Source organism: Oncorhynchus kisutch, linkage group LG20, assembly GCF_002021735.2.
Source record: "Oncorhynchus kisutch isolate 150728-3 linkage group LG20, Okis_V2, whole genome shotgun sequence".
In the NCBI taxonomy this organism is placed as follows: domain Eukaryota; kingdom Metazoa; phylum Chordata; class Actinopteri; order Salmoniformes; family Salmonidae; genus Oncorhynchus; species Oncorhynchus kisutch.
Genome location: NC_034193.2, coordinates 25,012,566 through 25,139,122, shown reverse-complemented (window position 1 = coordinate 25,139,122; position 126,557 = coordinate 25,012,566). Strand labels below are relative to the sequence as shown.

The 126,557-nt window shown below is 42.1% G+C and overlaps 3 protein-coding genes and 1 long non-coding RNA gene across 8 annotated transcripts; 1 reads left to right on the top strand and 3 right to left on the bottom strand.

The window, feature by feature from the left end:
- Window positions 1-6,702: 6,702 nt before the first annotated feature.
- LOC109865530 (signal transducer and activator of transcription 5B) lies at window positions 6,703-43,140 on the bottom strand. Of its 5 annotated transcripts, XR_002251577.2 has the most exons (20): window positions 42,760-43,135; window positions 40,758-40,898; window positions 39,660-39,816; window positions 37,134-37,223; window positions 36,745-36,925; window positions 36,141-36,271; window positions 34,824-34,975; window positions 34,415-34,570; window positions 28,786-28,965; window positions 22,851-22,938; window positions 21,254-21,376; window positions 20,729-20,821; window positions 20,324-20,530; window positions 19,712-19,806; window positions 18,926-19,068; window positions 18,435-18,590; window positions 18,301-18,352; window positions 17,887-17,994; window positions 12,081-12,164; window positions 11,800-11,916 (listed from the first exon to the last, which is right to left on the bottom strand). XR_002251577.2 is itself a non-coding variant. In XM_020453787.2 (19 exons), exons 2-19 carry the CDS (start codon window positions 40,883-40,885, stop codon window positions 11,793-11,795), a joined length of 2,367 nt encoding a protein of 788 aa, XP_020309376.1. In that variant the 5' UTR covers window positions 40,886-40,898; window positions 42,760-43,137; the 3' UTR covers window positions 6,703-11,792. The 5 variants fall into 5 exon arrangements, 3 of the variants coding, with proteins under 3 accessions (XP_020309376.1, XP_020309377.1, XP_020309378.1); XM_020453787.2 differs by lacking the exon at window positions 12,081-12,164 and having other exon boundaries at window positions 6,703-11,919; window positions 42,760-43,137; XM_020453788.2 differs by lacking the exon at window positions 12,081-12,164 and having other exon boundaries at window positions 6,703-11,919; window positions 40,758-40,889; window positions 42,760-43,137.
- Window positions 43,141-55,108: 11,968 nt separating this feature from the next.
- On the bottom strand, window positions 55,109-62,944 carry LOC116355438 (uncharacterized). Its single transcript, XR_004204431.1, has 4 exons — window positions 60,255-62,944; window positions 59,463-60,027; window positions 59,211-59,336; window positions 55,109-56,089 (listed from the first exon to the last, which is right to left on the bottom strand). It is a non-coding gene; the product is annotated as an uncharacterized LOC116355438 (long non-coding RNA).
- A 3,392-nt stretch (window positions 62,945-66,336) lies between these two features.
- Window positions 66,337-110,234, bottom strand: gpam (glycerol-3-phosphate acyltransferase, mitochondrial). The gene is made up of 21 exons (XM_020453786.2): window positions 110,053-110,234; window positions 98,179-98,307; window positions 97,762-97,881; window positions 97,191-97,264; window positions 96,371-96,484; window positions 95,766-95,915; window positions 95,283-95,382; window positions 88,389-88,525; window positions 87,914-88,013; window positions 84,145-84,357; window positions 83,837-83,950; window positions 80,966-81,051; window positions 80,581-80,696; window positions 79,025-79,095; window positions 78,296-78,560; window positions 77,867-78,018; window positions 74,235-74,312; window positions 73,920-74,057; window positions 70,973-71,162; window positions 70,577-70,635; window positions 66,337-70,347 (listed from the first exon to the last, which is right to left on the bottom strand). Exons 2-21 carry the CDS (start codon window positions 98,272-98,274, stop codon window positions 70,231-70,233), a joined length of 2,490 nt encoding a protein of 829 aa, XP_020309375.1. The 5' UTR covers window positions 98,275-98,307; window positions 110,053-110,234; the 3' UTR covers window positions 66,337-70,230.
- Window positions 110,235-120,763: 10,529 nt separating this feature from the next.
- Window positions 120,764-125,272, top strand: LOC109865764 (60S ribosomal protein L19). Its single transcript, XM_020454197.1, has 6 exons — window positions 120,764-120,831; window positions 121,992-122,098; window positions 123,430-123,552; window positions 123,997-124,117; window positions 124,528-124,638; window positions 124,895-125,272. The coding sequence occupies exons 1-6, from the start codon at window positions 120,827-120,829 to the stop codon at window positions 125,019-125,021; spliced, it is 594 nt and encodes a 197-aa protein (XP_020309786.1). The 5' UTR covers window positions 120,764-120,826; the 3' UTR covers window positions 125,022-125,272.
- The last annotated feature ends 1,285 nt before the right edge of the window (window positions 125,273-126,557 follow it).

The window sequence follows — 126,557 nt, the reverse complement described above, 5'->3', positions numbered from 1 at the left end:
AGACAAAGGCACCTGGAGAGACATCGGCCCCAGCCCAGCAGTCACAGCAGGAACTTCTGGGTTCCTGACATTCACCTCCTCCGTGGTGTCAGCAGGAAACCTGGCCTCAGGGCAATGCCTAGCATTTGAGATGTAAACTTGACCCCCCCCCCCCCCCCCCCCATTTAGTATGATATGTTACGTTATATTACATTACAAATGGATTAGTGGTCGTACGATTTCATAGGAATTGGAGGTAGAGGTCTTTTCGTATCCCAAAATTGAGATCCGAATGTAACGGATGTGAAATAGCTAGCTAGTTAGCGGCGGTGCGCGCTAAATAGCGTTTTGATCGGTGACGTCACTTGCTCTGAGACCTTGAAGTAGTGGTTCCCCTTGCTCTGCAAGGGCCACGGCTTTTGTGGAGCGATGGGTAACGATGCTTTGTGGGTGACTTTTGTTGATGTGTGCAGAGGGTCCCTGGTTCGCGCCCGGGTATGGGTGAGGGGGAGGTCTAAAGTTATACTGTTACACGAACCTTATTGGATCTGTAAAATTCCCATCCGAGACTGACAGCAACCAGTAATTTTCACCCCAAAATCAATACCGATCCGATTTAGATCTGAGGTATACCAGATCCCAGTGGCAATTTTAGCATGTAAATCTTGGTGGGGCAATCAACATATATATATTTTTTACATGCATGCCTGCATTAATTGCACTATAACAGTGCCCACAAACTGTTAGGGCCTACATAAAGCTGTGCCAACAGCAGAGCTTTCCTTTCAGCACCATGGAGTGAATCCTTACCACTTCTACACCTGGCTATCAGCGGAGCTTAGTCTGGCAGCAAAACAGTTCATTCAGCCACATTTCCTGCTTTTTTAAAAACCATAGCTGACATGGCTGACTTGCTTCAACAAATGTGGTTACTCCTGACTCCTTGTGGATAAGAACTTCTTTCTCCTTCAATAATAACGAACGCCAAAATGAGTTTGGACTTTTGAACCATACACAAACATTATTACATTTATGTTCAGTAAATTCATAATGTTTATTCTTATATCATTAACACTTAGCGCTAAGTAAAAGCAAGTATAAGCAAATGAGCTGTGACGAGGTAGGCCTATTCGTTCAGCACTTTCAAAATGGACAACGACAGAAATTCAGATAGATGTAGTTTGGATAAATTCAGCAAGATGTTGAGGCCTTAACTTTACTCTTCTTTAAGTCACCACAGAGAGAGCGAGAGAGAGAGTAAGAGAGAGAGAGACTCGGTTAGCCTACCATTTGAAGTATTTTATTAGGCCTATGTGGTCTAAAAAGGAAGGAAAATACAATCATGAGGATCCACTTTCATGTACAATATACCAAGGCACAGATAGCGCATTGCGCAAACACAACAACCCTTGCAATAACAACTGAAATTACATGGGTTTATTACTGAACTTTTTGTTGCAAAAAAATATTTGAACGGGAATAGACTGTCACTGGCAAACATGGTTACCGACTCAACAACATTATATAGCATTATATAGTAGCACATGAGCTAATTATAGTACACAAAGTAAGCAAAACAATAAATAAATTCCAACATTGCCTAAAATGATGAATAAGATACTAATAAGATAGACCTATATAAGCAATTGAGCAATATAATAATATAACAATTTAGATGTACAAGCTACGTCATAAGGGAACGATGAGCAGATAAGAGGCAATCCGTAATTGCGATGAAGACATTAACGAGCGAGCTAAGATGGACATGGTCAATATAACTATTTGTTCAGCACTTTTAAAATGTAATGACATAATTCAGAACATGGGCCGTTCTTACAGTATTCTCCCTGTAAACCAAGTCAGAACCGTAGGATAAAAAAGGGGGCATGTGAGCAGACACAGAAAGCTCTTACAATATTCGATGATGACATTTCTCTAAAACAGGCTATAGGCTAAATGTGCACCACCAAGTCAGAACAGTAGGCTAAGTTCTGGGGATCAAATTATTAGGGTGAGGCACATGGGTTACTAACAGCTTACTACATAACATATATAACAACTTCCTTAGCTACAGTATACATATCTCCCTGGCATATTACATCATTTATGCAGCAGCATACAATACATTTTTGGACTCACCGTTGTTGTGCTGTCCTCCCTTGAACAGGAAGTTGGCGTGGTGGTCCTTCTTGTGGGCAAATGTTGTCATCAAACATTGCCATCAAAATATGGCATTCTCTGGATTTATAGAGCTTTCAAGACAACTGGGAACTCGGAAAAAAACAAGGTTGAATCATGACGTCAGTGATCTTCAGGTCGGAGCTCTAGAAAGAGGCACGAGTTCCTGACTTTTCAAAACCTATTTTCCCAGTCGGAGCTCGTATTTTTCCAGTCGGAGTTCCCAATTGTCTTGAACTGACTGAATTCCTAGATTTCCCAGTTCCCGAAGTTTCCTGTTTTTTGAATGCAGCAGAAGTCATGCTGGATTAACAGCTTGGGCAATGTATTTAACCTTTTCTGTCCTATGGTGTTGGTGCTGAATGTTTATCCTTTTAAGCTTGGAAAAGATACTTTTTCAGACAGATGTTTTAAATCCTTAAACCCAGACTTGGACCACACACCCTCTCCACCTAATAGCAGGCACAGGGAAGCAAAATAGGGATTGCTTTGCAACACTTGCAGTTAGGCTCTGATTCCTTCCAAACCACTTATTGTTGAATTTGCGATTTCTCGACTTGTTGTGTAATGTTTATGTCCAATTGCCGATGAGCAGCAGTACGTTTTTTCTATAATTTATCTTCATATGACAAGGATTAAAAAGGATTTGCCAGTAGATTGTAGATGTGATTCATGATGATAACTGCTTGTCTAGCTTGCCTGAAAACAGGCTTAACAGGTGGGGCTCAAAACGGGTGCCTTGAAGGTGAACGGCAAGGCGAAGGTGAACGGCAAGGCACTGGTGAAACGAACCACCCTTGCTGTCCTTGCCTGGACGGCTACCCTCTCCACTGGGATTCTCTGCCTTTGACCCTATTACGGGTGCTGGCTTACTAGTGCTCTTCCATGCCGTCCCTAGGAGGGGTGCACAGTGCCACAGTGTCCCACGACCCACCCGTCTCAGGCTGCAGTATCTATGCTGCAATAGTCTATGTGCCGGGGGTCTAGGGTCAGTCTGTTATATCTGGTGTAATTCTCCTGTCTTATCTGGTGTCCTTTGTGAATTTAAGTATTCTCCCTCTAATTCTCTCTCTCCCCCTCCCCTCCCGGAGGACCTGAGCCCTAGGATCATGCTTCAGAACGACCTGGCCTGACGACTCCTGGCTGTCCCCAGTCCACCTGGTCATGCTGCTGCTCCAGTTTCAACTGTTCTGCCTGTGGCTAGGGAATCCTGAACTGTTCACCAGACGTGCTTGCTACCTTGTTCCGGACCTGCTGTTTTCGACTCTCTCTTTCTACCACACCTGCTGTCTCAACCGCTGAATGCTTGGCTATGAAAAGCCAACTGACATTTTACTCCTGAGTTACTGACCTGTTGCACCCTCTACAACCACTGATTATTATTTGAACCTGCTGGTCATCTATGAACATTTGAACATCTTGAAGAACAATCTGGCCTTAAATGACCACGTACTCTTATAATCTCCACCCGGCACAGCTCGAAGAGGACTGGTTCCCCATCAGAGCCTGGTTCCTCTAGGTTTCTGCCTTTCTAGGGAGTTTTTCCTAGCCACTGTGCTTCTACATCTATATTGCTTGCTGTTTGGTGTTTTAGGCTGGGTTTCTGTATAGCACTTTGTGACATCTGCTGATGTAAAAAGAGCTTTATTAAAACATTTGATTGATTTTTACTTAATATGGTACTGTAACTGATTGACCCTGTATAGTATGCTTGATTACATTCTCCTGTTCTTATTTCTCCAGCTAATTAATGCGCATTCATTATTTAATTGTGTTAATTGTTTAAGCCTACCCTTTTTGTTCAGGTTTATTTTTTTATATATTTTGCCTGAGTAAACATAGAAGTTGCCTACCTGACTTGTGCACAAATGTAAGCCTATAGGCCTAGAAGTTCACATTTGGTGATGTCTTATACACTGATCAAAAATATAAAAGCAACAAAGCAACATGTAGAGGGTTCCATGTTTCATGAGCTGAAATAAAAAATCCCAGAAATGATCCACACACACAAAAAGCTTATTTCTCTCAAATGTTGTACACACATTTGTTTAAATCCCTGTTAATGAGCATTTCTCCTTTGTCAAGATAATTCATCCACCTGACAGGTGTGGCATATCAAGAAGCTGGTAAAAAAAGAAAAAAAAGGGCCTGATTATTACACAGGTGCACCTTGTGCTGGGGACCACTTTAAAATGTGTGATTTTGTCACACAACACGATGACAAGTTTTGAAGGAGTGTGCAATTGGGATGCTGACTGCAGGAATGTCAACCAGAGCTGTTGCCATAGAAATGGTTAATTTCTCTACCATAAGCCTCCGTCATTTTAGAGAATTTGGCAGTACGTCCAACTGGCCTCACAACCGCAGAACACGTGTAACCATGCTAGCCCAGGACCTCCACATCCGGCTTTTCACCTGTGGGATCATCTGAGACCAGCCACCCAGACTGCTGATGAAACGGAGGAGTATTCCTATCTGTAATAAAATCCTTTTGTGGGGAAAAAGATAATTCTAATTGGCTGGGCCCGGCTTCCCAGTGGGTGTGCTTGGCTCCCAAGAGGGTGGGCCTGTGAGTTCATATGCATGATACATTTGGGGTATGGTGGCCATTGCCTCAACTTACTCGAATGGCAAACGTTGGGCTATATTTGCCCACACAACTACAAGGATACACTTTTATGCTAGGTGTAGGATCTAGTCATGTCGTAGCTTATAGACAGCAACTGATGTATAAAACAATCTTCTTTGGTTTAGATACAAGCGTCATGAAACCTACAGTGGGGCAGAAAAGTATTTAGTCAGCCACCAATTGTGCAAGTTCTCCCACTTAAAAAGATGAGGCCTGTAATTGAACTATGACAGACAAAATGAGAAGAAAAAAAAAAAATCAAGAAAATCACATTGTAGGATTTTTAATGAATTTATTTGCAAATTATGGTGGAAAATAAGTATTTGGTCACCTACAAACAAGCAAGATTTCTGGCTCTCACAGACCTGTAACTTCTTTAAGAGGCTCCTCTGTCCTCCACTTGTTACCTGTATTAATGGCACCTGTTAGAACTTGTTATCAGTATAAAAGACACCTGTCCACAACCTCAAACAGTCACACTCCAAACTCCACTATGGCCAAGACCAAAGAGCTGTCAAAGGACACCAGAGCCAAAATTGTAGACCTGCACCAGGCTGGGAAGACTGAATCTACTTATACTAAATCTTTATTTACTTATTAATAAGGGAGCAGGTCAATACAACGTACACATATAAAGTTAATCGATTGAGTGCTCTACGATAATGATGGCTGGTCGACAAATCACCCTAAGATGTTTCTTTGAGAGCCCCAAGACTAAAGTACAAAGGTTATATAGGTTTTATAGCCAAGATACACTCCTTTCAGTCAACATGATGAACAAATGTATGGAATGGGTCACAAGGTTAAGATTTGTATGAAAGATACTTATAACTCAGAGAAGACAGAATCTGCTGTAAAAACAGTTCTCTTAGAGACCAAGGTCTAGCCCTGGGGTAATCTCTCCCTGGTACCCTATAGAAAACAAATTATCGCATTCCAGAGTATGAGTTATCACCCAAAGACATCGTAAATCTCACAGAGGCCCATCCTCAGTAGAACACACACAGATGAGCGCTCTAACAACCCCTTATTCTGTTGCATAAAACAACCATTTGATGTAATAAAAGTACTCAATCTTGCAATTTTGCTCTCACAACAAATACATGACATAAATACATACACAATGTAGTTTACAGAACAGTGCACCGGAGGACTGCTCAGTTCAGAATCATAGTTGCACTTGCACTTATGAAAAGGGTTATACAAGTTGATCTGGTTGCTTTGCAGCGTGACTTATAGCTGATTCAACTCCATGATTTACAATTAAGTTGAGCGGCGACTAGAGCTCCGTTTTTTTTATTTTTTTATTTAAAGACTGACTTCAGCACCCAAAGAAAAGCCTGCAATTACAAGTTTATAGCCTGCAATTAAGTTTTTGATAACTTAATGTGACCGAGATCCAGTCCTCGTTGAGTTTAGTTAGCTGCATCCCTTATTTTTAAAATTATTACATTCACACACAAAATTGTCACTCAAACTTGATTTAAAATTATTTATAAAACTTTTATTTCTGCCCCCCCCCCCCTGCCCAACTTCAATGTAGGGCCCAGAATTTTTCCTGGTCTTGTTACATCGGGAGAACTCAACTATACTATATTTTTAAGCAAAACACAGGAAGATAAAAACACAGGACAGTTTAAAATCTATTTCACAAAGCAGGATCAATGTTCATCAACTGAACTTGAAGGTTTATCTTGTTTGTGAAGTATTCAAAATTAATGTGCTGGAGTTTTTCATTTTATACTGTATACAGTTTATTCCATGCACCTGGAAACAGATTAAGCATCAACTTAAAAATAATGCTTCTCCATTGAAAGCATTTAATCTCTGGTTGCACAAATATTTTTTTCTCTTCAAAAAGGTATGGTATAAAGGCAATGATTTTCAAGAACCCATAGTGAAATTTACCTGAACAAGAAAAGTTATTTCTCTGTTAATCAAAGTTAGCTTTCTGATTTCTTGGTTCTGCTTTGTGTAATTACAACCCAGATATTCAAGACTAAAACCCACACAGTTAAGAAATACAGGTGAATTACAAATAAAAAGGACAATTTGTACAGTACTTTCCCATATACGTCTGGACTTGAACAAGAAAAAAAACAAAAATGCTGAGAAAATAGACTTAAGCAAAGCAACAAAACAAATGGTGTTGTGAGTGAAAAAGCTCATATCCACGCTACCCATTTGACATTTGTTAGTAAACTTTAATTTATAGCATTATGGTGGTAAAATAGCACAAGAAAATAGCTAGCTCTGAATACATGCAGTAAATTTAGACAGGTAGGCACTATTTCATCTCTTCCTAAGGTGTGGTCACCTCAAATTCTCTGGGATGAACACTACAAAGTATCTTTTCCTGAGACTAGCAACATAATTCACTACTATGATCAATGGGGAGGGTAATAAGGGGTTAAACCTGGGCTACGTTCAGTAGGCAAACCTGGTACGTCACTGACAGAAACGTCAGAGTTCATGTGATTCATTATTATAACCTGGGTGGTTCGAGCCCTGAATGCTGATAGACAGCCGTGGTATATTAGACCGTATACCACGGGTATGGAAATAACATTTTTAGTTCTCTATTCACATTGGCAATCAGTTTATAAAAGCAATAAGGCACCTCAGGGGGTTGTGGTATATGGCTAATATGCCAAGGCTAAGGGCTGTATCCAGGCACTGTGCATTGCGGCGTACACAAGAATAGCACTTAGCTGTGGTATATGGGCAATACACACCCCCCCCCCCCCCCCCCCCAGGCCTTATTACGTAATTCTACCATGTCAGAGGCTTGGGTGTTCTTCATAACATAGTGGTTTGCAAAAGTATTCACCCCCCTGGGCATTTTTCATATTTTTTGCCTTAGACCCGGGAATTAAAAAATATTTTTGGGCAGTTTGTATCATTTGAGTTCCACAACATGCCTACCACCTTGAAGATGCAAAATATGTTTTATTGTGAAACAAGCAAGAAATAAGAAAAAAAAGACAACTATTCACCCCCCAGTCAATACTTTGTAGAGCCACCTTTTGTAGCAACTACAGCTGGAAGTCTCTTCTGGTATGTCTCAATAAGCTTGGCACATCTAGCCACTGGGATTTTTGCCCAATTTTCTAGGCAAAACTGCTCCAGCTCCTTCAAGTTTGATGGGTTCCGCTGGTGTACAGCAATCTTTAAGTCATACCACAGATTCCCAATTGGATTGAGGTCTGGGCTTTGACTAGGCCATTCAAAGACATTTAAAATGTTTCCCCTTAAAACAACTTGAGTGTTGCTTTAGCGTATGCTCAGGGTCCTGCTGGAAGGTGGAGATCTGTCCCAGTCTCAAATCTCTGGAAGACAAACAGGTTTCTCTCAAGAATTTCCCTGTATTTAGCGTCATCCATTATTCCTTCAATTATGACCAGTTTCCCAGTCCCTGCCGGTGAAAAACATCCCCACAGCATGATGCTGCAACCACCATGCTTCACTGTGGGGATGGTGTTCTCAGGGTGATGACGGGTGTTGGGTTTGCGCCAAAAAGCTCAATTTTAGTCTCATCTGACCAGAGTACCTTCTTCCATATGTTTGGGGAGTCTCCCACATGCCTTTTGGCGAACATCAAACATGTTTGCTTATTTTTCTGGCCACTCTCCCGTAAAGAACAGCTCTGTGGAGTGTACGGCTTAAAGTGGTCCTATGGACAGATACTCCAATCTCCGTTGTGTAGCTTTGCAGCTCCTTCAGGGTTATCTTTGTGCTCTTTGTTGCCTCTCTGATTAATGCCCTCCTTGCCTGGTGGTAAATGGTGCTCCGTGGGATGTTCAAAGTTTTATATATTTCTTTTTTTCACAACTGAACCCTGATCTGTACTTCACAACTTTGTTCTTGACCTGTTTCGATTGAGGTTTTCATGGTGCCGCTTGCTTGCTGGTGCCCCTTGCTTAATGGTGTTGCAGACTCTGGGGCCTTTCAGAACAGGTGTGTGTGTGTGTGTGTGTATATATATATATATACACATACACCGAGATCACGTGACACTTAGATTGCACAGAGGTGGACTTTAATTGTGACTTCTGAAGGTAATTGGTTGCATCAGATTTTATTTAGGGGCTTCATAGCAAATCTATCATATATATATCTATATCTATCTATCTGACACATTTTTTTTTAAATTTCACTTCACCAATTTAGACTATTTTGTGTACGTCCATTACATGAAATTCAAATAAATATCAATTTAAAATACAGGTTGTAATGCAACAAAATAGGCAAAACGCCAAGGGGGATGTCTACTTTTGCAAGGCACTGTGTGTGTGTGTGTGTGTGTATATATATATATATATATATATATATATATATATATTTTTTTTTTTTAAATCTACACTCCACAACAATGCCCATGCCCTGCAGAATGCAGTGCTGTAAAGGCAAGGGAGAGCATACTAAAGGTAGGTGGTTATACAATCTCTTGCCTGGACATTGATGTTGCCACTTCACAATCGTGGTCAGTGTCTTAAGGCACAGAAAGAGAAGGAGAGAAGCTACGATACTGCGCAAGTACTTCTGAATAGGCAAATAAGGTAGTAGCTGTATGTGGTACTTGAGATAAAGAGTGGGTAGCTAAGTGTCAGGAACAGGGGTGGCGTGCCTGCAAATATATTTAACAAAAAACATGATTGCATACAGTCAAAAGAAATATCAATACATGATCACACAGCCCATTCAAAATTTATATTTTCAGTGAATGGGTAACACTTAACATTAACATCTTAAACAACAAGGTATGATCTGGGCAAAAGGTCAATTTTATGTTTTGTTTTTAATTCATACTAAATTAAATCAAGCAAAAAGAGAGTGGGTCATTGGTTATCGCTGAGTTTATAATGTAGTCTGATGAATTTGAGTAGCAATTCAATAGTTAAGTTACTAGTTAACAGTTAATTTGTTTCGAAAAATAAACTGATACACTAAGTGAAACTAGTTCAGTGTAATAAGAAGCAAGAGGAGTTTGAATTAAGGCTATTAAACTTGACATTCAAAGGCAGAAGATACTGTACATGTATTATTACGCATGTAATGTGAGGCAGAATGTACACAGCACATGGCGTTTCAAACCAAGGGCCCCATTTTGAGGAGGCAAAGGGTCAAAATACTGTACTATCGTATTTCAAATACTCAACGGTGGAATCTACTTCAAACATAATTCATTCTGAATGGCAATTTTGTTATGTTGATTTTGAATTTAAACGGTGTAGAGACGCAAGATTCAAATAATTTAATAGTTACATTCCAAACCTTTGGAAACAAATAGAGCACTGAGCATTTAAAGAAATTGCGGTGTACTTTGACTATAGCGCCTCTCTTTGACGATACCAACCTGAAGAGTAAAAGTACCGTTTCCCTGAAAAAGAGCCTCCCTATCACCCAATACAGTTGTATAAGCAGGATCTGTAGTACAATCAAGTGCACTGTCTGTATGAACGCTTCAAACAGGGAAAGGGGATACCTAGTCAGTTGAACAACTGAATGCCTTCAACTGAAATGCGTCTCCCGCATTTAAAAATCAAACTTAAATCAACATCCAGGTCTTCGGAACTCGGGGAACAGTGGGTTAACTGCCTTTCTCAGTGGTAGAACAACATATTTTTACCTTGTCGGCGGGGAGATTCAATCTAGCAACCTTTTGGTAACTGGCTCAACGCTCTAACCACTAGGCTTCCTGCCGTTACCGTTACCAGAAGATTGGCTGTATGACGCACGGGACCGTTAGAAAAACATGACCTAGCTTCACTCCCAAACCATCCCTTCCCACCGATGCCACGTAGCACCCTCCTAGATAACGTGCCGGACAGTAATTACAGATGTGGCCGATGTACCCAGTGTGACTAAGAACAAATGCACAACTTTCAATCAACCCATCACAGGCAAGGCCATTAAGATTAAGTGTATCACGTGTTATACAAACCAAAAAATGGTATACCTGATCAAGTGCATTTGTGGTCTATGCCATGAAGGAAAAATGAAACGAGCTGTGAAAACATAGAACACAAGAGAAATATCAGGACTCTTGATCAGAGAAACTGTGGCTGCACGTTTCACAGAGGCTCGTCACAACAGCTCTCTGAGATAAACGGGTATTGAACATGTTAAGGCTACTTGGGGGGTGGGGTACTGTTAATCTATTACTGAGAAGAGAATCGCATTGGATTCCCCGTTTGTCCACCATGTCTCCTAAAGCTATGAACAAAGAATTTGATAGACTATTTTTTACATAAATATGTTACGTTGATTTGTCTTGACGGCCAGGTCTCCACTTGGTCATTTTGTACATATTATATATTCGAAGACTACTACACGTGCCCATCTCATTGATATCTAAATTATTAGAGGTACACAAGTTGGTTTTTGAAAAGGAACACTAATTATATCTATGGCCTTAAAAAAAAAAAAAAGTTGCCTAGGTTAACTCAGCCCTATTTGTATGACTATAATCCTTTAGGACCACATGTACCTCGGATTAACTGTGAGAAAGTTAATTGAATTGTTTCCACACCCACCATGTGTCATGGTCATGTGAGGTGAAACGTGTACATTTTCGGATGTGAGCACTCCATTTGTTTGACCTGACCTTGTTTGACTGGTTCGGATCGAAACGTTGTCAATAAAGCTGTGAATTGGGAGCATAAAAACAGTGTGCAGGCCTTCCTGCTCTTTAAACATTTTCGGAGGATGGCCATAAGCAGCATAGCTAAACATTTTTGTAAAAATATTGCTGTATATTGTAGTAACACACATTTCTACATTTTTCTCAGTACTTACTTCCAAACAAACCTTTTCAACTGTGCTTTTTCTTCAGGTACAATTAGTTATTTCTTTCAAATAATCAATTGCCACATCAAGAAGATCAGAAAATAATCCAAGAACTGTCAAATATTACATTTTACCTTTGAGAATTGACAAAAAAAAAAAATAGGCAATGGGACCAAAACCATTGGATGTTTTCTGGGTGCTTGCTCTTGACCCTTGTTCAGGACTGTTGGCCGTCCCACTGGTTGGCCATGGGCCGCCGCAGAAGTTCCTCCACGTGTCGGGCCACATCCATGGTGTCTTCCAGGTCAAACTCTCCATCTGCGTCCATCATGGGGTCACTTCTGCTGGGGTGGGAAGGGAGACATACAGACCGCAATCAGTAAGGCATAACGTTGTGTGATATCTGATAGAATATCTGTACCAAAAGCCGGACATGTAGAGAAAAGGAATCATTAGTGATGGGGGAAAGAATCTATATAGTAGGGCAGGGGTATTGAACTCTTACCCTACGAGGTCCGAAGCCTGATGGTTTTCTGTTCTCCCTGATAATTAATTGCACCCACCTGGTGTCCCACATCTAAATCAGTCCCTGATTAGAGAGGAACAATGAAAAAATGCAATTTGAAGTCCAGAGTTGAATTTGAGGGTAGTATTGTGTCGCAATATAATTGGTTTTCCGGTTTTATACAGATACTATGACTCCAAGTATTGATTTGCTAGGCAGTATTTCTCATCATTTTATCTCATTCTCTTCTTTTTTTTTTTTTTAAAGGTGAGCCAACAAGTTTAACCCATTACCTTATCTCCACGACTGATCAAAACTTGGTTTTGTCATGGCTCTCTAATTGTCCCCCTGCAGCAGATGTATAGTGAGCAATGTTTGGAACATTGACTCACAAAAATTGCAGTATCGAATCAAAATACATATAGAATCTCTAAAACATATGGTATCGGCACTGAAGTACAGTGATAATATTGTATTGTCCCTGGCAATTCCCAGCCCTAGACATCACGTCAGCTCTTTTCAGGGCATTTCAATCCGCAATGCTTTGTCTGTTGCAACCTTCCGAAAACGACCATATTAGGAAACCTGTGACTAAGCAAGCCTTGACTGGGCTTCTGGTACAGTTTGTAGTGTGCTAGCCTTGAAAGTCAAGGGTAGGGATTTTGATTCCAATCGGACTTTTTCCGATATCAAGAGAGAATATAACGGTTTATATTGGCGTTTCTGTGTGATGCTTCAAAGTAGCCACCTTTTGCCTTGACAGCTTTGCACACTCTTGGAATTCTCTTAACCAGCTTCAGATGACCTGGCCTCCACAATCACCTGACCTCAACCCAATTGAGATGGTTTGGGATGAGTTGGACCACAAAGTGAAGGAAAAGCAGCCAATACGTGCTCAGCATGTGGGAACTCCTTCAAGACTGTTGGAAAAGCATTCCAGGTGAAGCTGGTTGAGAGAAAGCAAAGTGTGCAAAGCTGTCAAAGGCAAAGGGTGGCTACTTTGAAGAATCTAGAATATATTTTGGTTTGTTAAAAACATTTTGGGTTACTACATTATTCCATATGTGTTATTTCATAGTTGAGGTCTTCACTATTATTCTACAGTGTAGAAAATGTTACAAATAAAGAAACACACTTGAGTGGGTAGGTGTCCAAACCTTTAGATAGATAGGTGTGTGTGTGTGTGTTATCAAAATTGTATTATTAGAAAAAATAAATCGATACTTGGAGCCAAATATAGATATAAAATCATCCAAAACGTTAAATACATGAACAATAAATCAGCTCAAAGTCAATTTCAGGTCTTGTGAGCAGAAACTTAAACATTGTGAGAAACTTCCAGCGTGTGTTCACCATACAGAGGTTAGTTTTATACAGTGGCCAAATAGGCTACTGTGGCTATTTGAGCATAATGTAGGCCTATCAGAGTGGTCTACCAGTAAAACCAAATGGAGCAAATGCATTCCATAACATTTGCACATGGAAATAGCTATTTACGGAAAGTATCAAAAACATCGACTTTTTCCACATTACAGCCTGATTCTAAAATGGATTCAATTGTTTTTAACCTTCAATCTACACACAATACCCCATAATGACAAAGCAAAAACTGAAATATGACATTTACATAAGTATTCAAGCCCATTACTCAGTGCTTTGTTGAAGCACCTTTGGCAGCGATTACAGCCTAGAGTCTTCTTGGGTATGACTCTACAAGCTTGGCACACCTGTATTTGGGGAGTTTCTCTCATTGTTCTCTGCAGTTCCTCTCGAGCTCTGTCAGGTTGAATGGGGAGCGTCGTTGCACAGCTATTTTCAGGTCTCTCCAGAGATGTTCTACCGGGTTCTAGTCCGGGCGCTGGCTGGGCCACTGAAGGACATTGAGACTTGTCCCGAAGCCACTCCTGCGTTGTCTTGGCTGTGAGCTTAGGGTCGTTGTCCTGTTGTCCTAGTCTACAAGTCCCTGGAGCTGAAAAACAACCTCACAGCATGATGCTGCCGCCACCATGCTTCACCGTAGGGATGGTGCCTGGTTTCCTCCAGATGTGACACTTGGCATTCAGGTCAAAGACTTCAATCTTGGTTTCATCAAACCAGATAATCTGGTTTCTTATGGTCTGAGAGTCCTTTAGGTGCCTTTTGGCAAACTCCAAGCGGGCTGTCATTTGCCTTTTACTGAGGGGTGGCTTCTGTCTGGCCACTACCATAAAGGCCTGATAGGTGGAGTGCTGCGGAGATGGGAGAAAGTTCCAGGAGGACAACCATCTCCACAGAGGAACACTGGAGCTCTATCAGAGTGAGCATCGGGTTCTTGGTCACCTTCCTGACCAATGCACTTTCTCCCCCGATTGCGCAGTTTGGCTCGGTGGCCAGCTCTACGAAGTCTCTTGGTTTTTCCAAACTTCTTCCATTTAAGAATGATGGAAGCCAGTGTGTTCTTGGGGACATTCAATTCCGCAGCAATTTTTTGGTACCCTTCCCCAGTTCTGTACCTTGACACAATCTTGTCTCTGAGCTCTACGGACAAGTCCTTTGACCACATGGCTTGGTTTTTGTTCTGCCATGCACTGTCAACTGTGGGACCTTATATAGACAGGTGTGTGCCTTTCCAAATCCTGTCCAATCAATTGAATTTACCAAAGGTAGACTCCAAACATCAAGGATGATCAATGGAAACAGGAGCTACATTTTGAGTCTCATAGCAAAGGGTCTGAATACCTATGTAAATTATGTTTATTTAATTATGTACTTTTTATCCCCTTTTTGTGATATTCAAATTGGTAGTTACAGTCTTGTCCCATCGCTGCAACTGCCATGCACTCGGGAAAGGTGAAGGTCGAGAGAAATGTGTCCTCTGAAACAAGACCCCGCCAAGCCGCACTGCTTCAAGACACACTTCTCGCTTAACCCGGAAGCCAGCCGTACCAATGTGTGGAAGGAAACACCATACAGCTGGCAACTGAAGCCAGCATGCATGAGCCCGGCCGCCAAAAGGAGTAGCTAGAGCACGATGGGACAAGGACATCCCAGCTGGCCAAACCCTCCCTTAACCCGGACGACGCAGTTCCGACACAGCCCAGGATCAAACCAGGATCTGTAGTGATGCATCTAGCACTGATCAGTGCCTTAGAATGCTGCGCCACTTGGAAAGTCACCGTAAAAAAAATATATAAATACATTTGCAAACATTTCTAAAAACCTGTTTTCGCTTTGTCATTATGGGGGTATTGTGTGTAGATTGATGAGGATTTTGTATTTTTATTTAATACATTTTAGAATAAGGCTGTAACGTACTAAAATGTACTGTATAAAACATTGCGCTTGCCAACTTGGTTAGCTATGTTACCAGTTTCAATACAGCAACTGTTTTAGACGTGTTTTTTTAACCAAGCCAGAGAAATAAATCTTTAAAAAAAATCAGTACAGAGTGAACGAACAAAACACTGTGCAATGAAAGCTTACCGTCACCATCAGACAACAATTCCAAATGTCAGCTTAGAACCCCCCCCCCCCCCCCCCCAATAGCATTGAATTCAATAGTAAGGAAAGCCAGTGAGCATTTGGACTCCTTTGGTAAGAAAATAATAGTAAATCAGGGTTGAGCTAAACTGAGTGAGCTCAACTTTGAATGGTCCTGGAGTAGAAAAAAAAAAAAAAAAAGGGTCAAGGGAAGCCAGCTTGGATTTGGCTTCACACCAATCACAATAAAAGTAAAATGTAATTGACAGAAAGTGTCATTGTCCTCCAGTGGCTAAAATCGTCCATTTCCTAAATTAGCCATGGATGAAGATCAGGATTTGGACTTGTAGTTTTACTTAAATCTCCGTACCAGCTAATGATTATAATGGCGATTCTGATCTAGCCATAAACTCATACATTGTACGCCTGGCCTTAGATGATTGAAGTTCAATATGTAGTAGGCTAATGTTAACATGCTGGCTCATAGTTGCCCATGAAATAAGTTAGGCTAGCGAGCAAGCAACTTAGTAGTTAGCCTAGGACAACAAAATCTAAAAAGTGTGTACTATATGATGGAGTCATAGACCGTTTCAGCAACATGAAATTGGCGTTCCTCTACAAGTAGTGAGTCAACACACAAATCAGTGCCATTTACAGCCACAACATATTTAGCTTACAGTTGATTGGACAAAAACTTTTGGTATTTTTAAGTTGTCACTGTATTAGACTAAGCATAGGTGATTTGATGTTGAAATGGTGCTGGAATAGTGGAGGCAGCTCCTGTTTTCTTTGCAACTTGCGGTAACTCTGGTTTTAAATCAACAGCTGTTAGGTAGTCCGAAAATGTTGGAAGCAAACCTCAACCCCCCCCCCCATTTTCACCTAAAATGACATACCCAAATCTAACTAGCTGAAGCAAGGATATGCATATTCTTGCTACCATTTGAAAGGAAACACTTTGAAGTTTGTGGAAATTTGAAATTAATGTAGGAAAATATAGAAAAACATTTTACAGATTTTTTACAGATCTGGTAAAAGATAACACAAATTTAAATAAGTTTTTGTTCCATCTTTGAAATACAAGAGAAAGGCCAAAATGTATTATTCCAGCCCAGGTGCAATTTAGATTTTTTGTGCAAAGTATTAGACGGATTCAATTGCATTGCATTTCTGAAATGCATTGCTATATAAGACTGCTCAAATGTGCCTAATTGGTTTATTAATACATTTTCAGGTTCATGACTGTGCACTCCTCAAACAATAGCAAGGTATTCTATCACTATAATAGCTACTGTAAATTGGACAGTGCAGTTAGATCAACAAGAATTTAAGATTCCTGCCCATATCAGATATGTCTATGTCCTGGGAAATGTCCTTGTTACTTACAACCTCATGCTAATCACATTAGCTCAACCGTAACGCGTGAGGGACACCGATCCTGTAGAGGTTGTTAAATTAACTTGCTTGACCATGTTGTAAGTCAAGTATCTGATTGTTACATGCAATGTTTTGTGGACTTCACCGGACAAAATGTTGCTTTCTTGTTTTTATGATTCAAACGTGTAGCAAAATTCACATGCGTACTTCACCCATGAGCTACCCAGGTTTTGTAGCACACAGCTTTGACCTACTATAGCCTAATGATAAACATTATTTTAATAGCAGGTCACTGTAAAGTCCATTATGCCGCTGAAGAGTATGAATTAGGCTGTTTGAGAATGTTTGAATCCTAAGCAACCTGCCTACACATTGTTGGAAGTAAAATAGCGCATGAGTGAAATACGCATATTGGGTGCTCATGTGAATTAATTTTATTCTTCGGCTTCAAACCAATTCCTACATAAAACACAATTTGTAGTTTTTAATTATACATACACACATAAATATCTACAGATATACATCTATATGGGCTAATAACTTGTAAATATCAACAAATGTGCACACGCGAATCTGCACTTTGATCTGATAAGCGCACCCACTCGCGATGGTGGGATAAAGAAAAATACCGCTCGTAGGTTACCTGTCAGAATTCTCCTCTAGTGCGCTCTACCTACAACAAAATCCCTGACTCAATCTTGCAACGCTAGTTTTGTTGCTTTCAAAGGGTTGGTGATATGTTGATTCAATCACAAGTCCCATATATTAGAGGGAAACACTGATATAAATAAATAGTGTAAACTAACGGAGTATACTTGTGCATCTCTGCGTGAGCTGGTATTTCTTCTGCGCGGCAGTCGTGGGGGGAGGTGGGTAGCCGGGCAAGCACGCAGCTTAGAGGGAACTGCATGTCATCTAATGACTAGTCACTGCTGTACATTGATAATTTCCCCATCTGTAGTGTACTTACATGGGAGGGAAAATTGCAAAGTTGATGGGGTGAGCCACTGACGGGGAGGGTGCCTGGTCCATGTAGGTGGGGTTCCCACTGGACGGCTCAGGGTTGGGAGTAGTGAATCTACAGGGAGGACAGGAAGCACAATCACATTAAAGCTACAGTCTGGGATTTGGGAAACTGTTTACATTTGGGGTATTTACCCATTGATTATTGAAGAATATAACTTAGAAATGCTTCATGAGTCTTTATCATAAACCAAAAGAAAAACAAAGAAAAGTAATTTACACACAATTGGCCAATTACAAATCGCCATATGATAGAGTAGAGGCTAGCGCCAGATTTGGAATTGGGTATTAAAATCGGTCCAGTGTGTGGGTTTAGAAATATTTAAAAAAATTGTTGTTATATGCATGACAGTATACGTACTCTGGCACAACCTGCTTGATCTGTGGTTTGACGTAGCCATCCACTGCTTTTGCTAAGAGGAAATGAGAAGACAAATTTGAGATCACCTTAACTTATTTAACAAAAATAAAGTCAAGGATGAGGAGGGTACGTACAGAGGGGAGGGGTGTAGTACTTGGAGAACACCTCGTCCTTGGGCCGGTCGGGATAGAGGAACATAAGGTGGTTGAGGTCACTGATGCGGTCGGCTAGTGAGTGGATGGAAAAGTCTTTGGTGGTGTACGGCATGAGGTTCCACACCAGCCTCTCCCCTGCAGAACAATATCATAGAAAAATATCCTTTCAACCTCAATTTAGCCAGATTAGGGTCATTGACATCACATTTTTTTGAGGAAGAGACCTGGACTAAGGTGACAGAGAACATCTAAAAGGTCCATTAAGTAGCTTTGTGTACAAGTCACATATTAAGATCATATGCATCTACGTTATGTTAGCCATTTGTCAACCAACTGAATAAATCAGCAACAACGTTTTTCCTGCCTCAATTACCTACACTCCATCACACGATGTGGAGAACCATGCATAGGCTCATGTATTGGCCCGAAAACACTCTGCTTACTCCTAGGTGGGTAGTAGAGTACAGTACCCGCTTTGTTAGGGTTCTCTGCCACCCAGGCGATGGTGATGCCCCCGATCTCAGAGTCACTGAAGCGGAGCAGGAAGGTCCCGTTGGGCTTGGACATCAGCATGTCCTGGGCCTGCTGTTTATTCACAAAGCCCAATATCGCCCTGCGTAACACGAATACGCAGTACGTAAACATACACATGCATACGCAGTACACACGCACACACACACAGTATGAAAGTTAACATCTCGCAAGCACTCACACAAATTCACACACAATGTAAAAAAAAAAGAAGAAAAAAAAAGAGCCCACACACGTTGCCCTATTTCATTGCACAATTCTAAAGACATATTTTCACAATAAGAGCATGGTCAAAAGGCTGCTTATTCAACTCATTCCTTTCATCAAAAATGGTCTAATAACAGGGTTAATGGAAAGGCTGAGGCTACAGGAGCGAATTGAACCGCCCCGTCCCACAGATGTTACAATGTGTGCGAGCAGTAAATTCGATTGTCGTTTATTACAGACAGCTTACAACAGAGAAAGGCACTTTACAGTTGCAGTTTGTCAAAGTTTGAACACCAGACAAAGACGGCCGATCATGTGTGGGGTGAGTAAGAACAGGAAGGAGGCGGAAGCGGTAGCAGAGCGAGCAGCAGGTACGTACTTTTTGCTGTTGTGTAAAGTAGATAATCCCGCACGAGCGCAAAAGGTACGGTTGTTAAGCTATAGGGAAGAAGCATCCAGAGAATTTGGCCACACATCCACTAATGGAAAAGCTCTGAATTGAAGCACTCCTCTCTTACCCGTCATTCCAGTGGGGCTTCAGGTGTTTCTTCATGAGCTCCATGACTCCGTCAAACCACTGCCAGAAAGTGAAGTTCCTCCCTGGCAAGCTCTCCTGTGGATAGCATAGATAGTCAAACCTGGTTCACAATACCATTGGTTTTCTTTCTATTGCAAATACTTTGACACTGGCATTGCTGTTAAAGTCTTAAAGATGGAATCCGCTGTAGGGTCAAACAGCGCCACTGGCCTCCCCACCACCATTGTTATTGTTGCCGAGCTGAGGAGCGTTGTTGAGAATGGTCAACTAAATTACAATACATAGTGCTCTTTCATTGTGTGTGCAATGAATTCCAAGGGGCAGAAAAAAAAAAGAAGTGTTGTTTGCAGTAAAATTACTTTTGTTGTAATACCGCAAACGGACGTGGCCGTTTCGTCATCGTGGATTCCAGCTTTAAATCTGTGAGGTAACAATCTCTATTCCAGTGGTTTAATGGTCATGTCGCAGTAGTAGTCAGTGGTGAAACGGTTAGAACTTGTTTGTACTGGGGGCAAGACATGGTCATCTGGCGGTAATAATAGTCACTGCTGTGGTAAAACAATCTAAAAGTCTTAATCAAAAACGGTCGTACCCGGTTGAACTGGGCCCAGGACATGGTCATGTTGCGGTAGTCTTCTTGGTTTATGCTGGCGCTGCTGAATGCCTTCTGGGCCAGGAAGACCAGGTTGTCGTCGCAGAGGCCGCGGGCACTGTGCATCTCTGCCTTGTATTTCATGTCTAGGGCTTCACACAGCTGGGGCCACAGCACCTTGTCAGGAACGACGAATGGCACCCTGCCCTGGGGGAGGGGGGATGGAGGAGGAAAGCAGAGTGTGTGTATGAGGGAGAGGGAAAGAGGGAAAGAGAAATCAGGGAAAGAGATAATGATATATACAGGAGTTGTTCCGAACCTTTCCAACGCTTAGATAAACTACAGTGGCAGATAAGAGACAGGGGTGTATGCAAAGTGTCTTCCAGTAAAGGCCAATAAACTCACCGGCTCTGCAAAAGCGTTGTCCCACAGGACCGTTGCCGTGGCGTTGTTGTCTTGACTACCGTGAACTATCACCACGACGGGGAGAGATAATGTCTGGGGGGGGGGGGGGGGGGGGGAATACAAAATAAAAGTTGCACTGACTGCATTAAGTGATTAAATAGACTAATTTAAGTCATCCTACTCAAAGTTCACTAAAGAATGGATGTCAATGAAATGAAAGACATCCAATCTGATCAAAATGATCCTGTATTGTCTCAATCTTGTTGCCCCGTTCAATTCCCCTTTCATTTAAGGATGCGGACAATATTTAAACCAAATATCATGGTATCATAGAACATGATCTTTGTAATAGCATTATGAGGTATGTTAGAGATTTGCTTCTCTTTGCCTTAACTGCAGAATTTTTTTTTTAAAAAGAGGGCCCACAGACTACACAGAATTGAACAACACAGGATTATTTCGATCTGGATTAAATGTTTAGACAAACTGGGCTCTGGTGTTTCTAGAAGTGGATTTTCATGTAACCTTGACGTGGAAGACCAGCTCGTTGCCCCCCACGCTGAACTGAGACTCAAACATGACAGTGAACTTCTCCTCTGTGACCGACTCTGCCCCGCGACGGTCCGACCGCTTGATCCGCTTCAGGGACTAGACAGCACAGGAGAGACCAAAACACAATCTCTGTTTATCGACCACAACTACAAAAATACTGATACATATATGTATCACAATTTGGCAAAACCACAAAAGGTTTGAGTAAAACGCCAATTACAATAAATCAGTCATGTAATTGTATTTATAACTCATTCTAACCTAGCGGTTAGAGTGTTGGGCCAGTAACGAATCCCTGAGCTGACAAGGTGAAAAATCTGCCGACCTGCCCTTGAACAAAACACTTAAACCTAATAGCTCCAGGGTCGCTGTTGATAATGGCAGACCCAGGCCGTGACCCCACTCTCAGAGGGTGTCTCAGGGGGAGTTGGGATATGCAAAAACACATTTCCAATTCACACATGCGTATCAACCCTTGACACTCGTACCTGTACATAGGTTGAAAATGGCAGATTTGAGCACTGATAAGCCCCTAAATTGGAACGAGCTGACTGCACAGTTAAACTTATGCTCTGCGCTTCAAAGCACTTTATGGGTTTTGACTGACAGCCGTACTGAACTTGAGCACCGCTCGCAACAAGAACTTACCCCACATCCCTCCCGCTAAATTGGACAACCTTTGCACATTTGTTGTCCGAGATGGAAACAATGTAAATTAAGAGGACTATGTATGTTGAAAGATGAGACATTGAGGATTACAATAAACACCAAATGTGTACTTCACCTTTCCATAACATAATACATAGTTTCAACGTTTATGATCACCACATCTAATGTACAGTTACAAGATGACATGGCATCACAACCCTGTGTTGTTCTGAACAGAATGAACCGGTTTGTCCATTGTCAAGAAAATGAGCTGCGGATCACACACCTGAACGCACGCATGACTCATTTCTACCCGAATTGCCCTGTGAAAGCCCAAACACTAGGATCATATTTTAGAAACTTAGCTGATCATGTTGGCAATAAAACAAGCCTTTCAAATGATGTCCACCTTAGATCGCGATTTATAAAATGGCCCGTTTTTGGATACACCGTAAACAGTAATTGTATGATGCAGGGCTGTGTTACAAACAAAACTACAAGTGTGCTTGCTCTAGTTCCTCAACAGCACATAGGGGAGCTCTTGTCGTCATTTTTCTTTTGTCTTATGTTGCACCTACCCCACATTTTGCACAAATATTCTTATGTTACTGAATGTATTTTCAGATTTCGTTATCAACAAATGCAGCAAAAAGTAGAGTAAATGTAAAATGCACAGAAGATCAACTCTGTAATGTTTGGATTCAGTCTTGTGTCAGGTGATCCGTTGTATCCTCAACTTTGGTCTAATAATGCTCCCGTAATCTCAAAATTGTTCCCTTTCAATTGCTACCAAGCTTATGCATGTGCTTTTCATATTTCTTCTGGCCAATTTCCAACGGTGTAAAGGGTTAATACACCTGTACATGTTTGACATAAAAATAAAAAAAAACTGTGCGTTGGTTGCTTATTTATCCTCACTCACCATGTTCCTGAAGTGAGCACTCAGGGTTCCTGTGGTCCGGTGGTATTCCATCACACAGTTGTTGTTGAGAATTTCTCCACTGCTGTCACTGCAACACAGACAAGAGACATAAATCTGTCAAACTGTTGTGTGCGTGTGCATACATGTACAAATGTGTATATTTGTCAACTTTTGGTTGCGTGTGACAGTAGTGGCCCTAGAATTGGACCTGGTAGAAGTTTCACATTGTGTGTGTGTGTGTGTGTGTGTGTGTTTAGGGCCGTAGCCAACAAAGACAAGTGGTCCGGACCTCAGTTTTTAAAAAACAAACTTTTTATAGGAACTCAATCAGGGCTTTAACTTACTGCTGAAAGTTTGAATATACAAGGTGCAATTTCGAAACTTAGTTGCGCATTAGCAGCTTTCCTCATTATATATCAAATATTCTACGTCACATTCGTAAACAACAGGTGTAGACTAACAGTGAAATGCTTAGATACTTTTGTACCTGTTTCCTCCAGGCCATTCCTGACCATGCAGAAAGAAAGAAGAGAAATAATGTAATAACACAATAACAAAAGTAATAATTAATACACAAAGTAGAACGTGGCTATATACACACGGGTACCAGTACCGAGTTGATGTGCAGAGGTACAAGGTAACTGAGGCAGATACAGTTGAAGTCGGAAGTTTACATACACTTAGGTTGGAGTCATTAAAACTATTTTTTAACCACTCCACACATTTCTTGTTAACAAACTATAGTTTTGACAAGTCAGTTAGGATGTATTTCAAGGCCTACCTTCAAACTCAGTGCCTCTTTGCTTGACATCATGGGAAAATCAAAAGATATCAGGCAAGACCTCAGGAATTTTTTTTTTTTTTTTAATTGTAGACCTCCACAGGTCTGGTTCATCCTTGGGAGCAATTTCCAAATGCCTGAAGGTACCACGTTCATCTGTACAAACAATAGTATGCAAGTATAAACACCAAGGGACCACGCAGCCATCATACCACTCAGGAAGGACACACGTTGTGTCTCCTAGAGATGAATGCACTTTGGTGCGAAAAGTGCAAATCAATCCCAGAACAACAGCAAAGGACCTTGATAAAGATTTGGGAGGAAACGGGTACAAAAGTATCTATTTCCACAGTAAAACGAGTCCTATACCGACATAACCTGAAAGGCCGCTCAGCAAGGAAGAAGCCACTGCTCCAAAACCGCCATAAAAAAAGCCAGGCTACGGTTTGCAACTGCACATGGGGACAAAGATCGTACTTTCTGGAGAAATGTCCTCTGGTCTGATGAAACAAAAATAGAACTGTTTGGCCATAATTACCATCGTTATGTTTGGAGGAAAAAGGGGGAGGCTTGCAAGCCGAAGAACACCATCCCAACCGTGAAGCACAGGGTGGCAGCATCATGTTGTGGGGGTGCTTTTCTGCAGGAGGGACTGGTGCACTTCACAAAATAGATGGCATCATGAGGTAGGAAAATTCTATGGATATATTGAAGCAACATCTCAAGACATCAGTCGGGAAGTTAAAGCTTGGCCGCAAATGGGTCTTCCAAATGAACAATGACCCCAAGTATAATTCCAAAGTCGTGGCAAAATGGCTTCAATAAAACAAAGTCAAGGTATTGGAGTGGCCATCACAAAGCCCTGACCTCAATCCTATAGAAAATTTGTGGGAAGAACAGAAAAAGCATGCACAAGCAAGGAGGCCTACAAACTTGACTCAGTTACACCAGCTCTGTCAGGAGGAATGGGTCAAAATTCACCCACCTTATTGTGGAAAGCTTGTGGAAGGCTACCCGAAAAGTTTGACCCAAGTTAAACAATTTAGAGGCAATGCTACCAAATACTAATTGAGTGTATGTAAACTTCTGACCCACTGGGAATGTGATGAAAGTAATAAAAGCTGGAATAAATCCCTCTCTACTATTATTCTGACATTTCACATTCTTAAAATAAAGTGGTGAACCTAACTGACCTAAGACAGGGAATTTTTATTAAATCTCAGGAATTGTGAAAAACTGAGTTAAAATGTATTTGGCTAAGGTGTATGTAAACTTCCGACTTAAACGGCATGTACATATTATACAGTGTACAGTGGTTAAGGTCTCGTAAGTAAGCATTTCACGGGAAGGTCTACACCTGTAGTATTCAGCACGTGACAAAAAATTGGATTTGATAGATAAAACCGTAGCAGCATATGCGATAAGTCAAAAAAGTTACCTCCAAAACGGTCAATGCAGATAACTATTAACTAAGCAAATAGCTACCCGGATTAACTATTTAGTAGTCTTATGGCTTTGGGATAGAAACTGACCAGGGTCCTGTTGGTTCCAGACTTGGTGCATTGGTACCGCTTGCCGTGCGGTAGCAGAGAGAACAGCCCGACTTGGGTGGCTGGAGTCTGACCATTTCTAGGGCCTTTCTCTGACACCGCTTGTAGTACCCTCTGTAGCGCCTTGTGGTCGGATGGCAAGCAGTTGCCATACCAAGCGGTGATGAAGCCAGTCAAGGTGCTTTCAAAGGCGCAGCTGTATGTGTTGTTGTTGCCTACCCTCACCACCTGGGGGCAGCCCGCCAGGTGTTCAGTCCCAGGGTCCTTTGCTTAGTGATGAGTTGAGGGCACTAAGATGTTAAACATTGAGCTGTAGTCAATGAGTATTTTCACATAGGTGTACCTCTTGTCAGGATGGGAGTGGGCAGTGTGGCGTGCAATAGAGATTGTGTCATCTGTGGAGGAAGTATGCAAATTGGAGTGGGTCCAGGGTGTCTGGGAAGATGGCCTTGATGTGAGCCATGACCAGCCTTCAAAGCATTGCATGGCTACAGATGTGAGTGCTACGGGGCGATAGTCATGTAGACAGGTTACCTTGGCGTTGTTGGGCATAGGGACAATGGTGGTCTGCTTGAAACATGTAGGTAATACAGACTGGGTCAGAGAAAGGTTATAAATGTCAGAAGACACTTTCCAGAGCATGCTCAGAGTATGCATCCTGATTACCGGATTGGCCCTGCGACCTTGTAAATGTTAACCTGTTTAAAAGTCATACATCAGCTACGGAGAGCGTGATCAGTCATTTGGAACAGCTGGCACTCATGCATGGTTCAGTGTCGCTTGCCTCGAAGCGAGCTTTGAAAGCATTTAGCTCGTCTGGTAGGCTCGCATCACAGGGCAGCTCATGGATTCCCTTCGTAATCCATGATAGTTTGCAAGCCCTGCTACATCCGATGAGCATCAGAGCCGGCGTAGTAGAGTTTGATCTTAGTCCTGTTGTGATGCTTTGCCTGTTTGATGGCTTGGAGGTCGTAGCGGGATTTCTTATAAGTGTCCAGATTAGTATCACGCTCCTTGAAAGCAGCAGCTCTAGCCTTTAGCTCAGTGTGGCTGTTGCCTGTAATCCCTGGCTTCTGGTTGGGATATGTGTGTAAGGTCACTCTGGGGACAACGACGTCGATGCACTTCCTTAATGATGCCAATTCCATCGGATGAATCCCAGAACATGTAAAAGTCTGTGCTAGCAAAACAGTCCTGTAGCTTAGCATCTGCTTAAATCGGACAACTTCCGTACTTCCTGTTTGAGTTTTTGCTTGTAAGCAGGAATCAGGATAGAGAGTTATGGTCAGATTTGCCAAATGGAGGGCGAGGGAGAACTTTGTATCTGATTCGGTGTGTGGAGTAATAATACATTTATTTTATATAGTGCTTTTCATTACAAAGAGAATCTCAAAGACGCTGTAAAAACAAACAAATATAGAGATCTGGCAGGTCTTGAGCGATGGTCTTCCACAACTTCCGATGATAAGTTGTTGTTCAGCAAGGCAATTCAAAAAGGCTTGGCAGTAGCTTAAGCGGAAGGAGCTTTGATGGCACAGAAAGGGAGCAGCATCAATCAGTTACTTAGACAGGGTTGTAAACTCTTCATCAGGCACCTTGTTTGTTGACTCCTCCTCCTCTGTAGGTAGGCTGGACAGTCCACTACTGAAGTGTAGCACCCATCGAGGTGATGCTTTGGTAGCTATAAGCGCCAGAAAGACCACAACACCTCGGCAGTAGTCAGAAATAGTCCCCTATGGAGACGGGCATATCTCAACCCCTCACACCGCAGTCCACATTGTTCATACAACCAGGGCAGGTGGGGGGGGGTGGGGGAGTGCTGAATTGATGTATCATTCAAATGATCGCATAGCCGGCTAGCTAACTAGCCAAACAAAATGCTAACTAACAAGCCAAACAAAATGACTTGCCATTCGTCCAGCAGCTCCACACTGACTAATGAATAAAGGCGATGGACTTTTGTATCCTCTAGTTGCACAGGTGACATGCTAGAAAGAGCATTTTCCTGTTCGCTTCTGGCCCTATACAGCTCGTTGAGGTTGGTCTTAGTGCCAGCATCGGTTAGTGGTGGTAAATAGACCAGCTATTTTTGTTGGACAAGTAATTTTTTATTTATTTTTAAAGTCAATACACTGCATTTCAAACATCCAGGAATGATTCATGAATTCAGGGCTTGTAAAATTAAACCTAGAGTAAATATGATCCTTCAACCATAAGACCCACAAAAAAGTTAATCATTTAATCAAAATAGTTATATTCACGGATCTGGCATTCATGTCTATAAATATGCCCTATTTGTTTAAAAAAAAATAAACAGAACCATCCATGTACAATGCACATCCAACAATAATGATCAACTCTGGTAGCGGGCATTATAGAAAGTTAACACAGGTCTCAATCTCTCAAGCACAAGCCCAGTGCTAGTGAGTAGGCAGCTAACCTTTATATTTAAAGTGCAGCCACCTTGGATCTATTTGCTTTGCTAACAAGGTAGAACAGTTGAACTGTTATGAATACACCCTCCTGTCTGTCTCCAACCGTTTGAACGATAGGTCGTTCACTTTGTTTAGATGTTGAAATCAAATGGCCTACCTGGATAAGATGCTAATTTCTCAGAATGAGAACGATTTGCCAATTCCTTATGCATCTATTTTATGCTCATTGCACATTTATAAAAACACAGACTAGACAGCTAGCCCATAAGTCTGTTGCTAAAATGTTGCTAGCGGTACCGCAATACGGTGCACAACAAACTGAGCATACATTTTCCACAATCAGGTTCATTGAGTGTGAAAAACCCAGCAGCGGTTGAGTTCTTAACACACTAAAACTGGTGCACATGGCACCTACTACCATACAACGTTCAAAGGCACTTAAATATTTTGTCTTGCCCATTCACCCTCTGAATGGCACATAAACAATGTCTCAAGGCTTGAAAATCCTTCTTTAACCGGTCTACACTGACTGAAGTGGTTTTTAACAGGCGACATCCACAAAGGTATGACAGCTTTCACCTGGATTCACCTAGTCAGTGTGTACAGGAACAAGCAGGTGTTCCTAATATATTGTACACTCAGTGTAATCTGTTTCTCTCTGTGTCCATATGACCAATTATGATCCAACCTCCTGTGATGCAAATCGAGGTTAGTGATCAATGTTCTGATGTCCAGAAGGTATTTTCGGTCATAGGAAACAATGGTGGAAACATTATGTACAAACAAGTTAAGATCTGTGCAACAAAAAAAAAGAATTGGTCAGGAGACCGTAAAACGGCAGCTATCCATTGCAGCGCGATTCTAAACAAAATCACTGACAGTCACAATTAGCCAGTCTGTAAAAGACAAACAAAATGTAATTGGTAAATTAGTCTAGGTCATCTAGCTAGCCATCTACACCTGTAATAATTATGGCTGAATTATAGACCGGGCATGCAGGGCACTATTTTTTCCGTCACTCTGATATATTAACATGGCATAAGTCATGGAAAAGTGTAAAATTGCAGGAAGTAAGCTTTAAAACAGCAAACATTTCTCCCCACCCCCATCCGGACCTGTGTGTGTCTAAGTGTGTATGCCTGTCAGAGGGTGTGTGTGTGGCTTCTCACTTGCGGGTGCTCTCATTCTTGAGAAGGGCCTTGGCCTGCTGCTCGCTGACGATGACTGCCTTGACCTGCGGGGGGTTCATGTGCACGTTGAGCTTCCCGCCCACCAGTAGGCGCACAGTCGCCGCAAACTTAGTCTGGGTCTTCAGCACCTGGGGGGGCTGCTTCTCGATGATAAACGTACTGATAGGTGAGGGATTGAGGGAGGTGGAAGGGGGGGGGGGGATGGATGTAGCAAGGGAGGAAAGATGGTTCGGTAGAAAGAGAGAGAAAGTGGGTAAATACTGCATTTAAAAGATTAGAGGCTGCGTACAAGATAAAATGACATGACCTACAGATTGTAGGGGTGTAATGGTACACGGATTCACACCAAACCGCTTTGGGATCTCAGTTTGGGATGCACTTTGAAGCTGAATGAATACATAGATGTAACACACTAGGCCTACAGGCTGCCTACACTGTTGTACGCCTCGGAAAATCGGAGCAGAATCTCTCGTCATCTGGCTATTCCGTTAAAGCAACTAGAGCCCATCACCCCAGTATTCCGTGCACCAGAGCAAAAAAAATAACTACGCCTCCCCTCTGCATTCAAGCAGCCCTTCGCAGCAGATTCTGATCGGGCCTAAGAATATCAAGAGAGAAATAGGTATGTTTATAGCCACAGATATGCACCCATTCTCGGTGGTTGAGAAGAATTAGGGGGTTTCAGCACCTTGTGAAAGTGCTCGTGCCACGTTACGAACTTGGGTCTCTCGCACTGACTTCAGCAAACAAGCAGTACCCGCTCTAAGCAAGCTAAAGCAGAAGTCGTCAATGAATTGGCCAACGCACCTGGTGTTGTGCTCATTACAGGTGGCTGGACCTCCAGGGCTTCTTAACAGTGACAGCCCATCACATTACCCCGGAGGGTGAAATGAGAAGTACGTGCTACAGACACGCCACCTTTATGAGTCACACAAGTACATATTTCTCTTTGTAAGAGAACCTTATAGCATAGGCCTACGCAATGTCAGCCATGTTTACGTATCGATTTCAAACCCATATTGCACTTTATTTAAGAAACTACAAAAAGTGTTGGTTTTCCTGATTGTGCTCTTAGCAGGCATTATATGACTTATGATCATATACTGAACAAAAATATAAAACATGTAAAGTGTTGGTCCAATGTTTTATGACCTGAAATAAGACCCCAGAAATGTGTTTACATCCATGTTAGTGAGCATCTCTCCTTCCACCTGATAGGTGTGGCTTATCAAGAAGCTAATTAAACAGCATGATCACCACACATGATCATTACACAGGCCACTTTAAAAATGAGCAGTTTGTCACACAACACAATGTCCACAGATGTCTCAAGATTGAAGTCATGCAATTTGCATGCTGACTGCAGGAATGTCCACCAGAGCGGTTGCCAGAGAACTGAATGTTCATTTCTGTACCAGAGAATTTGGCTGTATGTCCAACCAGCCTCACAACAGCAGAACACGTGTAACCATACCAGCCCAGGAACTCCACATCCGGCTTCTTCCCCTGCGGGATCGTCTGACACCAGCCATTGACACAGCTAAGGAAACTGGGTTTGCACAACCAAAGAATGCCTGCACAAACAGTCAGAAACCGTCTCGGGGAAGCGCATCTCCGTGCTCGTCGTCCTTCCCATGGTCTTGACCTGACTGCAGTTCGGCATCATAGCCAACTTCAATGGGCAAATGCTCAACTTCGATGGCAACTAACACACTGGAGAAGTGTGCTCTTCATGGATGAATCCCGGTTTCAACTGTACCGGGCAGATGAAACATGTTGAAAGGACCTGTACACAATTCCGGATAGATGAAAATGTCCCAGTGGCCTGCATACTCAACAGACATGTCACCCATTGAGCATGTTTGGGATGCTCAGTAAGACAGCATGTTCCAGTTTGCACCAATATCCCGCAACTTCGCACAGCCATTGAAGAGGAGTGGGACAACATTCCACAATCGGATCAACTCATTACAAAGGAGAAGTGCGAGGCGAATGGTGGTTACACCTGATACTGACTGGTTTTCTGATGCACATTTTGGGGATAATTGTGAGGTGGAAACTTTCCGTGGGAATATAAGCAAATTAATATTGAGTTTATTTTTACAGGGACAGTGCACATTAATCAACGTTTCAGCTTTAGCCAGCCGGCTACTTTTCAACCGCAGTCCCTGGGCAGGTTATTAAAAACAATTACAATAGACAATCATTGAGCAGTGAGCACACGCAGCGCAACATAGGACAAGCAAGACATAGCATACAGACAGAACAAAAAGCAGCCAGATAAAATTTATAAAAGCAACAAAGTGTTTCCGCACCTCACAAGCTACAGACATGGAAAGCGGCAATACACCGCTAGGGATTAGGATCACAAATCTGATTGACCTTTAGCCATGTATTCATACATTTTGTGAAAGTGTGATAGTGCACATGGCAGTGTATTCCAGACATGGGAAGCTCTCAGAGAAAGCGCATTTACTAAAAGGTGCTTTTCCTTAAGGGAACTATACAGTCACCTCTCATCGCAGACCTTATGGCAGCAGATCCATATGTTTGGGTTTCTGTTCAACAAAAATACTGAGTGGAGCGGGAGCCAGGCCATTTAAGATCGTGAATACAAGACATGTGGCGGTGTATTGCACAAGATTATCCAAACTCAGGAGCTCATGCTTTCTGAGGATGTAACAGTGATGGCTATTGGGCTTCCTGTCAAGACAGACTGAATAGCCATCCTCAACAAGGTTAATACCAATTAAAATGTAGATGTTTTTTGCATTGGATATATATATACCATACAGAAACAAATATTTTACCTTATCATAAGTAGACATAATTGGAAATGATTAAATCCTTACGAATTGAACTTCAAATGAGTCACATGGGATGATTTCATTGGACAAAAGGGAATATTGATTGATCCATGGCATCTCCCAATAACGTTTTCAGCATACATCTGTAAAATGATAGTCTAGAAACTAAAGCTTTGGTTGTCTTCCTCTCAGGCTTCCATGTCTTCTCCCTGGACCTCCTCAATGTCCAATTTTTGAACATCAGACTCTGAGGCCTCATCTTCACAGTTACTTTCCTACCTGGTTGAGGATAGCTCGTTGTCGGGCGCAAAAAGACTCAAATTTGCCTGGATGGCCACCCATTTTTCTACCCTTGTATTGGTCAGCCTGTTGCGTGCTTTGGTATGTGTGTTCTCAAACAAGGACCAGTTGCCCTCTGAGGTGGCTGATGTTGGTGGGATTTGGAAGACGGTGCAGGCAATAGGGGAAAGAGCCTCAGATCCACAAAGTCCCTTCCACCAGATGAGATATGTTGGCACAACTGCCATATTGCATCTCCATCCCAAAGCCCTTGCTTGGAAGCGTACTTTACCAGACCTCCAAGAACCTTGCCCTCATCCAGGCCACGGTAGTGATGACACTATAGGCCTTGTTGATCTCTGCACCAGACAGGATACTCTTGCCAGCATAGTTGGGGTCTAACATGTACGCTGCGGCGTGTATGGGCTGCAGGCAGAAGTTTTCACGCTTTTTGATGCAATTCAGAACTGCAGTTTCCTCTGCTTGGAGTGCGCAGGGCAGTGAAGTGGGCAGGGCAGTACGGATTTCTCCTCTTACATCTGCAAGCACAGTCTGAACATCAGACAGAATGGCATTGTCTCCCTCAATCTGTGCAATGGCTACTGCAATAAATTTCAGGATTTTCAGGCTGCTTACCACTCTCTCCCAAAATACATCATCCAGGAGGATCCTCTTGATGCGGCTGTCCATATCGGCAGACTGTGATATGGTCAATTCTTGGAGACTCCTTCACCCTCCAGGAGACTGTCAAACATGATGACAACACCACCCCAATGAGTGTTGCTGGCCAGCTTCCATGTGGTGCTCTTATTCTTCCGCTTGGTGAGGTAAATTGCGGCTATAACTTGAAGACCCTTTACATACCTAACCATTTCCTTGGCTCTCTTGTAGAGTGTATCCATTTTTTTCAGTGCCATGATATCCTTGAGGAGCAGATTCAATGAATGAGCAGCACAGCCAATGAGCGTGATGTGAGGGTAGGACTCCTCCAATTTAGACCAAGCAGCCTTCATGTTAGCAGCATTGTCTGTCATCAGTGCAAATACCTTCTGTGGTTCAAGGTAATTGATGACTGCCTTCAGCTCATCTGCAATGTACAGACCAGTGTGTATGTTGTGTCTGTGCTCTTGTATAATACTGGTTGAGGGGTGGAGATGATGTAGTTAATTATTTCTTGCCCAAACATTCGACCACCCATCAGAGATGATTGATTTCTATGATTTGCTTGACCTTCACTAACTCTGTTGAACTCCGCATCCAGCAAATGAGTAGATCAAGCATTTCTGGTTGGAGGGGTGTATGCTGAGCGAAGAACATTCAGAAATCTCTTCCAATACACATTGCCTGTGAGCAGCGGTGAACCAGTTCTACATTAGCTACGGTGAAATGACTCCACCCATCAGATAGTGCCCGTGGCATTATCCTGTAAAGATTAGAAAAACAATAGTAAAAAGAAAATAAAGGAAATACAATTCCATGTACAGATAAATAGTTAAGCAGTTAGATTAAACAACTCCTTTGTAAGATAAATGTTGTAAAATGAAAATGTATGGAAACAGGTGAATTAACACTCCTCAGCAGGCTCAAGCAAGATAAAACCCACACGATCGCAAAAAAACTAACTAGCAGAAATTGTTAACAAGTTAGAAATGACTTTAAACACTTTGCTGTAGGCTACTATTTACTAGTTAACAAAAAATGTGGTCATAAAATATATTCACCCCACCCAGTATTGTAATCAAAACTTACCAGAAAGCATGTAGTCCTTGGCTCAGACAGTGTTGTAGTGTGGGCTCAATAGCATATCATTAGTGTGGAAGAACTTGAGAATCAGCTGTACATGTGATGGAAGAATGCACTGTGCATGCAGAGGGTTGCAATTCCATTGAATTGGGGATAGTTTCACCAAAATATGCCACAAAACCTAGAATTGCCTAATTTGTATCCCACAAAAAAAGTTTCACTGTTATAAGCTAGTATTTTTAAGCAAAATCCCCCAAATTCAAGGGCTTAACTTCCCATGGAAAGTTCCCGAAACCTTTGCAACCCTATCCACATCCACACCTTTTTTTAAGGTATATGTGACCAACAAATTCATATCTATATTCCCCGTCATAGATTTGAAATTAATGTATTTATCCCGATCGACTGATTTCCTTATATGGACTGTAACTCAGTAAAATCTTTGAGAATTTTTGCATGTTGCGTTTATATTTTTGTTCATATATATTTTTGTTCATATATATATATATATATATATATAATCTGGACCAACACTTTGTATTTTCTTAAATAATCAAAAATTAGTTCCATTAGACTGGAATTGGAGGCAAATGATTACAAATACAAACACACAGAACTATCGGGCTATACTGCCCTGAGCATGCAGTTCTGCAAACTAGTACAGAAGCACATAAACACTCACATCATGATCAACACATTAACAAACCTGTACTCTTTGCATTATTGTGGATAACCTGGAAAACAAACGCCACATGCCTCCCCCACACACCCACCCCTACCTGGTGACGAGAGCGGAGATGATGTCGGTGATGTCAGAGTTGAGCTTGGTGAGCAGCTCCTCCATTGGGCCAGGCAGAGGTAGCTGCTGGGTCAGGTGTTCGGCCCGCCGGATCTGCTGCCGGTTCTGCCAGATCAGGTCCGCTAGCTTTTCACACCTGGAGAGGGAAACAAGAACAAGCCCCCAAGAAAGCACACATACATAAGCAGAGATGCGCACACACAAAAACAGAATCAGAGTGAGGGATGGGAAAGCGGTTTGTGTTCAATTTGTAAAGGAGAGTGGCTAGAGAGAGACTAAGTGGCACACCAGCGCCAGGAGCGCTAAAGCACCCCTACCCCGCAACCCAAGAGGAGCGTCGCCAGCATCGACTGCAATGGACAGCTAGGAGTGTGTGTGGTGGGACTCACCAGGACTGCAAGACATCCAGTCCCCCCTCAGTGGGTCCCCCGTTGCCGGCCAGCTGCTGACGTCTCTTCCACTGGATCAGCTCCTCATCCAGGATCAGCGTCTGCTGCTTCCTCAGCTGGCCCAGAGTCTTCTGGTGCTTCTCCGCCAGGTCCTACACACACACAAAATAAATAAAAATAATAATTGAAAATCAAATGACTTTTTTTTCTTTTTTAAAAATCACAAACACACACAAACGGAGACACGCACGCAAGCTAGGTTTCCATCCAATTGGCGACAGATTTTCATGCAAATATTCTAGAATCTGCTTAAAGAAAATATGTGCATGTTCCCACCAGTGGCATGTTTTTTTTGTGGATTAAAAAAAAGTCAGCTCAAGTACACACAAAATGTACTTTATTGCTTAAGTTTTCATGTACCGAATAAAAATCTGAAGTTCAACATGTTTCCGGCGCATTTTCAAATCTACCGATAGTTTTGTCACAAAAACTGTTGCGTTAAATAGCAAATGTGCCTACTCTGGTCTTGGCATGTGCACTCTAGCCAACAGCTGACAGATACAGTGTGGGTAGGCTAGTCTACATGATGACATTATTATGGATAAGAGCAAGAAGAGTTTACTTGTCTAACGGCAGCCAAGCATCGATCATCATGTCACCAGAATAAGACCCTCCATATTTATTGGAAAGGAGCATCAAGCTCATAACCATGCACTTCCACCACCCTGTGTAGTTCGTTAGAAATAATTTTTTGTATTTTACCACCCTTTTCTCCCCAATTTCGATCAATACCCGCCAAACCCCGCTTAACCTGGGAGCCAGTCGCACCAATCTGTCGGAGGAAAAACCGTTCAACTGACGACCGAGGTCAGTCTGCAGGCGTCCAGCCCGCCACAAGGAATAGCTAGAGCGCGATGAGCCAAGTAAAGCCCCCCCCCCCGGCCAAACCCTACACTAACCCGGACAATGCTGGGGCAAATTGTCTGCCGCCCTATGGTACTCCCGATCATGGCCGGTTGTGATACAGCCCAGGATCGAACCCGGGTCTGTCTTTAGCACTGTGCAACTCGGGAGGCCCCATCAGAACTTATTTCATCTGTAGCCTAATACATTTCATGGTTTACTAACATCTGTACCAGGTCAGCTTATTTGTAGTAACGAAATAAATAGAACAACATTTACAAATCAGTTAATTCCCCAATTCCCTTAATTGGAAGAAATGTTTATGCTTCTGGCCCCAATCTAGTAGTGTTGCTTGTGTATGCACTGTATATCTGCCAGTCTGTTTCTGCAGTGTGTGTGCGTTTAGTAGCGTACCAGTCTGTATTTCTGCAGTGTGTTGGCCTCCCTGGTGAGCCAAGCCTCCACAGTGGCTCTCTTGGCCTGCAGGCTGGTCTCCCTCTGGGTTCGCTCTTCTGCCGGCACAGCTGACAGACTGCTCAACTGGGCTACAGAGTGGAGGGAGAGGGGGGAAGGAGGAGGAGAAGGAAGGGGAGGGTTGAAGTAGGGGGGGGTGATGAATGGAGGAAGAAGATGAAGAGGGAGGTTGAAGGAGAGGGAGAAGTGGAGGTGGTGGCGGCAGCATGGGTAAATACATCTAATTTCCGTTACATACACCCACCTGGAGAGCTACTAAAGGGAGTATGCAGGCTTTTACTCTAACCACTAACAGGGTTGATCCACTCTAACATGATTCAGCTCATCAAGGCCCTGAGGCGCAGCCGATTAGTTGGCTGGGTCGTATTCATTAGGCACAACATGGAAGAAAACAGAGTGAAATGGGGAGGAACTACCTGAACTTGTCCAACAAGAAATGCTTGTTTTGGTTGCGAAACGTTTTGCTACAGTGTGCCCAAGTGGGTTAATCCCTCCAGGAATGCATTGAGAAGCGCTGCTGTAATATAGGCAGTCAGCGTCTCACCCTGGATGCGCAGGTTCTCCTGGTACTGGATGATGAAATACTCCTGGTTGTGCTGCAGCTTGCGCAGCTCGTTCTCAGTCTCCTGCGTGGACACACGCAGCTCCTCAAACGTCTGGTTGATCTGCTGGTGCCTCTGGGACAGGCTGTCCATGGTCCCACCCCCACCGCCACTCCCGACGGCCTGCCAATGGGGAGAGAGGCCGTGAGAGAGCAGTCCAATTGGATAACAGAGCTCCAGCAGGATGAAGTATAGTCAAGGCCGCCAGGGGCCTGTTCAACAGAGAGCGACATCATAGAACAAAGCATTTTGTACAATTTATATGATTTGCTGTCTTGTAGAATAGGGAGTCATTCCAGCTCTATAAACTCTGTGTGTGCGTAAGTCTCACGTTGTTGGCCTCCTGCACCAGCCTCTGCTCCGAGTGAAGGATGTGCTTGATGCAGCGCACCAGCTCAAGAGGACAGCGGTCATACGTGCTCTGAGGAAGGAAAGGATGCATTTGTCATACAAACACACACACACACACACACACACACACACGTGTACACACAGAAACAGCTGCAGACACAAAAAAGGCACACAGCCGCAAGATTTCAATACTCTTCCACAGAGGATACGCAGAGGATGCACTTCAGTATCCTTCGCTAAAGGAGGTAATTGAGAAAGGGAGCAAACTCCTCCGTTCGTCTTCTACCGAATAGACACCCCTCTACCACTTATCGGTTTCCAGAGGAGAGGACGGAGGAGTCAAAAAGGGCAGACTTTTGTCTAATTGAGAATCTCCCACACATACACATGAAGAAACAGCTGCACTATGACGAAGTGGACACGGCCACTGCCGTCACAACGCCACCCCAGTAGCATTGGCTGCTGTTCCAATACGGAGCCCTGCACCACCAGGGGAGTGAGAACATACTGCATACATACTCTAACAAGGCTAACTCAATCAGATCAATCAACTGAAATGGGTTTTGTGGGCTAACATCAGTGTTGACAGCAGGCGTTTGTAACACTGCCACTTGACCCTCGAAGCAGTGACAATTTCATACCACATTGTGAAGTTAGAGAGTGCTACAGAGAAACGCCTTTGGAATTTTCTAAATCTTCTGCTTCATTTCAAGGTGCCAAAAATTCAGTGTGAGCCAACGCCGGATTAGCCACCTCCTGCTGTAACAGTGTAACAGTGCTGGGCCATAATTAGGCACCAAACGGAAGAAAACCCAGACCTGCCCATTTAGAGAAGCTTGTTTTCATCTTTCAGTGCAGAAACGCTGCATCCCTTAACGTCTTGGTGACTGCCGTATTGAGTAGCTTGGATGAATACGGTGCCCAGAGTAAACTGCCTGCAACTCAGCCATAAAAGCTAGAATATGCATATTTGGATAGAAAACACTGAAGTTTCAAAAACTGTTTGAATGATGTCTGAGTATAACAGAACTCATATGGCAGGCGAAAAACTGCGAAAAAATCCAACCGGGAAGTGGGAAATCTGATGTTGGTTGCATTTCCATCTCATTCCCTATTGAAGATACAGTGGGATATTGGTCATGTTGCACTTCCTAAGGCTTCCACTAGATGTCAAGTCTTTAGAACTTTGTTTGAGGCTTCTACTGTGAAGTGGGTCTGAATGAGAGGGGAATGAGTCAGAGGTCTGGCAGAATGCTTTGAGTCATTTGGGTCATGTGAGAGTTAGCTCGCGTTCCATTGCTTTTCTACAGAAAAGATTCCTCCGGTTTAAATACTATTGAAGATTTATGTTAAAAACATCCTAATGATTGATTCTATACTTAGTTTGACATGTTTCTACGGACTGTAACGGAACTTTTTGGACTTTGTCCGACCTTTCGGCTGGACTTGCACGCGCGTTTGGATTTGTTCACCAAACGCCCTAACAAAGGAAGGTATTTGGACATAAATTATTAACTTTATAAACATTTATTGTGGAACTGGGATTCCTGGGAGTGCATTCTGATGAAGATCAAAGGTAAGTGAATATTTATAATGCTATTTCTGACTAATGTTGACTACATAACATGGCGGATATCTCTTTGGCTGGTTTGGGCTTTGAGCGCAGTCCTTGTAGATTATTGCATGGTGTGCTTTTTCCGTAAGTAAAAAAAAAAAAAATCTGACAGCGGTTGCATTAAGGAGAAGTTAATCTAAAGTTCCATGTATAATAGTTGTATCTTTTCAAGGTTTATTATGTGTATTTCTGTGAATTGATGTGGCTCTCTGCAAAATCACTGCATGTTTTAGAACTACTGAACATAACACGCCAATGTAAAATGAGATTTTTGGATATAAATATGCACTTTATCGAACAAAACATGTATTGCGTAACATGAAGTCATGAGTGTCATCTGATGAAGAGCAAAGGTTAGTGATTAATGTTATCTATATTTCTGCTTTTTGTGACTCCTCTCTTTGACTGTAAAAGTGGCGGTGTTTTTCTGTGACTTGGTGGTGACCTAACAATCGTTTGTGGTGCTTTCACTGTAAAGCCTTTTTGAAATCAGGCACTGTGGCTGGATTAACGAGAATTGTATCTCTAAATGGTGTAAATACTTTTATGCTTGAGGAATTTTAATTATGAGATTTTTGTTGTTTTAAATTTGGCGCCCTGCACTTTCACTGGCTGTTGGCGGTGTGGGACGCTACCGTCCCAATTATCCCAGAGAGGTTAATGAACACAAACTAGTGTAGGTGTCTCTCCCATAAAGGTAGAGTGTTATAACTACAGACAGACATTTCTATGGAACCTGCTCAATGGTGCATCAACCTAAAAACAGAGACGGGGGGGGGGTTAGGCATTGTCTCCTGTGCTGGAGAACCAGAAGACATGTAATTCAAGCTGCGGTACACCAGACATCCGCTACTACTTGGGGTGCACACTCGGGCCCCTTTGGTCTCTTACCTTGAGCTGGCTGGCGTAGTGTCCCAGTTTGATCTTGAGCAGGAAGCCGTCCTCCCCCACTTGGTGCTCGGCCTTCCTCTGCAGCTCCTGCACCAGGCTGTCCAGCAGACGCTTGGCCTTCAGCTCATCCTGGGGGTTCTCCAGCTCCACAGAATCCCTGGGTTTCCCGGGTCAGGGGTCAAACAGACAACATCAGAAGTACTAAGTTGTGGGACATGGGTTTATATACTCATTATCCATGCCTTTATCTCCAGCTCTCTAAATGTAGTACACAGGCTCTCTTTTGTCCTGTGTAACCTTCTGTGCATTTCACACAACATTGTTTTCTCACGTGCACACAAGTACTACCTACAGATGTAAACTAGCGCCATAGCCATTTCCAGCACATACACATTGATGTGAAATCTTAAATGATAAATGTGCTACTGTCCCTGTCAAATTAGACTAAATTCCTTAGAAACACGCACACACATTTAGCCTAAAATTCTCTGGGTTTCCAGGTCCCTAAGAGACCTTTTCTTTTTTTACATTATCAACAATCAAATGTGCAAACAAGACAGACTCCTTTTCTTGTACAGTCACACACACACACTAATGTTTAACCTTAAAAATTCTCCACTGTTCGGAAGTGAACTAAAACTATCAAGACCCACTCAAGACTACAGAGAATAAGCGAAAAAATAACAAATGCCATTGCTACCGCTTGTGCACACACCCGCATGCAATACATATTTCACCCTTTTCTCAGTCAGTGCACTTTGCAACAACTGTTTTGTGGCTAAGTCAAAGCGTCATTCAGTTGAAGCTTGTCAAATGAAAAATTATACTCTGCATGAGCAGTGCATATCATGCCCTTGTTAAAGCAAGGCCAATGGAAATTCAAGTCTCAAGTAAAATACCTGTGTGTGGGACATTTAAGCACCTATTTGAGGGTGTGCATGATTTGTCCACAATTTGTATAAAAATAAATAAAAAACTGAAGCCTATATTAAGACATGCATTAGGACTGCAGCCATCAATATGATCAATAAGACAAACCTGGATAAATAAAAGAGGGGAAAAGGGATAAAAGCCATGAGAAAAGTGGTGTAAACTCACCAGAGCTGCCCCTCGATCCACTGGGCCAGGTAGTGACGCACCTCTATGGGGAAGTGCTGTCCGTAGAGAGACTGCATCTGGTGCAGCGCATCCCCCTGCAACTGCTGGGCCTGGATCCACACCGCCATCCTCCTTCAGCCCCTTGCCCCGAGCACACAAAGACACAGGAAGGAGGTGAAAGAGAGGGGTAGATGCAGAGAAGTGGAGAAAAGAGGGGAGAGGCAGAGGGATGAGAGAATGTTAGAGTTGGTAGAGCAGAGCAGAGGGAGAGCAGAAGAGATAGGGTGAGTGAAGGAAATGGTGAGTGAAGGAAAGGGGAGAGGAGGAAGGAGGGTGAGAGTGGTTAGAGGAGAAGAAAAGATGGGACAAATAAATGAGGGAGAGCAGAGGAAACAGGTGAGGATGGAGGGAGAGTGGAGGAAAGGATAGTGTCCAAGATGCGTGAAGGAAAAGTAAAGAGTAACGGGGAAACAGACGGGAAAAGTTTAAATTGTGTGTGGGGTGACAATAAAATAAATAGGCTGTGTGTCCTATCCTGGAGAAACTCTATGCTCCGGGCTGTCACCGGCAGAATGAGAAGGACCAGCAGCTGACAGACTCAGGATGTTGTTGACCAACAACCTCATTAAATCTGGACATGCAAAAACCTTACTCCAGCCAAGCCATTGCCAAAGCATTGGTTTAACAGGTGATGGGAAGTGTGCCATTGACTAAGCCTAAACCCACTCCTAACACTCCTTTCCAAATCTGGTGCCAGCACTGGGTTAGGAGTGGAATGACAACTTAGCTAGTAGTCTTAGGCCAGAGTAGGCTCTAGCGATGCAGCCCAGTCTTTTGCATGGATAGAAGATACACACATCTTTTTCCAGGTTTGCAGTGTCAAATGGGATATGGATGCTGCCATTCCTCAAAGTTTGCAAAACCATATTGGCATACTCAAATGTATGGTCAAGGAACACTATTCTCAGTTAAGTAATTTGCCTTAAACTGCTGACATGAATGCAAAAGCTTGAGAGACCAGTTAGTAGTATGCATTGAGCCCAACAAGAAGCCTTCAAACCCTTTAGCAGAAAAATATTGTTCGCATGTTGTCTCATAAAAATCAAACAGCACATTCATCCACAAGCATTTCGCTACACCCGCAAGAACATCTGCATGTGATCAATACAATTTGATTTTAACACGCAATTCATGCAGCTAGCCATCAACACAAGGGTTTTTGGCCAGTCTAAAAACCGTTCCATGTATAATAACTAGCTGTCCAAAAACTATTACTTGTATGGATAGGTAGCTGTATGAATGGAGTGTTTCCCATGTTTACAATTTATACAGTGTACTGACACTGATGTATAATATAATACGAATGTGTGTGAGACAGCGTTGGACATGTAGCTTCATAGCACCACATCATGGAATGTCCATTTTGCGAGCATTTGATTTCGCTTTCGGGTTTAAGCCAGCTGATTGACAGTTATACTTCTGTTGTGATAAACAGTTTAGCTAGCTATAACTAGGCACAACATAGTTTGTGATCTGGCCAACTAACTTAGTTGCCTACTGTAACTAGTGTCTTTGCTTTAACTAACTTTACTGCTAGTACCGTTAGGGAATACTCAAGGCAAGCGTTTCACGGTTAAGTCTACATGCGTTGTATCCGGCACATGTGTGATATTTGTATTTGATTCGAAGCTAGGTAGCTAACTAGCTCAGTTAGCCAGCTAACTATTTAGCTAAGTGAGTATTGTTAAAGTACATAGATAAACTAGCTAACGTTACCTAGCCTGTTTGCCAGTGAAAACATGCGTGTTGATAGCAGCTACTGTAGCTAACTAACGCTAGCTATCTGATTACGTTAGTTGGACGACACATATAACCAACTAGATAGTTAGTTAGGAATAAAATGCAAATCGTGCATTAGGTTGCAGGCTAGCTAACGTCAGTAAAGTTAGTTTACAAATATTTCGAAATGTAAAGAAAAACATGAGTGCAATCAGTCGCTTACCTATATCCAGACAGAAAATCTGATTTAGATCATAGGGCACAGGAAACACCAAAACTAAGCCCTTCAAAACGTTTTGTGTTTAACGTTCCCTAGCTAGCTACCTAATGTTAACCAGAATGTTGCGGTTTGTCATATCGAACCATTACCAGTATCGTAATGGCCAGTTTTCAATTTGCTTGGCAAGAAAATCAACTAGCAACCAGCTGTTGCTGCTACTATATAGCTAACTAACTAACGTTAGCATAAAACTATTTGCATGCACCACCCACTTCCGGGGAGAATGCTCGTTTTGGTTATAGCAGCGCTACCTCCTCCGTCTTATAGCTAGCTAAAATATGCTAACGTTATTTATATAAGCTAGTAAACACAAAGCCATGCAAGTGTAACACCAACTACAATGTAAACCCTAAATACATTGGTACGGGTGGGGGAATATTGTAATGTATTTCCGCTCTAGTCTAATAAAACGGAGACAATTCTTTGTTCTGTTTTTATTATTGGTCCAGCTTCATCAGAAGCATATCCTAAAGACGCAGCTCTGGTTTCTCCTACGTGGTAATGATGAGTCGTTCGCGAATGAACGGATCGCATCGGTGAAGGCCATTCAGTTGGCTCCCTGATTTGCATCCTACTACTACTGCTTTATGAGCTCAAGGCAAAGTTTTTCTGCAGATAAGAGACAATAATTATCTACAGAGGATGAATCCTCACTACAGAAGCAATACATAGTGGGTAGAGCGCATCAATCTGGTCCACGCGGATGTTTGCAGTGCGTGAAAAAAACGTAGTTTCGCATTTTGTAAAAATTGTTCTAGGTCGATTTTTAAGCATTTTGAACGAAGAGCCGTTTGGTAGCCAAATGAGCCGGCTCACTGATACGACTCGGTCTGCTCATCAATACTTCGCGGGAAGGTACTCGAATAGCCTCCAGACTCTTCACTTGGCTTCGTTTACAGTTCCCCCTCACATGGGGACAGTGGTGTAAACTTTAAAATACTTAAGATAAAATACTTTAAAATGCTACTTCAGTCGTTTTTTGGGGTATTTGTACTTTACTATTTACTACTTTTACTTCACTACATTTCTAAAGAAAATAATGCACCTTTTACCCCATAGATTTTCCCTGACACCCAAAAGTACTTGTTACATTTGGAATGCTTATCAGGACAGGAAAATGGTCCAATCAGACACTTAACAAGAGAACGTCCCTTGTCATCCCTACCATCTCTGATCTGGCAGACTCACTAAACACAAATGCTTGGTTTGTCAAATATTGTGTGTTCGCTAGCCACAAATAAAGAAAAAGAAAATTATGCCATCTGCTTTGCTTAATATAAGGAATTTGAAATTATTTATACTTTTGATACTTAAGTATATTTTAGCAATTACATTTACTCTTGATACTTATGTTTCATTAAAACCAAATACTTTTAGACTTTTACTCAAGTAGTATTTTACTGGGTGACTAACTTTTACTTGAGTAATTTTCTATTAAGGTATCTTTACTTTTACTCAAGTATGGCAATTGCATACTTTTTCCACCACTGCATTAAGCCACTGAAGACTTTTATCTCCCTCACCAACTTCAAACATCTGCTATCTGAGCAGTTAACCGATCGCTGCAGCTGTACATAGTCTATCAGTAAATAGCCCACCCATTTTTACCTACCTCATCCCCATACTGTTTTTATTTATGTACTTTTCTGCTCTTTTGCACACCAATATCTCTACCTGTACATTACCATCTGATCATTTATCACTCCAGTGTTATTAATCTGCAAAATTGTAATTATTCGCCTACCACCTCATGCCTTTTGCACACAATGTATATAGACTCCCCTTTTTTTTCTACTGTGTTATTGACTTGTTAATTGTTTACTCCATGTGTAACTCTGTGTTGTCTGTTCACACTGCTATGCTTTATCTTGGCCAGGTCGCAGTTGCAAATGAGAACTAGTTCTCAACTAGCCTACCTGGTTAAATAAAGGTTAAATATTTTTTTTATTTTTTAAATTCACTATAAGAAGTAGCTGTGTACAACCCATGGGCCTTACCCCCAATCTATCTCCTTAACGCTGAGTACCAAGCAGAGACGCATTGGGTCCCATTTCTACAGACTTTGGTTATGACTCAGCCAGGGATTGAACTGCAAATTAATTACTTAAAAATCATACAATGTGATTTTCTGGATTTTTGTTTTAGATTCCGTCTCTCACAGTTGAAGTGTACCTATGATAAAAAATGACAGACCTCTACATGCTTTGTAAGTAGGAAAACCTGCAAAATCGACAGTGTATCAAATACTTGTTCTCTCCACTGTATGTCTTGGAAGGCTGAAGTCTTTGTAAATTATTCGGGGCTTCCTCTGATACCGCCTGATATAGAAGTCCTGCAGGGATCTCAGCCCCTGTGATGTACTGGGCCATCCGCACCATCCTCTGTAGTGCTTTGCGGTCCGGGGTGGCGCATTTGCCATTCAAAGTGATAATGCAGCCAGTCAAGATGCTCTCGATGGTGCAGCTGTAGAACCTTTTGAGGAGCCGAGGGCCCATACCAAATCTTTTCAGCCTCCTGAGGGGTCATGCCCTCTTCACGACTGTGCAGGTGTGTGTGGACCATGTTAGGTCCCTAGTGATGTGGATGCCAAGGAACTTGAAGCTCTCAACCTGCTCCACTACAGCCCTGTCGATGTAAATTAGGCGTGCTCTCCCCTCTTTCTCCTGTAGTTCATGATCAGCTCCTTGGTCTTATTGATGTTGAGGGAGAGGTTGCTGTCCTGGCACCACACTGCCAAGCCTCTGACCTCCTCGTCATCGGGGATCAGGCCTACCACCAGTGTCCCATCAGCAAACTTTATGATGGTGTTGGAGTCGTGTTTGGCCACGCAGTCGTGGGTAAACAGGGAGTGTAGGAGGGGATGAAACACGCACCCCTGAAGGGCCCTCGTGTTGAGAGTAAGTGTGGCAGAGGTGATGTTGTGCCTACCCTTCCCACTTGGGGCTAGCCCGTCAGAAAGTCTAGGATCCAGTTGCAGAGGGAGGTGTTCAGTCTCAGGGTCCTGAGCTTGGTGATGAGCCTGGAGGGGACTATGACGTTGAACGCTGAGCTGAAGTCTATGAGCAGCATTCTCACATAGTTATTTCCCCTCTTGTCCAGGTGGGAGAGGGCAGTATCTTATGGATCTGTTGCAAATGGAATGCGAATTGAAGTGGGTCCAGGGTGTCTGGGATGATGATGTGTGTTATGACCAGCCTTTCAAAGCACTTCATAATTACATATTGGAGTGCTACAGGGTGATAATCATATAGGCAGGTTACCTTAGATTTCCTGGGAAACTGGGACAATGGTGGTCAGCTTGAAACACTTGGCTACGAATACAGCATAAAATGAATGGGCAAGTTAGTTTTGCATGGTCCGGTGCCGTGAGTGGGTGGAGATTTCACTTAATGACCAATGGAATGGACTAAAATGTACAAGCTCCCCCAATCCGAGGACACCAGGCCATGCTAAATTAACTTACCCACTGCATCTCAGTACAAGAGGCGTCACTGTAGTCCCTGGTTCAAATCCAGGCTGCATCACATCTGGCTGTGATTGGGAGTCCTATAGGGCGGCGCACAATTGGCCCAGCATTGTCCAGGGTAGGCCATCATTGTAAATACGAATTTGTTCTTAACTGACTTGCCTAGTTAAATTTTAAAAACCCTGGCAGCTTAATTGAATCCCTTCAGTGAGCCTGTAACCTGAGGAGAGGTGTGTATAAACCACACCCTCATCAGCAGTAAAGTGGCTGTGTAGGTTATGGACAGAGTCCTCCATACGTTTCTAGACATTGTAACTAAAGTTGTTGATGATGATGGTTCATGTCGTCATTAGTATAGTTTAAGTTCAGAACAAGCCATTGTGTTTTCTATGATAAAAAAAACTGGACCTTGCTCAGGTCATTGTAACCCATCGAAGGCCCTGCCACGGTCCCATTAAACAGAGAAAGTTATAGTGAAGATTGGGAGGGCTCTATTTGTTTCACCTGTATTCCCTCTCTGCATTCAGTGGCTGTTACGGAATAGGGAGAAATGATGATCCGGAGCTATTGATCTTGAACATCATAGACCACTGTGAGAATGTTCACTCTCTCTGGCTGTGACAGACCACTCATGCCCTCTGCTGGACAGACCTGCCATACTCAAAAAATTAAGGGTTCAACAAGCTTAGGGAAACTTAGGGTTCTTGGCACTGAAAATGGCACCCAAAAAGGTTATTCCAAGAACCCCATAGGAGGTGGGGTTCATCGAAGAACCTCCTTAGCTGGTGGGGTTTCTTGCAGGAAACTAACTGCCCAACTGAAATATTTGGATTAGAATTTGAAAGGACAGCAGGTGAAGGCACTTAACTGAAAAATGTAAATATCTCCTCAACTTAAGGTAAGGTTTGTCAATTGTACATTGATATTGTTTCATAATGATACCATGTATCTTTTCATATTTGTGCAAATCTTTTGAAAACAGAGAATGGACACAAGTCAATGGATATCAAGCAATGAAGAGGTAAGAATATGCCGGCTATGAGAATATGTTGAAGGCTAGCTGTATTGGGTGCAGATGACTGCTCACTTTAGCATCTGTGTCTGCAGGTAGACAGACAAGGAGCTGTGTCCACAGGGAATTGTCACTAGATCCTTCAGTAGCTCCAGACAGATCGAGCAACTGATCAAATCCATGGCCTCTGCCATTTTGATGCACACACTAACAAATGTAGCGTGAGAGCCAGAGATACAGTAAATGTAGTTTTCTGAGGAGTAGGACTGGCTTGTATTCCATAGACGGTGGCTTCCTGGCTCAGATGTCAGATCCACTCTAAAAAGAGAAGGTTCCTGGAGTATCCTTTAGGGGTTATTCCAATTGAAACTGTGGGGTGACCCCTAAAATGGATCCTCGAAGAACCTTTTGAATAACCTTTTGGGCTACACCCCCGTTATTGTTTTTGTTATGTGTATTATTAATAATACCAACATAATATTTTAGTTCTCAGTGTTTATTATGATTTTGGTGACAAAGCAGAAATGTTAAAAATCCAAATATGAGGTAAACTCCCAGCAGAGCCCCAAGTCCAATGGGTATGTCCTCTGGAGTTTTAATGCTAATGTGTTGATGTTCTCCGTATCCATAGCTAGAATGATTTTGCAGTCATGGTGATCAAACAGGTTTCCTGTTATATTCATAGAGGTTAAGTAGGGTGAAGTCTGAATCCCCAAAACATTTGAATGATACAGATTAACAAAATATACAACAGTATTCATGCCTTGGTTTTTGTGGTAAATGTGAATGAAAAAAACTGCTTTGATAATAGTTTTCATACACATAACTTGTCCATAATGTAGAGGCCTATGGGATATTAATTGAAGAGGTAAGGGAGGAGGGTGGTAAATGTGATCTGCATAATATCATGCAAATACCAATTGACATACCTTTTGTATACCTACTGGGCTGTATTTAGGGCTGCTCAGATCAGGAAGGGAAAGAGTCCGTTGCACAACTGAATGCATTCAACTGAAATGTGTCTTCCGCATTTAACCCAACCTCGCTGAACCAGGGAGGTGGTGGGGGGGGGGGGGGGGGGGGGGGGCTGCCTTAATGTCCACGTCATTGGTGCCAGGGGAACAGTTGCTGTTGGGGCTTAACTGCCTTACTCAAGGACATAACACCAGATGGCAGATTTTCCTTGCTGGCTCTGGGATTCGAACCAGTGAATTTTCGGTTACTGGCTCAATGCCCTTAAGATGACCTTGTGCTGGGGATAATAAAAGGCCACTTTAAAATGAGCAGTTTGTCACACAACACAATGCCACAGATGTCTCAAGTTGAGGGAGCGTGCAATTGGCATGCTGCCTGCAAGAATGTCCACCAGAGCTGGTGGCAGAGAATTTAATGTTAATTTTTCTTCCTTAAGCTACCTTCAACGTCGTTTTAGATAATTTGGCAGTACGTCCAACCGGCCTCACAGCCGCAGACCATGTTTATCCAGTGGTATGAAAAGTACCCAATTATCATACTTCAGTAAAAGTAAAGATACCTTAATAGAAAATGGCTCAAGTAAAAGTGAAAGTCACCCAGTAAAATCCTACTTGAGTAAAAGTCTAAAATTATTTGGTTTTAAATATAGTTAAGTATTAAAAGTCAAATGTAATTGCTGAAATATAAATTCCTTATATTAAGCAAAACCAGACAGCACTATTTTCTTGTTTTTTAAATTTACGGATAGCCAGGGGGACACTCCAACACTCACATATAATTTACAAATTAAGCATGTGTTTAGTGAGTCTGCCAGATCAGAGGAAGTAGGGATGACCAGGAATGTCCTCTTGATAAGTGTGTGAATTACACTTTTCCTGTCCTGCTAAGCATTCAAAATGTAACAAGTACTTTTGGGTGTCAGGAAAAATGTAAGTAAAAAGTACATAATTTTCTTCAGAAAAGTAGAGAAGTGAAAGTTGTCAAAAATATAAATAGTAATAGTAACCCCCAAAAACGACTAAAGTATGACTTTCAATTATTTTTACTTAAATACTTTACACCTCTGCGTGTAACCATGCCAGCCAGCACCTCCACATCCGGCTTCTTCACAACATTGGCAGTAGAATGTCCTTCTTGAACAGCTCAGTAACTTTCAATCTGGCACCATCATAGGATGCCACCTTTCCAAAAAGTCAATTAGTCAAAGTTCTGCCCTGCTAGAGCTGCCCCGGTCAAATGTAAGTTCTGTTATTGTGAAGTGGAAAGGTCTAGGAGCAACAACGGCTCAGCAGCGAAGTGGTAGGCCACATAATCTCACAGAACGGAACCGCCGAGTTAAGCGCGTAAAAATAGTCTGTCCTCGGGTTGCAACACTCACTACCGAGTTCCAAAGTGCCTCTGGAAGCAACGTCAGCACCATAACTGTTTGTCGGGAGCTTTATGAAATGGATTTCCATGGTTGACTAGCCGCACAGAAGCCTAAGATCACCATGCGCAATACCAAGCTTTGGCTGGAGTGGTGTAAAGCTTGGCGCCATTGGACTCTGGAGCATTGGAAATGCGTTCTCTAGAGTGGTGAATCACGCTTCATCATCTGGCAGTCCGATGGACAAATCTGGGTTTGGCCAATGCCAGGATAACGCTACCTGCTCCAATGCATAGTGCCAACTGTAAAGTTTGGTGGATGATAAAAAATGGTCTGGGGCTGTTTTTCATGGTTCGGGCTAGACCCTTTCGTTCCAGTGGAGTGAAATCTTAACGATATAGAATACAATTATATTCTAGACGATTCTGGGGAAGGCCCTTTCCTGTTTCAGCATGACAATGCCCCCGTGCATAAAGCGAGGTCCACACTGAAATGGTTTGTTGATCGGTGTGGAAGAACTTGACCGGCCTGCAGAGCCCTGAACTCAACCCCACTAACACCTTTGGGATGAATTGGAAAGCCGACTGATAGCCAGGCCTAACAGCCCAACATCAGTGCCCGCTCGTGGCTGAATGGAAGCAAGTCCCTGCAGCAATGTTCCGAGGGGGGGGGGGGGGGGGGGGGGGGGGGGGGCAAACTTGTGGTTGAAGCTGGATGAAATCCTGAGGGTTATATGGGATGGTCTAAATTATATAAGGCAAAGGAGTGTGCCCTGCCACGTCACTTTATACACAGAAGATTTCCGCTAAACATAGAATCACAGTGTTTATCCTTCTCTCCATGACCACTGTGTCATGACTCCTACCGAAGGTGGCTCCCCTTCCTGTTCGGGTGGCGCTCGGCGGTCTTCGTCACCTGCCTACTAGCTGCCACTGATCCCTTTTCCCCCTTTTCTGTTTATTAGTTGCACCTGTGTTTAGTTTAGGATAAATGGTTGGGTGTTATTTACCAGCCGGCCCGCCTATTTTCAGTGTACACGGCTGTAGGTTAAGGTTGTCCGTGTGTGTGTATTTTGCTGGACTGTTTAGTTCCCCGTGTTTGGGGCGTTGGTTTGGGTTGGCGTCGTTTCACGGTTGTGGTGTATTAAAAGTAGCGCTACCCTGAACTCTCTGCTTCCCGCGCCTGACTTCTTCCTCCACAACACTCCGGGCGTTACACACTGATTACTTCACAACGAAGTTGACTACAACTAATGCTGCCAATGTCTTTGTAATTGTTACAAACAAGCAAAGGATAAAAACACGCTTCAAATGAAAACCGAGATGACTGCATTAAAAGATAAATAGCCTACCTACGGTATAGGCCTATATAGTTCGATGATATGTTAATCAATTTCATGTTCATTCAGTTTTATTTTGCCATTTGGCTACTGTGAAATGTTTTGCCTCAATATATTTCCTGATGTTTAGCCTAACGTGCGCATTTATTTGCCAAATCTTGATTTAGTGCATTATTATAGGGTAAGCATTAGAATCTCTCTCTAGGAGCTGACCCGTCGTCAGTATTGTGGCATAACTCTAATGTTAAGTTTGAATGGAGGAAGCAGATCAGACTGCAGCGCTGCCTTTCTATCATTTCAGTATCGACACATGCCTCAACGATGATCTTAGCAAATCTATCTCTGCGTGTTTTGTTTTTTTGGTAAACGCATGTTACATCTTCTACATCAGTGGTCACCAACCTTTTCTGAGTCAAGATCACTTTCGCAGTCGAAAAGCAAGCTGAGAACTACTGCTTACATTACCCTCACACAAACAGTTTTGTAGGAATGAGGTTTGTGCACTAGGCCTAATACATTATCCCAGCATATTGGCAATATGATTGGCTGCCAATATTGTTAATCAGACCATATTATATTTCAAAACTCGAGCTTTGATAACAATATATCCGTTAGTTTAGCACTTGTTGAGGCACTGTGGAGCATGAATTGAAATGATTTGTTTTTTTATTTGACTGGAAAACGAGGTCAAATCACGACGTCAGTGATCTTCAGGTCGAAAAGTCGGAGCTCTGGAAAGATGCCCGAGTTTTCGAACTTGGAATTCCGAGTTGGATGATAGTTCAAAACAATTTTTCCCAACCGCCTCTCACGGTCCCTGCTCTCTCCTTCCTTTCCTCCGGGGAGACTGACCAGAGAGAGGGGACACGGTCTTCCACCTGATGGCGAAACTCGAGTCGCACCGCATCTGCCTCATGCACAAATTAATGTTGTTCCAATGACCAGAGAAAGTTAAATATTCCTTAATATTAAAATCGACACGACGAGCTGCTAATAATAATAAAAAGCAGTGCTATCGATACTTGGCTACTCGTTCATTGCAGCTGCAGCCCGAGCGGAAGTACGGAGAAGCGCGTTTTGTAATAGTGTTGAATAGTGACAGTGCTGAATATAACCTTAAACACGAACTCACTCATAAAAACCGCAGCTCTTTGCTATATTCATTGACAGTCTCTCCGTGGTCATGGTTTTAAACGTTATTAAATCTTACATGGAAGCTCTGTAGCCACGGTGATTTGAGCTAACCGATTGGCAAGCCCAATAGGTGCACTCGATTTCCGTCACAGATTGGCCAGTCTGCTGAATAGGCGAAGATTGTCTCATGGGAACACTTTGCTTACCCGGTGCACAGGACTTTTGAATCAAGTGCATCTACCCGCAACAGCTCAACACGATTTTTAAAAAGGAGCACAAGCTTTCATCGTTCGTTGGCTTTTCGCGATCGACCGGTTGTCGACCACTGTTCTACATCGTAACTGGCACAATAAACCTCCTCCACAGAGTCCAGACCACATTCACTCAGCCACTCTATCCTGGTTTTATATCATGCCTATAAAGGATCTGTGAAGATACTGACAGCTTTACATTGATAAAGCTATGAGTCTGCTGGTATCCATGTATTATTGTAAGCTTTACTGGTTTACTGCTGATTTAGGACAAAGATTGATTTGAGATTGCTGATGTCATTGAGTACTGTGTGATATATTTTTATTTAATTTATTTCACCTTTATTTAACCAGGTAGGCTAGTAGAGAACAAGTTCTCATTTGCAACTGCGACCTGGCCAAGATAAAGCGTAGCAATTCGACACATACAACAACACAGAGTTACACATGGAATAAACAAAACATACAGTCAATAATACAGTAGAACAAAAGAAAACAAAAAGTCTATATACAGTGAGTGCAAATGAGGTAAGTTAAGGAAATATTTGCTTCATTTGCATGTGCAGAGTTGTAAATCAAACCAAGTGTACAGGCAATTTTTTTTACCCTGTAGCCATCTGCAACTTACCACAGGTTAGATAAGTTACACAGTTAACAAGAATCACTTTCTGCCAACCCAATACATTTTTCTTGGTCCTGTGAAGTTGTCAATCAAGCACATACAAGTGTTAACGCCAAACGTTCTTTAAATTTCAATTTATTTTAGAAGAAATAGTGAATCATGCAAAGGTTGCCAATATATTTGACCGCAACTGTAACTACCATCTGAATACATGGGTCATAGGGACACATTGTAAAGTAATACCATTAATGTTGTTATAGACCAATAAAACTGAGGCAATGATTTGTTGTTATATTATTAAGATTTCTATTGCACAGGATCTTTAAATAGTATTTTTCTTTACTGTATGAGTCCTTGCCCTGCCAGGTGCTCCTGTTGACTAAAGCATTTGCCACAGTTCTTCTCCAGTGTGAATTAGCTGATGACTGCTAAGTTTAGTCGATGTCATGAGCACTTTCCACACAGGGCATGGAAATAGTTTCTCTCAATGAGTTCGCCGCTGGTGGCATTTGAGATCACTGGTCATTCTAAAGTGCTTTTCACACAAAAGGCACAAGTGTGGTTTGTCGGTGTTGTTTTAGAGCAGGTGCTGTTTTAAATAATTTTTCACACAGAGTGCATTTATGTGATTTCTCCTGTGTGCACCCTCACATGATTTCTAAGTGCTGACTTTACATTAAAGCATGGGCCACATTTTGTACGCGTGTGATTTCTACCCTGTGTGAATTGTCAAAGGGTCTGTGAGCCTTGCCTTCCTACCAAAGTACAGTGCATTCAGAAAGTATTCAGACCCCTTGACTTTTTCTACATTTTGTTACGTTACTCCTTATTCTAAAATATATTTAATAAAAATAAATACTCAATATTCTACACATAAAACTCCATAATGACAAAGTGAAAAACAAGTTTATAAATGTTTGCACATTTATAAAAACAGAAATACCTTATTTACATCAGTATTCAGACCTATGAGACCCGAAATTAAGCTCAGGTGCATCCTGTTTCCATTGATCATCCTTGAGATGTTTCTACATCTTGATTGGAGTCCACCTGTGGTAAATGCAATTTGATTGGACATTATTTGGAAAGTGACAGACCTGTCTATATAAGGTCCCACAGTTGACAATGCATGTCAGAGCAAAAACCAAGCCATGAGGTCGAAGGTAATGTCCGTAGAGCTCAGAGACAGGATTGTTTTGAGGTACAGCCCTGGGGAATGGTACCAAAAAATGTCTGCAACACTGAAGGTCTCCAAGAACACAGTAGCCTTCATCATTCCTAAATGGAAGACGTTTGGAACCACCAAGACTCTTCCTAGAGCTGGCCACCTGGCCAAAGTGAGCAATTGGAGAAAAGGGCATTGGCCAGGGAGGTGACCAAGAACCTGATGGTCAATCTGATAGATTTCCTGGTCTGATGAAACCAATATTGAAAGCTTTGGCCTGAATGCCATGCATCACATCGGGAGGAAACCTGGCACCATCCCTACAGTGAAGCATGGTGGAGGCAGCATCATGCTGTGGGGATGTTTTTCAGTGTCAGGGACTGGTCAGGATCGAGGGAAGATGAACCAAGCAAAGTAGAGAGAGATCCTTGATGAAAATCTACTCCAGAGCATTCAGGACCTCAGATTGGGGAAAGATTCACCTTCCAACAGGACAACGACCCTAAGCACACAGCCAAGACAATGCAGGAGTAGCTTCATGACATGAATGTCCTTGAGTGACCCAGCCAGAGCCCGGACTTGAACCCGATCAAACATCTCTTGAGAGACCTGAAAATATCTGTGCAGCGACACTCTCCATCCAACGTGAAAGAGCTTGTGAGGATCTGCAGAGAAGAATGGGAGAAACTCCCCAAATACAGGTGTGCCAAGCTTGACATGTCATACCAAAGAATAATCGAGGCTGTAATTGTTGCCAAAGGTGCTTCAACAATGTACTGAGTAAAGGGCCTGAATACTTCTGTAAAAGTGATAGTTTATTTTTATAAATGTGAAGAAAAAAAACAGTTATTGCTTTGTCATTATGGGTTATTGTGTGTAGATTGATGAAGAAAAAACCCCATACATTTTTAGAATAAGGCTGAAACGTAACAAAATGTGGAAAAAGTCAAAGGGTCTGAATATTTTTTGAATGCACTTTATTTGCTACATTCTGCGCAATAACATTTTTGTCCCGTGTGTATCCTTAAATGCATGTTCAGGGCGCTTTTGCAGCAGTAGTGCTTGCCGCAGTCATTGCACCGAAATGTCTTCTCTCAATGTTTGAGTGCGCTGGTGTTTTTTTAAAGATAATTTGCTGATGGGTAACATTTCCACACAACAGACACTGAAATGATTTCTCCCTTGTGTGAATTCTCTGATGTATTTTTAAACCCGAATGCTGTGCTTATGCCTTTTCTGCATACAGGACAGGTATATTATCTCTCAGATTTGTATCTCACCTCCCCAGTGTGAATCTAAACATGTTTCTTCAGTTTTCCCTTACTGCTGAAACATTTCCCACAGTCTTCGCATTGAAACGATTTCTCCTCTGTGTGAATAATTCCATTTGCTTGTAAAGTGTATGCTGTCCAAAAGCCTTTTTGGCAAACATAGGGTCTCTCCCGTGTGTTAGATCCTAATGGCACTTTCAGCTCACTGGTTTTCCTGCCATTGGTAGACATTTAGAAGCTTTGTTCTTTCTTTGCCCAAGTTGATTCGAGTGGCTTTAGTTTTGAGATAAGTCCTCCACTTGCCTCCCCATCAACACAATCCCCGTTTTCACTCTTTACTGTAGAACAGTTTGGGTTTGCTGCAGAGGGGCTGAGAGTCACTGGTTGGTTCCTATACTCTGTAGTCCTCTCCATCAACTTCTGTTTTGATCTCTGCACTTGTGTTGTTGGGTAGACAGTCACTCTCTGGGTTTTCTTCACTTTGGGTTTGGTAAAGATGTGAAGCCTAAGATGGGTTCTGATCATTATCAGATTCACTTTTCACGCTGGAAGGCGTGAATAAGAACACTGAGGTTTCAGAGACCTGTTCCTCTCTAAACGGTGTGGGCTCTGGGTCCTCCTGCTTCATATTTGCACTCCCCTTCTGCTCACAATGCAGCTGATGGGGGGGGGCTAGAGAGAAGGATGGAAAAGAGAGTATCAATGAAGAAACAAAAACTGTGACACATCTAGGACAGAATAATGAATAACTTGCGTGCTTGGTGAAACAGTTAATTCACAATACTCATATTGTGCTGGCAATAGCGTACATGCGCTACTGGCAGGAACATGGACCACCCCAAGTCCATGTTCATAAGCAAGTTGCAATGTAAATATTAATGTTCCTTTACATTTCATATTACTATATTATATAATACTATATAATATTAAGACTGAAGTCTTCCAGGCGGTTTTGTATGAAGGTCAATGAGTGTCGAATTTGGTCAACATAAAATGTCATTGCTAATTAGCCACGAGGCTTATTGGACCGAAAATACGTTTTGGAATGTTTAGGTTGTTTCCAATTTATTGATACAGTATTAGTGGATGCACGTGGCATTCCAGCAACTTCGAGAACAAATATTTTATATCGGAGTTGTGCCTGTCGTTCACAAGCGTATCTGCCCTCTCGTTGGCTAGAATGGTCCCGCCTGATCCCGCCTGCCTTCTGCCTTTGCGAACATTTATTTCCATTGTCAGTTCAGTATTTTGTCAGTATATACAGTACCAGTCAAAAGTTTGGACACAACTACTCATTCAAGGGTTTTTCTTTATTTTTTACAATTTTCAACATTGTAGAATAATAGTGAAGAAATCAAAACTATGAAATAACACATATGGAATAATGTAGAAACCCAAAACAACTGTTAATCAAATCAAAATATATTTTATATTTGAGATTCTTCAAAGGAGCCACCCTTTGCCTTGATGACAGTGTTGCACTCTCTCAACCAGCTTCATGAGATAGTCATCTGAAATGCATTTCAATTAACAGGTGTGCCTTGTTAAAAGTTACAAAGGAAAGAAATCCCACGAATTAATGCATTTGAGCCAATCAGTTGTGTAGTGACAAGGTATGGGTGGTTATACAGACGTTAGCCCTATTTGGTAAAAGGCTAACTCCATATTATTGCAAGAGCAGCTCAAGTAAGGAGAGAAATGACAGTCAATCATTACTTTAAGACATGAAGGTCAGTCAATCAGGAAAATTAAGAACTTTTAATGTTTTTTCAAGTGCAGTCGCAAAAACCATCAAGCGCTATGATAAAACTGGCTCTCATGAGGACCGCCAATAAGAAAGGAAGACCCAGAGTTACCCCTGCTGCAGAGGATAAGTTAATTTGAGTTTCCAGCCTGAGAAATTGCAGCCCAAATCAATGCTTCAGAGTTCAAGTAACAGACATCGCAACATTAACGGTTCAGAGGAGACTGCGTGAATCCGGCCTTCATGGTGGAATTGCTGCAAAGAAACCACTACTAAAGGACACCAATTAGAAGAAGAGACTTGCTTGGGTCAAAAAACACAAGCAAAGGACATTAAACCGGTGGAAATCTGTCCTTTGGTCTGATGAGCCCAAATGTAAGATTCTTGGTTCCACCCGTGGTGTCTTAGTGAGACATAGTAGGTGAACGGATGATCTCCACATGTGTGGTTCCCACCGTGATGCATGGACGAGGAGGAGGTGTGATGGTGCTTTGCTGGTGACATTGTGATTTATTTAGAATTCAAGGCGCACTTAACCAGCATTGCTACCACAGCATTCTGCAGCGATACTCCATCCCATGTGCTTAGTGGTACTAAGCCCCCTTGTGCTTAGTGGGACTATTATTTGTTTTCAGCAGGACAATGACCCATCAAACCTCCAGGCTGTGTAAGGGCTATTTGACCAAGAAGGAGGCTGATAGAGTGCTGCATCACATGACCTGGCCTGCACAATCACCCGACCTCAACCTAATTGAGATGGTTTGGGATTAGTTGGACCGCAGAGTGAAGGAAAAGCAGCCAACAAGTGCCTAGCATATGTGGGAACTCCTTCAATATAGTTGGAAAAGCATTCCAGGTGAAGCTGGTTGAGAGAAAGCCAATTGTGTGCAAAGCTGTCCAAGGCAAAGGGTGGCTACTTTGAAGAATCTAAAATATATTTTGTTTTGTTTAACACTTTATTTTTGGTTACTACATGATTCCATGTGTCATTTCATAGTTTTGATGTGTTCAATATTATTCTACAATGTAGAAAATAGAAAAAAAATTAACAAAAACCCTTGAATGAGTAGGTGTTAATGGGATATGTTTTACTAAATGATTAGAATATTACACTCTGAAACCATAACTCTGAAATCATATGATTGTATGAAATTGATTAGAATCATTAGATACTTTTAATGCTGTGTGTGATTGTAGTCAGTAGAATTATATATCTGGGAGTGTAGTTCTTAGTTAGAGCGAATGTTTTGGTGACAATATGTCTAGTATCTTGATAACAGACTGTCTGAGCAAGATTCGGGGCCGACCTTGGCTGGGGCACTGAGAACTTCCCAGGGTCTCCCCTTATCTTGGGGGAGGGCGGGAAGAAGTAATTTTCACGGACTCCCCTAATCTCTGTCGGCTGGGTAGCAGGATAGTGTGGGCGTCGGATACCTAATGTTTTGTGTGGAAGTATGTGTGTCGCTATAAAATGAAGGTCTTTGTACTGTGCGCGCCAGAACGTTCCCGTGAATAAACCTTTTAGACTATTTTAGCTGGGCCTCCGTCTGTTTCATTCGACCAGTATCTTACAAATTCTAGGTCGCAGACTGAGTAGTATAATTGAATTGGGTTATGAACATTGAGAACATAATTCTCGTAACAGTAGGTGTGTCCAAACTTTTGACTGGTACTGTAGATAGTCTTTGACTATAAGCAGACAACTCACAAATGAAAAACAACGGCAAAACACTCAATGTCAAGGTTGAATAAAAACTAGTTTGATTATGTGCAGTATAACAAAACACACCACGCAGGTGACACTTCCTACTGGTGGTGGGTGGCAGCAGCAATAATACACAGGCAGGAGACATAGACAGGAAGAATGTGAGATATGGTGTGAAGGGTATCCAGACACCCCAGTCAACAAATTGTCAAAAATGTAATGACATAATATAGAATCCCCAAACATAGAACTGCTCAAAATCAACTTCATCAACCTTTGCTCTACTCAACCTCTACATAACGATACAGCAAAAAAATACAACATCCTCAGGTGTGGCTACATACAGTATACTCATCACATAGCACATCCTCTATTATTTCCTCGAGGGTTCCAAAACAGATCTTGGCATGGCGATGTAGGACATAATCTGTGTGTTCCAACACAAACCATTCGAGGACATTCCTGGATACCTACAATAGAAAGCAGGGTTAGTCGGTTTTCAGCTGCTACACGTTATCTCGTGTTCTCAGGTGTGAGCTGCATGTCAAATTATTTCAAATAGAACCAAAGCTCATTGTGAAATAGCCTCAGGTTACACTGTGTTCTGTGGTTCTTCAGTGTCAATGATCCATCTGCAACAAACTCATTCTCAACTGTTGGCGCTGGTACGGGCATATCCGTTTCTGGTTCTTGACAGTTGCTCAGGATCAAAAAAAAAAAAAAGGAGGCAAAATATGTCAGATCTTGAGGCACATATAGAAAACCATAACATCTGATTTACAGGGTATGAAATACCATTCAGTCAATGCAATATCATAGCGGCTTGCTTACAGAAACGTTGCCAAATTTTCATATTAGCTGTGAAACAACCCAATGCAGAGGAGGCCATGCCAATTCAAGCTCAGGTGATTAAGCTTGCGAGATAACAACCTAGGCCTAACTAGCAAATGTAATAAATAAGGTAGTTTGGCTTAGTTTGTAATTGGACTGGATAAATAAAGCAACCAACATTACTACTTCCCAGTTTTGTTGGTACTGGTCGAATTTGGACATTTGAAGCGCTCCTGCTCGCCAATGATCTTGATGAGGGAGTTGAATGCACAGACGGGATAGCATCCGCCTGTGTCCCAGCATACATCATCATAGAACATTCCTGGACAGCTATAACAGAAAGGAGGATTATACTCAATGAGACAACTTGGCCGTGAATGTGAAAGCGCAAACGTGATTATTTGTGGATGCCAATATCACTGCATTTGGTATCTTCACTTGTAAATGCTATGGTAAAATGTTGAATCTACAGCTTGGGTTTAAAACAATGTGTTGCATTAATAAACAGAGATACAATACTGTTTTATTGACCATAATCACATTATGAAATAGCCTACCTTTTGAGCGGTGTAGGTTCCATTTACACTGTGTTCCACGGTTCTTCAGCGTTGTTGATGGTGGTGATGAATCTGCAACCAACTCATCCTCAACTGCTGACGCCGATAGAGGCACAACCAACTCATCCACAACTGCTGACGCCGATACAGGCACAACCAACTCATCCACAACTGCTGACGCCGTTACAGGCACAACCAACTCATCCACAACTGCTGACGCCGATACAGGCACAACCAACTCAGCCACAACTGCTGACGCCGATACAGGCACAACCAACTCATCCACAACTGCTGACGCCGATACAGGCACAACCAACTCATCCACAACTGCTGACGCCGATACAGGCACAACCAACTCATCCACAACTGCTGACGCCGTTACAGGCACAACCAACTCATCCACAACTGCTCACGCCGTTACAGGCACAACCAACTCATCCACAACTGCTGACGCCGATAGAGGCACAACCAACTCATCCACAACTGCTGACGCCGATAGAGGCACAACCAACTCATCCACAACTGCTGACGCCGATACAGGCACAACCAACTCATCCACAACTGCTGATGCCGATATAGGCACAACCAACTCATCCACAACTGCTGACGCCGTTACAGGCACAACCAACTCATCCACAACTGCTGACGCCGATACAGGCACAACCAACTCATCCTCAACTGGTACAGGCACATCTATTTCAGCTCGTTGGTAGTCTCTCAGGGTCTAAATAAAATGAGTTAGATATGTCAGATACCCTACATTATGTCATACATTTATTATACGTGTACATTATGAAAATCATAACATGTACAGGGTACGAAATGCCATCCAGTCAATGCGATATCACAGAAATGTGTCTGGGAGACAAGGATACACAGATGAGGTGCTAAGTAGCTAACAAACTAGTTAGGTGAATAAATAATACATTTAAGATAGCCAGCTAGCTAATGATCTTGGTCAAATAACTATCATACTGAATAAATAAATTGTACTTAATAAATCAAATAATTCCTACCGACCCATTTCCAGTTTTTGTGCTGATCGAATCTGGACATTAGATGATCTAAATGCTTAAATGAGGTTGTTGATGATGTTAAACGCAGGGATCGGACAGAGTGGGGTAGCAGTCTTAACAGTTCTCTAAATCCCATTTGGAATTATATCTCCCCAGGTATATAATCTCGGTCGGTGCACTACACACACGAGAAAGATGGGTTTATAGAGGCTGCAGTCAGGGTTGTTAAGTACTTAAGTAAAAATACTTTAAAAGGAAGTTTTAATTTTTTTTAGGTATCTGTACTTTATATTTTTGACCATTTTTACTTTTACTCCACTACATTCCTTAAGAAAATGTTGTACTTTTTACTCCATACATTTTCCTTGACACCCAAAAGTACTTGTTACATTTTTTATGCTTAGCAGGACAGGAAAACAGTCCAATTCACACACTCGTCAACATCCCCGGTCATCCCTACTGCCTCTGATCTGGCGGACTCACTAAAAACACACATGCTTCGTTTGTAAATTGTCTGAAATGTTGGAGTGTACCCGTAAATAAAAGAAATTGGTGCCACCTGGTTTGCTTAATATAAGGAATTTGAAATTATTTATACTTATACTTTTGATACTTAAGTATATTTTAAACCAAATACCTTCAGACTTTTACTCAAATATAATTTTACTGGGTGACTTTTACTTGAGTCATTTTCTATTAAGGTATCTTTACTTTTACTCAAGTATGACAGTTTTCCACACCTGGCTGCAGTGAAGTCCAATAGTGTCTGATTGAGGCCCGCAATTCCTGCATGTGGCAATTCCTGAATCTGGGAACTTGCCTATTCTAGTCTTGGCACGTGCGTTCGAGCTAACAGCTCGCAGCTACAGCTCGGTAGGCTAGTCTACATGAGATTATTAAGGATAAGAGTGAGAATATGTTTATTTATCAAACGGCAGTCAAGCATGGATCATCATCATGTCACCAGAATCAGACCCTCTAAATGTATAGGAAAGGAGTATCAAGATCACTGTGCACTTTCACCACCCTGTGAAATTCATCATAAATGACTTCATAAATAGCCTAATAAACTGAAAGGTTTCCCGAGTCGTAGTGGGAGGACCACACACACGATATCATCGAGTGACTCCAAGTTTACTTTACGATGGTTATTGTATCCATTTTTGCATAACTAATTTTACAGGCATAAAAAGATACCTCCATGTTGAACAAACAAATTCTGTCGCATTTATACACACACATTTACTGAAACGTCCTTTTTCCATCACAGCTGTCGTGATTGTTTGTGTACGGTAAGACTTTGTTCGCATAAAAACTGGATGGAAACGTAGTTACTGTAGTAAAATGAATGTGCAATGTTTTAGCTCAAAATGTAAGTGTAATCTGTTGGTGCGTTGGATAGCAGATGTAACAGATTTACCAGGCTTTTGAAGCTGTGAGGAAGCGATGTAATATGTGATGTCCTTGCTATCCGGGATCCTTGGGACACAGACGTAGAACTGCAGGAAAGCAGTGTTCAGCGTGGGCAAAGGACACTGTCTAGCTGCCAGTGTCATTCATCCCATATTTATTTCATTTAAAAAAATGTAAGCTTTATTTAACTAGGCCAGTCAGTTAAGAACACATTTTTATTTTATTTTTACAATGACACTCTACCAGTGTCCTAGCTATTCTGCTACCGGTGTCGTAGGGCTGGGCGGTATACAGTATTTTACGATATACCAGTATTGATGCACAAACTGGTTTGGGTTTTTAACTTACCATCTATAATGGTATTTGAATGTTTGGTTTGTTAAATGTGATACGCCGTGTGGAATGTCTCTTTTTATTGTTACTTCGCTACTTGAGTCATCTCTCTCCGCACTGCTTTCCACACAGACCTAGCCCCGCCCCCGTCAATAATGCAGACACTTGCGTTGAGTGTGTGTATGGTCAATGCATCACATGCAACAATGTTGATGACAACGATGCTATTTTCACTTTGCTTCTTAATTAATATAAATCCAATAGCATTCAATAATTTCATTATTAGTTTGTTTTACATCTTCAAACAGTTAGTCTTTTTTTGTTGTAAATTGGGCCTAAATATTGTTAGCTGCTAATCGTTATCTAGCTAATAAATGTGCTGAGTCTGAGCAAACGTAACTAGCTATACAACCTGATAATAACAGTGATGGTGTAAACCTACATCTGCATGCTTTTTGTGCTACAGTATCTTCTAAATCAGAGGAATATGTGAAGCATGAATGTTAGCTACATGAAGTAGCGAAAAGAAAACATTGAATGTAGCATAAGATTACAGGGTCCCCTAGGAAACACATCAACACTTTGATTCGAACTGTCACAATAACTCCTCCCTGGCATTTTAATTTATTGTCATGCCAAACACGAATCAAAGTGCCCCCTATTATATACTATAGAATTATAATAAAAATCATTCTATTTCCAGCAGTTCACCCAAGTGTTTTGCTCTAAATCACATCAAATCTCAACAATAAGATTAGGCCTAGATTGTTTGCCCATATTGTGCTGCCCTACGTGGCAGTGGGGAAATGACCTCAAATGAGTGCAGGACAAAGCTAGTGGTCCCAAAAGCCAATGGGGACTTAAGGATCTGTGTGGACATGACTAACTTGAATGAGGCACTCTGCAGAGAGAGACAAATCTTACAGTGGAGCAGTCCCTGGCTCAGTTGGATGGCTCACAAGTCTTCACAAAGCTGGATGCCCGCTCAGGTTTCTGGCAGATACCGCTGTCATCAGAGAGTAGGGCGCTCACAACGTTTATAACACCGTTTGGCCGTTACCGTTTTAATGTTTTGCCATTTGGAATCGCTTCCGGTCCTGAGCATTTCCAAAGACGCATGTCCCAGCTGTTGGATGGGCTGAGTGGCGTCATAGTCCACGCGGACGATGTGCTCGTGTGCGGAAGGGACAGAGCAGAACACGATGTAAGGCTCACAGCAGTTCTGACCCGACGCCGGGAGACTGGCCTGACACTCAATAAAAAAAAATCACTTTTGCACAGTCAGAGGTATTGTTCTTGGGACGCAAAATCAGTGCAGCTGGAATAGAGCCAGACCCGGAGAAGATCAGCTCCATCACAGATATCCCCAGTCCCCAGAATGTGGCTGAAGTCAGGACCTTCTTAGGCATGGCCACATATGTGGGTAAGTTCCTCCCACAGTTTTCAGATACAACCAAACCCCTGAGATACTTACTAGCCAAAGAGAATGACTGGTCATGGGGTTGGCAGGTGGCGTTTGACAAAATCAAAGGAGACCTGGACTCACAGAGAGTGCTGGCCCAGTACCGTCCCCAAGCTAAGTCAAAGGTATCAACAGATGCATCAACCATTGGGCTAGGGGCGGTCCTCGCACAGATGCAGGACAACATGGAGTGGCGTCCAATAGCATACATCTCCCGAAACGTATCCGACACAGAGCAAAGGTATGCTCAAGTGGAGAAGGAGGTGTTGGCTATCACATGGGCATGTGAAAGGCTCAGCCAATACCTTATTGGCCTGCAGTTTACAGCAGACCACAAACCACTGTTGGCTCTGTTAGGGACAAAAGCACTGGACGACTTGCCTCCCAGAGTTCTGCGTTTCCCCCTCAGATTACTGAGGTTCACCTACAAGATGGTGTTTGTGCCAGGGAAGGCACTGATCACAGCAGATGCACTCTCCAGGGCCCCAATTAAACATCCATTATCAGAGGAGGAGCAATGTCTAGAGGTACAGGTGTCCATTAATGCAATAAGGGACAGCCTACCTGCATCTCAGTCCAAACTGCAGCAGATTGCAGAGGAGCAACAACGAGACCCCATCTGCAGACAGATAGTGCAGCAGTGCAAAAAGGGATGGCCCAGTTAGGAGGAACTACCTCAGCTGCTTAAGCCCTATTGGGTGCACCAACGTGACTTCCACTGTAATGGAGACCTTCTCATGAAAGGACAATGGATAGTTATCCCAGAGACTCAGTAATACCTCCCGCCCCAGTAATTCACAGCTGGTTTCAATCAGACTGGAAAATTTAGGTTAAACTATATCACCATCTAGTGACCACAAATGATACAATATTTGGTTCAAGATTCCCATACTGAAGGTCCACGGATTAATTTCCTATTTTGGAACAGAGTCTAGTCATAATTTACTGTTGAGAGTTCGAAAAGTAGAGTACAAAGGTGCAATTTCGAAATGTGGTTGCACATCAGCAGTTTAAAAACTTTATGTCAGTCACTCAATTACCCAATGTCTGCAAGCCCTTTAAAAATATATTTTTTAGATTGGTAAATCTAAACTAGTATCATGGTCGAAATACCAACTGTGGGGACCCCAATGATTCACTCATTCAGATAGCATAAAAAAAGCACCCATTTCTCTATACCCCATGGCAAAATGTGTAGAATAACTTAAAATGTTTTTCTCTCAAGGTGAGGCCCCCCGAGGACTGGGCGTTGCCCATCCCTGATGTAAGCCAACCCTGTGTCGGTTTTGTTGCCAAACAACCAACCGGTCTATGGAGATGGCTTGAATGGTGCGGCCTGTGCTCTGACACCCTAATAGGACAGATACAAAAGTTGAAGTTGTCTAAGTGTATGGTTTCCATGGTCTAACCTCTAGAGATCGTGTCAGGAGGAACCTTGCTGAGTTTTGAAACTATTGTATTCTTTCTAGTGCAGTCGGAGTCCAAAGAGTACTGCATTACAGTCCAGGAGTGATAGAACAAATCCAGAAGTGAGAGGTTCTGATCAGGATGTTTATGGAAAAATTGGTTTATTACTCATCTGTTAATATCATATAGTTCTGTAGAAATCCAAATGTTACATTGTCATTTAAGTGACTTCCCCTCATATAAAAATACAGGTTTGGCACGTCTGAGTATTGTCTTCATCTCACATAAAAGGATCTCATTAAAGGGACTTTTCCCACACAGTAAATGTAAACTGATTACAAATGTCATGGACAAAAGGCAATTTCTCTTTTCAAAACGCAGAGGCATGAATGTATCACCAGAATTTTTGTGATTGATCATCATTCCTTTAAAAAATGACAAGACAAAGCTGCATTGTTAATCATTAATTTATTTAAAAACAAAACAAAAAAATGTGCTGACAACTGTGCTTGAATATTGTTTTTGTTCTATGGAAGCAGGAACAAAGTGTGACATTTGTTTTTTAGTAGCTGGTGACTATGGTAAACTTGTGTTCGTGTAAGAAAATAATGACTTTCTTTTTTTAAACGAGTTACTACTCTTACGGTGAGTTCTTTTAGTGGCCATGCTACATGGGCCTCAGCTAACATGCACAACATACACCAAAAAACAAAACAAACTCTACAGTGTATTAAAAGGCATCATGCTCAAAGAATACAGTTAAGGTTTATTGTCTACAACAGGTTAACGTCGCTTGTATGCATACTTTTGGCATCAACATGTTGCCCACATTCGTGACATGATTCTACCACCATCCAGATGTGCCAAAACTAAACATGTTTGTGCGCTGATCAATCGAGAGTCTTACAATTAACACATCAACTATTTTTTTTGGGGGGGGGGTAAGATACAGAAGTAACAAACCCAACTTGGTTTCCTACTCAAACTACTATCATTCTCTTCAAATAAAGTATTCACACACACTAGTCTACATTTCTCAGGTTAAGTATAGAGTTCACATTTAGGTACCTATGAAATTGATGGCGACCAGCGGATACAAGCACAAAGCCTCGTCTCGACTTGGGCATGCCACAGGGGTGAGTTTGAGTAACTTACAGAATCTGGGTTTATTATTGCTTTAAATACTGGGCTCTCGGAGCGACAGTCTGTACCAAGAGAGTAGATCGTTAGCTGTGATTGTGTTCTTATAGTGTGCACTGCATACCGGTGTCCCCATTCAATAGGTACCGTGTGGCACCTAGCAAACAAGTTGCTACAAAAGTGTATTTCCCCATGTGTAGTTCCCAAAAGAAACATCCAGGCCCTGGCAACACCAAGTTTCAAAATGAGGATTTGATACTCGGTGCTCATTCAACTCCCCTTGCGAGCCTCTGCTATTCAATGGTGTCAACTCTGTCCTAATGAATACTAAAGACGTGCAATTCAAATGGAAAATGACAGTCCATATCATAATGCAGAGTTGCATTCAGATTCAGCGGCAACATTTTTAAACAACCGACACCAACGCAGAGTTCCAGTGTTTAATCTAAACAGTTTTACACTATAAATACAGGGAAATGGAATCTGCTACAATTTGACTGACTCAAGCTAAGCTTAATGCATTGAAACTCATTTTGATGCGTTACATATCAACGTGCCTTTGCAGACCATGATTGCCAAATTAATAAATAATACCACAATAGGGATTATACACAAACCCATATTTCTCCACCTTAACACCCTACAACACCAAATTAGTATATTTCTTCAAATCAAAAATTGGTAGCAAGTGTAAACGAGACTGGTCTTGAGACGTTCTGTTTTGTCATCCCACTAGTTCATCTTTTTCAACGTTTGTGTCGTCACAGCCATCCCTTGCACTTTCATTGGCTTTCCCTCTGCTCCCATTACCTCAAACCTTCATTTTCAAACTAGCTTGTGCTGCACATCGGCATGAACGACCCCAACACCTCAGAGACCCAATATTACCAGACAGGGAGTTGGGCCCTGTTCATATACATCTAGAACATGAATCATTCCTTCTTTCCTTCCTTGGCAAGGATGGATCAGACAGAGTAACAGTACAGTAGAAACCTTGCTTTCACAGATCAGAGATGTTAAAGACAGGAGGGATGCATTTCTAAAAGTCTTAAGAACAGGGCCCTATTACTCAGCCAGAGAGGCTAGTCCACAACGAGAAGGGTCAACACATACTTGTAAAAGGACAAGCCGTGCAGCTGATGGATTATTAGGGTCACGCTCCCTACCAAAGACAACCAGGAGAAATGGAGTCGGTACATCAATAGTCCCTCTATCCTAACTAGCTAAAGCTTTGCGGCTTTACGTGAGGCTAAAAAGCAACAAAAAAAAGGAGACAGATCTTTCCCTTGAAGTGACTAAAAATAACCTATTCCAGCGTGCAAAGCTAGCTATAGGGCACACACACCTAAGTCAATACCTCCCATCTAACTTGCTATCTTCAGGAGGACCAGTTAGCTTGTTTGATGAACCGAATTACACATTCGTCAGGTATTTACTGTTCATAACCAAAAAGGTCCTCCTGTGACTATGCTAACGACAGAACCGTGTCTGGAAGTTGTGCGTGGAGGCAACCATGTGAGTAACCAAGTTGCCCTAAGTAAAGTTAATCTACAGTACGTTCTTTACGAGTAAGAACACGTAAAATTGACAGAGTAGTTTCCCATCCCACCCACTACAAGGAAGATAAAGCGGGAGACCATAGATAAGTTCATGGAAAATAAAAGGCTTGCTATGCTGATCTTATGCCTTATGTAACTCGTATGCCAGGTTTGAGGAAGTTTATGTTCTCGGATGCTTAACATTCATGTAGATGTTGGGTAAACGCACAAATCGGATCCCCCCCCACCCCCCTGCTTACCAAAAATGATTCACAACAAAGTCAAAGTATGCATTGCAAGAGCCTTGTATGGTATTTAAGGCTTCCAAGTACATTTAGTAATATACAAACGCGTGTTGTTTTAGCAACACTATAATCAGTTATTACATTTGAATCATTTTGTAAAAAGGGTGCCAGCACTGCAATGTCCTACTTGGCTGTACTGTAACCTCTGCGGGACTACAGTTTTAATACCTAAACTATACTACATACTCTCGTGCATGAAGAGGAAGTGCTGGATTTTGCAAGGTATCGTAATGCTTCATGACTCTCGGGAAGAGTATTTTTTAAATATTTTTTTTATTTTAAATATTGTGCAGCAATTAATATTTGTTCATCTCAGCTCTCTGCTTTAGTTACACATTGAGAAATTATAATTCCATTTCGGCAGATGTAAAACATTTTGTTAGGGTTTTACATCAGGCTACATTGCTGTTCCAAATGGCTATGGAAATCATACAACTAGGTTTTAACACCAGGAATTCATGTTTTAACAGCGGCAAGTGCCTTGGAATCTGAGCCACAGTTGCCAATTCAGTCAGAAAAAAAGGTAGCGCGACGAGTCTGCCGATTGTCAGACATCAAAGCGAGTGGCCCATGTTCAAGGGAGCACAAAGGGCAAGTTTCATGTGGTGGGTTGCACCAGAATGCCCTTTCATTCATAAAACATAGAAAAATAACAACACATGAGGTTAATGTCTTTAGAGGTCTACAGAACCATGGGCTGCCTGCTCACTGTAGATCTGCCCATGGACTAAACTTGAGATGAGTAACACTTGTACATAGTGAGTTCGACTTGCATGCTTTTTTTATTATTATTATTTTTAGTCTTCATTATGTCCGTTTCTAATATGTGGTTTCAGTTTCTAACGTATGGATAGGGGCCTAGCAATGAGCAAATTGTCTACATGCATTCTGGTGCTAAAAAATGCCCATAACCTCTTTTTTATTTATTTTTTTACACCAAAGGAATTGTTTTTTGTGTTTGTAAAGATGACATCCATTTACAGGACTGAGAGAAAAACAATATGATTAGTCCAACGAAGATGAGTAAGTATTCCTACAGTTAATGAATCCGTATTCCTATAGTTAAAAGACCAATCCAATTAAAAACTGACTTTCACTGATGAACGATTATAGAGTCAGATGAGGGACAGTTTTTTTTTTTTTTTTTCCTTTCAATCTAGCTGCACAGTTCTACAGGTGGAAGGGTCTCAACTGGAGGAGGAAGACTGATTTCAAGTCTCTTCTGGCTAATAGTGGTTTCACGAAAGGCACTTCCTGGTAAAGCTTTCCATAGAGTAGCACCTCTGATTGGTTAGAACTAGCCAGTAAAAGCCCTTGTGGAGGGGAGACAGGGTGGGTGGAGCTCGGTGGGAAGGTTGTAGGTCACAGGAGGGTGAAGCCCAGGATGTAATGCAGGAGCTTGTTCCGATTCGCCTGAGGTAGGAAGGTGCTGCTCAGCTCCACCAATGACACACGGTTCTCCCGCCTCTCCTTCAGGACCTGCAGCCATTTAAATTAGAGAACACCAGAGATGGACTTTTACAAAAAAAATACATTTGAAAAGCTTTTTGGAATTTAGATTAGAATTTCAGCAGTTTGTTCTGCAGTGAGCCACCACTGAGGTTTGTGCATAGATCTTTTCAGAAGTTGACTAACAGAAGACAGTCTTCAGAACTATCAAAACAGAGAGAGGATGGATGCTACATGCTAGAATTTAGCGTTCTCTCACCCCAAGTTCCTTAAATGTTCTCACGGTGTTCTTCACGAGGTAGTGTGTCGCACTTTCACCTAAGAGAACAGAAGAGAGAATCTTATTTCGCGTTGTTTGTCCTGACTAAGATGATCAACCTCGGGGGCTGTATGTAGTGGTCTCAGTAGTGCCAATTTTGGGATGAGTTTAGACTTTTAGATGACAATGAATTAGAGTACATGGATGTTGGGCGCTGACTCTAGATCAGCACTCCTACTCTGAGAAGCTTCATACTTATGGCCCCAGGTCAGAACATTAGAATAAAAAAGGTGATATTAGGCAGCATTACAGTTTACGATTTTCAGAGCTCCTCGAAGTCTTTATCTAGTAAAAGCCGCAGTACAGAAAATAAAAATGTCTAACAACGGTTCGTACCATAGGCGGCCACTCCCTTCTCAGTGCGTGTGAGCAGGTATCGGAAGAGCTGCTGCGTGTACTCGGGCTCGGCCATGGGCTGGCTCAGGCTGTGGACAAAGATGGCTGCCCCGCTGTAGGCCTCCAGTACGGGGCTGAGGAGACGCTGCAGGAAGACAAAGAACTCCTGGTGCTCGGGGGACAGGCTCACCTGTGGACACACACAAACAACCACACATAGCAACTGGTCAGAGATGTCTTTTTTTAAAGTTTGACACAGCTCAGGATTGTTGTGGACAAAACAGCAGCACAAACACTGGACCTGGTACATAAAGGTGTAGGCAATATCAGCGTGTGTAAGGGTGTATGTAGTATGAGTTTGTAATATAATGTAAGGGTGTTTAAGTCAAGGTATAATTGCAGAATAAGAAAAGGGCTGCATCCTATTCGATATGGATAAAAAGTAATATCACAATAAATTTACACATTTTGCTCAATAACGATACAGCAGTTACTTCCTATTATCGTCAGGGCTCTAGACTAACTTTTTCCAGTGCCATTTAGTAGTAAGACAAGAAAGAAGTTGGATATTTGAGCTAACATGATCAGGGAAAGCATGACTGATGTGTAACATGTCAAAATAGGATCCAGGAGGATCCGATTTCTTTTTGGCTCTTTAGAGATGAATTTGCCTGCATCTTTTTTTGTGCACATTGGCCTAGGCTATTTACCACCTGAAGAAGTAGGAACTAAAAACACATTAGCTAGATAGAGTGAGTGAGAGCCGACAGCTCAGCGCCGACGCGTCATTCAGGGCAAGTGGCCGCTTCCCAGCTGTATTGATGTTTTGCTACATTTTCTTTGAGTAAGGCAACTCCAGTATTCAGCTATTTCAGTCTCTTTTGGTGCTGTTACGGAGGGGCTAGCCCTCAATTTTCTCCAGTTGTGCGAGATAGAATGCACGGAATTGGAGCATGCTCAAGGGCTTCAGGCGGGTGAGTGAAGGACAGTGTGCTACTGCAGCACATACTGGAAGGTCCTGGCCGCTTTAGCCCTCTTGGGTGCTGCCATAGGGTTACATAAGTACTGCCCCACCCAAGAAGCCTCAAGGTCATTGGCCACAGATAAAATGCACATCTTCTCTCCGGTAGCTTTGATTGAACTGAACTTGAGATTTGTTTATCACTTTTATTCAGCTGGCTGAAAAGTCATCATACATTTTTGCATGTAAAAATACATAAAAATATAATAATAATAATAATAATAATAATAAATCAAATATTAGCACTGCGGCAGCTACTGGGCAGATACTTTGCCAGCAGCAGATTAATGTACAATTGTCCACGTGTATGGTGTCGTGTGGACGAGCGGTTTGCCTATGTCAGTGTTGTGAACAGAGTGCACCAATGGTGGCAGTGGGATTATGGTATGGGCAGGTATAAACTACGGACAATGAACACAATTGCATTTTATCGATATCAATTTGAACACGCAACAATACCGTGACGAGATCATGAGGGACTTTTTTCTTTAAGGTATCCGTGACCAAAAGATGCATATCCATTTCCAGTCATGTGAAATCCATATAAAAGCCTAGTGATCCTGTGTAGCTCAGTTGGTAGAGCATGGCGCTTGCAGCGGCAGGGTTGGTGGTTCGATTCCCACGGGGGACCAATACCAAAAAAGTATTGTGTATGTACTCACTATTGTATGTCGCTCTGGATAAGAGCGTCTGCTAAATGACTAAAATGTAAAGAATTTCTTTCATAGAAGAATTTCCTCATATGAACTGTAACTCAGTAAAAATAAAATATGCTATATCAAAAATATAAAATGCAACACATACACCACATTGACATAAGTATGTGGACACCTGCTCATCAAACGTCTTATTCCAAAATCATTAATATGAAGTTGGTCCGACTTTCTACTAGATGTTGGAACATTGCTGCAGAGACTTGCATCCATTCAGTCACAAGAGCATTAGTGAGGTTGGGCGATTAGGCCTGGCTCGCAGCCAGCCTTCCAATTCATCCCAGAGGTGTTCGATGGAGTTGAGGTCAGGGCTCTGTGCAGGCCAGTCAAGTTCTTCCACACCGATCGACAAATAATTTCTGTATGGACCTTGCTTTGTGCACCGGGGCATTGTCATGCTGAAACAGGAAAGGGCCTTCTCCAAACTGTTGAAGCACAGAATTGTCTAGAATGTCATTGTATGCTGGAAAGTTAAGATTTCATTCACTGGAACTAAGGGGCCCGAACCATGAAAAAACAGCCCCAGACCATTATTCCTCCTCCACCTAACTTTACAGTTGGTACTATGCATTGGGGCAGGTAGTGTTCTCCTGGTATTTGCCAAACAAATATTAGCGAACGCTTTTCTACTGCTCCAGAGGCCAATGACGGCGAGCTTTACACAACTCCAGCCGACACTTGGCATTGCGCATGGTGATCTTATGCTTGTGTGCGGGTGCTCAGCCATGGAAACCCATTTCATGAAGCTCCCGGCAAACAGTTCTTGTTCCAATGTTGCTCCAATAAGCAATTTGGAACTCCGTAGGGAGTGTTGCAAACAAGGACAGATTATTTTTATTGTGTGTCTCAGTCACCAGATCTCGACCCAATTGAAGACGTGAGATCCTGGAACGGTGCATGAGACTACGTTTTCCACCACCATCAAGAATACACCAAATTATGGACTTTATCTTGGAAGAATGGAGGAGTTGCATCCATCCAATAGAGTTCCAGATACTTGTAGAATTTATGCCAAGGTGCACTGAAGATGTTCTGGCAGTTTATGGTGGTCCAACACCCTAATAAGAAACTTATATTGGTATATCCTTTATTTTGTCAGTTACCTATTGTACTACCTTTGATTGAACTACATAGGAAAAAAAAGTGTCATTTTGGACATCCAAGCTAACTGTCTGTGGTGATTGTTTTCCAAAGGTCAGTGTGGCTGGCTTACTTTGAGGTAGCGGTCCCTCTGCTCCTCTGCAAAGTCGCTGTCCTCGTCCTCCTCATCACTCCTCCACGACAGGGGCTCAGGGAACTTCTTAGGCCATGGCTCCTCGGTGGGGCTGGGGGTCAGCTCCTCCTGGTCCTCCTAGATGAATATACGGACACACACAATAACACAAACGTGCTTGCACACACGGTTCAGAACATTTGCTCGAAAATTCAGTTAAATAAGCATTTTCAAATCAAGATTTAATTTGAGCCTAAAGAACTTGTTTTTGGCATTTTTGCAGCCGGACAGCATTCCTTGTCATGTAAAACTCACCTCTGCCACATACAGAACTCCATACTGGATCAAACGGCTGACAGCATCGTGGAACACCTGATAGATGGTCTGACAGGGCTGGAGATGGAGGAGACAAAAGGTCACTATCGAGAGAGACACACAATACAGATATTGCGGTAAATAAAGTGTAGACCCCACAATGATACAGCTTTCACCCTGGATGAACATGTGCTATATTGGGGACCGTTAAGCAACATTTTCCCTTTCTGCTCTAGTGACTAGGGTGTATCCAGATGTTCATATCATCCTCATTCCAGGATTTACAGTATTACCGTCTTAGTACACAAGGGGAGCTAGAAATTAAAAGAAAAAAAAAGCCCATTGAACCCATTTTAGAGAATTTCCAGAGACTGCTAGCTAAATATGCAAATGAGCAAAAATGAAGATAATATGGCAAAGACAGGCAATCCTGTTACACAAGTATTCATACCCCTCGACTTATTCGTGGTTTCCAGACCATTTTCAAAATTGATTTAAGACATGCTTATTCCCTTCACCAAACTACACACAAAACCCTATAATGACAAATTTAAAACATGTTTTTAGACATTTTTGCAAATGTATTGAACATGAAATACAGAAATCTCATTTACACAAGTAATCGCACCCCTGAGTCAACACGTTGTATTACTAGCTTTGGCAGCAATTACAGCTGTGAGTCTTTCTGGCTAACTCATTATGCGCTATTCACACCTGGATTGTGCCACATTTGCCAATCATTATTTTCAAAATTCTTCAAGCGCTGTCAAATTGGTTGTTGATCATTGCTAGACAACCATTTTTTAGGTCTTGCCATCAATTTAAGTAGATTGAAGTCAAAAGTAACTCAGCAACATTCACTGTCTTGGTTAAGTAACCATAGTGTAGAGTCGGCCTTGTTTTAGGTTGTTATCCTGCTGAAAGGTGAATTAATCTCCCAGTGCCTGGTGGAAAGCAGACAACCAGGTTTTCCTCCAGGATTTTGCCTGTGCTTAGCCCCATTTTTGTCCTGAAAAACTCCCCAGACCTATTCAACTACAAGCATACCCATAACGTGATGCAGCCACCACTAGGCTTGAAAATATGGAGAGTGGTACTCAGTAATGTGTTCTATTGGATTTACCCAAACATAAAACTTTGTATTCAGGATAAAAAGTTGAGCTTTGCCATGTTTTGCAGTATTACTTTAGTGCCGACATTGGGAAAAAGTAAAAGGGTGTGAATACTTTCTGAAGTCCCTGTAGGTAGTAGTAGAGTATACTATATACACCGATATTGATGCATGGACCAGTTTGGGTTTACACTTTACCTTCTATACCAGTATTTCAATGTGTGGTTTGTTAAATGTGATACGCTACTCTGTTGTGTGTAGCATCCATTTGTATTAGTATACTCTGGTACTTGAGTCATCCCTCTCCTCTCCCGCCCTCTCATTGCCACTTTCCACACAGACCAAGCCCCACCCCGTCACTCAAGGAGCACAGTTGTTGCTCAACCACGAGACCACTTGCGTTCAGTCTGCATGGTCAATGCAGCACATGCATCAAGATGTTGATGATAACGATGCGGATTTCCACTGCGTCTTAATATAAATCCACAAGCGTTCTACAATGACACTATTAGTTTGTGTATCTTACAGTCCGCAAACAGTAAGTTCTTAGCAAGCTGTGGCTAAAATAAATTGTTTTAGCTGCTAATGCTAATTGCTAGTTTGCTGGCTAGGTAGTAAATGTACTGAGTCTGAGTAAACATAGCTAGCCAATACACCCTGATACCAGAGATGGTGTAGGCCTAAATCAGCATGTTTGTGCAACACAATCATCTGAATCAAAGAGGAAAATATGAAGCATGGACTGTTAGCTACATAAAGTAGCTCAGAGAAAAACACTTAATGTAGCCAAAGATTATAGGGTCCCCTAGGAAACACTGCCCAACACTTTGGTCCCTACCCTGTCACAATAACTCCTCTGGCTTTTTTATTTGTTCTCAAAAACTATATTCTAAGTGCCCACTATCATTCTATTTCCATGACTCCAACAGCTCACCCAAGTGTTGATCTAAATTGCAAGTGCAATATTTTGTTAAAAATATAAACATAACATATAAAAAATGTTTTGCCCATATGTGCAGCCCTATGTTGCACTCAAATGAGTGCTGGAAATACAGAAATCTATGAAAATTATTTTTGGTTGAGGTTTGATTGAACAGTATAAAACAAAATCAGAGAGAACAGTATGACTTGTGTGGCTGGAGTGACTTTTTTAAATTCTTCCTCTGACACCGCCTGGTATAGAGGTCCTGGAAGGCACGGAGCTCAGCCCCAGTGATGTACTGAGCTGTATGCACTAGCCTCTGTAGTGCCTTGTGGCCGGAAGCCAAGCAGTTGCCATACCAAGCGGTGATGCAGTCAGTCAAGATGCTCTCAATGGTGCAGCTCTAGAACTTTGAGGATCTGTGGCCCCATGCAGAATATTTTCAGCCTCCCGAGGGGGAGTCTTTCAAAGCATTTCATGGTTAGATGTGAGTGCTAACCGAGAAATAGTCATATAGACAGGTAACCTTGGCGTTCTTGGGCACAGGGACACATTTTTGTTGAGTTTGGACTTTTACAAGCGAACGTGAACGAGAAACACTGTGCAAATTAACAAAGTTGACATATGCTTGTCTGACAGAAAAACAGCACCAGCATGTGTTCACGCTGTCTGTGCAGAGACTGAGTCGCTAGGGCAATGAGCCAACCTGCTCTGCTTGGAGAAGGGCCGCGAACAGAGATGAGAGAAAACGCAAGGAAATCAAAATAGCAGTGGCAGCTGTACAGATAACTCGTGCAAAGAGCTTTGACTTCTCAAACACAGCAGAAAGCTAACACTATAGGATGTGCCGTCTCCTTATTAATTCAGCCACTTACTTAGCTTACAAGCAAGTTAAACCAAATACCAGCTCCCTCTTTCTCCCATTGTGCCATTTTCAAACAAACACTTGACTGGCTCAACTGTCCTGGGGAACTACGTTAAGCCTCAATGTAAACTAATGTGACAGGTGAAATTAACAATGCAATCTACTTAATCTCGGTATTACACAAGTTGACTACAGGTATTAACTTAAAGTAGCTACAAATATTTCACATTTTACTTGAAAAAATAATTCTAAATAAATTGTTTTGATGGTATTGAAAAACCATCCTGTGGCCATTTCCGAATACCCAGGTATACCACCAAAGCCTACTCCTGAATCAAGGAAACAGTGCTTTATCTTCCCCACTAGATGGTGCAGTTGTATCATAGTTATATCAAAATGGTAGAAAACACTGGTTTGGCAGAACAGAAATACTGCACAAGCAGTCTCATCTGTTCCATTTAGCACTTAAAGGAATATTTCTTGAAAAGTTGATCGCTGAAATTCAAAACATTTTGGGACTATATCAACAGTGGACTAATGAAACAAATACCAAAATAGTTTTGGGGTGTAATTTTCTTATGTACACATTTTGAACAACATTGCGAGAGAATAACTAAAACGGAGTGGCTGTTCAAGAAGTTGTGTGCGTAAAGTAACATGCGCAAGAATGTTACAAGGTTGTTAAGTGCACGGGATAGGTGTACTGGGGGGGGGGGGTGGAAGAAGTGACTGACCGGTGCAACCGCCACTTCATTGGTGAGGAAGTGGGAGAGGCCAGCGGCCTTCCGGATCAGTCTCTCCTGACTGAGGAGGATGCTGGGCCCGCCCTGCTCCCCCTCCACCTCAGATGCCGCCTGTTCCCGTAGCAATGCCAGAGCACTGCATGCTGAGAGGGCAACATTTATTTTTTTAATTACAACAAAAAAGGGTAGACAGAACGGATGGTGAGACATTGATGAAAATAAATGTACATTAGTGGAGGAAATTCAATATATTAAAGTTACGTCTGCAAAAATTTATACAAAAGAAAAAAGAAAAGAAATCTGAACAGAATCCAATAGGGACTTGGCTGCAACACACAATTGGGAAAAACGGATGAATTGGTGTACTTTATTTCACTCAATAGGTTTCTCTATGTCAAAACACAGCGGCGGTGTCAGTACCTATGATGGCGTCCGAGATAAAGACATGGAAGAGGCCGTTGCTGTAGAAGTTGAGCTCGAACAGCGCCGGCACCGTTTTGCTCGGGGCGATGGTGAACTCCGTGTTGCGGTTGGTGCTGGTCACGTGCACACAGTTGTCCAGGAGGTGGAGAGCGTGCATGACCACGTCCTCGGAGTTGCCGGAGAAGCCCAGGTCAAAGTCCCGTGACAGGATCTCCTCCTTCATGTTGAAGAAGTCCTCCACCAGCTTGGACAGCGCAACCCCCTGGAGCAAAGGGGAGACACACAGACGTGGTGAAAAATAATACTTCCACAATGTTTATTCATAAAATACCTCCACAATGTTCATTCAAACTGAGGATAATTAAGCACTAATACAAAGTATACTTTGAGTAGCAATGTGTAATTGTATTGACAATTTAAAAAAGGGTAAAATCCACATTATGCATTATCATACCCAGCTAGGAGTAATTCCTTTTTTACATAAATCAACAAAGACTCAATTAAAACCTGCAATGATTGGCTCATCTCGATGTGGGTTATGACTCAAGGGCCTCAAATTGGGAAGAGCCAATAAACAGCAGTCAAGGCAGATTCTAATTATTGTTGTTGACGTCGGTTAGCGTTAAGCACATCAAACCGTGAATGGGGATCAATCACTTTAATGCAAGGCCTTGAACCAAAACATGACCGTTGGATCTTATTCCTGTGAAAAGTAGGGCTGCTTACCTGTCTGTGTCTGTAAAGGAGCAGACAGGCTACAATGTGGGTGGACATGACCGCTGAGGACTTGTTAGCCGCTGTGGGAGGGGAAACAGAGATGACATGTTATCCGACCAGGGTCACAGTCAGGAAGCCCAGATGGATGACCGAGAGAAAGGACAGTAAACAGTGAGCGACTGTCTCTAAATAACATGAGTGTCAGCTGGAGCTAAGACAGGTCAGGGCCTGTATTCCTAAAGCGTCTCAGAGTAGGGGTGTTAATCTAGGATCAGCCTGACCTTTTAGTTCATAATGAACACAATTTCATGGACATGGGGGACCTGACCTTAGAACAGTACTCCTACTCTGAGACACTGAATACGGGCCCTTGTGAAATTCGTCCTTTTGAACTCTCAACTAAGCAGACAAGATGTCACTTCCTGAAGTGAGATGGAGCTCTATAAAAAGGTGGAAAATGTGTTAGAATTTGTCTAGGGTTTGTGATTTCTATATTGTTCTAACAAAAAGGGACAAAAAAAGGGGTACAAGATAAGACTGGGAATAGGCTGAACATGATAAAGAGGGAGAGAGAGAGAGAGAGCGAAAGATAAGACGTGAGGGAGAGAACTAGACGCAAGAGAGAAAGAGCAAGAGAGTGTGTGTGTGGGTTTACAAAAGGCATAATTTAAATAATACAATACAGTACAATCTGACCACAGAGAGGGTGTCTTCAGTGCCTAATCTTGGGTTTAATGTCAGCCGGGGTGTAAAACATTTACAACTGCAGCCACTGATACTGCAATTCCACCCCTGACCAGATCCTCTATCCTCCCCTCGCTGGGATTGGCTGAGAACAACATGCCATATGGCTCTGTAGCAGCTGATTGGCTGACACGAATAGGACTAGCTGAGGAGAATGCCCCTGAATGAAGCTAGGGAGAACCGGTTTGTTTTCAGACCACAGCACAAAGCAGATTGTTGTCGGGGATCATGAAAAATGAAGTTCTAAGGTCATATCCTTCAGTATAGGATTTGTTTAGTAAAAAAGGGGGTGCTCTTGGTGAGAGGAGTGATAAGGAAAGTCAAAGTGCAGTAAGCAGATAACAAGAGAACAAATGTGAGGGGGACTAGATAAGTGGATATTATATGAATAACACAGGAAATATACTTTCTACAAATGCACACATTTACAGGTACATAAGAACATGTGTTATATTAATAAAATAAATTGGATGAAGAAAATGCCCTTACGCTAGACAAAGTCGTGGGCTGAAGGGTACACTACTCTAAACCAATTATCTGTATCTGAAAATGTCATGGGATGCATTTGAACCATCATTTGCTTACACTTTTCGTTGGTGGCCCCACTGACGGTGCATGTGGAGTATGGTTTCAATAAATGACTACATTTGGACTATAATAAAGTGCATATATATATATATATATAAAAAATATGCGTTTGTGATCCCTCCGGGAATTGAAACTGCCACCGTGGTGTTGCTAGCACCTTGCTCTTACCGACTGAGCCACACAAGACCAACATAGGACTAAGGCCTATAAGAGGGGGTGTTATCGTTACTTACTGAAGAGTACGTGCTTGGCCAGGTTGGCGATGACCTGTCTTCTCCAGGGTTCGTCCGACAGGTCCCTGGAGTTGGGCTGCTCCTCCTGCTCGCCCTCAAACTGGGCCTGATCCGGCCTGAACCAACACACAAAAATTCAGCACACACAAATCAATTCTTAAAGCTTTAACAAGAGCAAGGTATTGTGTTTCACTTGAAAACAGAATAAGACTTAGTAAAAATACATGGAATCAGCACTATGTCCATAATGTGCATGTTAAATGTCTTATTGATGTGATGGTATGTGAGCCGTTGAACATATACTTCCCACTTGGGAATAAAGTTCATTTCAATCCAATGGAATCACATAGGCCTGGTCCAAAAGACAGTGTGAATGTGTACATACTGTGCATCGATGATGGTGGGCACCAAGGTCTGTTCCAGGGAGAGGGTGGGAGGAATATGCCGACTTCTTTGCGTGTCCAGGTACTCCTTAAGGACACACAAAAAGATAGGGCGACATCTCGCATGAGTAATTGGCAGTGAGCAAAATAAACTGATTTCAAATCGATTGAAAAGGGTGAAGGCATGGCGTCACGCCGACCATTTAACAAACAGTTGACCATTTAACAAACAGTTGACCATTTAACAAACAGTTGACCATTTAACAAACAGTTGACCATTTAACAAACAGTTGACCATTTAACAACAGTTGAACTCCTTGTTAAATATTCACCTGTTTGTAACACACATTAACATTCCCGATGATAAACTTCCCTATGAAATCATGCTGTAGATTGAGTTGTACAGTATTTCTTTGCACAGATGGGGGCTGGGTTTCCCGATAGCGATGGAACTTAGGCTAACGAGTGCTTGGACGATGAGTCATTCCTACAACGGTTGAAGATTTAACGTGCATTTCCCAAAAGCCCACGGAGAGAACGTTCCCTAACTGCGGCGTTACTTCACAATACTGACGGGAGAGAAATCACCTACAGTGCCTTCAGAACCTATTCATACCCCTCGACTTAATCCATCTTGTTTTGTTACAGCATGAATACAAAAAAGAGATTTTTTCCCCGTTCAGCCATCTACACACACACACACACACACACACAATACCCCATAATGACAGTGAAAACATGTTTTTACAATTGTTTGCACATTTATTGAAAATGAGACATTTCTGTTTTTCATTTACATACAATACCATTCAAAAGTTTGGAGTCACTTAGAAATGTCCTGGTTTTTGAAAGATTTTTTGTCTGTTGCTTTTGTCCATTAAAATAACCTCAAATTGAACAGAAAGAGTGTAGACATTGTTAATGTTGTAAATGACTATTGCAGCTGGAAACGGCAGATTTTTTAATGAAATATCTACATAGGCGTACAGAGGCCCATTATCAGCAACCATCACTCCTGTGTTCCAATAGCATGTTGTTAGCTAATCCAAGTTTATCATTTTAAAAGGCTAATTGATCATTAGAAAACCCTTTTGCAATTATGTTAGCACAGCTGAAAACTGTTGTCCTGATTAAAGAAGCAATAAAACAGGCTTGGTTTAGACTAGTTGAGTATCTGGAGCGTCAGCATTTGTGGGTTCAATTACAGGCTCAAAATGGCCCGAAACAAAGAACTTTCTTCTGAAACTCGTCAGTCTATACTTGTTAATAAATTATGGCTATTCCATGTGAGAAATTGCCAACAAACTGAAGATCTGGGACAATACTGTGTCCTACTCCCTTCAGAGAACAGCACAAACGGGCCCTAACCAAAATAGAAAGAGTGGGAGCCCCCGGTGCACAACTGAGCAAGAGGACAAGTTTGAGAACCAGACACCTTATAAGTCCTCAACTGGCAACTTCATTAAATAGTACCTGCAAAACACCCGTCTCAACGTCAACAGTTAAGAACTTAGACATGAATGTACTTGTCCCCTTCTAGGCCAGCGTCCCAGAGATGTCCCCCAAAAAATTGCACTGTCATTATAGGGAATTGTATGTAGATGGGTGAGGGAAAAATCGGTCAAAAAAAAAATGGGGAATAAATGAAGTGGTATGAATACATTCTGAAGGCACTGTATATGGCTGCGGATATTAAGGCAGGTAATTCTAACACTAACCCTTGGCTATAATAATGCACTAAAATCACAGATGTGGCACATCATTGCACACAAATGTATTGAAGGAAAAATTACACCGTAGCCTACAATAAGCAAAATACACTTACAGTATCATTCTGTATCAAGAATGGGTGGTGGCCAATTCTTGATACACAGGAAAATGTTGAGCGTGAAAATCCCGCCAGCATTGCGGTTCTTGACACATTCAAACCTGTGCGCATGGCACCTACTACATTACCCAGTTCAAAGGCACTTTAATCTTTTGTTTTGCCCATTCACCCTCTGAATGACACAAACAATCCATGTCTCAGTCCATCGATGTCTGTCTTAACAAGCGATCATGGAAATAGCAGTTGTTCCTAATGTTTTGTACACCGTGTAGAACATGAACTGTATTATTTCAATATGATTTAAATATAGGTCTAAATAGCCAATACTTGTATTTATCTATTAAATGCAGTCATCTCGGTTTGCACTTGAAGCATCTTTCAAGCCTTCCCTCGTTTGAAACAATTGCAAAAGCATTGGTTACTTCATTTGTAGTCAATTTCATTCTGAAGTTATCAGCGTTCAGAGACAGATAAACATCTTGATTCCATGTTTAGTGGAGATCTTCTGTGTAAAGTGCCATGGGAAGGGGGGGGGAAGCATCTAATGCTGTACTTAGCTGTTCTACGAGTGGTCTGAGGAAGTAGGTGAATAAGCGTTTTTCAGCGCAACTTAAGTAGCAATGGTTTTGAGCAACAGCTTGGAGATTTATAAAATGCTCCTATGAAGGTTCTAACAATGAATTTAGCCTTAAGATGCTTTAGGAAACAGGGTCTAGTACTCGTGTGACAAATTTCACCCACAGTGTTTCAACAACCTTTCCACAAATCTGCCCCACTTACACAAGAACTTTCTTTAGAAAGTATTTAAAACGAATTTCATCTCCTCTGTGAGCGGTTAAGACTGGGACGTGTTCATTAGGCACCCCACGAAAGACGACGGACTGAAACAGGTAGGGACTACCTGGACTTATCCACTAACAAACACTAATTATCATTTTCTATATTGTGCCCTTAACACGACTCTGGTGTACTTTACAATGGGAGTTAGTTGACTCTTGGTAGGTTAAAAGAGGGAGTGTGTTAAGGTCTCGCTCTCAGTCCTCACTTTCAAAGAGAACGGCTGGGTGAAGTCCACTCTCACACAGCCGTAGTTCTTCCGCAGCATCCGTAACACTCCGCACGCGACACCCCACAGACTCTCATTCTTCTTCGGCTTCCCCTGAGGGTTGTAGACAGAAATATAATTCACACATAGCTCTATGGTTATATACTTACAGCAAATACATACACATTTAGGGAGGTATTCAGAGATATTCCCCCAACTACAAAACATACGCCAACACAAATCCAACACACAGAACCCATCACACACACACTCCTTTGCCTGCCCCGCCCGCAAACACACGTCCGTACCAGCTGCTCACTGTTGTAGTTGCCCTCGAGGATGCGGTCATAGGAGATGCCCACGGGCACCACCATCACTTCGGGGATGACGCCGTTGCACAGGGCGTCCACGACAATGGAGAGCATGCCGGCGCGTGCCGGGGAGGGCTTGCCGCTGCGAGAGCGCGTGCCCTCCAGGAAGACCTCCAGGAACTGCTGCTGCCTCAGCAACTCCTCTGTGTACTAGGGGAGGGGGGGGGGGGGGGGGAATAGATTAGCAATATGATAAATTAGCTGTTTTTGAGACATGCTTACATGGGTTTCATCTACTCATCTAGAACTAAATTGCCAATTTCTACTCCCGGGTGCACAACACACACCAGAACAATGGACAGCCAAGTGCAACCTAGTGCATCTGACCAGAATACCAGCTGACATTTGTTAATTCTGACGATTCTGTGTGTTGAATTGGTGCAAGTAGCCACCACTCGTCGGCACCCAGCAGGTGGTCCCTATAACAGAGGCAAAAGCAAGAGATGCAACAGCCCCCTACTGTGGTTAACCGACCACAGTTATGGTGTGCGTGAGCTTTTGTCCCCATTCTGTAATAAATGCAGTGTGTTCCAACTGGTCTACAGCTTCGGGACAGTGTAAAGGCTTTAGGGGAATCGATGCTTTGGCTTTAAATAGTCCCGTGACATTTGACAGAGCTGGGAAATAGACCCCATCACGAAACAAGAGATGCAATGATGCCAGTGGCCCTTGTATTTAGTCAGTTATTTTCCCCGCACAATTGCTTCCTCCCGGGTCATTAGATAAACAACCAAGCCCTCAAACTACCCTACTGTAACAAAGTCTGATTCAACAGCAATGTGTTGGTGTGTCTTTTAAAAATTATGACCCTGCATTAGCCAAGTAGCCTATGGAGGCTTTTGCCCTCATGCTTTTCACACCTGCTCATTCAAGGGTTTTTATTTTTTAAATATATTGTAGAACAATAGTGAAGACAAAACTATGAAATACCACATTTGGAATCATATAACCCCCACCCAAAGTTTAAACAAATACAAATGAATTTTATATTTGAGATTCTTCAAAGTAGCCACCCTTTGCCTTGACAGCTTTGCACACTCAACCAGCTTCATGAGGAATGCTTTTTCAATAGTCTTGAAGGAGTTCCCACACATGCTGAGCACTTGTTGGCTGCTTTTCCTTCGCTCTGCAGTCCAACTCATCCCAAACCATCTCAGTTGGGTTGAGGTCAGGTAATTGTAGAGGCCAGGTCATCTTATGCAGCACTCCATCACTCTCCTTCATGGTCAAATAGCCCTTACACAGCCTGGAGGTGTGTTTCGGGTCATTGTCCTGTTGAAAAAACGAATTGTATCCCCACTAAGCGCAAACCAGATGGGATAGCATATCGCTGTAGAATGCTGTGGTAGCCATGCTGGTTAAGTGGGCCTTAAATTCTAAATAAATCACTGACAGTGTCACCAGCAAAGCAGCCCCACACCATCACACCACCTCCTCCATGCTTCACAGTGAGAACCACACATGCAGAGATCATCCATTCACCTAATCTGTGTCTCACAAAGACACAGCGTTTGGATCCAAAAATCTCAAATTTGGATTCATCAGACCAAAGGACAGATTTCCACCGGTCTAATGTCCATTGATCGTGTTTCTTTGGCCCAAGCAAGTCTCTTCTTCTTATTGGTATCCTGTGTTAGTGGTTTCTTTTCAGCAATTCGAGCAATTCTTTTCAGCAAAGGCCTGATTCACGCAGTCTCCTCTGAACAGTTGATGTTGAGATGCGTCTGTTACTTGAACTCCGTGAAACATTTATTTGAGCTGCAATTTCTGAGGCTGGCAACTCTAATGAACCTCTGCAGCAGAGGTAACTCTGAGTCTTCCTTTCCTGTGGCGGTCCTCATGAGAGTTAGTTTCATTATAGCCCTTGATGGTTTTTGCAACTGCACTTGTAGAAACTTTAAACGTTCTTGACATTTTCCACATTGACTGAGCTTCATGTCTTAAAGTAATGGACTGTCATTTCTCTTTGCTTAGTTGAGCTGTTGCCATAATATGGACTTGGTCTTTTATCAAATAGGGCCATCTTCTGTATACCACCCCTACCATGTCACAACACAACTGATTGGCTCTAACGCATTAAGGAAATAAATTATACAAATTAACTTAAGGCACACCTGTTAATTGAAATGCATTCCAGGTGACTACCTCATGAAGCTGGTTGAGAGAATGCCAAGAGTGTGCAAAGCTGTCATCAAGGCAAAGGGTGGCTACTTAGAAGATTCTCAAATATATATATATATATATATATATATATATTTTTTTTTTAACACTTTTGGTTACTACATGATTCCATGTGTGTCATTTCATAGTTTAGATGTTTTCACTATTATTCTACAATGTAGAAAACAGTAAAAAATTAAGAAAAACCCTGGAATGATTATGTGTCCAAACTTAACTGGTACAGTACCTCCATACTTCGTTTCACGTGTTCATGTATCCATCCCCATTTTTAAAGAGCATGTCTCTTCCAACTACCAAAGACAAGATATTTACAATTATTCAGTCCTATATAGCCATATCAATGGCAAATTTATCTTGTGACTCGCACATACAATCAATAGGAGCCTAATATTAAAAATATTATAATAATATTATATTATATAAACTACTTTCATAAAATAATACAATTATTAGTGGGTCTTATGGTTGTGGAAGGCTGATCATTAGCCGAGGTATACTTTTACAATTTATTTTATTATTCTTGGCTGTTTGAAATGCAGTGTATTGATCTTTAAATTGTGCAACAATGCTTTTTAAATTTTTTTTTAACGATAGATACCGTAAATGGAGATGATTTTTAGGCCATATGGCCCAGCCCTACTACATGTTGAAGCCAACTAGAACATTGTTGACTGCAAACACGACAACCATATTAAGCAAATCTGGATGCATTTCACTGTATCCCATTTAATAAACAGTATCAACCCACAATGTCCTAGGTCGAGAACATTCCTTGCTCTCCAGCCAAATTAGAGTTGATGATAACAAAGACCCCCAATAACCTACACAAACTTGAGACAAAAATCACATGCAGTATTTAGCCTCTGAGATTATTTATTGGCCAGTGAGTGGTCAAGCCCTTCACACCTACAATTTATTTATTAATTCATCAAAACGCAGACCTTTCGCGTCACTGCCAGATATTGCGCACATGATTCCCGCTGTGATAATAGCAGAAATATTTCCGACACACCCACTTGACAGCGCTGTACGGCTGCGCTACGATTGCGTTAGGTTTGTTAAAATAAATACCTCAATGTCACAAGGGAGACACAGCTAGTGCCAGTTTAGCCAGTGTGGCCGGTGTGAAATTGCTAGCTAGTTAGCGGTGGTGAGCGCTAATAGTGTTTCAGTCGGTGACGTCACTCGCTCTGAGACTTAGAAATAGTTGTTCTGCAAGGGCTTTTGTACAGCGATGAGTAATGATGCTTCGTGAGTGACTGTGGTTGATGTGTGCAGAGGGTCCCTGGTTCGAGCCCAGGTTGGGGTGAGGAGAGGGACGGAAGCTATACTGTTACACCAGCATATCCACATTTCACCAAACATGGTGTAATAGACTAAAGCCATTAGCAGAGCCCCAGAGGCACTTTACACTAAGGCAGATGGACACATGTACACATTCCTTTTCTCTCATGGACAGATACACAGTGCTCTGTCAAGCTAATAAGTACCGTAAAGGGGATACCATTATCCTCTGTAGACTTACTACATATAATAGAGATCTGTACAAGACATCCTTCTTTCCGTCTGGCGTCTCGTCAAGTTTTCGCCGAATGAAGAATCCTCCCAGTTTACGTATCAATGTGCTGAAAAAATAAGCAAGCCCAGTCATTCACTGAAATAATACAGTCTAATAAGAAAACTAAACCAATCCTGCATCTGGATGGCATATTTAAAACAACTCTAATGGCTAGGCTAGCTCAATAACTTCCACATTGCACAGGTGATTTGAAATGCATTTCCTTCCAAGTGCAGATCTAGGTTCAGTTTCTTCTACCTTGATTCTAACCTCATCCATTATCAGACCTGAGATCAGCTTCAACCAGGTAGTGCTAGGCAGTTAGGCACAGATTTAGGACCAACTTACCTTTCCAAAATCATTAGGCGAAGGGCGGACCAAGATCAGCAAAACTGATCTAGATCAGCATCTAGGATGGGTCTTCTTCCAGTTGAACGCTCACCTGAATATGGGGATGTTGAGGTTATTCCCGGCGGCGATGTGGGGGGCCTTGATGTTGTGGCAGAAGAGGATAAAGGTGATGAGCAGGTAGTCGATGTGAGACTTGTGCACGGGCAGGAAGACAAGGGGAGCGTTGTACTGCAAAACACAGACAAAAAACAACAACAATTTAGGCCATGGTTAAAAGGGCATGGTGTTCACCCATAAAATTTATTATTTTATTCAATAGAGAACTGCATCCGAAAAATAATAGCCCAGACCCTGGGTTTCGACCATATATACAGTGTACTCAGAATCCATCCCTTTTCCCCACATTTTGTTATGTTACAGCCTTATTCTAAAATTTGATTAAATACATTTCTCAATCTACACACAATACCCTATAATGACAAAACAAAAACAAGTTTATAGAAATGTTGGCTAATTCATTAAAAACAAAAAACAGAAATATCTTATTTACAAAGGTATTCAGACCCTTTACTATGAGACTAGAAATTGAGCTCAGGCACATCCTGTTTCCATTGATCATCCTTGAGATGTTTCTACCTGATTTGAGTCCACCTGTGGTCAATTCAATTGATTGGACATGATTTGGAAAGGGGCACACACACCTGTCTATATAAGGTCCCACAGTTGACAGTGCATGTCAGAGCAAATACCAAGCCACGTCGAAGGAATTGTCCATAGAGCTCATAGACAGGATTGTGCCGAGGCAGAGATCTGGGGAAGGGTATCAAAACATTTCTGCAGCATTGAAGGTCCCCAAGAACACAGTGGCCTCCATTCTTAAATGGAAGAAGTTTGGAACCACCAAGAGTTCCTAGAGCTGACCGCCCAGCCAAACTGAGCCATCGGGGGAGAAGGGCTTTGGTCAGGGTGGTGACCAAGAACCTATGGGTCACTGACAGAGCTCCTCTGACAGAGTTCCTCTGTGGAGACAGGAGAACCTTCCAGAAGGACAACCATCTCTGCAGCACTCCACCAAATCAGGCCTTGATGGTAGAGTGGCCAGATGGAAGCCACCCCTCAAGCGGGCTGTCGTGCCTGTCACTAGAGTATGCCAACAGGCACCTGTAGACTCTCAGACCATGAGAAACAAAATTCTCTGGTCTGATGAAACCAAGAGTCACACCTGGAGGAAACCTGGCACTATCCCTACAGTGAAGCATGGTGGTGACAGCATCTTGCTCTGGGGATGTTTTTCAGCGACAGGGACTGGGAGACTAGTCAGGATCGAGGGAAAGATAGATGGAGCAAAGTACAGAACGATCCTTGATGAATATCTGCTACAGAGCAGTCAGAACCTCAGACTTGGGCAAAGGTTCACCTTCCAACAGGACCACAACCCTAAGCACACAGCCAAGACAGCGCAGGAGTGGCTTCGGGACAAGTCTCAACGTCCTCGTGGCCCAGCCAGAGCCCAGACTTCAGCCAGATCAAACATCTCTTTAGAGACCTGAAAATAGCTGTGCAGCAATGCTCTCCAGCCAAACTGAGCACTTGAGGATCTGCAGAGAAGGGAGAAACTCCCCAAATACAGGTGTGCCAAGTTTTTAGCATCATACCCAAGAAGACTCAAGACTGTAATCGCTGCCAAAGACACTTCAACAAAGTACTTGAGTAAAGGGCCTGAAAACGAACTGTTTTTGTAATTTCCAAACATTTCTAAAAACCTGTTTTTGCTTTGTCATTATGGGGTATTGCGAGTAGATTCACAAGGGGGAAAAAAACTATTTAATCAATTTTAGAACGGCTGTGATGTAACAAAATGTGGAAAAAGTCAAGCGGTTTGAATACTTTCCTTATGCAGTGTACGTACACACAAATATAAACTCAACATGTAAAGTGTTGGTTCCATGGTTCATGAGCTGAAATAAAAGATTCTACATTTTCCATCTGCAAAGTTAGCTTATTTCTCAAATTTTGTGCAAAAATTTGTTTAGATCCCTATTTGTTGTGATTTTAAGCATTTGTCAAGATAATCCATCCACCTGACAGGTGTGGCATATCAAGATGTTGAAAATACAGCATGATCATTACACAGGTGCGCCTTGTGCTGGGGACATTAAAAGGCCACAAACAATGCCACATCTCAAGTTGTGCCGCCTCACAACGTGTGACCACGCCAGCACAGGACCTCCACATGCAGTTTCTTCACCTGTGGGATCATCTGAGGGGAGGTGCTGAGTAGTATTACTGTCTGTAATAAAAGCTCTTTTGTGGGGCAAAACTCATTATGATTGGCTGGGCCTGGCTCCCAAGTGGGTGGGCCTATGCCCAGTCGTGTGAAATCCATGGATTTAGGCCTTCATGAATTTATTTAAAATTGGCAGATTTCCTTATGAACTCAGCAAAATCTTTTAAATGGTTGGGTTTATATTTTTGTTCAGTGTAAAGCAAACAGACTGAATTTCCATATCTACCCTCCCTGATTAAAAATAATAATAATCTGTTCCAGTTTGCATTGTGAATTTTGTGAGCCTCCCCATTTAAAATTGCCATAGAAACACATTGATTGAACTGGGTTAGAGGAATAGAACGCCGCGGATCTGGAGATTAAAATGACGAGGGTGTCAAGATGACATTGATTGACCCAAAGCGTGGAAACGCCTAATGTTAACACCTCCCAATGCTGAAATATGGAAGAAATACAACCATGAGTAGGGCGATCTAAACGGTCACAACAAACTGAAGTTATTATTTAAAACACTATTAAGTACAAGCACATTAAAGGTTGTACTACTGTAGAGAACAATCTATTGATTATTTGTATGTGATTCATATTGACAAAGGCTAAAGAATACTAGGTTTAGACATTAATTTAGTAGTACCCTCTTGAATTTACCCAGATTTCACTACATGTTAGAGCAGTGCGTGAACACCCTATAAAAAAAGGGTAAGTTCAGGATGTTAGACATTTCCTAACCCTGGAAGTAGTCAACAGTATTGGCCAGGAGAAATTATAATCCATGGTTTGGTTCTTTAAACAGCCACAACAAACCTCAGCTAACTCTAGCCATCAATAGCTAACAATCAATGGAAGTGATAGGAGCAATCAATGATGGTTCAAGGTGGTAATGGTCATCTAAACTACACCTTATGTCAAGACAGCTAAACCTAAGACTGACGTAGCTTTATCCACACACAAAAAAACACGGTCAAGGTAACATTGCGGAAGCTCTGTCCCCGGGGTAGACAGAAAGGGTCCCATGATTGACCAGGACTAAGGTTTGAATGGTTTAGTGAAGCAATACATTTATATAAATTCCATGAACCATACAGTCACACACCAACATTTAAGGTAAACGACTCAATTTCATAGTGTACCTTTAATGACAAATGTTACAGATCATGCATAAAATGTTAATCTATCAAAAGGTTATTTACATATTCTAAAACATGGAAGACATTCTTCACGCTGGCGCTTCGCGTTCCTAGGAAACTACAGTTTTGTTTTTTTACGTGTTATTCCTTACATTAGTACCCCAGGTCATCTTAGGTTTCATTACATACAGTCGAGAAGAACTACTGAATATAAGATCAGCGTCAACTCACCATCAGTACGACCAAGAATATGTTTTTCGCGAAGCGGATCCTGTGTTCTGCCTTACAAACAGTACAACGGAGTGGTTCCTATGCAGCGACCCAAAAAAACGACTCCGAAAGAGAGGGAAACGAGGCGGTCTTCTGGTCAGACTCCGGAGACGGGCACACCGTGCACCACTCCCTAACATTCTTCTTGCCAATGTCCAGTCTCTTGACAACAAGGTTGATGAAATCCGAGCAAGGGTAGCATTCCAGAGGGACATCAGAGACTGTAACGTTCTTTGCTTCACGGAAACGTGGCTCACCGGAGAGACGCTATCCGAAGCGGTGCAGCCAACGGGTTTCTCCACGCATCGCGCCGACAGAAACAAACATCTTTCTGGTAAGAAGAGGGGCGGGGGCGTATGCCTTATGGCCAACGTGACATGGTGTGATGAAAGAAACATACAGGAACTCAAATCCTTCTGTTCACCTGATTTAGAATTCCTCACAATCAAATGTAGACCGCATTATCTACCAAGAGAATTCTCTTCGATTATAATCACAGCCGTATATATCCCCCCCCAAGCAGACACATCGATGGCTCTGAACGAACTTTATTTAACTCTCTGCAAACTGGAAACGATTTATCCGGAGGCTGCATTCATTGTAGCTGGGGATTTTAACAAGGCTAATCTGAAAACAAGACTCCCTAAATTTTATCAGCATATCGATTGCGCAACCAGGGGTGGAAAGACCTTGGATCATTGTTACTGTAACTTCCGCGACGCATATAAGGCCCTGCCCCGCCCCCCTTTCGGAAAAGCTGACCACGACTCCATTTTGTTGATCCCTGCCTACAGACAGAAACTAAAACAAGAGGCTCCCACGCTGAGGTCTGTCCAACGCTGGTCCGACCAAGCTGACTCCACACTCCAAGACTGCTTCCATCACGTGGACTGGGAGATGTTTCGTATTGCATCAGATAACATCATTGACGAATACGCTGATTCGATGTGCGAGTTCATTAGAACATGCGTTGAAGATGTCGTTCCCATAGCAACGATTAAAACATTCCCTAACCAGAAACCGTGGATTGGTGGAAGCATTCGTGTGAAACTGAAAGCGCGAACCACTGCTTTTAATTAGGGCAAGGTGTCTGGTAACATGACCGAATACAAACAGTGCAGCTATTCCCTCCGCAAGGCTATCAAACAAGCTAAGCGCCAGTACAGAGACAAAGTAGAATCTCAATTCAACGGCTCAGACACAAGAGGCATGTGGCAGGGTCTACAGTCAATCACGGACTACAGGAAGAAATCCAGCCCAGTCACGGACCAGGATGTCTTGCTCCCAGGCAGACTAAATAACTTTTTTGCCTGCTTTGAGGACAATACTGTGCCACTGACACGGCCTGCAACGAAAACATGCGGTCTCTCCTTCACTGCAGCCGAGGTGAGTAAGACATTTAAACGTGTTAACCCTCGCAAGGCTGCAGGCCCAGATGGCATCCCCAGCCGCGCCCTCAGAGCATGCGCAGACCAGCTGTCCGGTGTGTTTACGGACATATTCAATCAATCCCTATACCAGTCTGCTGTTCCCACATGCTTCAAGAGGGCCACCATTGTTCCTGTTCCCAAGAAAGCTAAGGTAACTGAGCTAAACGACTACCGCCCCGTAGCACTCACATCAGTCATCATGAAGTGCTTTGAGAGACTAGTCAAGGACCATATCACCTCCACCCTACCTGACACCCTAGACCCACTCCAATTTGCTTACCGCCCAAATAGGTCCACAGACGATGCAATCTCAACCACACTGCCCTAACCCATCTGGACAAGAGGAATACCTATGTGAGAATGCTGTTCATCGACTACAGCTCGGCATTCAACACCATAGTACCCTCCAAGCTCGTCATCAAGCTCGAGACCCTGGGTCTCGACCACGCCCTGTGCAACTGGGTACTGGACTTCCTGACGGGCCGCCCCCAGGTGGTGAGGGTAGGCAACAACATCTCCTCCCCGCTGATCCTCAACACTGGGGCCCAACAAGGGTGCGTTCTGAGCCCTCTCCTGTACTCCCTGTTCACCCACGACTGCGTGGCCATGCACGCCTCCAACTCAATCATCAAGTTTGCGGACGACACAACAGTGGTAGGCTTGATTACCAACAACGACGAGACGGCCTACAGGGAGGAGGTGAGGGCCCTCGGAGTGTGGTGTCAGGAAAATAACCTCACACTCAACGTCAACAAAACTAAGGAGATGATTGTGGACTTCAGGAAACAGCAGAGGGAACACCCCCCTACCCACATCGATGGAACAGTAGTGGAGAGGGTAGCAAGTTTTAAGTTCCTCGGCATACACATCACAGACAAACTGAATTGGTCCACTCACACAGACAGCATCGTGAAGAAGGCGCAGCAGCGCCTCTTCAACCTCAGGAGGCTGAAGAAATTCGGGCTTGTCACCAAAAGCACTCACAAACTTCTACAGATGCACAATCGAGAGCATCCTGGCGGGCTGTATCACCGCCTGGTATGGCAACTGCACCGCCCTCAACCGTAAGGCTCTCCAGAGGGTAGTGAGGTCTGCACAACGCATCACCGGGGGCAAACTACCTGCCCTCCAGGACACCTACACCACCCGATGCTACAGGAAGGCCATAAAGATCATCAAGGACATCAACCACCCGAGCCACTGCCTGTTCACCCCGCTGTCATCCAGAAGGCGAGGTCAGTACAGGTGCATCAAAGCTAGGACCGAGAGACTGAAAAACAGCTTCTATCTCAAGGCCATCAGACTGTTAAACAGCCACCACTAACATTGAGTGGCTGCTGCCAACACACTGTCAATGACACTGACTCAACTCCAGCCACTTTAATAATGGGAATTGATGGGAAATGTAAATATACCACTAGCCACTTTAAACAATGCTACCTTATATAATGTTACTTACCCTACATTATTCATCTCATATGCATACGTATATACTGTACTCAATATCATCGACTGCATCCTTATGTAATACATGTATCACTAGCCACTTTAACTATGCCACTTTGTTTACATACTCATCTCATATGTTATACTGTACTCGATATCATCTACTGTATCTTGCCTATGCTGCTCTGTACCATCACTCATTCATATATCCTTATGTACATATTCTTTATCCCCTTACACTGTGTATAAGACAGTAGTTTTTTGGAATTGTTAGTTAGATTACTTGTTCGTTATTACTGCATTGTCGGAACTAGAAGCACAAGCATTTCGCTACACTCGCATTAACATCCGCTAACCATGTGTATGTGACAAATAAAATTTGATTTGATTTGCCAGCAGTATAAAGTGTTAGCGGTGATTCTAACCTCCGTAGCAGCTTTCTTCACCATCTCCAGCTGGCCTTTGTGGATCTGGATGCTCCAGAAGAAGCCATTGAAGAGCTTGAGAAGAGCCCATCCCGTCAGCCTGAAAGACAAAAATTTACAAGTATGGCTCCTTCAGTGGCATTGTCACTTGCCAAAGTGTTTTATTTATTTATTTTAGCAACTTTCGTTGTAACAGGGACAAAACGGCATTCTTCATTTGAGCACTGAGCATTGATTAGAACTAGCATTTGAGGATTGATACAAATCTGTGTTGTTATCTGATTGGCAGCAATATCCACAGACAAAACGAAACATTTGTTTGAAAATAACCACACATTTTCAGACTTCAAGGACATTGTGATTCCTAAACCACGACATCGCCCATTTTCAATTATTTCAAAAGGCCGGTGGGAACCCTGCCAGCGCCAAAGAACATTACATTAAGTGCTTTGAGAGTAGAGGACTCGCTGAAAGGTGCTGTACCTGATGAAGGCTGGGGAGATGTTGGCCACCATCTCTTGCAGGAACCCTCTGGCTTTCCGCCTCACCTTGCTGACCGCTTTATGTTCCACCCCTGCCTCGGTGGCGGCAGGATCCAACTCAGTGGCCACCTCCACAATTGCACTCTCCACCCTGGGACAGACAAGTAGTGTCAGAGACCAGCATTCTTCTGATTCTTCTTCTACTGGAAAATCAAAAGCTAATGGAGGTTCGAAAGGCATTATACTCAAGAGTTTCAAGGGAGCTATGCTCAGGATGACAGTTTCAAGGGTACCGTTCATGGGAAATTACTGTTATAAAACGCACTGTTAAACTCATGAGAGTTGTCTGCTTTGTCTCTTTGGCTATGCACCAATACATGATCTCCTTTCCATCACAACCTCTGATATAAATACATTAGAGATGAAACCAAGGGTTGGTTTGTCTTCAAGTCAATGAAGTCAGTTCAAAAGGAGATGAAGTAATTTACTGAATAATCATGGTACATAGTCTCTTCTTCCAAATCCCTGCTGGTTCCCTTTTCCCTTCATCCTCCCCTCTCCATCCCTCCCTCCCTCCCTCCCTCCCCCTGTGTCTCTCTGTGATACCTGCTGTTGTTGAGTACATTGTCCACCACGTTGCGAGCGAACATGTCCTTCTGGACGTCCCTCTCCAGAACAAACAGCACATAGCTGAGCCTGCGGGCCAGCCAGCCACGATGTCTGCAAGACCACAGGGAACACTTGTCACAATCTGCATACACAGTAACCACAACAATCAGAGTGCACCCAATCACAAGTATATACTATTAACATAGTTACCGTAGCCTTACAGAAACAAATTTAAACAAAATGATTACATTGTAACAGCTGTAGTCCACCAAAGCGCAGGATCAACTTGGGTGGAATTTAAATGTTGACATTATCTTGTACAGTAATATGGTTACAGTGAAATACGTGTCATTATTTACATTTTTTTTAAAGCAATTCCACAACCCTACCACCACCAAAATCCACCTGTCATAAGACTTCTTTTGTCAAATATACAAGTTAGTGTTTTGTTGACATGAACATATGCATTTGTCCTGTTGTTTTGTAAGGCACAAGGTAGCCATCGCCAACTTTGGGACCACTGAGGTCAGTCACCGGATAGGAGTGGCTGGTGTCCGTTGACAGTCAATTATTCATCCTTATGTTTTCCACTGTTTCACAGGGACACCCTGACCTTCATAGACAAGTGGCAAGTACATGTCGTTTGAAGTACAGCATATCTACTACACTGTACCAGGTGTCAAACCTGCGTGCTTGAAATAAACGTTGAACGTCGGCACAACATGTTGAACAGCGTTTGAATACACCGCCAAATGAAAAAGGTCTATTAAAAAGAGAAACGAACGACCAATGACTTAAAGTGCTGTGGTGGGCTTACCTGGTGTGGGTCTCATTGATGTAAATCACGTTGCGCAGTCCTAGAGAAGGAATGCTCGAGTTGAAGAGTCTCGCCTGGAAGAAAACAGAGGAGCTGTCAGGTAAATCTATTGCAAGCTGGGACACAGAAACGTATGCATAAGTTAATGCGCTGGGCTTCTACGAAATCGAATATCACCAACAATGGTTTGGCTCTACCTAAAATGGAGGATGGGGCAGATCGGGGAGAATCAGCCATAGAATCTATTCAGTGGAAAACTTTCCGTCCTCCAGGTGGAATTAATTAGTCCCTTCCTGTTTCAGTCTTTTTCTTATGTTTGGTGTAAAGAATATGTAGGCACCAAACAGAAGAAAACCTGGTGTCAGCAATTTATATCTTGTATTCTTTTGAACTTAACATGAATTGGGGGTATTAAGAGTACTATATAGGTAGAGAACATTGCTATATCATTAACAAAATACTTGATTGATTAATCAAAGCCCTAATGAACACAACCAAGCAATACTCGGGATCACCAGGCTGGGGTTTGAGTAAGTCAACGGCTAGTAAACTAGACCACGGCTCAGCTCACCTGACTTTGCGGCGTGCAAGAATGGCAGCAGCGGCCCACGAATGGCCTCTTTCTGTTCAGCAAGCCCTCCTTCCACGTACTGGTCACACAGCGCAGGACAGACGGACTGGAACTGCGGTCCTGGACACAGACACTTCAGTTTGCGCCATCGTTCAAAACAAAAGAATCCCATATAGGAAATAGATTTTTGCGCCGTGTTGGTCTTTCACACCCACACAAATTCTCAACCAACAGCAATTCTCCTCGCTATCGGTGGTCAAGTCTTTCTTAGTGTTTCCTCTAACATTACTGTGCAAGACAGTCCTCCCTAAATTAGCACCAACCCACCTAAAATAAAAATCCCAGCAACTAAAAAAAACTATAAAAAAAAAAACATGGGGAACCACATCACTACTTCATCGTTCAATCCCATCTTACTGAGTCATCGTTAGGCTGCTTCCAGCGGCTGCCTCCCTGGTCGGCTCCATTGACCTGGAGCAGGCTGTCTGGCCCAATCGTGACTGCCACTTCCATCTCCTCCCTTTATATCACACACCAGCTAGGAATCTGCGGGATCGAGAGACACTCACAATCACAGATCAACACAAATGCCATCAAGAGGTCCCCATAGCCATGACCGAGCTCCAAGCCATATGGCGCTTACATACCTAACAGAGCAGGCCAAACAATTGAGGGGGTTGGACTGGGGTGACAGATGATAGAATTGGGGTTGTGTCAAATTTTAAAAAATGTCAATTTCAGAGTGTAGTTATTTTTTAATTCAATTGCACAGCTAGCAGGAGACGGTTTTCTGGACCACACATGATCATGGCAGAGTTTGAAACAAATCCCCACTGGATTGAGACAAACTGTCATGATATAATTCTGCCAGGGGAGGCATAAGTTAACATTAAATTGAGGAGGTTTTTGGGACAGCCTTTCCATCTACCATTATCATCGCACACATACAGACGGGCGTTCCTGTGTCATTGCCTCTTCAGAAAGTTGCAGGAAATACAAGTCACTGATGCATTCTGCTCATGTCTTATGATAAACCTGGGCAAATAAATGTTATAATAAGTTGAATACATTTAATTGATTTCCTGCTAAGTTTTTAAAAAATATAATTGTTGAATTCTGTTTTATTGTCTGATTTCTGCGATTACGTCTGCGTCGCAGGTTTTATAGGGCCCTAGAGTTGGGACTGGGAATGACAGAATTGGGGATGAGAGTGACCTCTCCAGCTACTCAAAATAGATCATGGGGCATTACCACTGGCACGTGGCAAAAAGAGTGGAGATATTTCTTTCCCAGCCCGAGTTCTTTCCTTCACGTCCTTCATGACCTACGTATGTATTACCACCTGAAACCAATTTGCTGACCTGTGGGCGAGAGCCTTTTTCCCCTTCGGTGTCAGGTTATAGGCTACCCACACCCACCCACCCCAAATGACAGACACAAATACACAGACCCACACGTAAAAATACACACAGATAAACCCATGTATAAACTAATAAGTTAACCTCTATATAGATTCATACATTCACATAACCACACGTTGCCTTCAAAATGTTCCTATGCTATAGCATACAATATTTGACATACAGCAGAATTTTTGCCATGGAAAAAAAAGAAAGAAAGTGAGTGGTACCGTCCCAGCCCTAGTAAGCACAACCGAGCTGGCTGTTTCAGAGTCGAAGGGAAAACAGGGCATTTGGAGTGTTCACACACCATCTCAGAGGGATATTTGAGGCAGAAGTGTGCGACCAGACCGAACCCACCCCGTCCACCCAAGACACCTCAAGTGTAAAAATAAAAAAACTGCAAAGAATTCCAGTATACCTAGCCCATCCCTAAAGTTTAAGTGAAAGATGGAAAATGTATGGCATTTATGGTAGCCAGGCAGGTTGAGCCTGCTCTGTGGTTGACCAGTTAAGGTGTTCAACAAAAAACACCTAGCAGCCTTACATAGGTGCTACAAATGTTTTATTTTACCTGCTACACTGAAGCATAACTTGTCAGTGTGAGCAGAGCACTACCAACCAGGCCTAGGCATTCGATAAGTATTCAGACAACTTTACTTTTTCCATCCTGCTACATTACAGCCTTATTCTAAAAAGGATTTTAAAAAATAAGAATCCTCAATCTACAGACAATACCCCATAAATACAAAGCAAAAACAGGTTAAGAAATGTTTGCAAATTTATTCAATTAAAACAGAAATACTTTAACATAAATATTCAGACCCTTTGCTATAGGACTAGAAATTGAGATTGTACAACTTGTAGTCTACCTGTGGTTAAATTCAATTGATTGGACATGATTTGGAAAGGCACACACCTGTCTATATAAAAAAAAAGTCCCACACTTGACAGTGCATGTCAGAGCAAAAACCAAGCCATGAGATTGAAGGAATTGTCCATAGAGCTCCGAGACAGGATTGTGTCGAAGCACATCTGGGGAAGGGTACCAAAACATTTCTGCAGCATTGACGGTCCCCAAGAAGACAGTGGCCTCCATTCTTAAATGGAAGAAGTTTGGAACCACCAATACTTTTCCTAAAGCTGGCCACCCAGCCAACCTGAGCAATCAGGGAGAAGGGTCTTGGTCAGGGAGGTGCCCAAGAACTCGATGGTCAGCCTGACAGAGCTCCAGAGTTTGTGTAGAGACTGGAGAACCTTCCAGAAGGACAACCATCTATACAGTACTCCACCAATCAGGACTTTATGATAGAGTGGCCAGACTGAAGCCAATCTTCAGTAAAAGGCACAACATCCCGCTTGGAGTTTGCCAAAAGGCACCTAAAGGACACTCAGACCATGAGAAACAAGATTTTCTGGTCTTGTGAAACCAAGATTTAAATCTTTGGCCTGAATGCCAAGCGTCACATCTAGAGGCACCACCATGGAGCATGGTGGTGGCAGCATCTTTCTGTGGGGGATGTTTTTCAGTGACAGGGATTGGGAGACCAGTCAGGATTGAGGGAAAGATGAACGGAGTAAAGTACGGAGAAATCCTTGATGAAAACCTGCTCCAGAGCGCTCAGGACCTGACTTGGGCAAAGATTCACATTCCAAAACAACAACCCTAAGCACACAGCCAAGACAGAGAAGGAATGGCTGAATGTCCTTGAGTGGCCCAGAGTCCAGACTTGAACCCAATCGAACATCTCTGGAGAGACCTGAAAATAGCTGTGCAGCGCTCCCCATCCAACCTGACAGAGCTTGCGAGGACCTGCAGATTAGAATGGAAGAAACTCCCCAAATACAGGTGGGCCAAGCTTGTAGTATCATACCCAAAAAGACTCACAATTTTTTCAGCAATTACAGCCTCTTCAAAGTACTGAGTAAAGGGTCTGAATATTTATGTAAAGAGAGATTTTTTTTTAAATGTATTAAAAACTGTTTTTGCTTCGTTATTATGGGCTATTGTGTGCCGATTGAGGGGGATTTTTTCACCCCATCCATTTTAGAATAAGGCTTTAACGTAACAAAATGTGGAAAAAGTCAAAGGGTCTGAATACTTTCCAAATGCACTGTACATCCTTTTGATCCCGGGGATGAACTGGGTGTTGAAAACAAAAACCTGAAGGTAATTTTACGCTACAGCAGCGCAGGCCTCTCGTGGAGCCGGCATGCTCACGCCCAGGTTTCATTTAAAGGAATAGGAGTCTCAAAACTGAAGAACCCTTTCTCACATTTTCAGGCAAGTGACTTATCTTCACACAACCCCCCCCAAAAATACTGCTGACTTGTCTGATGGGCAAGTGCCTTTCAGACTAATGCCAATCCCTGGATAGCTTAACACGTTTTACCGGTGAAACGTTCATACAGCATCTGCACGCCAATTACCAACCACCATGTTTTGTTTCAATCAAAGCATATATTTGCCCTAATGGCGTGAGCTGCTGAGTTTGGGCCACAAGAGAAAAATGCAAGCAGACATTGATTCAGTTTTGATCTGATGAAAATACAACAGAACAGACCATGTCTCACACCAGACAAAGACCTCCAATCACCATGGGGTGTGTGAGAACAGGAATGGAGAAGCAGCGACGGGGGCCAGAGCCTGTGTGTGTGTGTGTAAAGTAGCACCTGCGCCTGATTGTTCAACTAACGGGAAGAGGGGTCCCGACACTCCAGATTTATGGAGGGGCATGGCAGAGGCAGGGTCCACCAAACCCACAGGGCTGTGTGTATTGTGCTTGTGTGCATGCATGTGGCGCTGCTGCTCTGTTTTTTTGAACAACACTGACAGAGATGGCCCATCTAGGCTAGGCCCATCATCAAGTTTTATTATAATGTTCAAGCCCTGAATGCGGATTAGCTGAAAGCTGTGGTATCAGACCATATACCACAGGTATGACAAAACATTTATTTTTACTGTTCTAATTGTTGTTAACGAGATTATAATATCAATAAAGGCACCTCGGGGGTTTGTGATATATGGCCAATATATCACGATTAAGGGCTGTAAACAGGCACTCTGCATTGCGAAGTACATAGTAACAGCCCTTAGCCTTGGTATATTGGCAATGTACCACACCCCTGCATGCCTTATCGCTGAATATAGCCTTGCCATTAGTGATTAAAAAATAAAACAGTTACATATATCGATACTTTGACTCCAAGTATTGATTTGCAAAAATCACGCAAACTGGAAATCACATGTCCTGAGGCTGCATTTATTTTAGCTACGGATTTTAACAAAGCAAATGCGAGGAAAAACTCTGCTGAAGTTCTGTCAGACTGTAGTAGAGGTCGACCGATTATGATATTTCAATGCCGATACCGATTGGAGGACCCCCCAAAAAAAGACGATACCGATTAATCGGCCAATTTTTATAACACATACATACAAAAGTGTTGGAGAAGTAAAAGTGCAATATGTGCCATGTAAAAAAAGCTAATGTTTAAGTTCCTTGCTCAGAACATATGAAAGCTGGTGGTTCCTTTTAACATGAATCTTCAATATTCCCAGGTAAGATGTTTTAGGTTGTAGTTATTATAGGACTATTTCTCTCTATACCATTTGTATTTCATATACCTTTGACTATTGGATGTTCTAATAGGTACTTTAGTATTGCCAACCTAATCTCAGGAGTTGATAGGCTTGAAGTCATAAACAGCGCAATGCTTGAAGCACAGCGAAGAGCTGCTGGCAAATGCAGGAAAGTGCTGTTTGAATGAATGCTTACGAGCCTGCTGCTGCCTACCACCGCTCAGACTGCTCTATCAAATCATAGACTTAACTATAACACACAGAAATACGAGCCGTAGGTCATTAATATGGTAAAATCCGGAAACTATCATTTCGAAAACCAAATGTTTATTCTTTCAGTGAAATGCGGAACCGTTCCATATTTTATCTAACAGGTGGCATCCCTAAGACTAAATATTGCTGTTACATTGCACAACCTTCAATGTTATGTCATAATTATGTACAATTCTGACAAATTAATTACGGCCTTTGTTAGGGCGAAATGGTCTTCACACAGCTCGGAACGAGCCAGGCGGCCCAAACTGCTGCAGATACAAACTGCTGCACAGAATGCAAGAGGTTACACAATTTCCCCTAGTTAAAATGAAATTCATGTTAGCAGGCAATATTAGCTAAATATGCAGGTTTAAAAATATATACTTGTGTATTGATTTTAAGAAAGGCATTGATGTTTATGGTTAGGTACACATTGGTGCAACGACAATACTTTTTTTGCAAATGCGCTTGTTAAAAATCACCCATTTGGCGAAGTAGGCTGTGATTCAATGATAAATTAACAGGCACCAAATCAATTATATGCAACGCAGGACAAGCAAGATGAACTAGTAATATCGTCAACCATGTGTAGTTAAACTTATCTTATAAACACAAATAATGTTAATGCTAGCTAGCACCTTACCTTGGCTCCTTGCTGCACTCGCATAACAGGTAGTCAGCCTGGCATGCAGTCTCCTCGTGGAGTGCAATGTAATCAGCCATAATCGGTGTCCAAAAATGCTGATTAACGATTGTTTAATGAAACTTGAAATCAGCCCTAATTAAAATTGGGCGTTCCGATTAAATCGGTCGATCTCTAGACTGTAGTACACTCAACCACTGCTACTCCAACTGGCAAGATGCCTACAAGGCCCTCCCACGCCCTCCATTTTGCTCCTCCCTTCCTAGATGCAGAAACTCAAACAGGAAGAAACTTAAACAGGAATTACCCATGCTAAGGACCATTCGCTGCTGGTCTGACCAATCAGAATTCAAGCTTCAAGATGGTTTTGATCACGCAGACTGGGATATGTTCCGGGTAGCTTCAAAGAATAATAGCGACGATTACACTGAAATGGTTTACCAGGGAGTGTATAGGAGATGTTGTACCAACGGACTATTACAACCTACCATAACCAGAAACCATGGAGAGATGGTAGCATTCACGCAAAACTGAAAGTGCGAACCACTACATTTACCATGGTAAAGTGACTGGGATTATGGCCAAATACAAACAGTGTTGTTATTCCCTTCGTAAGGCAATCAAACAGGCAAAACGGCAGTACAGAGACAAAGAAGTTTCAATTCAACGGCTCACAGACATGAGACGTCCGTAATTGTCTGTAGACCCTGCCACATACGTCTAGCTTCCGGACAAGCTAAATACCTTCTTCACCCGCTTTGAGGATAGTAGTGCCACCAGAGAAGGGTCTTATCTGTGGCTAGCGTGAGTAAGACCTTTAAGTGTCCCACAAGGGTGAGTGCTCAGCCCCCTCCTGTACTCCCTGTTCACCCATAACTGCATGGCCATGCACGCTTCCAACTCAATCATCAAGTCTGCAGACGACACCAGTAGTATGCTTGATTACCAACAATGAGACAGCCTACAGGGAGGTGAGGACTAGAAGTGTGGTGCCAGGAAAACAATCTCACACTCAACGCCAGCAAAAGGAGATGATTGTGGACTTCAGGAAACCCCCTATCCACATTGACAGGACTGCAGTGGAGAAGCTTAAAGTTACTTCGCGTACAAGTCACTAACAAACTGAAAATGGTCCACCCACACCGTGTGGTTAAAGCGCCTCTTCAACCTCAGGAGGCTGAAGATATTTAGCATGGCACCTAAAATTAGAGGTCGACCGATTATGATTTTTCAACGCCGGTACCGATTATTGGAGGACAAATAAAAGCCGATACCGATTTAAAAATCGGCCAATTTTTTTAATGTATTTGTAATAATGACAATTACAACAATACTGAATGAACTTATTTTAACTTAATATAATACATCAATAAAAATCTATTTAGCCTCAAGTAAATAATGAAACATGTTCAATTTGGTTTAAATAATGCAAAAACAAAGTGTTGGAGAAGTGCAATATGTGTCATGTAAGAAAGCTAACGTTTAAGTTCCTTGCTCAGAACATGAGAACATATGAAAGCTGGTGGTTCCTTTTAACATGAGTATTCAATATTCCCAGGTAAGAAGTTTTAGGATGTAGTTATTATACCATTTGTATTTCATATACCATTGACTATTGGATGTTCTTATAGGCACTTTAGTATTGCCAGTGTAACAGTATAGCTTCCGTCCCTCTCCTCGTTCCTCCCTGGGCTCGAACCAGGAACACAATGACAACAGCCACCCTCGAAGCAGCATTACCCATGCAGAGCAAGGGAAACAACTACTCCAAGTCTCAGAGCGAGTGACGTTTGAAACGCTATTAGGGCGCACCCCGCTAACTAGCTAGCCATTTCACATCGGTTACACGAGCCTAATCTCAGGAATTGATAGGCTTGAAGTCATAAACAGCAGAGCTTCTGGCAAAACGCACTAAAGTGCTGTTTGAATGAATGCTTACGAGCCTGCTGCTGCCTACCATCGCTCAGACTGCTCTATCAAATCATAGACTTAGTTATAACATAATAACACACAGAAATACGAGCCTTAGGTCATTAATATGGTCGAATCCGGAAATTATCATCTCGAAAAAACAAGACGTTTATTCTTTCAATGAAATACAGAACCGTTACGTATTTTATCTAAGGGGTGGCATCCATCAGTCTAAATATTCCTGTTATATTGCACAACCTTCAATGTTATGTCATAATTACGTAAAATTCTGGCAAATTAGTTCGCAATGAGCCAGGCGGCCCAAACTGTTGCATATACCCTGAATTTGCGTGCAATGAACGCAAGAGAAGTGACACAATTTCACCTGGTTAATATTGCCTGCTAACCTGGATTTCTTTTAGCTAAATATGCAGGTTTAAAAATATATACTTCTGTGTATTGATTTTAAGAAAGGCATTGGTGTTTATGGTTAGGTACACGTTGGCAACGACAGTCCTTTTTCGCAAATGTGCACTGCATCGATTATATGCAACGCAGGACACGCTAGATAAACTAGTAATACCATCAACCATGTGTAGTTATAACTAGTGATTATGATTGATTAAGTTTAATGCTAGCTAGCAACTTACCTTGGCTTCTTACTGCATTCGCGTAACAGGCGGGCTCCTCGTGAGACAGGTGGTTAGAGCATTGGACTTGTTAACCGTAAGGTTGCAAGATTGAATCCCTGAGCTGACAAGGTAAAAATCTGAACACGGCAGTTAACCCGCCGTTCCTAGGCCGTCATTGAAAATAAGAATGTGTTCTTAACCGACTTGCCTAATTAAATAAAGGATTAAAAAATATATATATATTTCGGCAAAATCGGCGTCCAAAATTACCGGTTTCCAATTGTTATGAAAACTTGAAATCGGCCATTCCGATTAAATCGTTCGACCTCTCCCTAAAATCCTCAAACTTTTACAGACACACAGTGAGAGCATCCTGTCGGGCTGCATCACCGCTTGGTACGGCAACTGCACCGCCAGCGACCGCAACTAAATAAGGTAGTTCTAGTTCTGTTTTGTATTTTCAATATATTTGCAAACATTTCTAAAAACCTGCTTTTGCTTTGCCATTATGGGGTATTGTGTGTAGATTGATAACATTTATTTTTCCCTTCTCAATTTTAGACTACGGCTGTAACAAAACATGGAAAAAGTAAAGGGGTCTGAATACTTTCCAAATGCACTGTACCGGCACCTAAGTATCATGAGGTCCCTGGCAATTCCATGCCCTACTAGCCATAATGAGAATATCCTTTGTTGACCCTTGAAATATCCCCTTCCAAATCTCTACAATACTGGGATGATGACTTGGCAGTCTACAGCTGTTGGGCAAGGTCTTCCCTATGACTCGACATTACATTATCTAATCAATAAATACACATGGCAGGTCCAGAAATCACATTCTAACCATTTCTCTACCGGGTAAACATGGGATTTGTTTTATTTATTTAAATTTCACACTGCTTTAAGTTCAAATTCAGTGGGATGTCTCATCTGATCCAAGGTCATAAATGGGGGAGAACAGGCGATTGCTTCGATATGGAATCGCCTAACCCTGTGTTTTGGTTAACCCCAAAACACAATTGCTCTTGCAGCTGCGTTGCAATAAATGTGTTTTCTTGCGGCACAGAAATTTTTTTTTACTTAACCCAAACCCCGGGAACCCTGTTGTGTTTACTTTCAAAAATGGCTCTTTGTTTAACAGAAAATATGGACAGAAAATCTAGCTCGTCTTTTCCTCTAAAATTGAGCAAAAAAAGGGAGTTCGCCTATTCCAAGTGAGCTCAGCGAAAATACAACAGCGCACAATGAGAATACAGTCTCCTCCAATCTGATACGCATCTGTAGCCGAAGTTCTTGTTATCACATTGCCCAGGCAGCCTGGAAAGAGGAACTTTGCACTAAACAAAGAGCAACATATTCTGTACTATTGCCTTTCCCTGTAGTCCTGCAGTCAAATGAACCCACTCACTGTAACATAGCAGCAAGCCAACCTTGGGGTGACATGAGATGCAGCATCATAAAAGCCCATCGTCAGGACTTTTAGCTGGAGTCATCAACGGAACAGTGTTTGTCCTCACAAAAGCCCTTATTGCTGTACGTAAGCCGGAAGCTTAACTTTCTGGAAGACAAGCATTAGGTTCGTTGCAACCAACCTATTTACAATGATTTATCGTTATTCAGAAACGTAGGTCTGGCACAAAGCTATGGGACCGGGTGGAATTGAAGTCAAGTGAACCTTTCTTTTCCCCCTCTCCTTCCTTCGCTTTTCCTTTCCCTCCGTCGCTCCCTTTGTCCCTCTGTTTTTGATGTAGGTCAATGGCAAGTCTCAGTCGGGCTGAGTGACATGTAGACTATTCTTCTGATCATTCCATTTCTTATGTTTGGCAGTTCATGCCAAGTCAATGTAAAAACGGTTTCAATGAGGCTGATTCATTGGCTTGAAATACGTTTATGATACCGAAGCAGAAAGGCTACTACAGTTCATCAACCGATTACTAAAATTAACCTGGCTACAGTATAAATCCATGGGCAATATAATAGCTCAACATTCACTGTGGTAGGCTTATGCTAATCACTGTGCATTGACAAACAAGAAAACGAGTATACACACACAACTTAATTTGTGGACAGATAGCTTGGGGAGGAATTCCTAATGTAATTAATCGGAAAATCACACCATGGGTAGTGCCTTCCAGTTTAGAACTAGGTCACCATCAGACGCTGAGAGAATCTCTTTATAAATGGATAGCTACACCAACAAGGGTGCATGTTTAAGTGTGTGAGTATGTATGTATGTATAAATATATACGTGTGTGTGTGGCTAATCACTGAATAGGACATAAACTAAGCCAAACTGCTCCTACCCAGCTCAAGCAAGCAATGAATGACATACTGAGCTTTGCTGCATTGTCCCTTTGTGTTCTTGTAGTAGGTGACCCGCACATTGATGACAGAAGTGTGACTAGAATTCTGCTGGGTTTGCAAAGGTCAATGACCTGCCGTGTTCAAACAGGGGTGGTGAGGAAATTATTGATGGTAGGACTACCATCATAACACCAAACACAGGCTTCATAACATTTTTGAAGGTATTATAATAATTATTTTATAATTCTGGCTTCACTACTTCTGCCCTAAAAAAGCAAGGCAAACAGGGGTTTGGGAATTTGCTCATAGAAATCTTATGGACGCTTCACTGATCCTGGTACAGGCATATGAATTGCCTGTGGCCATCAATATTTACAAAACAATCTAAGAGAGCTATTATCATTAGTCCTATTAAGAATGCTTCAATTGAACGGACATATGGGGCGGCAGGTAGCCTAGCGTTGGACTAGTAACCCGAAAGGTTGCAAGATCAAATCCCCGAGCTGACAAGGTAAAAATCTGTCGTTCTGCCACTGAACAAAGCAGTTAACCCAATGTTCCTAGTCAGTCATTGAAATTAAGAATTGGTTCTTAACGGACTTGCCAAGTTAAATAAAAAGGTAAAATGATAGATGTGGTACATTGACCTTTCACACATCTTGCAAGCTAGGCATACATATGAAAGGTATAGCTACTGCACACATCGCTTATTGGACTCATTAGCAGTTATACATACATTAATGTTTTCTTCCTAGAAATGGAACGCTGAGTAGGTCGTTTGCATGCCAAAACATCTTATCCACGCGTGGGTGGCTACTAGCTAGGTTAATCCGACTCACAAACTGCCTGTTAATCTTCATTAAACGGGTCAAATGAAGCCGGACAAGACAGATGCCATTGTGGGGGATGATGATCATGAAATCTTAACGAAAATAATTTCGCAATTTGTTATTGTAGTGAACATAAGTGACGTGTGAAGGAGCTTCATGGCTGAGTAAATTGCATAGGCAAGGACAGGTGCAGTGTTTAGCTATACAGCACAGGCTAGCTCACATTGTTGCCTGATCATCAAAATCAGTTGGATCGGTTGTTTAGATGGGATAGAGCTTTTGTCAAATTACGCCGAAAATAGTTTTTGCATTTGAGCTAACCCTAACCCCTTTCCTGACCTTGTTATCCTAATTATCCTAACATAATAAGTTAATTATTATAACCTGCTGCGTAAAATAGAAGTTGCCTAGGCAGCCGATTGTGCATGGAAATCCTCCTAAACCGGTTATTAAAGTAAATTTGGACCAAATCTGTATCCCTTCTAGACAAAACCAGTTGACGCTAAGCTAACATAAGCTAGTACTATGACGCTATTTCATTCAATTGTCAACCTAATTCACACCATTCACTCAGGCTAGCTAGCTACCGTTAGTTTAGCTAGCTAGCATAAAGGCTAGTACGACTATACAGAAACCCGCAGGCAACCGCACCGACCCGTTTCATCAACGTCGTGGGACAAGTCACCACAATATTAGCTAGCGTTAATATTAAATAAAAAAAGTTTCTCAGTCTTACCTTGTATACGACCTCTAGCTGCACCACCATGTCTTGTGAATATACCCCCGTTGGCGCAATGTTCTTCTTCGAGAGTTAATGGCAGACTATCACCAAAGATTTTTTTAAAGATAGACCAGAGCCTGTCGTTTCCAATGGGAGCAAATTAATCCTAGTTGGCCGATCAAGCAAAGAGGTGGGCAGAGACAAACACGAGTGGTGAGATCCTATTGGCGCGTTCTAGCATTATTTGCATATTTCATTAGGGAACGCCTACTATGTAAAGTGCGCGTGTGCAACAATTCAATTCGCCCATGCACTCCTTCTAAAAGCCTTTTTTTTTTTACTTTGGCAAAGTCTTCCAAACTCAGTCCACTCGGTTTGTTACAAACTCTAGTTTCGGAATCAGAAAACTGTTAGGAGATCAAATGTTTAATATATGAGAAAATATGCAGAATGGCAGACAAAATCCATCTCGCCCGATCTTCTCCCACTGCCGGCCACTGGGCTTCCGCTCATCACCATATTTGGTAGTGAGTGGAAACGGGAACCGGTTGCTTCACATTTTTACATCCGGTGAAATATCTAGCTCATTGTTCTTTCTGTGCTACAATCTATTGAACAAAGGAGGTTAGTTAGAAAAACATTTCATTCTGGTGTATTGCCGCCACCTACTGTACCGGGTGAACAACAAGAAAAAGAAATCCATTGCAGGAAGATGGCTCCCGCGAGAGTTTGACAATGTTCCCTTTGGTGTGGCAAAGGTTTACTAACGGTGCTAAATTGTTCCCTACAAACCCCTGATCAAATTGATATATGATAGCCTCTACGGAAGCTTTCTATACTTAATAGTAATTTATTAGGATCTCTATGGATAAAGGAGAAAAGTTGGAACGTTCACATCCTCATTGAAAATTATTGTATCAAACAACAATGGAACATTCTACTGAGTGGATCTCATCTTCAAAACCATGGGATTTGGTAAATGTTTGCCATCAGATCTAATGATTTACCTAGACTGACTCATCATTGAAACAACAGTGTTACAAATAGCAGAACTACATATTTGTTTTATGGAAATTGGTCATACTGGCAAATAATAGTCCATGAGGTGCAAATACAGTAGTATCTTGGTTTTCTAAAGTAGTTGCCACCTGTAATAGTCTGTTGTATAGCAATACTCATCATGCCGCTTGCTATAGACCTCCCTCTGCCCTCAGCTGTGCCCTCGATACTATATGTGAACTGATTGCCCCCCATCTATCTTCTGAGCTTGTGCTACTAGGTGACCTAAACTGGGACATGCTTAACACCCCGGCCATCCTACAAACTAAGCTTGATAACCTCAATCTCAAACAAATTATCAATGAACCTACCAGGTACAACCCCAAATCAGTAAACATGGGCACCCTCATAGATGTCATCCTAACTAATTTGCCCTCCAAATACACCTCTGCCGTTTTCAATCAAGATCTCAGCGATCACTGCCTCATTGCCTGCATCCGTAATGGGTCTGCAACCAAACAACCACCCCTCATCACTGTCAAACGCTCCCTGAAACACTTCTGCGAGCTGGCCTTTCTAATCGACCTGGCCGGAGTATCCTGGAATGATATTGACCTCATCCCGTCAGTAGATGATGCCTGGCTATTCTTTAAAAGTGCCTTCCTCACCATCTTAAATAAGCATGCCCCTCTCAAAAAATGTAGAACTAGGAATAGATATAGTCCTTGGTTCACGCCAGACCTGTCTGCCCTTGACCAGCACAAAAACATACAGTAAATAAATACCAGTAAGTAAATTACAATATAGCAATTAAACACTGGAATGGTAGATGTGCAGAAGATGAATGTGCAAGTAGAGATACTGGGGTGCAAAGGAGCAAGATAAATAAATACATGCAGTATGGTGATGAGGTAGTTGGATGGGCTGTTTACAGATGGGCTATGTACAGGTGCAGTGATCTGTGAGTTGCTCTGACAGCTGGTGCTTAAAGCTAGCGAGGGAGATATGAGTCTCCAGCTTCAGTGGTTTTTGCAGTTCGTTCCAGTCATTGGCAGCAGAAAACTGGAAAGAAAGGCGGCCAAAGGCAGGAATTGGCTTTGGGGGTGACCAGTGAGATACACCTGCTGGAGCGCGTGCTACGAGTGGGTGTTGCTATGGTGACCATTGAGCTGAGATAAGGTGGGGCTTTACCTAGCAGAGACTTGTAGATGACCTGGAGCCAGTGGGTTTGGCGACGAGTATGAAGCAAGGGCCAGCCAACAAGAGCTTACAGGTCGCAGTGGTGGGTAGTATATGTGGCTTTGGTGACAAAACGGATGGCACTGTGATAGACTGCATCCAATTTGTTGAGTAGAGTGTTGGAGGCTATTTTAAAATGACATTGCTGAAGTCGAGGATCGGTAGGATGGTCAGTTTTACGAGGGTATGTTTGGCAGCATGAGTGAAGGATGCTTTGTTGCGAAATAGGAAGTCGATTCTCGATTTAATTTCGGATTGGAGATGCTTAATGTGAGTCTGGAAGGAGAGTTTACAGTCTAGCCAGACACCTAGGTATTTGTAGTTGTCCACATATTCTAAGTCAGAACCGTCCAGAGTAGTGATGCTGGACGGGCAGGCAGGTGCGGGCAGTGATCGGTTGAAGAGCATGCATTTAGTTTTACTTGCATTTAAGAGCAGTTGGAGGCCACGGAAGGAGAGTTGTATGGCATTGAAACTCATCTGGAGGTTAGTTAACACAGTGTCCAAAGAAGGGCCAGAAGTATACAGAATGGTGTCATATGTGTATTAAAGTAGTCAAAAGTTAAGTATTTGGTCCCCTATTCATAGCACGCAATGACTACATCAAAGTTGTAACTCTACAAATTAGTTGGATGCATTTCCTATTTGTTTTGGTTGTGTTTGAGATCATTTTTTACAATTAAATCAATTTTAATCCCACCTTGTAACACAACAAAATGTGGAAAAGGTCAATAGGTGTGAATACATTCTGACATACTTTGGCCATCATTTTGGTTTATCTTCATTGTAACACATTTTAAGCCATTATTGGTCTTTTACACCAAATATAAATTCAGTTAGGGCCATGCAAAATCAATGCAGTTCCTCCCCATTGAAATGAATGGCAGACATTTTGAAAAACAGTAGGTTTATGATACTGATTATTGACTAAATCTATTATTACTTATTAAAAACTTCCCCAATGGGTCTCCTTGTTCGGTGTGAAATTTGGTATAGTCATCATCTAGGGCAGGAGTTCCCAAAATTGTGCAGTTTTAATGCAAATGTTCTTTCAATTTTATGCATTTTGCCATGTCTAATGTTTATTCATGTGATATTTGAGTGACTCAAACATTACAACAAAATCTATGGGCTAAAAAACCTAGCTAAAAATTGTTAGCTGACATGGGCAAGTTGATCTGAACATTTGATCTGGACTTCCCTCGTGCCCAACAGTTTGGGAAACACTGAACTAGGGTACCATGTGATAATAGAACACATCCCAATACTGTCCATTCTGGCTCAATATAACCCAAAATGCATACATGTATGACCTTTGAACCCCCCAATGTGGGTCCATATCCATTCCTATTTTTGCAAACCTTAGTATGTGTTGTACTATTTTCTTCTTCTTCAATTGCACTGTTGGTTAAAGGCTTGTAAGTAAGCATTTCACGGTAAAGTCTACACTTGTTGTATTTGGCGCATGTGACAAATAAAGTTTGATTTGATTTATTATGAAATTAATAACATATCAAATGGCCTTAGTTTGAGAAGATTGTTCCCTGATAATACAAAATTACATGAAATACCCTCAAGCCTGTTGGCCCATCTAACTGCATATTTTCTCTCTCTTTGCGCTGTGCAGTTTATAACCATTGCAATACATGTTACAAAGTACACATTTTTAACATGCAACATGTCAGGATCCTTCCTGTTGGCAAGGAACATTTACCTGTCTGTCAAATCCAACTACCACTGTTTTTTCAACGTCACTCCCTTCTTTTCCCTCTTCTCAACTCCTCCAGATAGGAGACACACTGGACAGGCCTTATTCTTGCCACCTCTGTCTCCTTCACCCTAACAGGGCAGTTCAGGACTTCGGGCACATGTTTCACCACCACAATTTCAGCATTTAACCTCAGCTGGCATACGATACTATATACACTTGACACATGTCCAAATATTCTGCATTTGTCAGACTGCATAGGTTTGGGCACAAAGTCTTACAGGCTATATCACATAACCCCAAAATATGACTCAAAACTAATCTCCCAGGTAACTCCATTGTTCCAAAACCCTCACTCCCAACAAAAAAAAGTCAGAACTAGATTTACTAGTCTTTACTTCTTGTCTCCTTTTTGTTCACTACTGTAATCCATTTCTTCTCACTCGCATCTCCACTTGATGTGCAATCAGTTTTGAACAGAATATTCACTTCTGCTCTCTTTCTTTCCTGGCACAATGTTTGGCTTCCAAGCTAGCAAAAATGCTCGCCTTTCTTCTTCTTCTCTTAGGTTTTATGGCGTACTACAATCAATTCTACAATTTTAGCATTGCTGCTAAAAACTAGGCAGGGCAAAAACTGAAAACTGTTTTTTTTTTAAATGAATAAAAACTGCTCGCCTTTCTCCTTCAGTCAGATTCAAATGTCTACTCAAAACCCTACACAAGCTCTGGGGCCTGCAAGGTGGGAACATCTTCAGACAGTATTACCTGCAATGTCCTGTAGATCCCAAAACCTTTTTGTCGCATTCACAATGATGTCTAACTACTTTGATTTCTTGTTGGTTTTTCCTATGCAATTTATCGGCTGCATAATTAACAACAAAATCCACCTTTTTTTTTACTATCAGAGTTTCAGGATCCCTCAATTGAGAAACAAAATTCTCCGCAGGCTGCAAAACGTCTATTGACATTTCTTCCTCATTTCAACTAGCTCCTTCAGCAATTTCCAATGCCTTTGCACAGGAGACCTGCTAGACAGCCTAGATTCTTCCTACTTCGACCTCCTCCACTCTTACACGGCACCAATGGAACTCGGGAATGTGGCTCTCACCACAATTGCGACACTGTGCATCCAGCAATATGCAGTATTTATTTCCATCTGACGCACGGCCAAACTTACTTACAATTAGGACATTGCAACGGCCTGTTCAGAAAAGCTCTCACCACGTATCTCATATGCCCCAGCTATTCATGTGTGGGAGAAACTCTTCATCAGAAAGTAATAACACTGATAAGCTTTCCTTCTTCCTCCATCCACCATATGGCTCAGGCGAAGTGCCTCTACTACTCCTCGTATGTGGTGTATAAGACACTGAGCCTCAATTTCCACGAGACGCCAAAAGATGACACCTTTTACCGCTGCCCTGCTCAGAAAGTCAAAGCTTTTCACTTCATGCTCCCATCCTTTTCTGAGCCACAATACACATTCCTTTTGTTCTTCTGACACAATAAATCATCACCATACCACTCCTGGTGACTCAAGCTTTTTCAGCTTTAAAGCTAATTTCCTAATTGAACCCATTTTGACATGACTTACAGTACCAGTCAAAAGTTTGGACACACCTACTCAATCAAGGGTTTTTCTTTATTTTTTCTACATTGTAGAATAATACTGAAGACATCAAAGCTATGAAATAACACATTTTGAATCATATAGTACCCCAAAAAAGTGTTAAACAAATCAAAGTAGCCACCCTTTCCAATGATGACAGCTTTGCACACTCTTGGCATTTTTAAATAAGGTTTTGAAAGTTTTAGAAATGCATTTGTTAAATGTCTTCATTCATTTTTGTCAAGTATATTCTATTACAAACACCTTAAAGCATACTTTTAAAATAACCTACTGTGACGGTTTTCTAGTGGTGATGAAGGAGAGTCGGACCGAAATGCAGCATAGTGGTTACTCATGACTTTAATGAAAAAAGTGACACATTAAATAACTATACAAAAATACAAAACAACAAACGGACCGTGAAACCTAATTACAGCCTATCTGGTGAACCTACACAGAGACAGGAACAATCACCCACGAAATACAAAGTGAAACTCAGGCTACCTAAATACGGGTCCCAATCCGAGACAACGAGAATCACCTGACTCTGATCGAGAACCGCCTCAGGCAGCCAAGCCTACACTAGACACACCCCTAATCATTAGCAATCCCAAATCCTATAAAACCCCCAATACGAAACACAACACATAAACCCATGTCACACCCTGGCCTGACCAAAATATATAACGAAAACACAAAACACTATGACCAAGGCGTGACACCTACATTATGTGAACTAAAAAATATAATAATACATATATAAAAATAGATATATATGAAAATGTTCCTTAAAGCAGAACTTTAACAGAAGTAGAAGTAATATTTAAATACTTAAATACATGTCATTTTGTCCTTGAAACATTACATTGAAATACTGCAGAATGTCATTAATGTCATTAATTTCAAAGCCTCACATTGGTCAAAACATACAGTAGCATAACCAATCTAGTGTTTGTATACATCATTAACCAGAACAGCACCTGAGTAGACTGTCATGAGTCATGGTCAATTATGAATTTGGTCATGGTACAGTCGGAGTGAGAGAGGTAGCAGCAGCATGCCATGTGTATGATGCTGCGGATGTGATAGCATAGACGGGTTGGTTGTTTAGCAACAAAACCAGTGCTGTAAAGTACCTAAGTAAAAATACTTTAAAGTAGCTCTACTTTATTTGTATTTTTGACAACTTTTACCTCAATACATTCCTAAAGAAAATAATGTACTTTTTACTCCATGCATTTTTCCCTGACACCCAAAAGTACTCCTTACATTTCGAATGCTTAGCAGGACAGGAAAATGGTCCAATTCACAGACTTATCAAGAGAACGTTCCTGGTCATCCTTACTGCTTTTGATCTGGAGGACTCACTAAACACAAATGTTTGTAAATTATGTCTGAGTGTTGGAGTGTGCTGCTTGCTAAACGTAACAAAAATACAGATTGCTTAATATAAGGAACGTGAAATTATTTATATTTTTACTTTTGACACTTGAGTATAGTTTAGCAATAACATGTACTTTTGATACTTATGTACAGTTGAAGTCAGAAGTTTACATACACCTTAGCCAAATACATTTAAACCCAATTTTTCACAATTCCTGACATTTAATCCTAGTAAAAATTCCCTGTCTTAGGTGAGTTAGGATCACCACTTTATTTTAAGAATGTGAAATGTCAGAATAATAGTAGAGAGAATGATTTCTTTCATCACATTCCCAGTGGGTCAGAAGTTTACATACACTCAATTAGTATTTGGTAGCATTGCCTTTAAATTGTTTAACTTGGGTCAAACCTGTCTGGTAGCCTTCCACAAGCTTCCCACAAAAAGTTGGGTGAATTTTGGCCCAGTCCTCCTGACAGAGCTGATGTAACTGAGTCAGGTTTGTAGGCCTCCTTGCTCATCATTGTCCATTTGGAAGACCAATTTGCGACCAAGCTTTAACTTCCTGACTGATGTCTTGAGATGTTGCTTTAATATATCCACATAATTTTCCTACCTCATGATGCCATCTATTTTGTAAAGTGCACCAATCGCTCCTGCAGCAAAGCACCCCACAACATGATGCTGCCACCCCCGTGCTTCACGGTTGGGATGGTGTTCTTCGGCTTGCAAGCCTCCCCCTTTTTCCTCCAAACATAACAATGGTCATTGTGGCCAAACAGTTCTATTTTTGTTTCATCAGACCAGAGGACATTTCTCCAAAAAGCACGATCTTTGTCCCACGTTCAGTTGCAAACCGTAGTCTTTTTTATGGCTGTTTTGGAGCAGTGGCTTCTTCCTTGCTGAGCGGCCTTTTAGGTTATGTCGATATAGGACTCGTTTTACTGTGGATATAGATACTTTTGTACCTGTTTCCTCCAGCATCTTCACAAGGTCTGTGCTGTTCTGGGATTGAGTTGGACTTTTCGCACCAAAGTGCATTCATCTCTAGGAGACAGAACGCGTCTCCTTCCTGAGTGGTATGACGGCTGCGTGGTCCCATGGTGTTTATACTTGCGTACTATTGTTTATACAGTTGAACGTGGTACCTTCAGGCGTTTGGAATTTGCTCCCAAGGATGAACCAGACTTGTGGAGGTCTACACATTTGTTTTTGAGGTCTTGGGTGATTTCATTAGATTTTCCCATGACGTTAAGCAAAGCACTGAGTTTGAAGGTAGGCCTTAAAATAAATCCACAGGTACACCTCCAATTGACTCAATTTATGTTAATTAGCCTTTCAGAAGCTTCTAAAGCCATGACATCATTTCTTTTAATTTTCCAAGCTGTTTAAAGGGACAGTCAACTTAGTGTATGTAAACTTCTGACCCACTGGAATTGTGATACAGCGAATTATAAGTGAAATAATCTGTCTGTGAACAATTGTTGGGAAAATTTATTGTGTCATGCACAAGGTATATGTCCTAACCGACTTGCCAAAACTATAGTTTGTTAACAAGCAATTTGTGGAGTGTTTGAAAAATGAGTTTTAAATTTAAAACCAAGTGCTTTTAGACTTTTACTCAAGTAATATCTTACTGGGTGACTTTCACTTGAATCATTTTCTATTCATATCTTCACTTTTACTCAAGGATGAATGTTGTGCACTTTTTCCAACACTGAACAAAACCGATGTGTGCACAACTAAGGGGCAAAGAAGATGGGGTTGCCTTAGATTGTTGACAACATGTAAATTATATATTGTATCCAAATGTTTATTGAAAACATAAATATGTTTGCACAGTGAGCACTTGTCTCTCAAATACATCTTTACAGTTGTAGGTTAGCTTGTTAATATTTGTTTTTGCTAAATTAGCATAGACATGACATGAGTGAAACACCTCAAAACAAGACATGGTGTCAATAACAATATACAATAAAACCTACGATTGCCCACATGGCAGATTATTGCTATTCTTGCTAGCAATCTGACTGTTCAAAATCATAACACAACAAGGCCTTCTGCTTCAGCGATGTGCATACTTTTCGTGATGTTGTTGGCCAACCAACAGCATCATTGGATAAGTTTGTTAAGTGATAATGCCCTCCAAGCCAGTGTTTGAAGGATATATTGGCGCAGGTGTTGTTAGGGCCGATACGAAGTCGAGGGCCGGCAAACTGTGTCAATATATCCCCCAAACACCGGCTTTGAGGGCATTATCACTTTTATACAACGGGTTACCAACATATTCAAATAATGATTGACATATTTTCAATAAAAACATTATTTTTATTAATTTATTCGAACTATTTCATCCTTCCACAAGATATAGTCCCAACTCAAATCTAGGGTTGCTACCCAAGACGGCTGGTCGTTCGTTCTATCGTTTTGGTTGTTAGAGACGCGAACCAGTTGTTAAGTCTTTTTGTTCTGTATCTATTGACGTGACCCAATCATTTGTTCCAAATGTTCCATTGCCATACTGGCTGGCAACGTTCTTATCCCTTGCTTGCTAGCTAGCCAACTATGGCTAACTTGCAGTCACGTCAAAAAAGTGCAGCCAGAATAACAGCAAAGTAGCAGCATTTGCATTTGTTTAAGCTGCTTTCTAGTGACATTTATTGGATACATCCATAACAATGAGCCAATTAGGCGCGATTTCTCGAGGCATAGAAAATGTGCTCTCATGCCAGGACAATGTGGTTCAGGGATGCTAGCCAACAACACAACCAACACAATCACTTCAAACTGAAGCTGGAAAGACTAAACTATTTGCACTTAATTTCGTTTGACCTTTTTTCAATTGACATTTCTTTGTTTAAATCCATAAAAATGATGCCAACTGATTCATGGTTTCGACTGGCTGAGAAACACTGCCTGCTTGTCTGTCTCATCCCGACTCCCGACACGTTCCTTACTATGGGGCAGCTGGAGATCGAACTTGAATATTGAAACAATGTTGCAAATGTCGGAGACAAATACACAAATCTGTGCTGTTGAAAACTAAATGTTTGTCTAAAAGTAATGTGAGATAATGTTTAGAGGCTTTTTACAGTTTATAAATTGCCAGGCTGGGCTGATGAGACAGTGGATTGCGCAGTCAGATGGAACAGAGTAAATAGTCATTTTAATGTCATAGATTTAGCCGGTGGAACTTGTGCAATAGACACCGGCTGGAATGCGATTTTAACCCACCCATTGTATAATTTTCCATGGCGACGAGATGGTCGAAGTATGCTAATTTTAGACCATTCCATTAGTAAGTGAAATTTCAACCCACCTGGGGCACAGGGCCATGCAAAACAAACTCGACCATCATTATCATCCAAAATAACAACTTTTTGTGCTTGTGTCACATTCTTTAAAATCTATGGGTTTATTTAATTAATTGAATTTACTGGAAAACGTACAGTTTGTATCTGAGATAGCACATAAAAGAGAATGGCACAAGAGATGTTGGAATGTTGACGCTGAACCAAACATTAGATAAACAGTGCCATCTGGTGGTGTGTTCCCTCTAGTACGATTATCCCATAATGCAATTTGTATTATTTGGAATGTACCACTGTGACAAAGGATAGTGAGACTGTACTTAATCATATTATTGTTTAATCGTAACACAGGATTTAAAATGTTTAACCATGTAGAAACACTCCTTTAAATTCTACCAGACGCATATTATTTGCTTAATTAACACGAATTAAGTTTAAGCCCTGTGCACATCTCGATAATGGATAACAATCTTATCTCCGTTATAATGGTAGGTCCCCCATACTTCACACGTCATTTCTTTCTCTCTAAGAGTCGCAGTCATGAGGTAAGGGTCTTGACATATGTCATGACTTTACTCGTTTAAATTACCAGTGTATTTCTGTTTTTGGGTAACATGAAGGCAATGAATGTGGCACATATGCATTGAACTAATCACATGATAGCTAGCTAAAACAGTTGATGTTGCTGTACGCTGGCTTGTACACGGTCAGAAATGTAATCTAAGATAACATGTCGAGACATGTCTCGTACCTAGCTATGCAAAGTTGGTAGCTAATGCAATAGTACTGTTAACTAACTTGATAGCCAGCAGGTTACTAACTTTATCTCTAGGTAGCGATCATCATGCTTCATTTGTGGCTCTTATACTTGTGGTTGGCTAACTAGCTAACGTTACTTACTGACATTCGCAATTTGCCCAATAGCTCCCTGCACTCTCCACCATGTCAGTAGTCACATTATAAAAGAGAAGCAAAGTGTAATCTTATGGTTGTACAAAGCCCAACCTGGTCTCAGAGCATTTTGTATTCTGTATGTAAAGCCAAAATACTAATTTGTTAAATGTTACGTTTCACGTGGTATGCATTAAATATTTGTGGATGTCCATTCTGTGTGATATATTAAGAATTACAATTAGTATGTTACGAATTACAATTCATGCGATATGTTACGAATTACAATTTGTGATAGCTAATGTTAGCTAGGCGAAGGGTTCGCTAACTTTGTAAGTAGTTAAAAAGTAGTTTCTCAAATTCTAAAGTTGTCCATGATGAGATTCGAACATGCTAGAAGTTCGCCTTATACGTCCAACCATCCACCTGATCAACCAGCCTCGATTGGTTTTGCTTTAAATTAAGTCATCTGTTTTATGTAACCAAACATAACATAATATTCATTTGAGTTTCCCGGGTTTACATTTACTGTTACAACAGGTCTATGAGACCAGACTACAAAGCCAGCTAGCTGATTAAGGAAAGGGAGTTGCACAATTGAATGCGTTCAACCAAAATGGGTATTCCCGATTTAACCCAACCACTCTGAATCAGTTTGTTGTTATTGTACTGTAAAACTAGCAAATACATCAGGGTAGGAAGCCTGGCTGTGTTGCAAACTACCCATTACTATTAGTAGTGTAACGCTTATTTATGTCTGCAATTGAAGGCTATTCATTTGGATGGTAATCAAGTTTTTTTTTGCTTTACCCAGCATGCTCAGGCTTCAGAAGCGATTGGCGTCCAGCGTCTTGCGCTGTGGCAAGAAGAAGGTATGGCTGGACCCCAATGAAACCAATGAGATTGCCAACGCTAACTCCCGTAAGACACTCTTCTTTACACCTCCATGCTAGGGAGACTAACCCAATAATATACCAAAGAAGCCTGTTTAGAGGTGAATTGGACCTGGCAGCAAAAAAATCTAATCTAATCGCGCACTGCTCTAGAAACATAAAACCCTCTACTTTCATATCACATCTAAATGATTTCACAAATGCAAAATATGCACTTACTTTACACTGTTTTAACACCGTTGCAGCCAATAGTATTTTTCAGTGACAACACATTTCTGCCGTCCATCTTCCATTTACACGCAGTTGTTCAGAGGTTAAGTAGATAGTTAGCACAGACAGTCAACTCTGTCTTCAGTAATTTTTCTGTAAACAAGTGCTGTAACATGGAAATATGGCCGTGTGGGAACTGTTAAGGGTTGCGTCAATTCGAATCTGGTATCAGAACAAGTATGACACTGAGCCACCGATTGTATACTATGTACTTTTTATTAGCTAAGCAATAAGTGGTAAATGCAATTTTCGTATATACATACGGGTCCGCTGTAACACCACGCAGGGCAGTACAGAGAACTGACTTGTTCCTGACAAAGTTATTATAATATACTCTGACAGAAGTAGTTCCTGCTTCTGAGCCGGCCTGTCAGAGTAGAGACTGGGCATGGTTTAAACTCACTCAGCCTATCCTTGATTGTTGGCGCACGAACTGGTCCCAGCCCCTAGGCGCTTCAGCGGTCAGGCGTTGTATCTGTGTAGAATATCTATGCGCTCATACTCAATACAGTTATCGCACACCTGGCTCCTGTTATCTAACAAAATACTGTTTGTTCTCTACAGTACGTTCTGTATGTGTCCCCCGCAACTCATTATAACTGCCTACACCCAAGGTTAGCCATTTTCCGCTAATGTTACTTTTAACTCACAGACACCCTCATGATAGACCAAGCATATTTTCAACCCTCACAGAACCCTAGCCACACAACAATGTGTAGTAATTCAACATTTTGTTTTCAGAAAATTATTTCTCGCTGATATGAAAGATTCGTTCCTTATGTTTCCAAAACCGTACGGCAAGCGATGCATGTTAACATTTAAAACAAGCATTGGGGCTCTCAAAAAAACTCCCCGGCCAGAAGATCCTATTGTCAATAGGGGCTAAAGGTAATTAGCGTCTATGAATGCACTAGGAGACTGTTGCCTGTGCCTGTCTTTGACATTCTGGAAAGTTCATGTGTTGTGCAGCAGGGAAATGTTCCAAGGTACCAATAGTTGTGTTCTTGTAAGATGCATATACCGAAATAGACCATGGGACAAGGATGACCACGTACAAGTTAATCAACTTGTCTACCCCCACCCCTGCAGGCCAGCAAATTCGCAAGCTGGTGAAGGATGGTCTGATCATCAGGAAGCCTGTGACGGTGCATTCCCGTGCCCGCTGCCGCAAGAACACGCTGGCACGCCGCAAGGGACGCCACACGGGCATAGGTGGGTACAGAGAGGTTCTCAACACCATCATCCCATCATATAGCCAACATCATGGCCGTGATAACATTGTTCAAAGTGGCTCCCTGTCCCCTTCTCTCCCTCATTTGAATTGAAAAGGTGCATTTGTTTTAGCTTGCCAGGGGGGTGTTTGCACATTCAAGATCATTCCATTGGTTGTAATGTTCAATCTCTACCCAATTGGTGCACCGGGCTAGCTAAAACAAATGTACTTATTTAAATATCTGGACAGTTGATAGAAAATGTCTGGGTCCTGTAGACCTCTTGTATATTATTTTCATATATCACCAGTGCTAAAAAAGGTGAGGGAATCAGAAATCTATAAATCCAACGATGACAAGGTTTTAATGAACAAATTACCTGTTCAGGGTGTTGACCTATTGCTGGGCTGTGTTACTATATGATGATGATTCTCCCCCTGCCCAGGTAAGAGGAAGGGTACAGCCAACGCCCGTATGCCAGAGAAGCTCTCGTGGATGCGACGCATGAGGATCCTGCGGCGCCTACTGCGGCGTTACAGGGAGTCCAAGAAAATCGACAGGCACATGTTAGTCTACACTTAGATGTCTGAGTCATCTGGTTGCAATTGAGGAAGAATGTTATCCTGGAAAAGACTGGGAAATGTTATAGTTTTTCAACAAATGTATCGCTTTGTAATGAAATGTGGTGCAAAATACAACAATGACCCTGAAATGAGTATTCAAACCACAAAAGTATCTTAAAGTCAAGATTGTAGTGAAGTCCATTATCTGTTCTTGAGAATGATACTTGTAATCGGTGAACTGTAGTTTTGTCCTTGGGAACATTGTGTAACCCTGGTGAAGTGTTGAACGTCTAATGAACCATCTCAATAGGACATACTGATTTGGTATTATGCACAGAATGTGTCTGGAATGTTTGTGATTTGAGTGGGAACCTTGGCTTGTCCTCAACTCCCAGTACACTCTTTCTCTCCAGGTACCACAGTCTCTACTTGAAGGTGAAGGGTAATGTCTTCAAGAACAAGCGCATCCTAATGGAACACATTCACAAGCTGAAGGCAGACAAGGCTCGCAAGAAGCTCCTGTCGTAAGTCGACACTACAACTCCCATCAACCTCTGCTTGTTACCTAGCCAAAACGAATGATAATATGGCTCTGATAATTCCTGGACTATGGTTAATTTTTACTTCAGATGAGGTTTATCAATGAAATCAAATGTTTAATTCTTGACTAACTAACCCAGATTTAAACCTAGCCCTGTATTAATTGAATAGGAGTCCTTTAGAACCTGGGCTGTAATTTATTTGCGTTCTGTAACCTCTCATCTGTTTCTCGCACACCAGTGACCAGGCCGAGGCTCGTCGCTCGAAGACCAAGGAGGCCCGCAAGCGCAGAGAGGAGCGCATAGCGGCCAAGAAGGAAGAGTTCATCAAGACTTTGTCAAAGGAGGAGGAGACGACCAAGAAATGAGTCGCCCATCCACCCCCCCTCCCCCTTTTCAATGTTTTTTTTTTTTTTTTTTATGGACCCAAAACAGTCTTTGGTTCAGTCTCCGTCTGTGACAATATACTATGTGCTGAAGTTTTTTGCTATTGCCACCAATACCAATTGGAAAAAATACCACAACTTGTTCAGTGCCTTCAAAGTATTCTCACAACCCTTTACTTTTCCCACCTTTTGTTGTCTTACTGGTTGAATTAAATAAACATTTATTACATTGAGATAGTTCTACTGGGGTATTTTGTGTAGGCCAGAGACTGTTTTTAGGAATTTGTACATTGATAGACTCCGATGTTTCAGCTTTTTGTTTAAGTGCTCAACCCCTTTGTTATGGCAAGCCTAAATAAGTTAGATAAATTAAGTTGCATGGACTCACTCTACAATGATAGTGTTTAACATGATTTTTGAATGACTACCTCATCTTTGTACCCCACACATACAATTATCTGTAAGGTCTCTCAGTCAAACTATGAATTTCAAACACAGATTCAACCACAAAGACCTGGGAGGTTTTTCAATGCCTCGCAAAATGGGCACCTATTGGTAGATGGATATAAAAAAAGACATTGAATATCCCTTTGAGCATGTTGACATTATTAATACACCTAGTCACTACAAAGATAAAGGCATCCTTCCTAACTCAGTTGCCAGAGAGGAAGGAAACCGGTCAGGGATTTCACCATGAGGCCTATGGTGACTTTAAAACAGTTGCAGAGAAGGAAGCCTGTACAGAATAACAAATATTCCAAAACATGCATCCTGTTTGCAACAAGGTACAAAAGTAATACTGTAAAAAATGTGGCAAAGGAATTTACTTCTTGCCTTGAATACAAAGTGTTATGATTGGGGCAAATTCAATACAACATATTACTGAGTACAACTCCATATTTCCAAGCATCCTGGTGGCTGCATTATGTTATGGGAATGCTTGTAATTGTTCAGCAGGACAATAACCTAAAACACAAGGTCAAATATACACTGGAGTTGCTTACTAAGACAACATTGAATGTTATTGAGTGGATTAGTTACAGATTTGACTTAAATCGGCTTGAAAATATATGGCAAAACTTGAAAATGGCTGTCTAGCAATGATCAATTAACTTGACAGAGCTTGAAGAATTTTAAATAGAATAATGTGCAAATATTGTACAATCTAGGTAGGCAAAGCTCTTTGAGACTTATCCAGAAAGACTCACAGCTGTAATTGCTGTCAAAGCAGAACAAAAATATAAAACGCAACCATTTTACTGAGTTACAGTTCATATCAGGAAATCAGTCAATTGAAAACAATTCATTAGGCCCTAATCTATGGCTTTCCCATGACTGGGCTTGAATCCGATCGAACATCTCTGGAGAGACCTGAAAATCACTGTGCAGCAACGCTCCCCATCCAACCTGACAAGAGCATAAGAGGATCTACAGAGAAGAATGAGAGAAACTCCCCCAAAACAGGTGTGCCAAGCTTGTAGGGTCATACCCAAGAAGAATCGAGGCTGTAATTGCTGC

Bases quoted from the DNA above. Each gene is read 5' to 3' on its own strand.
- LOC109865530 (XM_020453787.2), bottom strand. From the start codon at position 40,885: ATGGCGGTGTGGATCCAGGCCCAGCAGTTGCAGGGGGATGCGCTGCAC. The intron at 39,817-40,757 runs GTGAGTTTACAC...CGGGAAACCCAG, and splicing joins TGGATCGAGGGGCAGCTCTG to GGATTCTGTGGAGCTGGAGA. The intron at 36,926-37,133 runs GTGAGACTTACG...CCCCATTGGCAG, and splicing joins TGGTGCAGGAGGCCAACAAC to GCCGTCGGGAGTGGCGGTGG.
- gpam (XM_020453786.2), bottom strand. From the start codon at position 98,274: ATGGAAGTGGCAGTCACGATTGGGCCAGACAGCCTGCTCCAGGTCAAT. The intron at 81,052-83,836 runs GTGAGGACTGAG...TGTGTCCTTAAG, and splicing joins CCCAGCCGTTCTCTTTGAAA to GAGTACCTGGACACGCAAAG. The intron at 79,096-80,580 runs GTAAGTAACGAT...CCCCTCCCACAG, and splicing joins GGCCAAGCACGTACTCTTCA to CGGCTAACAAGTCCTCAGCG.
- LOC109865764 (XM_020454197.1), top strand. The intron at 122,099-123,429 runs GTAAGACACTCT...CCACCCCTGCAG, and splicing joins GATTGCCAACGCTAACTCCC to GCCAGCAAATTCGCAAGCTG. The intron at 124,639-124,894 runs GTAAGTCGACAC...CTCGCACACCAG, and splicing joins GCTCGCAAGAAGCTCCTGTC to TGACCAGGCCGAGGCTCGTC.